Raw genomic sequence first — 144,179 nt, forward strand, 5'->3', positions numbered from 1 at the left:
ATCTCGTTTCTTTTGGTAGCACAGATGTGATTGCACTCAAGGAGGGAAGAAATTCAAAGGTTGGGGTTATAAAGGTTAACACAAAGCTGACTAATTATTTGGTTTTTAATTTCTTAGAATCTTTTCTCGAACATTTTGCCAGGTGATTTCTGAATCTATCTTCTGCTCAAAAACTGTGATATTTTCCCCTCAAAACACTATGTCCTGAAGAAGCTGCTGGGACCCAGGGAAGGTAATGAGAAGAGTGGCAGCTGTGGTCCTGCCGAGCGGGATTTGTGGCACAGACCGGGGGCTGCCAACAGGAGCGATCACTCTCACCCACCTTGGCCCATTTCCAGTGCTGGCCCAAGCGAGAGCAGAAACCACTGCCCTGGGACAATCTGGGCACTCCACAGGAGGTGCAGTCCACATATGTGCCTGGGAAAGTAACCCAGAGCTGATTAAGATGAAGAGCTTCCTTCTCCTCTAGCTCCCCGCTGCCTTCCATATCAGTTGGGCCAATCACGCCCCAACTTCTGTTCAAAGACTTGACTTCTTCTTGAATTCAGTCTTGGGAACAGTACTGGCCAGACTGTCATCCCTGCTCACACGCACTGCCATTAATGGAAGGGGTTTTCTAAAGGTGGGCATTGAGTTCACCCATCACTGCCTTTCTTAGATGCCACCCTTGCCCTCAAACTCAGTAATTCTTCATTGAAAGCATCTGATCCTCGAGATCTCTTTTTCTACAGAATCATTCCAAACTCCGCCTTTTTATAATTTTTTTGAGTGAAAGAAATTATAGAGGCCCTGCTGCCTTTCTATTTGAAGATTGCATTGACTTAACAAGGGGGAAGTCAACGTTCCTGTCCGAGTTTGTGAGATTTTTGTGTGCATCTTATCCTTTTAGCATTGAAGTATCGGTGCCCTGCTCATGCTGGCCAATCAAGAGATGGTACTGCACATCCCTATATGGATCCCAAAAGGTGTCAGAACTCAAGGGGGCAGGTGCTAGAGAACTCACAGACAGATAGATGTACAAAAGACTTCTTGGAGTTTGGCAGCAAGCACCCGGGATGGAGTCCTTAGACTGGGTTCTAACCTGTCTCTGAATCTAACCACTGGGATACTGGGAGTCCATTTAATGTTAGTGGATTCAGTTGACCAGTTTCTAAGATGAGGGGCTTAAAATGGGCTTAGAATGAAAGGTTCCTTCCAGCTCTGACATTCTGCAACTCTGAGGATTTCATTCCATAAAACTGGAAGAAGAGCTAGAGTACATTAAATTTTACTTACAGGCAAATGAACAAGGCTGTAAATTCTAAAGTGTACTCCATTTTGTAATTTGCTACTTTAATAAACAATTTTAGATTTATGTAATACATTTAAGTCTTTAAAACACCCTATTCCTATTAGTATCTGAATTGTATCGCTATGAAAGGAGATGCATGGAGACGTGAAATAATGTAACTGATCTTAGAGGGCAAAATTATTCATATGAAAGTATTCACAGACTTCCTGCTGGAGTATCTTAACAAAAGAAATCCTGTAACTAAATCACCAGCTCCATTTCCCCTTCCTTAACATCGTAAAGAAGAAATTCTTCTTGCTGGAAGAGATACTAATGGGATATGTACAGTAACAGGCTGAGTGAGAAGGGAAACAAGAAAATTCACTCTGTGGGAGGAAGGGTTTAACCAACTTGCTATGTGAGGAAAGTGCTAGAACTTTGAAATAGCATTTTAGTAAGTTTGTTGTGGACTAATTGTGGATCTCTCAAAGAAATAAAGATAATATTTATTTTTAAATTCTATATGGCTGTTGAAATGTACTTCTTGAATACAACAAAAATTCTAACACCAAATTTTATGATGCCAAGGTTTCTGAGGATGACCGTGCTAAATTAAATTAGAGATTCAGTTCCACGTAACTTCTACAATCTTCTCAGACTCAAATAGGGCCCCTTCGGTCTTTGCTCTTTTTTCTCTCTAACCCCCTCTGTCCACTCAACTGACAAACACTTATTAAATGCCTTTAGGTGCTAGAGAATCAACGATAAGGTTCAATATAGGCCTTTCCCTGGGGTAGATCTCCACGGGCTCCAGGCTCTGGGTAGACTCCAGGGATATCTCTGGCTTGTGGGCTTGGAAGGTTTGGATTGACACTGTCTCCAGCTACAAATTAGCTGGTAACATTATTCCCCATCTCTTCTAAACCCCTGCCTGCCCCCCTTTCAAATTCATCCTCTTCTTGAATCACTTTCTTTTCGACTCTGGCTATATCTTGCCAATGGAATCCAGATCGTTCCCAGTCTGAGACCAATTTTATAATGGGAGAGGATGAGAAAGCATAATCACAAAACACTAAGTTTCTAAGTAAAGGCCTCATTCACTTAAAGTGTAATAAAGCAGGGTATATGGTATGTTCCTGAAAAACCACTAGAATGAGCTGCAAAGGACATCCATCCAGTGACATCTCCTTCTCATAGCAGTGACTTTTGCAAAAAGACTGAGTAATTTCTTCTTTCACTCAATGTTTTTGGAATACTTCTGGGTATAAAAGTCATACTTTGAGGTCATTTGTGCACACATCAATATTTCAACCTTGCTCTATTGTCTTTATACTTACGTTTCAACATTTTTTATTAATAAAAATCTAAGTGTATCTACTGAGTGTGTTAATCCATAATCAACAACAAAAACTACAACTATGACAAACTACTTCAGTAGCTTATACAAGTGAGAGGTGTTTTTTTCTTGTGTTAACAGGTTGGCTGGAGGTGGGCAGTCCAGGCTGCAACAGCTGCCTAAGGATGTCCAGGAATCAGGCTCTGTCTCTCTTCCTGCTCTGCCATCCATAGTGTGTGGCTTCTATCTAAATGGCCACAGCATGGCTGCCGTGCATCCAGGAAAGAAGAGAGGGGAATGCAAATGGGCTTTCTTAACCCAGGCTTTGTTCCAGAAGGGAAAGCCTCCATAGAGACTTGTGTCTATATTTCATTGACCAGAACAGTCACGTGGCTTACCCTAGCTGCAAAGGAGTCTGGGAAGGTAAATATTTTACTTTCCGACCTCTGAGACAGAGGCCCCTCTATCTCAAGGGGTAAGCAAGGGAAGGGGTGTAGGATTGGGTGTCAACCTACAACTTCTTACGTATGTAACAATGAATGCAACTTACAGCTGCCTTCCTCCTCTGCAACCTACTAAATGGTTTCACAATAACACACAAAAATTATGAAGGCAAGATGCTTTCTAAATTATGAAATGGTTTGTGAATTTTACTATGGGGTATATTTAAATGATTAATTGAATTTTCAAACTCTAAGGGTTTTTTTTGTTTGTTTTGTTTTGTTTTTTGCGGTACGCGGGCCTCTCACCATTGTGGCCTCTCCCTTTGCGGAGCACAGGCTCCGGACGCGCAGGCTCAGCGGCCATGGCTCACGGGCCCAGCCGCTCCGCAGCATGTGGGATCCTCCGGGACCCGGGCACGAACCTGTGTTCCCTGCATCGGCAGGCGGACTCTCAACCACTGTGCCACCAGGAAAGCCCTCTAAGGTATTTTATGAAAACATTGCTCGTCTCTTACTTTGATTCCATACTTGATATACCAGGAATATATACTCTCAACCAGTAAGGTAGCACAATTTTCTTTCTTTTCTGTAGTCATTCTTAACTGTAGACACTAGCTCTGGGTCACCTTCAGTGAACAGCTCCCTTTCTATCTCCAGCTATTCTGTTCTTCTCACATCTATCTCTTTGTATCTGAGAGTAGGAGCTGTACCTGAATTACAGGAAGGAAGGAACTGCCAACTCACTGACTGGCTATATATTCTTCTTCCTTTTTCTACTGCACAGTTTGTCTTAGGACTGATTTATTGGGTTGAGTAGTTGCATCCAGACAGCTACATGCCAATCACGCGTACCCTGGTTACTCATTATGAGCCTTAGGATACCATACAACTCACTAATGAGCACATTATAATGTTGGCCAGTGCTAATTAGATGATAATCATGTGCATTGCTTTATTTACAGTCTATCCATTTAAATTAATTTGACATTTAATTGAATACAGTGTGAAAGAAATTGGAATTGTGTTTCAAATTTCGTTTAAGTTAATTTCACCTGACGTCTCTTATAGGCAGGTGAGATTATTCACTTGATCTGGAAATTTTCAGCAAATACAAATGGACATAATGCTTATTTTATAATGGCACACACGCGTATGTAAATTTATCTCAAAATGTGTTTGGAAACAGCAACCAAATTTGCAATTTTTTATCTGCACTAATATCCTTATGTGCTCTGACTGCAGAGAGATTCTGCATGCATAAGAGATATTAATAGATCCAACTCTTAGTTGGAAACATGAGGCAGGATCCTAAAACAACATGAATAGAATATTCTGATATTATCTTAGGATAGGAAACTTACATTTAATTCATGAATAAATATGTGGCAAACTATACCTAATTATGATCCTATGTATTTTCCTCTTTCAGGACATAGCATCAAAAAATTAAAGGATCTACCTTTTTAAGTGAGTGTATGATTGCCAAAAAATTGCATGCATGACTGCACTACTAAATTCAAAGTCTTTTTATTGAAACAATTTCCTAACAGCACATGTAGAATAGACTTAGAGTAACTGTATGAAAAGGTGTTTCTATACAAAAGGATCTGGAGGCCAACTCTTCTATTTTTTTCTCAAATAGCATTTCTGGTTTATGGGTATCTGCTTTCATGCAGTTTTGAGACACTTACATGACAGAATTTCTTTAGGCCTCTCTCATTCTTGAGAATAGTTTGCTAGGTATACAATTCCAGGATGGAGATAATTTTTCCCTCAGAATTCTGAAGGCAAATCTTTATGTCTTCTGACTTTTGGTGTCATTGTCAAGAGATCCTATGTCATTATGTTTCTTTATTATATGTCTCTTAGAAAATTTTAGTATCTTCTCCTTTCCCCCAGTTTTCCAAAATTGCATAATAGTGTGCCCAGGTAGGATCTTTGTTTATTTATTTTATTTGACACTTGGTGAACTCTTTAAAGTTGGAAATTCACATCCTTCAATTATAGGACATATTCTTGGACTATTTAATCATTTTTCCCCTCAGTTTTCTCTACACTGTCTTTCTGGAACTACTGTTAGCTAATTATTGCATCTCCTGAATTGTTCCTCTAAATTTTATTTTCTAACTCTTCATCTCTTTCTGTCCTACCCTCAGGGAAATTTCCCCAACTTCATCTTCCAATCCTTCTATTTTTTTCTTCTGTAAACTTTTATTAACTGGGGTAACAGGGAGAGTTTGATCACAGCAGAACCCATCCTGAAAGCATTAGAAATTACAGAAAGACGAGATAAGTGTCAGACACAACAGATTAGGCAAGTCCCTCCATCACCTGAGAAACAATATAAAACTGTAGAAACCAAATCTTTGTGAGTGATACAGGATACGGAACAAAAATGAAGACATTGGAACTCCTGGTGTTGCAAAATAAACTTGCAACTTCATTTCTATATTTTTGAAGTTGTAATTCAATGTTTTTCCCAAATCATTTCAAGCCTTCTCCAGTCAACATTTTCCCTCTCATCAATAACTTCCAAGGACCTTATTTAAAAAATAACTCTTTCTTTAAAATTTTTATTTATTTAATTTATTTATTTTTGACTGCGTTGGGTCTTCGTTTCTGGCTGTGGGCTTTCTCTAGTTGCAGCGAGCGGGGGCCACTCTTTGTTGCAGTGCGCGGGCTTCAGTAGTTGTGGCACATGTAGGCTTCAGTAGTTGTGGCACATGGGCTCAGTAGTTGTGGCTCGTGGGCTCTAGAGCACAGGCTGAATAGTTGTGGCTCATGGGCTTAGCTGCTCCGTGGCATGTGGGATCTTCCCGGACCAGGGCTTGAACCCGTGTCCCCTGCATTGGCAGGCAGATTCTTAACCACTGCGCCACCAGGGAAACCCCTAAAAAATAACTCTTAATCATCCATTTTTCTCACCCCATACATTCTATTCCAGGAAACTGGCAGCCTCCCAGCACAGAGCTTATGTTCCTCCTCTTTGAAATGCAAACTTAAACAGATTTTGGTCTTCTTTCTTCAATATTACAAGATGAGCACATGCTTACTGCAAAGCTTAATTCCTTCTCATGGCATTTTTATTCTGCAACTTACTTGACACTGCCATTTGTCATAACTTAACTAGAATGCTGTCCTCCACCCTCTCCCTCCCTGACTTTGCAACCATCAATGCTCCTGACCTAACTAGTTAACCTGTTAAACCACCTGTATGGTTATTTACCAGGAAACACTGGACCAGAAACAAATAATATACCTCAATATACAATAGCTCAGGCTTAATTTGTAGGCAGAATTTCACCTGTTGGCCATAGGAAGAAAACACTTATACAAGGTAAAATTCACTATTTTCATTTCAGGCTGGGATTTGAAGAAACAAAGGACAGCAACCAATGTGGAGGGGGACAAGGCTTAGGATAGAGCCCCCTGCTCCAGGGACACCGGCAGAATCTAGTCCAGTAAATGGGGACTTCACCACCCACATACTACACCTTGAATCTATAAATCAACATCCCTGACTGGTAAGCTCCTGCTAATACTTGCCTTTTTCTGCCCCTTTCAGCCTGACGGCATCCAGAGTATCAAAGTCCTCCTTTCCCCATCTTCATGCTTAGACATAAAAGAATCTGCTTTCACATGCAAGAAAACTTCAGTCAAAAAATACAGTTGGTCTTCAGTCCTTCTGTTCTTCTCCATATGATCTTGGCCCAGCTCAGTAAACATTTGTCGAGTGCCTATTCTCGACCAGGCTTTGTGTACACTGAGGGTTCAAAAATGCAAAGGATGGTTCTCTGTCCCTGAGAAATTCAAAGTCTCATTTCCTCCAAGTCTTGCTAATACCCACGTAGTAACTGGGACTGGCTCCTGCATGGAGAAAGCACTGGGTGATGGCTGAGCAGCTGCTTGACACTGGATTCTCACTGCCACTGACCCTAGTTTCTTTCATTTTCTATATACAGACACTTAAAACTAAATTACTATTGAAAGTCATTAGAAATTAGCTCGGATGCCAATGTATGACCACGTCTGTAAAAGTAAAATATCACTATTTCTGCTTAAAGAAAAACAAACAAACAAAAAACCCCACAGCACTTCTGTAATTGGTGCACCAACTGTGCATGAAGTTCTCAAGTCAGGTCAACTGACGGGGGCTCCTGTGGTGACTAGTTTGTAGTAGGCTCCTTTCTGGGCCATCAGTTCTTCATGGGTCCCCTTTTCAATTACTATCCCCTGTGACATGACAGCAATGATATCCGAGTTCCGGATGGTGGACAAACGATGGGCAATGACAATGCAGGTCCGACCTTCTCTGGCTTTGTCCAAGGCAACCTGCACCGTCTGCAAAGGGAAGATGGAAAGTTGATGCAAAGACGCATGCTTGTTCCCTGGCCCACCATCACGAGAGTTCTGTTTCATACCACCTGATTAACATCTCTATATTCAGGGGTTAAACCCAAAGGCTTGACAGGAGAGAGAGGATTAAATAAATATTTGCTGAATGCAATGCATCAGTGACTTAAATTGCAGTCTACAAGCTGTAAAATTTCAGTGAAGCCAGAATGAACCAAACTACAAGATCACAAAGTAATTTTACAATACTTGAGGGTCTAGTTTGCTAAAATGAAACCAAGGAAACAATGTAAGGTAACAGTTAAATGGTCACTCCTGGGCTTCCCTGGTGGCGCAGTGGTTGAGAGTCCGCCTGCCGATGCAGGGAACACGGGTTTGTGCCCCGGTCCGGGAAGATCCCACATGCTGCGGAGCGGCTGGGCCCGTGAGCCATGGCCGCTGAGCCTGCGCGTCCGGAGCCTGTGCTCCGCAACGGGAGAGGCCACAGCAGTGAGAGGCCCGCGTACCGCAGGAAAAAAAAAAAACAAAGGTCACTCCTGATACTGTTCCTCATTGAGGACATTTTAGCTCTCTCCAAAACAGAATCCTGACTTTTAAGGAGTTAATTCTAAATGGTAAATTTCATAATTGTGTTTCGCCCAATTACATTTCCTTTCATGCAAACTGCACATCAGATACCACCTCTAACTTTGTGTTGTATGCTTCCCACCTGCTCTGCCATGGAACTTTAGAACTATAAAATATGAAATACCTATCAGATGGCCTGGATTATTTTATTTTATTTAAGAAAGCTCATTATTTGCCCATGAAAAAAGTGTCACCTAGCCTAAACAATCTTAAAAACAATTCTTATTTTAAAGTGAAAAAAATTTTTTTATTTGAAGCAATCCTATTTTAAATCACTTTCTCTAGACTATTGTCTTTGGGCGCTACAAAGGAGTGGCAATTTCTACTATTAATGAATCAGAAAATTAACAATACTGCCATTTTATAAGGACAAATATTACAGCAAAAAACTCATTTATAATGATCTAAGACTTTAGAAAGTCAGTACCTACCTTTTCACTTTCTGTGTCCAAGGCAGAAGTAGCTTCATCTAGTAGCAAGATTTTAGGATCTCGTATGATGGCCCGAGCAATAGCAATGCGTTGTTTCTCCCCTCGAGAGAGTTGAGACCCCTGGGACCCAACATTAGTTTCATATTTCTGGAAAAAATATGGTAAGTTTGAGAACCAGAAATAGCCATTGTTCCTGTGCTATAGGGAGCCCACATCAATGACCCCTCTGAGGATTTAAACAATTTGTTTTTTTTTGAAATTGGGAATAATTTGTATAAAGAATGTCAAATCCATTTAGGCATATTAAAAAAATATGGCGTTTTATGACCTTTCATGTTGGGAAACACGGGGACTTTGTATCCCTTTCTCTGCATTTCTTTTAGGTTTGTATTTTTGATCTCTTTCTCCTTGCGTATGAGATCCTCCCTGATTTAAGATTCCCTGATTTCCCAACTCCTGTCTAGACGATCTTTCCAAGACAGAATGATCCTAGGCATATAAGGGCCTTCAAGAGATCTCCTGGTCCATTCCCTTGTTGAGGTAGCCTCATTCTGGAACACAAGCCTAACTTTCAATCTTCACTCTTGCTGCATACCAGCTCTGTGATCATGAACAAATTATTTAAATTTCTGTGAGCTTCATAACTAGTTAACATATTTGTTGTTTTAGATGAAATTATGAAGGAAAATCCCTACCTGACGCCTACGTAAAAAACAGTTACATTCACAGAGTCTTTACTATGCATCAGGTACTGTACTAACTATTCTAGCCAGCTTATCATTTAATGTTTACAGAAATCATTTTCTCCCGATTACTATTTTTCAGTTTCCATGTCTTAATTTTCTTAGTGATCAACCACCAAGAAAGACCCTTGGTGGATGGAAAAAAGCAGAGTCAATATCACACTACATTCAAACTTGGCTCTGGGAAAGTGAGGAACTCCAAGGCAAATGCAACTTACCCACCACACACAGGAGTTGCTGCCAAGTAATGAAATGATCATGATGATAATAGTAACAGCAGCAGCTTGCTTTCTGAGGCTATTATGTGCGCTCTCTCATTCTGTTATTTTTTGCATTTTGTAGACGACTGAGTCTCAGAAAAGTAATTGTTACAGAAGTAACTTTACACTAGAAAGTGGCCAAGCTTGGCTTCAAATCAATGTCTGTTCCAAATCTCAGGATGTTTTTCCGTTATGCTAAGCTGATGCTCAATGTGGTACTGCTTCACTTACAACAAGGAATAGAGCATCCTTTGCGTTGGATAACATACTACTTTCCAAAACTAAAGATTATGTTGATGAAGGACATTCATTTTGCGTAAAAGACTGAGACGATCTCAGGGCACTGGGAAATAAGTTGTGTTGCCTTTGACCTTCTCCGTGAGCCACAGTCATAATACATTTTAGTCATTCTACCTCTCTTCCTCCCTGTCTGCCATAGGGAATGACTCTGACTTGGTACCCACCTCTGGAAGGGACATGACAAAGTCATGCAGCTGAGCCTGCTTTGCGGCTTCTATGACTTTTTCCGTGGGGATTTCTTTGGTGTTGTCTCCATACTTGATATTGTCCACTATGCTACAGGCAAACAACACTGGTTCCTGGGAAACGATTCCAATCTTCGAGCGGAGAAACTGGACGTTTACATTTTTGCTGTCATGCCCATCTATCATCTGCCAAACAGAGGTGACAACCAGGGCACTGAGTTTTAGAATTCCAGCAGTGAGGAAAGTTTGTATCCTAGAGTTAGTGTTATGCAAGATATTTGCTTTGCTTAATAGACAACAATCTAAGGATTCTTGGAAATAAATTATGTTGCCTTTGACCTCTGGAGGTGGTGTCTGCCAGAAGTGGTGTCAAAGTTGTGATCAGACATGGTTGTTTGTTTCCCAAATTCTAGTTCTACGGGTAGTATTATACAAACAGGAAAGGCACCCCAGACAGTATCTAGTTAAAAAAAAAAAACAACTTCCCCCTGTCCTTTGGTGCAGCACATCCTCTCCAAGTACACAAAATTGCTCAATTTTGAGACTCCATGGGTTATGAAATGGGGTTTCCTATGTAAAGCTGTTGGACAATGTAAGAATCAAACCTGTTTCCTTGATTTCACTGATACTAACCTCTGAATAATTGAGATAACAGACCCCAGTAAGAAAGGAGTACATTTATTCACTTAGTCAACCAACAAACATATATTGAATTACCTGCCACAAAGGCACCATGCTAGACAGTCTTTTGTATGCTATATAAAGAAAAAATAATTTGTAGTGAGGTGGATGGACCTAGAGTCTGTCATACAGAGTGAAGTAAGTCAGAAAGAGAAAAACTAATACTGTATGCTAACACATATATATGGAAGCTAAAAAAAAAAAAAAAAAAAAAAAGTGGTTCTGAAGAACCTAGGGGCAGGACAGGAATAAAGACGCAGATGTAGAGAATGGACTTGAGGACACGGGGAGTGGGAAGGGTAAGCTGGGATGAAGTGAGAGAGTGGCATGAACTTATATACACTATGAAATGTGAAATAGATAGCTAGTGGGAAGCAGCCACATAGCACAGGGAGATCAGCTCGGTGCTTTGTGACCACCTAGGGGGGTGGGATAGGGAGGGTGGGAGGGAGACGCAAGAGGGAGGAGATATGGGGATATATGTATACATATAGCTGATTGACTTTGTTATGAAGCAGAAACTAACACAACATTGTAAAGCAATTATACTCCAATAAAAATGTTAAAACAATAATAAAGAAAGAAAGAAAAAATCTCTTTTTTAGGAACTCATGATCTATCTAGGCAGTTAATTACAGGAACTCATATGTCTACCATTTGAGCTCTTTCACTTAAAAGGCTTAGAATAGTAAAGGTACAGTATGTCTCACATACTGTAATACTGTAAAGTATTTGGCCCCATGATTTCAGAAAAAGATTATATTAAATGGTGTAAATATATGATGTTTTAGATAATTTTTTCACAGTGTAAAAAACAAACACTACTAGATAAAATGTAAGGCATTCTTCAACAATTAGCCCTCGCTCATCTTCCTCTACGCATTTTCCGTAGTACTTATAGACTGCAAAGCACAATTTAACAATTAAATACTGGAGCTGTTTGCTAATTGTTGTCTATATGCTAGTATTGTGAGCTCCTAGAAGACATAAGACATGCTTCATGCTCCTTAGAATTTCTCACAGGGCCTAATGCAGTGCTGGGCACATCACAGGTACCCAATTAAATGTTGAAAACGTTGAATGTTTGCGTTTGTTAGTTTCCTTAAAAGCAAAGAGGATTTTTTAAAATTGCATTAACGGTGGTATTTTTCCTACTGAAAAATGTTTGTAGAAACATTTTATGATGATGTAACAAAATATATTGTGTCTATGAAATGCAAGGAATCATACTGATTTCTTCATGGGCATTGCTTTCTACCTGTGACCAGAACATTCACTGAGTACATTCAGAGAAATATACTTAATATACATGTTAATGTTGAAGAAGTCAAACATGAAGGATTCAGGTCCCTGCATGTCATGTAGTTCACAGTCTACCTGGGTGATAGACATGAAAGATCTGACATTTGGGGAAACTAGATCCTCTCCTTTGTAGAGATCAGACTCCCAGTGCAACGTACTTTCTAGATTCATCAATCACCAAATACTTTCAAGCAAATTAAAATCTCTTTACCTAAAATTAATAAAAGTGATTATAAACTACAGATAATCAACTCTTACTCCTTATTTTCATAACTTCCTGGATTTTACCACTATCTGTTTGCTTGCTTTCTTGTTTTGCTTTATGCAAGGGAAACTTTAGTTGCCTCTTTCAAGTTTCTTTCAGCATTTCTCATCATGTTATCTATCCTCATTGCAATGAAGATTATACTATTCAGGGATATCAGAAAGTCCTCTTTCAAAAAAGAAGGATTAAATAATCAATCAGACCCACACCTCTGAATCATTTCTTAGAAAACTACTTGCAGATGCACTCCAACAAAATGAGACAGAAAACCGAAGAAAGAGGAAGATACGGGAACTAGGAAATAATGGATCTAATGCAAAAGATACTGCAGGAAACTCATAGGCTGACAGTTGTTCAGCAGGTGTAGGACGTAATTAGTCCAGGCAGTGGCAGAAATAAGGGAAAGAAGCAGGTTCCTCTGAATAGGTATCAGGAGAGAGACATTGGAAGAAACTAAAGATTTTATAAAGGCAGAGAATGCAAGAAAAAAGAAAGTCTTTCAGAAAAACAATCAAGAAAGAAAAATGTAACGCTAATGTACCTCACTACTTAACTATGAGATGAACAATATTTACTTAGCCATAATAAAAGTTGTTAATAGATTTTCAACTTTTAGAATCAACCTAGAGTAAAAGCGTGAAAGATAATAAATGTTATAAACAAAAGGTAAGCATTTTATATATATTTTTTAAATGTGGTACATATATACAATGGAATATTACCCAGCCATAAGAAGGAATGAAACTGGGTCATTTGTAGAGATGTGGATGGACCTAGAGTCTGTCATACAGAGTAAAGTAAGGCAGAAAGAGAGAAACAAATATCGTATATCAACGCATATATGTAGAATCTAGAAAAATAGTGAACCTATTTGTAGGGCAGGAATAGAGACACAGATGTAGAGAACAGACACATGTGGACACAGTGGGGGAAGGGGAGGGTGGGACAAATTGGGAGATTAGGTTTGACATAAATACACTACCATGTGTAAAACAGATAGCTAGTGGGAACCTGCTGTATAGCACAGGGAGCTCAGCTTGGTGCTCTGTGACGACCCAGATGGGGGGTTGGGGTGGGGGAGGGGGAGGGAGGGAGGTCCGAGAGGGAGGGGATATATGTATACATACAGCTGATTCACTTCATTGTACAGCAGAAACTAACACAACATTGTAAAGCAATTATAGTCCAATTAAAGAAAAAAAGATAATATAAAAGTATAGTTATTAGGACTTGAGAGGTAAAAAGAGGGAGGAAGAGGTGAAAATAGAGGTTGAATTGCTAATATTCTCATCTTAGAAAATGAGAATTCAAGAGATGTTATCTATAGGTGATAGAAAAGAAACAGAATTGTATTGATTAAATTTACAAACAAAAGAACTTTTAAAAGTAATGTAACCATATTGGGAGGAGGTGGGTAAAGGGAGGGGGAGAAGTGAGGGTAAGCTAAATTTCCATCTCTTGAGAATAAATCAACAGAGGGTCTAAATTCGTTAAATCGTGAAACAGCAGCATAAGCATATTATTTAGGGACTCTGAGGTAATCATTGGGAGATCTAAAAACATAAAGTGGTTAAAGATAGTTGCCTTTGAGCAGGAAAATGGAGAATGGGGGGTGGAAAGGGTGGAATAAGGGGTTGGTTTTGTTCTGGTTTTTTTAACAAATCTTTCTTATTTTACTTTGTGCTCCTTTGCATGTATTATTTGGAAAAAATAGAAAGGAAAAAGAAAAGAAGAGAAAAGAGGAAGAAATTCTGTGGAAAATAAGCAACAAAGCAAACCACCAATTTTTCAAACATCCTAATCAAAGATTTATGGCATATGACTACCAATGTGAGGTCCTTATATTATTTAGACTTTAGCTTCTTGAACCAGGATTGTCTCGGATTTTTCATACTAAATTCCCTTTCTTACTCATTTATCATTGTGTTTCTTATCACCCCCACTTTTTCCATTCCCAGTCATTAGCTTCCTGATTAGTCTGCACTTTCTGCCCCATTTACAGGTAAGTGAATGCTTCTGTTAAGTACACTCATCTCCAGCTTTGCAGTTTTCTTTGCCTAGCTGGGCAGCAGACCATCTGGAACTGGGAAGACTATAATGTTAGAAATTGTGAGGTAGAATCAGGTCAACCAGCAAATGACTGGAACTGGAAAATACTGTCCAAGGCAAGCGCTTTGGAATGAGTCTGGCAAGACACAACCTTGAAGATGACTTTTAGGGGTTGGAGATACTCTGCAGAAAGCCAAATTCTCAAATGCATTGAGAATTCTGCATTGCTTACCACCTTCCCTTGGTCAGGATCATAGAAACGTTCCAACAGCTGAATACTGGTGCTTTTACCACATCCACTGCTTCCAACAAATGCCAGGGTTTGCCCTGGACCAACAGACACTGAGAGGCCATTCAGAACTTGTATATCAGGTCGGGAAGGATATGTAAATTTACAGTCAACAAAGTCAATCTGCCCCTGGAAGTTGTCCTGTGGACGGGAAGATTAGAATTATATATGCTCTACTAGAATCTAGACTATTGAAAATGCACATAAGCCTGAGTTTTAAATCCTTGCTTAAGATACCTTCAGCACCAAGCTGCTGAAGTGCAAAGTACAAAGACAGCAACTTAATGAAATGGCGTTCTAGTCCCTATTCCAGCAGACGTAGAATAAAAGGAGGCTTGAGCATTGAATTTAAAGATATTTGATCTCTTATTCCCATTCTAACCTAAGGGGATTTCCTTGTCACCCATTCTTTGACATTCTGCATGGAAGAAAATAGAGGATATGATTACATCACAGAAGCCAGTAACTGTGCAAATTCCTACAGCTCTGTTCCCCCAGAGATTTAAAATAATAGCATTACACTTGAAATGACTTACACAGAAAGTTACTTGAGCCCTGAATTGCAAAGGTGAAATACCTTGAGTTGTACTCTCTGACGTGTAAACTCTAGAAATGGATAGACATTTAATAAACCACACAGAGACTTACCTTTTATTGAGCTGAAGGAGAAATAGGGCATTTGACCAATTTTAAAAGATTTCTGAATTTAGTTGACTTTACTGGGGTTTAGGGGTTTTTGGCTCTCTTGAACATACTGGGATATTAAAAATTAGGCAGGGAAGATTAAAAAACACCTGTAGGGACTATCAATTAGAAAAAGTGATATTTCATTGAGATCAAAATAATTTTCTGGGAGTCCACATGAACTCATGTGGAACACAGATAAACATGAATTAAATCAGTATTATCGGACAGGAGAAACTGGTTTTTCTACATTCCGTACCAGGATATCAGTAGAAATCCTGGTGGTTGGGTAGGTCTCAAAAGACGCGTAGCTTCATTCATTCCGGAACTAAGTGTGTTTTATAGTACCTGTGTACTATAAAACAAGTATTCACTGGATATCATTGCCTTATTCAAGTTCCAGCTTTATGAAGAACTTTTAATGCTAAGGTACTTCATTCCTTTACGTTTGTAAATCTACTGTCTGTCCATTCCGAGGGCATATGAGTTCACCCATACACTGCAGAATTTAGAAGATCAGTGGTCTTGAATAACCAGCCCCAATGGCTGCTCTGCACACACACAGAAGCACAAGCCTCCCCCACTACCCTCTTACCCCTCTGTACTTACCCATCTTTCACCCGCACTACTATACACCTTGATTGTGGGTTGTCGGTCCAGCAGTTGGAAAAAGCGTGCGGCTGAGATTTTAGCTTTGGCATAACTTGGGGTATAAGAGAAGGCTCTCCCAAGAGCTGTCGCACTCAGTACAACTGAAGAGATCACCCTGTAGTTGGACAGACACCCAGGTAGAAAGGGCGCGGTGTGGTTGGTGTCACGGCCTAAGAGGCAGGAGTTTGGGGGTCTAGCCCTGGAAAGGACCGAGCAGCCTTGAGCGGGTCTCTTTAGACTTGTCTGGGAATGGGAGATTGGAGAGATTAGCCTTTTTCAAATTATGTTCTAAGAAGAAAGGGTGAGGGGAGGATTGAACAAAGGGGGCTCAGATCTCCAAACCCTGCTTCAACGACAACAACATTTTAAAAAAAATTTGTTTGAGGAAAAAAGACTTCTTAGGGAAAAAAAAAAAAAAAAAAAGAGGGAGGTTGAAAGATCACTGGATTGGGTTGCATTTTTACAATGTTAACATTCTATGAATCTATGATTAATGTGTAAAAGACAATTATTGGCGATATAAGCACCAATTCTGTACCAAGCAAGCATGTAATTCATGCTTCAGACAGCATGATGCAATTGCCTGTATCCTTCTACTTGTCCCAGCCTCAATGTGTGCATAATTAATGAGCAAATAAGTGAATAAATAAATGAATGATAAACGTGATAAGAGATAGCCCTTTTGCTCTATAGACCATGCTGCGAGGGGCACCCCCCGAAGTTGTTCACCTGCACTGCAATGCACCATGGGGCCTGCCTCAGTGTGGGTGGGGTGGTGTGGGGTGTCTCTGTGTGTTTTACTGCTCAGTTCATAAGCAGAAATTGTTTTAGGCCAGACTGGCAAAGCCAGACATCTCTAGGAGCCCAGTCCAAAACAAAGCTATGACAAGCACCCGGAATAAAATAGGAAATGATGGAAGGTCATCTTTCATTTTTTAAAGAGAAGCCAGAAATTGGGAGCTTTCTGCAGTGTCCCAATTTTTACACGTTGGCAAATAATTCTTCAAAAGTCTTACATAAACTAAACAAGTCAAGAGTTTGTGATTTCTGATTTGGGGTTAGTAGCTCTACATATGCAAAAATTTAGAAAGGAGACTTTCCTGGTTGAGGTGGGCATAGTGGGGCAGGAGAAAAAAATTTCTTCTATATTTCTAGAAGAAGATAGAGGGCGAGCAGACAGAACTTGTGGCTGGAGAAGAGATTTCTTTCCGGGCTGATTTTCCTAATGCCCTCCAAGGCTTTCTCAGACCGTCTCCCCCGCATTTTTCAAGGTTCCCTGCCCCATCACGCCACACCCATATGCATGTGCACCCAGTCCCTTGCTACCTTGACACACTTAGGTGTCTGGAAATGTGAGAAACTGGACTCAAAGCTAAACTTATTAGAAGAGCAGACTCCAGCTATAAACAAAAGAACAAAATTCCCCTGACTAGTCTTTGCTGTCTCTACCTAGGAAGAGTCAGCTAGACATGTGCCTTCTTTACAAGAAGTAGAGCTCAAATAAGGTAGTTCTAGGAACCATCTTATTCAAGGACTTTAGATTTTCTCAGCATTAACCAGTATGGTAGATTGTGAAAATGCTTAATTTGTCCTATTACTCTGTACACACCCTTTTGCAATACGATTTTTTTATTCCTCTGCGATATTGTGACTTATGATAAGAAAACTATATTGGTCTTTTGTCAGTTCCTGGCACAGACTCCTAAACCCTTGGAATTTCCCAAGTTTTGAGAGGACCGAGGTGTCTTTTGTTAATGAAGTGACTTTGGTAAAAACTCTAGATAACCTAAGGATGGGGCCTGGTTGCCTGGAGAGCCAACCATGCGATTAGAGGGGTGGAACTTCAGTCCCTTCCCCAACCTCAGGGGAGGGGAGAGGCTGGAGATTGAGTTCAATCGACAATGGTCAATGATTTAATTAGTCAGGTCTATGTGATGGAGTCTCCATAAAAACCCAAAAGACAGGGTGCAGAGAGCTTCTGGGCTGGTGAACATGTGGAGATTTGAGGAGAGTGGCATTCTTGGGGAGGGTATGAAAACTCCAAGCCCTTCCCACATACCACACTCTATGCATCTCTTCCATCTGGCTGTTCCTGAGTTGTATCCTTTTGTAATAAACTGGTAATCTAGTAAGTACATGCTCCTCTGAGTTCTGTGAGCCGCTCTAGCATATTAATCAAAGCTGAGGATGAGGTCATGGGAACCTTGGGTCTACAGCTTGTTGGTCAGAAGCACAGGTGATGACCTGGACTTGCTTTGGTGTGGAGGGTTGGGGGAGGGGCAGTCTTGTAGGACTGAGCCCTTAACCTGTGGGAGGACCCAACGCTATCTCCAGGTAAATAGTGTCAGGATAAATTGAACTGTAGGACAGCCATCAGGTGTCAGTGCCATGTGATAGCCATGTGAGAGAGTAAAGGAGAAACGCTTATCGGATCCTCTCATCAAAAGATGGGGTCCGTTCCTCTTTTCTCTGAATCTGGACTTGGTCGTATGACTTTCTTTGGCCAAAGAAGATATTAGAAAATGTGATGCATGCAGAGTTGGCAAGTGCTTGCATGTTGGGTCTTGCAATCTTCTGTTGCACTTGGAACTCCGAGAGCACAATGTGAAGAAAACAAGCTCAGCTGCTAAGAGGCCATGTGGAGAAAGAAGGGCACTCAGAAGCCTGACTGAGTCAGCCCAGTCCAGAAGAACCACCCTGACAGCACACAGAATCTTTAAGAAATATTAATCTGAGCTGTTTAAGACACCATGTTTGGGAAGGTTTAAGCAGCAGAAGCTAACGGATAGAACCAGACCATTCCTCCCTGGAGTGCTGATCTTTTATGACTCTGGCCAGGTAGTCCTCACCTGAACACATAGCTGAAATGGAGCCCCTCATTGGGAATTAAGTAACCTCCATATCTGTAGGAAGCAGAATTAGCAACAAACACAATGCACTGGGAAAAACCAAAGCAGAATCCGTAAACATTTGCTTTTCGGATGGCTGTCTTGTATGGCTTCTCCAGTTCAGTCTCAAACACTTCTATAAACTGCCTCTCCTTTCCAATCCCAGCCACAGTGCGAATATTACTGAGGGCTTCGTTTGTAATCTGAAGAATGAAAAAGAGTTTTAGAAATAAAAGAGCAGAGATAACTGCTTTCATGACATTTTCAACCGTTACATGGATTAGATCTGGTGCAAATGACAGAAGGCAGTATACAGCACAGATGGGGGCATCATCTGGGAACATAGAGAAGTTGCTGGAGATCAATTTGACTGGACCCTGAGACATTCTATCAGTTCAACACAAGTTCTACTTGATCCTAACATGGCTTTGTTGCCTCTACTTGTTGAGGAAGAGAGAAGGGGGGGAAAAACGGCACACAAGGCTATCTTTGTGAATTCATTTGAAATGTTCAAAATGGTATCTTTAAATGTGTCTGAGAGTAAAAGATTGTTTAATAATAGAAACCTAAAATATTAGATTATATTTCTTAAAAAATTATGACCAAATACTATATAAGATAGATTAAAACTGAGTATGAAGTTTATCTTTCAGTCTATACTACAAATTTGTATTTGTTTCAATCCCTACTCTAAGGTAAATAACCACTGTTTCTGAATTACGGTCCTATCCTAAAAAAGGTACAAAAGTGGGCTACTTCCTATTATCGGCATACAAAATTCTTTTGGCTTCTGCCTACTTGGGCGATGTTCACATTCCCTCTTTAAAGAGAAAAAACCTAGTTTAGAGTAAATTTGTTAAAAGGTGAGGGTGTGTATATGTGTGTGTGCATGATTCTTTATCCCTGATATCTGTCCATGCCACCATATCTTCATTTACCTCTGATAACAGATTTAATTAGAACATACTCTTAAAAGTGCATAGCTGGGCTTCCCTGGTGGCGCAGTGGTTGAGAGTCCGCCTGCCGATGCAGGGGACACGGGTTCGTGCCCCGGTCCGGGAGGATCCCACATGCCGCGAAGCGGCTGGGCCCGTGAGCCATGGCCGCTGAGCCTGCGCGTCCGGAGCCTGTGCTCCGCAACAGGAGAGGCCACAGCAGTGAGAGGCCCGCGTACCGCAAAAAAAAAAAAAAAAAAAGTGCATAGCTAAAACCTAAGTGTATTAGAGACCTAAACTGTGTATATCTCATGGTTCTCTTTGGGAAAGACATTTGCCACAAGTCAGGCAGACACTGAAGTGTGAAAGTTAAAAGCATGTGCCATTAAAAAGATAGTAACTCCTCTCTGTGTGGTTGGCATGGCCTGGAGAAACCATTAAGCTGAAAAGACCAAATAAAGAGGAAAGTGAACTATCCTCCCTTGCAAAGGAGAATACTACACCTAACTGGGACGTGTAAAAAATAACTGTTTGACAGGAAACTGAACGCGCAACCCTCTGTGTTTTCCCCACTATTTCTCCACACCTGCTCAATCTCATATCATCAGAGGCATATATGAAAAAGGCTAATGGGAAGTTTCTAACCATGAATGTTTGTAGGCTGACAGTTTCCTTAAGTCTGTTTGCACCCCTCATTCTTAGCAGTCTGACAGCCACTCAGCCATAAGCAGTCTGAAAAGTGGGTCTGGGAGATTACCTGTCCTGCGACCTCCAGAGCCTGCTTGTCATGAGTGGCAAATCCCATCAACATTTTGGTCTGTATGGCTCCCGATAAAGCCAGGAAGGGGAAGAAGCACACTATGACCAGGCTTAGCTTCCAGCTAAAGAAGAAGGCGATGATCATGGCCACGGTGATGTTAGTGAAGGAATTGACCATCATCCCAATCTGAGAGCCGGCAGCCTGCAAACCAAACGTGATCAACCAATTTCAGACACACAGTCTCTAACTAAATATCATGAAAAAGCTATTTTGTAGCAAACAGATAGGTTTTAAAAAATTATTTTGATGAAATATACATAACAATGTTTACCATTTTAGCCATTCCTAAATGTACAAGACAGTGGCATCAAATACCTTCAAAATTGGAACTATCACCACATTTATTCCCAAAACTTTTTCATCATTCCTAACAAAAACTATACCCATTCAATTTAACATCCCTTCCTCCCTCTCCCCAGCCAGCACCTGTTAACCTCTATTCTATTTTCTATCTCTATGACTTTGCCGATTCTAGGTACCACATATAAGTGGAATCATACAATATTTATCCCTCTGTGTCTAGCTTATTTTATCAAGCATAATATTTTCAAGATCCATCCATGTTACCGCAGGTATCAGGATTTCATGTATTTTAAAGCCGAATAACATTCCACTGTGTGTATATACCATATTTTGTTTATCCATTGATCTGTTGATGAAAACTTGGGTTGTTTTCACCTTTTGGCCATAATGAATAATGGTGCTATGAATATGGGTATATAAGTATCTGTTTGGTCACTGCTTTCAACTCTTTTGGATATGTACCTAGGAGTGGAATTACTGATCATATGGTAGTTCTATGCTTTAAAAAGGGAGGGTCTTTTAATTAAAGAGCCCCCCCACAATGCACTTGAAGGCTGGATTAATAAAAGTACATCTTATTCACACCTTCTTGGGAGCTCATGTATTGACTAATCTCATTTCATGGGTATCAGAGCTAGACCAGTCAGCGTGAGATTAATTCTAGTGATAATGAATAACTTATAAAAGCTCCTTGCAGATTGAAGATTATAAAAATAGAAGAGATGAGATTATGGCTTATTTATTTAATCTAAGGTCAAGAATAAGGTGAACTAGACACTAGAATACTCAAATGTTGAGAGTAAAATTAGTAAAAACTTTAAGCAGTAAGACAATGTATATTAAAACCTTTCAAAATGATTATACATTTTGATCCAGTGATTATATTTTGAGAACTAAAAAAAATAATCAAGGGTATGCCACAAGCTTGATGCAAAATGATATAAATTGCTTATGTGGGGAGGGAGGACCTAAACGGGGAATTCTTTAAGAAATGATGATATATTAAAATGATGAATTAAGCATTCATTAAAAATTCATTGTAGAAGGATATATAAGGACCAAAATATGCTCACATCACATTGTTTCAGGGAAAAAAGAAAGATTACAAAATAATATGTACGGTGTGACCCAATGACTGCGGGAAACACATTTTCTATTTATACAATAGAAAAAGCGTAGAATGATCAAAATGAAAAATTTACAGGGATTTTCCTCTAAAGAGAATTCCATGTTCCTTTGAAATTCTCCATATCATGGTTCATATTGTTGGTTGAACTGGTAGAAGTCGAGATATACAGGACAGCACTACCAATCCGGATAGTGAGTTTTTTCTTCCAAGAGCCTCACAGGCAAACCATGACTTTTCTTTTTCCTCTTTTTCTGATTTTCATGGAAAGTGAGCAGTGGTGTTGAGAGGCAAACTGAACTCTCATCCCTTTAACCCAAATGCCTGGTTTTATAAAGGTGTAGCCTCATCTTGTACACATGTTTAAATCTCCTGAACAAGGCTACAGGTTCTGGGGTTTAGAAACTACAGCTTAGTCTCCCTTAGTCAGAAAAGACAGCCCTTGGAATGTGTCAGGATTCTAGATAGCAATCATCTCCCGTCTTTCCCTCAGGTTCCCGGCTGGGCTGCTTAGAACAGCTTCTTTTCCTAAGACTAACTTACAAGCCAGGCCCCTGTGGAAGGAGGCTTTTTTCCACACACACACCCTCTGGGGGTGCCATTAAGTCTTGTGGAATCTGAGCCTCTGGGCCTAAAAAAAAAAAAAAAAAAAACCGATCTGAGAAAGGAGGGAAAGTTCTTCTCAATTGCTAGACTCTGAGGAAATGCAAAACTCTGACAGATTTTGATTCATGCCATAACACTGATTCTGGGCATTACCTAGGAGACAGTATGCTTTAGCTGCTGTTTGTCAACTTTGGAAATGGGCAAAAGTGTAGCTCTGGGGTATCCTCCCTCGAGTTCCTGTTTTATAGGAAATATGTACGTGGTTATTGGAATTACGTGATTATTGGAATACATAAAGGAAAGAAAGTCTACTCCAGTTACTACGTGCCTGGTTTCCACCACGGCTTACCCCTTGAACTTGAGAAGCATCTGTAGCAAGCCTTGTTGTCAGTGCTCCAGGGCTATTTCTGAGGTCATCAAACCAGCCAATGTCTTGCCCTAACATTGCTCTGAAACCCAATTTACGTAGCCTTTTTGTGAGGAGTTCCCCGGATTTAGCAAAAGCATATCCCTGAAACATAAAGGAGTCTTTAGTGATATTTTAACAGGAAAAGGGGGAAAATAACTAAATCGCTTACTGAAAAATAAAATTCCTTACCTGCAGAAATTGAGTGCAAAAAGATACACAGCCTATTGCTACAAAAAACAGGCACACACCATGGATCTGTGACCTTTGTTCTTCTTTATCAGGAATTGAAAAAATCTTTGCAAGACAGTAAGCAAGGAAGTAATTTTAGTATTAACAAACAATAGCAAAAGAAATCAATTCAAATATGTTTAAGAGAAATTTCTCTTAGGCTTTGGGTTAAAAACCAGTTCACTTTAAACATACTAGTGTTAAACCAAAGTTAACTATGAACATGTGCACTTAATCCTCTGTGGGGAAGGAAGGCTGGTGAACGAAACCCAGTGGTTATGACTGACAGAATTTTTGTCTCGTTTCTTTGCCTGATGTAGGCAATTTTATTGGCTTTTCTTTGATACAGATAAAAAATATGATGAAATGCCTCAAATTCTTTACATAATAAGGCAAGGAAAAAAAGAAAGGAAGGAAGAAAAGAAGAAGGAAAGGAGGAAGGAAAGAAGTGGGGAAGTTACTTGAGAATCTGAGAATATTATTCTGGGACAAAACTCAAAGTAATATGACCTATGTCTTTCCCCAATAATAAAGATGGCTTTCACACTCAGGTACCTCGCCTATTATTAGTTTTATAGATTACTTATATATATATATACAAATAATAGCATCATTATAAAAGCAGCTGGCACACACACAAAAAAGCAACTAGCTATCAAGGCATTGACTGGAATTGTCTTAGGACAGAAAAGCTTCCATCCATCAGAGGCTGAAATTGTTGCTTCTAAATCACCAGAAGCTGAAAACATTCCCCTCAAAAAACTATGGAAATTATGAGTGGGGTTTTTTTTTCAGTCTATAATAAGTGGTAAACTATACTCATAAGTATATTCTGAACTTACAGGCACATGCTCAAGTAACTGACTGGGACCCACGCTGTTGCAATAAGAAAATGGAAAGAATAGCTGCATATTCTATTGACATCGCCCCCTACAGTGAAATAGATCTTAGGTGCATCAAAACCCTCCTAATTCAGACTAAGTGAGGTAACTGTGAGAGTTCAGAAAAGCTATTTATTAGAGAGCTGCACAATAAATCTTACTTATTGCTCTGCATTAATTTGAGTAACTAGAACAATGCCAGAAAGCAGCTGCTCAAAGGAAACCATTTATTCAACAAATATTTACCGAATGCCTGCTATATGCCAAATAAATCTCCTGCAAACAATGCAGACTACTCCATTAACAAATCCTTCTTTGTAAAGCAGAAGTAACCAGTTGAAATGATCACAAATTCCAAAGTAGGGGGAGGGGTTCTAAATTAATGAGATGTACTCTTTCTAGGACAGAGCTTTTGGGCCCGTTACGGTTCTTAGCGATAAAGAATACATTCATTCTTAATGAATGAAGTGGGTTCAAAAGATGCCACAGTCATTCACCCCACCATGGAATAACTCATGTAAGTTTACTTTACAGTTTACAAACACAAGGACTTAAAGATATATTTCAGTTTGGTTTTAAAAATCACTATACAAATCCCCACAAACCCCACACGGTGATGCCACAATTCTCATTCCTCTCTAAGGTCACCTATTATAATCATGGAGTATCGTACTGCATGTTAGCCAGTTTAACTCTTATTTTATAGATGGGAAACTAAAGCCCACAAGATCGAGTCCTTTGTCCAAGTTCATTTAGCTGGTGGTTATTATTAGATAAGGAAATGCCTGGTTTCCAGATTCCAGTGCAGTGGTTTTCTTCTGGGCACGCTCTCTTGGCTCTTGATATTACCCGTCTTCTCAGGGTTAAAAAAGAATGTTTGGCTAATATTAAATTCAAGATTGGGCATCAGCTGTCTGTAACCTCTCCACCCACCCCCACCCCCGCTGACAAATTCTACTGCATGAGTTCTTTGTACATGCTTACTGAAATGCAACCCAAAGGGCTGCCCATCCCCCGGTTCTTCTGTTTTTAGACTAGCTGTAGTTCAAGCACACATCTACATCATTTTGTAAAGGTAAGTTTGTTTAAGGAGAAAATGAACATTCTCTAGACTCTTGCTATTTACCAGATGCAAATGTGTTACTTAACCTACTTTAACTTAAATGAGGATTTCCTTAAATTAGGATTCTTAAAACAACCCAGTGAGGTAGATTTTCTCGCCCTATATTATAGATAAGGAAGCTAAGACTCATCAAGGGGAAACCACTTGCCCAGATGCATGCAGACAGCACAGAGCAGAGACCTGCGGCAAGCCCAGGGCTGGCTGACTCCAGCGTTCATGCTTTTCCCCAGCATGCTATGTCCAAACTGCAGTGCTTGGAACACTTGGCACCTTTTCCAAGTCAAATAAACTGAGGGGAAGTGCACCAGAGAAATTATGCTTTACGTGTACACTGAGGCTTCGCTAGATTAGCAACCAGGCCCCTAACGCCCAGTCATCTGCTGGGTCCTCGTTCCAAACTGTGGTCTCAGTACCAACTGTGAATATTGTGCCCTTTAGATATGTCAGAATGAAAACAGTGCAATTAAAACCAGACTATTATCTGACTCATGATTATACCCTATGAGATGAAAGAAAGCATCATGAACCCACTGATGAATATGTGATAATTATGCTAAGAGGCACACAAAAACAACCTTCTTTATCAAAGAAGAAAAATAGTAAAGCTTTATCCTCTTAGCAAATATAACCCTGTGAGAGCCTTAACGATGAGCAGATTTTGGATTTCACCAACTAGATCCTGCTACTCTGATCCTTCGGTCCTTAAGTGAAAAGCTGAATTGCTCAGGCTAGGATTTTCTGGTTGTGACCAGAAGAATCACAGAGAATATTCTCACCACCAATAATCAAGGGCAGGGGTTATAACTGGATCATCAAATTTTTTTTGACTTGGCCATTTCATAGACCACTAGAGCTGGAAGTTATCATACAGATCATCTTTGCCAATCCTTCCTTTTATAGTTAAGGAAACTGAGACCCAGAGAAGTGGCATGATGTGACCCCAGGGCAGAAAAAAAGTCTCCTGGCAGGGAACCCAGGACTCTTCCCAAAGCAGTTCATACACAGGGTTTGGGTGAAGTTGAGTGAATGCATTCCATACTCTGCATTTATAAGAGAGAAAGCGATGATCAGCAAAGAAGTTGGCATCCTGGAATTATTTTAAAAGTGAACATCTAGGGCATAGTCTTGGGTCTTAACAGATTCAGTGCCACCCCCTACACGCTCTACATCTGCATCACTGCTCAGTGGAATGCATTTCCAGAGCCTGTCCCTGGTAGAATGTCAGCTTTATGAGAGCAGGAGGGCTCTGGTTTTCTTGCTCCTCCTAATACCAGCAACAGTGTCTGGAAAACAGTAAGTGATGCGTAAATATTTGATGAATGATGAGTGGATTTTTTTTTTTTTTTTTTTTTTTTTTTGCGGTATGCGGGCCTCTCACTGTTGTGGCCTCTCCCATTGCAGAGCACAGGCTCCGGACGCGCAGGCTCAGCGGCCACGGCTTACGGGCCCAGCCGCTCCGTGACACGTGGGATCTTCTCGGACCGGGGCACGAACCCGTATCCCCTGCATTGGCAGGCGGACTCCCAACCACTGCGCCACCAGGGAAGCCCTGATGAGTGGATTTTTTGGTTTAATGTCTGTCTTCCTCATAGACTGGAAACTGCATTAGGGAAGGCACCCTGACTGACACTGTGTTCCCAAGTCCCTAATCTAGGGGAGATAACCAACAAATACCTATTGAGTGAATAAAAGAACATTTCTATTATGTTTAGGGTATGGTATTTACTAGATATTAATGAATATAAATTAATTATTAAAATATTTTCAGCATAACCAGAAATTCAGTTTACCAGAGTTGGCCCCTGTGTTTCCAATTTCCTACCTTTCTGATGATTTCCTCACTTAACACAAGGGGGCAGTGTGAACATTGAAGCGGTGGCTGAAGCCATCCCTATAGGATTGATTTTTTTTTTTTTTGCGGTAGGCGGGCCTCTCACTGTTGTGGCCTCTCCCGTTGCAGAGCACAGGCTCCGGACGCGCAGGCTCAGCGGCCATGGTTTACGGGCCCAGCCGCTCCGCGACATGTGGGATCTTCTCGGACCGGGGCACGAACCCGTATCCCCTGCATTGGCAGGCGGACTCCCAACCACTGCACCACCAGGGAATCCCTATAGGATTGATTTGATCTTGCTTGTGGACTATACAAGTCTTTCTATACACCTCATGCCTGAGGGGACTTAACTTCTGGTCAGGAACTCTGCCAGAGAGACCGCAAGAGAGAAAGAACAGCAGAGGAGGAAACTAAAACTTAGGACTCTCACAAATCCTTCAAAAAAGCTGGTGCTAGTCCTGGTCCCATCACCCAATGTGACCCTGTGTCACCCTGAACAAGTTGTTACAGTTCTCTAGATTCTAGGTTTGCCGCCTTGTTGATCTCACAGGATTTGTGTGTGTGTAAATTTCAACTAAGAAAATGTGATAGCATTATTGAGAACTAATTTTGCAATGATAAGGTTTTATTGGAACTTGGCTCTGCAGTCACACTGCCTGGATTTAAATCCCAGATCCACCACTCACTCCCCTAAGTTCTTTACGCCTTGGTTTGCTCCTTTGTCAAATGCGAACAATAAGGATACCTACCACAGGTGGTTTTTAGAAAAGTTTAGTGAACTATTGTATACCAGTTCTTAGATAGCGCCTAATTATTGTTTGTAGTCGTTATTATTACTGTATTATAACAATGAAGTCAGATGGAGAATATCAAAACTCCTAGGAGGTGAGAAACTGAAATAAGCTCATCCTTTATCCATGCCTTATTTTACTTCTCTCTTCCTTTTCCTGTTTTCTCCCCACCTCCCCATTTCAATGGTGCAACCAGCAGAAGAGAAGAGCATAATACAACATGCATGAACATCTGCCATTACAAGTCAAACTTTGTACCTCAGCTGTTCAGCAAGATCAAAATGGCCCCCCAATCCTTTTGTATTATTCAACCAACCTGCTTTGCATTCTGATTTGGTTTGCATATAGGTAAACTGCCCTCTTTTGACACTAAATTTGCAGCCATAGTGCTGTTTCTTTTACAGACACGATGCCTGTTGGAGGGTGCTGCCAGCCCAAATGAAATGCCGCTTCACCTTCTTGCCTCTTGTGTGATGGAGACTCGAGACATTTTTAATCCTTTAGAGATTAGAAAAAAGAGCTAAAAAAAAAGCTTAAAAATAAAAAAGAGCTAAGTCCATTATAACAAAGAGCCAACCTATCAAAAATGACAATATCCACTGATAGACAAACCAAAGGCAGGAGGAGAATAAAGCTGGTCCAGCTGTTTGCTTACCCCAAGAATCTGGCTGAAGAAGAAGGCATAGAAGGGTGTGACTGTCCCATTGACAGCTGCGCCCACAGCCCCTACCAGCATGTAGGGCCATTCTGGAGCATTAACTTTCAGAATCCTCCTAACTGGGGCAGGTTCAATTTCTTCTTCCACAGGAATGTTCTTGTCCTTGAGGGAAGAGGGAGTTACATTAATCATCTAAATTTCTGCATAGACTCTTTTGTTATACAGCAGACCCTTTGGCATTCACAGATTTGAGTCATGGTTTGATTGGTTATGAGTGGCGTTAAAGGTCTATGAGACGAAGTGATTTGTTATTTTGTGAAAAATCTTTCTGAATTGCTTGCCACCATGCTGTGACTTGGATGGGATAGATCTTCGAGTGTCTGCTCATCTGAAGGTGAGCTCGTAGTTCTCATTTCACAATTGCATAGGTATTAACTCTTGGGGAGTAATAAATATGTTGGATCTGTAAGAAAAATAACCCCCCAATTTTAAAAAGTTTTTGTGCTATAGTGGTATTTACATATTTGAGGACTTGTGAAATTTTCAAGATATGTCCTTCATAAATGTCAAAGCTCTAAAATCTTGTAACTGGCTAAAGCTCTAAGGCAGGCCAGTGTATCTAAACAAGGCAAAATAATTTTAAAAATGTATTAAGTGGTGTCGACGGTTATCAATTGCATGTTTTCTCTAAGGTTTTCCTTAATTAATGCCCAGAAGTAAATGGTAATCAATTTGGATTTCTAAATTCTGCATTTTCTTCACAAGGAGTAAAAACTATTTCAAAATTTCCCTATTCCAATTTCTTTTTTTTTTTTTTTCGGTACGCGGGCCTCTCACTGTTGTGGCCTCTCCCGTTGCAGACACAGGCTCCGTACGTGCAGGCTCAGCGGCCATGGCTCACGGGCCCAGCCGCTCCGCGGCATGTGGGATCTTCCCAGACCAGGACACGAACCCGTGTCTCCTGCATTGGCAGGCGGACTCTCAACCACTGCGCCACCAGGGAAGCCCCTCCAATTTCTTTAGTTGCCATTAAAGTGTCAGAGCTAGCAAATTTTTATCCTCTTAAAGGCAAATATATTCAGAACATCATCATTTTTACCATCATTTTTCCTTGTTATAGATATTGTTCAGTGCTTGGTCTTTAGGCCCATTATTCAATAATCTGTTAAATTTATTGCCCACTTTGTTTGAGAAAGGCTTTTAGGTGACGTATATAGATCTGTATTGGTTTATTTTTTACTTTTTCTATTAAAATATACTAAAAATGTCTACAGCAAATTGACTACAAAACTATTAGTGCTCTCTTTCATTAATACGCATTTACCCCTTAGGGAGCTGAATGCCAGGAACAGAAGACAGCAAGGAACTTCAAATACTATCCTTTTGCTTCCAAAGTCAAAGTCTACATTACCAAGTCAATTGAAATAAAAGGCTGGTGTCCCTCTCATTCTAGTTGCAAGCCAAATAGGATGGACGAAGGCAGCTCAGCTGGTGATAGATTTGTCAATGCCTCCGTCTCAAGTTCTCTCTTGGCCTGCCCTCAACAGTTGCACTTGTCATTACTACTCACTCATGCAGCAAATCCTTCAATGATTTCATCTCTGACATCTTACTAAACTCTAGGAAATCAATGCAGAGAGGAAGACAGGTGGCTGGGAAAGCATGAGGGAAACAGGTGTAGAAAGAGTGGGGTTCTTGGATGCGCCTCATATGGCCACTAATGGAATATATCACTGAGTTCTTTAACTCTCTGAGGCTCAGTTACCTCCTCCTCAAAAGGAAAGTTGCATGGGGAAGACAATTCTCTATGGGTCTCTCATGATTCTGCACATCTTGTGAAAAGAGGCATTGACTTCCTTTGTTCAGGCTATCTCTTCAAGGATATTTGTACAGCAAATAGCCTTGGAGGACAGAGGTAGTGTCTCCATCCCAAGAAAAGGACAGATGTGCTTATTGCCCATTATAAAAACATCAGGTTCCTCAAGCCCAGGATTCCTCTCCCCGTTCATTTGCTGGTATCATCTGGCTCTCTTTGCATCAACTTAACGGGAAGTGGGGTTGGGCTGGGGAACTAGTGCAAATGCTCTACTCTGGCTCCTGCTTGTGCTCTGAGTAAAAGGTCGTTTGTTTCCGACGCAGAGCTCTTGTGTATTCTGCCAGCATCCATGAAATTGGGTCAGGCTATAGCTTGCAATAGAGCAAAATATCAGACCCTTTACAGTTCCAAACAGTGGTTGGTGTCCAGTTCTGGATGCTTACCAGACTCATGTGGGTGGAAGATTAAAATTACAGACACCTGGGTCCCATCAACAGAAATTCTATTTTAGGAAGCCTAAGTGTGAATTTGTGTTTTAAAAAATACTCCTCAGGTAATTCTGATGACCATTTTTTGAGGTCCTCAGCAGTACACAATCTCCAAAACTCCTTCCAGAACTAAATGTTTGGGGTGCTATGTTTGAATGTTTTGAAAGTGTCAGCTGTGCTATACCATCTAGGGACATTAAACTCCAATATTTCCTGGAACCACTGTCCCACAGGATGGTCCACCCACAGTCTGACATGATACAAATCTCCCTGGTCTTCTGATATCTGAAGGTATCCCTAAACCTTAACAACAAAACCAAAGACATCTAAAAGCAGTATGAAGTACCTTTTGTCCAGTAGTTAACATTCCAAGATAGGCTAACAGGAAGCAAAATTTAATTAATTTGAATAATTTTCTTTTTCCCCCTTTCATTAAAAATTTGACTTTAAAGGAAACTATGCCCCAACCCCCAAAAAGATGAGGCCATTAAGACTGAATGATGCAAAAACTAGGAAATCTGTCCCTGAGTAATTGACTTTTGATTGACTTTTATTTAATATTGCTAAAAGACAGTAGAAGAATAAAAGAAAATTAAAGTCACTATGTACAGAAGGGTTTTTACCTCTGGGATTTTGCAAAGCTAAAGAGAAATTTACTCATCTAAAAAAAGCTAAAAAGCTAAAGATTTTATATATATATATATATATATATATATATATATATATATATATATATATAGCAAACCAGTAACTCACAGAGATACAATTATAAAAGTTTATATATGCCTCCTCACTGCAGGGTTCCTGCCTCTATTGTGTCAATGTCAAGTTGCACAGTGCTCATTTATTTATCATATGTCATGAAGGATCCTGCTGGCAGCTCCAGTGCAGGGAGAAGGACAGTGGCTCTTGTTCATCTTTGCATCCCTAACACAATACCTGGCACGTGATAGGTGTGCAATCAGTGTTTATTGGATGAAAGAATGAATGAAGCTTTTATGCCCGTGGCGCATACATGCAACAAAACATTTATTTAAAAAACACTGATCACTCACTTACAATGTAGATGGTACAATGCTAGACAATGAGCTTTTTCCAGCTTCCTTCCTTCCATCTCCTTGTGTAGGTCAGGTGAAAATATAACTTCCTACTTAAATTTTATGTCCCGATTTCTATACTTTGTTACATTGACTTTGTCATGCCAATCCATAGGGGTCTCCAGCCTCGATAACGACTTTAAGATATGATGATAGGAAATGGTAACTATGACCAAGAAGCAGGGACTCTCCAAATAACCAAAAACTGATAGTCATTTTTATAGATCCTCTGCCCTATCTCTCAACCATTGCCTAAACCCTGTCTCCAAATTAGCTGTGATGAAGCTATGGATTTCTAATATTTGACCTTGACTCAATCTCCTATATATTCTACCTTTTTAGTTTCCCTAAAAGAGATGCCTAGATATCAGAGACTGGAACCTCTAGCCTGCAGGTTTCCCCTAATCCTACTCTTAATGTTGTCAGCATTGTAACTAAGATCTGACTCCATTTATGAGAGCCAAGAGTATAGCTTGGAGAGGAAGAGAAAACAGGCTGTAGTCATGGCTCTGTCACCAGCTAACTATGAGATGTTGGGTCAGACACCCCACTTAGAGTTTGGAAGGACAGACTTTTAAAACCATTTCCTGAAGTTTTTGGAGTCAAAACTCTAAGAGACCACAAGGTGGAGATACCTCCTTTATATAAGTAAAACTTTTGCACTGCCACAGAAGGTAGAACGTCTCCCAATTAACAGAAGGTCAGTTTAGAGCTTCTTCATCAAAATAAGAAAAAAAAAAAAATTTTGCCAGTGCTTAATCTTACAGAATTTAGTTAACTATTAAAAAACTTTAAAATGTACTTGGATGAGAAAGTCCATACTTTAACCAAACAGGATTAAATTTTATTAACCCTGATTCTGTTGTTTACTTTTAAAAGATACTTAATTTTTAAATCAGAAAGATTCTAATATAATTATCCTACAAATGAGCAGTATTAATATAAGCATAAGACCTTTATTTGCTTCAAGCTTTAGCAAAATCGCATTGGTGTCCCTGTCACTTTCTTCCTTTTCCTTCCTTAACTAGAGAGAGAAATCAGAGTGTCAACTTAATAAAATTACACTGGGTTATGGAACATTTTTGTTTCTCTAAAACTAACCTCTATATTTGATTTAGGTTTCCATTTATTTAAATATCTCCCTTCGGAGTTTTCCCTGCCTCATGAGAACTCTGGGAACATGATCTTCAGACCTCCAGGAAATCTGATTGTTCTCTGTAACAATGCTGAGCCATCTACCAGCTTCAAAAAAACAACAACATTGAATTTTCTTTTCCTTCCTTCCTAACGCTCTTGCTTTTATTGTCAAATATTTACCCAGAAACTAGGGGGAAAAAATTAAAATGCAAAAATTGAATATGATTGGGACTTCCCTGGTGGCACAGTGGTTAAGAATCTGCCTGCTAATGCAGGGGACACGGGTTCGAGCTCTGGTCCGGGAAGATCCCACATGCTGCGGAGCAACTAAGCCTGTGTGCCACAACTAGTGAGCCTGCGCTCTATAGCCCACGTGCCACAACTACTGAGCCCACGTGCCACACCTACTGAAGCCCGCGTGCCTAGAGCCCGTGCTCCGCAACAAGAGAAGCCACTGCAATGAGAAGCCCGAGCACCACAACGAAGAGTAGCCCCTGCTTCCTGCAGCTAGAGAAAGCCCGTGCACAGCAACAAAGACCAAATGAAGAAGCTTCAAGATGGCAGAAGAGTAAGATGCAGAAATCACCTTCCTCCCCACAAATACATCAGAAATACATCTACATGTAGAACAATTCCTACAGAACACCTACTGAATGCTGGTAGAAGACCTCAGACCTACCAAAAGGCAAGAAACTCCCCAGGTACCTGGGTAGGACAAAAGAATAGGGGCGGGATCTGCACCAGTGGGAGGGAGCTGTGAAGGAGGAAAGGTTTCCACACACTAGGAAGCCCCTTCGCAGGCAGAGACTGCGGGTGGCGGAGCGGGGAAGAAGCTTCGGAGCCGCGGAGGAAAGCACAGCAACAGGGGTGTGGAGGGCAAAGTGGTGAGATTCCCGCACAGCGGATCGGTGCCGACTGGCACTCACTAGCCCGAGAGGCTTGTCTGCTCACCTGCTGGGGCAGGCGGGGCTGGGAGCTGAGGCTCGGGCTTCGGTCGCAGCGCCGGGAGAGGACTGGGGTTGGCTGCGTAAACACAGCCTGAAGGGGCTAGTGCGCCACTGCTAGCCGGGAGGGAGTCTGGGGAAAAGTCTGGACCTGCCTAAGAGGCAAGAGACTTTTTCTTGCCTCTTTGTTTCCTGGTGCGCAAGGAGAGGGGATTAAGAGTGCTGCTTAAAGGAGCTCCGGAGACTGGCGCGAGCCACGGCTATCAGCGTGGACCCCAGAGACGGGCATGAGACGCTAAGGCTGCTGCTGCTGCCACCAAGAAGCCTGTGTGCGAGCACAGGTCACTCTCCACACCTCCCCTTCCGGGGAGCCTGTGCAGCCCGCCACTGCCAGGGTCCCATGATCCAGGGACAACTTCCCCGGGAGAACGCACAGCGCACCTTAGGCTGGTGCAACGTCATGCCGGCCTCTGCTGCTGCAGGCTCGCCCCGCATCCGTGCCACTCCCTCCCCCCGGCCTGAGTGACCTAGAGCCCCCAAATCAGCTGCTCCTTTAACCTCGTCCTGTCTGAGCGAAGAACAGACGCCCTCTGGCGACCTACACACAGAGTGGGGGACAAATCCAAAGCTGAATCCTGGGAGCTGTGCGAACAAAGAAGAGAAAGGGAAATTTCTCCCAGCAGCCTCAGGGGCAGCAGATTAAATCTCCACAATCAACTTGATGTACCCTGCATCTGTGGAATACCTGAATAGACAACGAATCATCCCATATTGAGGAGGTGGACTTTGGGAGCAACAATATATATATATATTTTTTACCTTTTTCTCTTTTTGTGAGTGTGTATGTATATGCTTCTGTGTGTGATTTTGTCTTTATAGCTTTGCTTTTACCATTTGTCCTAGGGTTCTGTCTGTCCGATTTTTCTTTTTAATCAGTTAAAAATTTTTTTTCTTAATAATTATTTTTTATTTTAATAACTTTATCTTACTTTACTTTATTTTATTTTATCTTCTTCTTTCTTTCTTTTTCTTCTCCCTTTATTCTGAGCCATGTGGAGGAAAGGGTCTTGGTGCTCCAGTCAGGTGTCACGGCTGTGCCTCTGAGGTGGGAGAGCCAAGTTCAGGACACTGGTCCACAAGAGACCTCCCAGTTCCATGTAATATCAAATGGCGAAAATCTCCCAGAGATCTCCATCTCAATGCCAAGACCCAGCTCCACTCAATGACCAGCAAGCTACAGTGCTGGACACCCTATGCCAAACAACTAGCAAGACAGGAACATAACCCCACCCATTAGCACAGAGGCTGCCTAAAACCATAATAAGGCCACAAACACCCCAAAACACACCACCAGACATGGACCTGCCCACCAGAAAGACAAGACCCAGCCTCATCCACCAGAACATAGGCACTAGTCCGCTCCACCAAGAAGCCTACACAACCCACTGAACCAACCTTAGCCACCGGGGACAGACACCAAAAACAACGGGAACTACAAACATGCAGCCTGCGAAAAGGTGAACCCAAACACAGTAAGTTAAGCAAAATGAGAAGACAGAGAAACACACAGCGGATGAAGGAGCAAGGCAAAATGCCACCAGACCTAAGAAATGAAGAGGAAATAGGCAGTCTACCTGAAAAAGAATTCAGAATAATGATAGCAAAGATGATCCAAAATCTTGGAAATAGAATGGACAAAATGCAAGAAACATTTAACAAGGATCTAGAAGAACTAAAGATGAAACAAACAACGATGAACAACACAATAAGTGAAATTAAAAATACTCTAGATGGAATCAATAGCAGAATAACTGAGGTAGAAGAATGGATAAGTGACCTGGAAGATAAAATAGTGGAAATAACTACTGCAGAGCAGAATAAAGAAAAGAATTAAAAGAATTGAGGACAGTCTCAGAGACCTCTGGGACAACATTAAACGCACCAATATTCGAATTATAGGGGTCCCAGAAGAAGAAGAGAAAAAGAAAGGGGCTGAGAAAACATTTGAAGAGATTAGAGTTGAAAACTTCCCTAATATGGGAAAGGAAATAGTTAATCAAGTCCAGGAAGCACAGAGAGTCCCATACAGGATAAATCAAAGGAGAAACACGCCAAGACACATATTAATCAAACTATCAAAAATTAAATACGAGTAACAAATATTAAAAGCAACAAGGGAAAAACAACAAATAACACACAAGGAAATCCCCATAAGGTGAACAGCTGATCTTTCAGCAGAAACCCTGCAAACCAGAAGGGAGTGGCAGGACATATTTAAAGTGATGACGGAGAAAAACCTAAACCAAGATTACTCTACCCAGCAAGGATTTCATTCAGATTCGACGGAGAAATTAAAACCTTTACAGACAAGCAAAAGCTAAGAGAACTCAGCACCACCAAACCAGCTTTACAACAAATGCTAAAGGAACTTCTCTAGGCAGGAAACACAAGACAAGGAAAAGACCTACAATAACAAACCCAAAACAATTAAGAAAATAGGAATAGGAACATACATATCAATAATTACCTTAACTGTAAATGGATTAAATGCTCCAACGAAAAGACATAGATTGGCTGAATGGATACAAAAACAAGACCTGTATATATGCTGTCTGCAAGTGACCCACTTCAGACCTAGGCACACATACAGACTGAAAGTGAGGGTACGGAGAAAGATATTCCATGCAAATGGAAATCAAAAGAAAGCTAGAGTAGCAATTCTCACAGCAGAAAAAATAGACTTTAAAATAAAGACTATTACAAGAGACAAAGAAGGACACTACATAATCATCAAGGGATCAATCCAAGAAAAAGTTATAACAATTGTAAATATTTATGCACCCAACATAGGAGCATCTCAATACATAAGACAAATACTAACAGCCATAAAAGGGGAAATCAACAGTAACACAATCATAGTAGGGGACTTTAACACCCCACTTTCACCAATGGACAGATCATCCAAAATGAAAATAAATAAGGAAACACAAGCTTTAAATGATATATTAAAAATGATGAACTTAATTGATATATATAGGACATTCCAACCCAAAACAACAGAATACACATTCTTCTCAAGTGCTCATGGAACATTCTCCAAGACAGATTGTACCTTGGGTCACAAGTCAAGCCTTGGTAAATTTAAGAAAATTGAAATCGTATGAAGTATCTTTTCCGACCATAACGCTATGAGGCTAGATATCAATTACAAGAAAAAAATCTGTAAGAAATACAAACACATGGAGGCTAAATAACACACACCTTAATAACCAAGACATCACTGAAGAAATCAAAGAAGAAATCAAAAAATACCTAGAAACAAATGATAATGAAAACACGATGACCCAAAACCTGTGGGATGCAGCAAAAGCAGTTCTAAGAGGGAAGTTTATAGCAATACAATCCTACCTTAAGAAACAAGAAACATCTCAAATAAACAACCTAACCTTACACCTAAAGCAATTAGAGAAAGAAGAACAAAAAAACCTCAAAGTTAGCAGAAGGAAAGAGATCATGAAGATCAGATCAGAAATAAATGAAAAAGAAATGAAGGAACAATAGCAAAGATCAATAAAACTAAAAGCTGGTTCTTTGAGAAGATAAACAAAATTGATAAACCATTAGCCAGACTCATCAAAATAAAAGGGAGAAGACTCGAATAGAATTAGAAATGAAAAAGGAGAAGTAACAACTGACACTGCAGAAATACAAAGGATCATGACAGATTACTACAAGCAACTCTATGCCAATAAAATGGACAACCTGGAAGAAGTGGACAAATTCTTAGAAATGCACAACCTTCTGAGACTGAACCAGGAAGAAATAGAAAATATGAAGAGACCAATGACAAGCACTGTAATTGAAACTGTGATTAAAAATCTTCCAACAAACAAAAGCACAGGACCAGGTGGCTTCACAGGGGAATTCTATCAAACATTTAGAGAAGAGCTAACACCTATCCTTCTCAAACTCTTCCAAAATATAGCAGAGGGAGGAACACTCCCCAACTCATTCTATGAGGCCACCATCACCCTGATACCAAAACCAGACAAAGAGGTCACAAAGAAAGAAAACTACAGGCCAATATCACTGATGAACATAGATGCAAAAATCCTCAACGAAATACTAGCAAACAGAATCCAACAGCACATTAAAAGGATCATACACCATGATCAAGTGGGGTTCATTCCAGGAATGCAAGGATTCTTCAATATACGCAAATCAATCAACGTGATACATGTTGCTCAATAGATGCAGAGAAAACTTTCGACAAAATTCAACACCCATTTATGATAAAAACCCTGCAGAAAGTAGGCATAGAGGGAACTTTCCTCAACATAATAAAGGTCATATATGACAAACCCATAGCCAACATCGTCCTCAATGGTGAAAAACTGAAAGCATTTCCACTAAGATCAGGAACAAGACAAGGTTGCCCACTCTCACCACTATTATTCAACATAGTTTTGGAAGTTTTAGCCAAAGCAATCAGAGAAGAAAAAGAAATAAAAGGAATCCAAATCGGAAAAGAAGAAGTAAAGCTGTCACTGTTTGCAGATGACGTGATACTATACATTGAGATTCCTAAAGATGCTACCAGAAAACTACTAGAGCTAATCAATGAATTTGGTAAAGTAGCAGGATACAAAATTAATGCACAGAAATTTCTTGCATTCCTATACACTAATGATGAAAATTCTGAAAGAGAAATTAAGGAAACACTCCCATTTACCACTGCAACAAAGAGAATAAAATATCTAGGAATAAACCTACCTAAGGAGACAAAAGACCTGTATGCAGAAAATGATAAGACACTGATTAAAGAAATTAAAGATGATAAAAATAGATGGAAAGATATACCATGTTCTTGGATTGGAAGAATCAACAATGTGAAAATGACTCTACTACCCAAAGCAATCTACAGATTCAATGCAATACCTATCAAACTATCACTGGCATTTTTCATAGAACTAGAACAAAAAATTTCACAATTTGTATGGAAACACAAAACACCCCAAATAGCCAAAGCAATCTTGAGAAAGAAAAACAGAGCTGGAGGAATCATGCTCCCTGATTTCAGAGTATACTGCAAAGCTACAGTAATCAAGACAGTATGGTACTGGCACATAAACAGAAATATAGATCAATGGAACAGGATAGAAAGCCCAGAGATAAACCTACGCACATATGGTCACCTTATCTTTGATACAGGAGGCAAGAATATACAGTGGAGAAAAGACAGCCTCTTCAATAAGTGGTGCTGGGAAAACGAGACAGCTACATGTAAAAGAATGAAATTAGAACATTCCCTAACACCATACACAAAAATAAACTCAAAATGGATTAAAGACCTAAATGTAAGGCCAGACACTATAAAACTCTTAGAGGAAAACATAGGCAGAACACTCTATGACATAAATCACAGCAAGATCCTTTTTGACCCACCTCCTAGAGAAATGGAAATAAAAACAAAAATAAACAAATGGGACCTAATGAAACTTCAAAGCTTTTGCAGAGCAAAGGAAACCATAAACAAGATGAAAAGACAACCCTCAGAATGGGAGAAAATATTTGCAAATGAAGCAACTGACAAAGGATTCATCTCCAAAATATACAGGCAGCTCATGCAGCTCAGTATCAAAAAAACAAACAACCCAATCCAAAAATGGGCAGAAGATCTAAATAGACATTTCTCCAAAGAAGATATACAGATTGCCAACAAACACATGAAAGAATGCTCAACATCATTAATCATGAGAGACATGCTAATCAAAACTACAATGAGATATCATCTCACACCGGTCAGAATGGCCATCATCAAAATATCTATAAACAGTAAATGCTGGAGAGGGTGTGGAGAAAAGGCAACCCTCTTGCACTGTTGGTGGGAATGTAAATTGATACAGCCACTATGGAGAACAGTATGGAGGTTCCTTAAAAAACTAAAAATAGAACTACTATATGACCCAGCTATCCCACTACTGGGCATATACCCTGAGAAAAGCAGAATTCAAAAAGAGTCATGTAGCAAAATGTTCATTGCAGCTCTATTTACAATAGCCAGGAGATGGAAGCAACCTAAGTGTCCATCGACAGATGAATGGATAAAGAAGATGTGGCACATATATACAATGGAATATTACTCAGCCATAAAAAGGAATGAAACTGAGTTACTTGTAGTAAGGTGGATGGACCTAGAGATTGTAATACAGAGTGAAGTAAGTCAGAAAGAGAAAAATAAATATCGTATGCTAACACACATATATGGAATCTAAAAAAAAGAAAAGAAATGGTCAGGGGCTTCCATGGTGGCGCATTGGTTGAGAGTCCGCCTGCCAATGCAGGGGACACAGGTTCGTGCCCTGGTCCGGGAAGATCTCACATGCCGCGGAGCGGCTGGGCCCGTGAGCCATGGCCGCTGAGCCTGCGCGTCTGGAGCCTGTGCTCCACAACGGAGAGGCCACAGCAGTGAGAGGCCCGCGTACCGGAAAAAAAAAAAAAAAGATCAAAAGAACCTAGGGGCAAGACAGGAATTAAGATGCAGACCTACTAGAGAATGGACTTGAGGATACAGGGAGCGGGAAGGGTAAGCTGGGACAAAATGAGAGAGTGGCATGGACATATATACACTACCGAATGTAAAATAGATAGCTAGTGGGAAGCAGCCGCACGGCACAGGGAGATCAGCTCTGTGCTTTGTGACCACCTAGAGGGTTGGGATAGGGAGGGTGGGAGGGAGGGAGATGCAAGAGGGAAGAAATATGGGGACATATGTATATGTATAACTGATTCACTTTGTTATAAAGCAGAAACTAATGCACCATTTTAAAGCAATGATACTCTAATAAAGATTTTTTTTAAAAAAAGACCAAATGCAGCCAAAAATAAATAAATAAATTTATTTTTAAAAATTGAATACGATTCAATGTTATGCTATGTTTGAAATATCAGGGCAGTGTTTAGTTCCTTCTCCCTTGAAGCTTATTAAACTCCTTACATAATGCATCTTGTAGTTATGAGTGGCAGCATCATGGACATAAATGAAGAACCTGTTTCTAGAACTAGAAGAGGTGCTGAGTCCTTAATTGCAAGATGCAGTAAGCAACCATGCTTGCTAAACATTTTCTCTCACTGGATTCATCCTTCTGCTCCTGAGACAAGGTGTTCTTCTATGAAATTTATTTAAACCAACTCTATTAGATACTGAGACCTCTATCTATTTATTATCAATATATTAAAGCCAAAAGAGAGCCTTAATAATCCTTCCATCATAGTTATAAGATTGTTAAATAGTACTTTATTCCAAATTTGGCATTGTGAATCAGTGTTTATAATTACTCCCAAAATGGATTCTCATACTGAAATTCTTTAAAGACAATTTAAAATTACATCATGTACAATGGATGTGCTTGTAATTAAAATATTCTCTGACTTATTTTCTTTATATATCTTGTGGTTTGGACCTTATTTTACTATAAAAATTTAATTTTTCATCCTAGTTTTAAAATCCCTTGATGTCCTACTACGTGTAGCTCTGTAACTAAACAGAAAGATCAAAGAGTCTGTAGATCATGGGCAGGTTGGAACGGGACTCAACAGATTCTAGGTTTACATGTGTCAAATAAACAGAAATGTTTGCTAGGTCACATGGTTACCAAATAAAGGACCTTCTGGTTAGGTTTGACAGAGCTATTCTCAGGGCAAGGCAAAGTGCCCAAGTTGATACAATCATAAATAATATATAGTCACCAACTTTAAGAAGCTTATAATTTAGTAACAGGATAAGACAACATGACCTGAAATAAGCCTCAATAAGAAAACTGCCATGAAAAGATTCAAATGAAGAGTAATGGGGGATCGAAAATGGGAGTATCAGGGCTGAAGAATGAAGTTCAGTGATTAAGCAAGGATTTGAGGAGGAGGGATGGTCACCTTATGTGAAAGTTAGACTGTACCCACCACAGCAATAGACATCCTGATGAAGAAAATTTAATATTGTTATATGTGTTGATTCTTCTCCTATCTCTTTCATTTTTATGTTGTTTTGAATGATGTTAAAATTAATAGTGTTAATTTTAAATGCACTCTTAAACAATTATTATAAAATTGTATGAACTGAACAAATGCCCATAAAACCTAATCAGTCCCCATTAATTTAAAATTTGTGATAACTTGTATATCAAACATTTCTGTTGTCAAACACTTTGCCAAGGTTACTATAATTTAAGAAGGAGATTTAAAATTTTACAAAAATAGTTTTCAGATATCCTTAAAAATTTTTAAAGGATACCTACATAATCAAATAATCTGCTAAGTACCTGTAATTTGCTTATGTTTATTAGAATGGTTCATCTAAGAACTATCAATTAAGCCTTAATAGCTCAGTTTTAGTTACCATGTATTCTTAAAAGTATTTAATTAATTTGTGTTTCTTTTAAAATATCATGTAAAACATTATGTAAAATTTAGAGTTTCCATCAGGTCTTAATGGAGTCTCCCATTTAGTTTGACTTAGTGAAATAATACTAGATAAAGGCCTTGAAAACTCATCTTCGCTTAAAGGGCATACAGTAGTCTCCAGGGGAGACTTCTTCCATCCCCCCATGAGCGATCGGTACCTGACCTTTCTGTCCTCTTCATAAGTAGACTTATGATCTACAAGTGATAATGGAGGTTCAGGTCCCAGGTAAGAAAGCTGAGACTTGGACCGTTGCCGGATGGAAGCTCTGTAAGTAAACAGAAAGATGAGTTAGCCTATAAATTATGGGCAGGTTGGAACAGGACTCAGCTGGTTCCGAGTTTACATCACTTGTGTCAAATGAACAGAAATGTTTGCTAGGTTACATGGTAACCAGATAAGGGAGCTTCCTGATAAAGTTTGATAGAGCTATTCTTAAGGCAAAGCTAATCAGTTTGGTTGCTGTGGACAGCAGGCTAGACCCTGATTCAGAGTATAACCGAGGAGGGAGAAAGAGAAGGGGGGCAAAGTTGTTCCACTAGTCCACCAAAAAAAGGTCCAAGACTCAAATCCATTCCAAACCCACATGGTTCTACTAATTGCTATAATGGCAATGGTCCATCACTGTTACCTCCCTTCTGTTTGTAGGCTGTAGTTTTGTTACCTCTCCTTCTCTCCCTCTCTCTCTTTCTCTTTCACCCCGATGTTTGCTTTAGCATAATGCCACCTGGATACAAATGGACCAGTAGGAGGAAAGAGGGCCACTAGTGAGGTTTTCTCCAGGCTATATACTGCCCTTAGGGATGGATTCAGTTAACAAATCTCTTATCGAAATATAATTTAACTTGGTGTGTTCATTCATTCACTCGACAGAAGCTTACCGTGCACCTACAACATGCAAACCAGTGCCAGGTGCTTTGGGGGATACAAAGACTGGTCAGTTAGAGACTTCTCCCTAAGGGGCTTTATAGAAGAGCAGTGCATGCATCCAACCCTGATGTAAGGGAGAATGTGGTAAGTGCTATAAGGCAGATTTAAATAAACAGTATGGAAATTTAAAGGAAAAAGGAATGTATGTCAGGTGTTACCATAAAAAGTTTCACAGAGGAGGTGGTTAAAGTAGGTTCTGGGTATCTGTAGGCTGGAGGGACGAGCATTGCTGACTGACAGAACAGTATAGAGAGGAGCATGGAGACAGAGTTACTAGTTATATATACTTAGTATAGAGCAGATACAGGAAGTAATTGATTCAAATTGTTTTGTTTTTTCCCTGAGATTTCTGGGAAGGAGACTCCTACTCTCCTCTAGATTAAACTTGAAAGTATGTGACACTGGAAGCTGTTGGCAATTATGTCAAGGAAAGAAGCTTCCTGAAAAATGAACACTGAAAAATAAGTAGAGCAGAGAAGGAAAGAGAAAGAAACCGTATGTATCTTGGACAAATCATCGAAGCCCCAGCCTTGCTTGATGCCAAAGCCTCCTTGGACTATTTATTGAGTTATGTTAACTTATTCTTTCCCTTTAAAGGTTAAACCAGGTTGGCTTAGGTTTTCAGCCATTTACAGATAGAGTCTAAGTGATAGAGGCAATCCTGAAGACTTGAGAGGACAGAAGTTACACTATCAAAGCACTTAATCTGAAGAAGTACGGCATAAAGAGAATGATTTAGAGATGAGGAGACCTGCATCGGCTGTGGTAGTGTGATCTAGATGGAGCTATTCATAAGTCTCTCTCTGTCATCCGTATGCAGGTGAAGTTAGACTAAAACAAATACCAAGGTGGTGCCTGCCTATTATTGATGCTCATCTAGCCTTCTTGAGAAGGCAGCAACGCATCAACTGCATGACTCTAATTTGTTCCCATGTTCTGTTGATGGCATCACCATCCCCTTAGTCACCAGGTTCAACAGGCACATTTATGTCAAGTCCTCCATCTTCCTTGCTCTTGCTCAAACTATTGCCAAGTCTCACTGTGATCAGGCATGAAACCACACCTCACCCCGATTCCCTGCTACCACACTGGCCTCCGGGACACCCCAATCCCCTCCCACTTGGCCTGAAACTCTGCAGCAATAGAGTCATCTCTTTAAGTTAGGTTAACTAAGGTTGAGAGGTCATCTCCCAAAAGTGTGAGAAATAGGTATGTGTCAGCTAGAGAGAGCAGAGTGCACGACAGGGCTGAGACTTAAGGTTATTGGCCTAAATAGAAACTCAGAGCAGTAGAAGCCAAGGTAGGAGTATGTGCAGAAGAAGAGGGCATCAATATATAGCTGCCTACAGCCCAGTTCTGAGCATGGAAGACCTTGATCCTCGTCCCCTCAAATTTCTACTACTTCATCTTATATTTCTTAAATCTCTCTTTCTCTCATTCCCTGTTGCCCACCATTCCACCTGTCTAGCATAAGCTGTCCCAGTGAGACCATGGGCAGTAAGGGTGTGAGACAGGGGCCTGACCTGCCCCCTCTGGTCTGCCATAAACACCAGCATTAGAATTCTATCACACCCCTTTTCAGAAACTACATCTGCCCCTCCCTTCCTCAGAAGCTGAGTGTCACTTCCCACCACAAATAAAAACAGCTAATTTGGGAATATATGTTCTCTCTGTCAACATTATTATTTAGGAAATTACTGTCATCCATGAAATTGCTCTTGAACCTAAAATACATTACTAAAGAGAGACTTAGGCATCAGAAGGACTGAAGCCAAGGAAATATGATACAAATGAACATTTCAATGAGTCATCTTAAAAAAACAATCTGTCAGCATACACAATAAGATATTTTTAACAGACCTTCTTACTCAAACTTATAAATCTTTCTCTGCAGGAGGTTAATAGCTACTTTCTGTGTATAGGTGGTATTTCTGTGTTTCTCTTCCCAGTCACCCAGATGGAGAATTTGTGAGAACTAATAGTTAAATAGGAAATATTTATATTAAAAATGGTTATTTGTTCCTAATAGTAAACTGTAAGTAAACTATGTAGAATGGGAAAAATTTTGTTCATCTGAAAAATTAAGAAAATATTAATTTTCTTGTTGACATGACCATGAGATACATCTCCTCTTTGCAACCTTTAATTTAGTGATCAAAAGAGTTGCCTAGTCATTTTCTGTGTTTAAGAAGTTAGTTGGTATCTTCAGATTGTGATTCTAATGACCTTTATAATTTTTTTTCTTCCAATCAGAAAAAAAGCTGGTTAAACATAATACCAGATGTCTATAAAAATTGCCTAACATTTTTGGCAATTTTTATATCTTTTATTTTACAGAGAAACATGAAGCTATTGTTTTATTACTTTCCAAATTCAAAAAATTCAATAAAACTAGCATTTCTTAGAATTTTTCTGAATAGACTTGTTCTTAAAAGGAAAAATAAAAATCAGTGAATATTAAAAATAAGTAAATCTGTGTTTGAACTACTTGGAGTTGTTACCTGAATATTATATTTTAAGCTTCTTCAACCATTTTTCAATAAACAATTAGCTGCCTTGAATGAGCTAGTCCTAAACTGAGTCTTTGTTCAGAGCACAGCCTTGAATTAAATGTCCTAGAAATGGTAAACTCCATGGTGGAGAAATATGCTGTCAGTCTGTTGCCTACAAATAGTTTCCTACCTTAAGAAAAAAAGATCTTGAATAACATTTTCACAGATATAGATAAATACTCCTGGGCAGAATTATTCTTAATACATAGACTTTTAACATTAAAGGAACTATTTTTTTTAAAACTTTTAAACCAGAATGAAAAGCTAAATTTATAGTCTTGCTATATAGCATGCTCCAAAAATATGCTTTGGAAGTCAATGCCCATGTATTGATCTAGGAAAAAAAAAATTAATGTTTAGGAAAATTCTCTTTAAACGTCAGACAATGACTCTCTTATTTCATCTAGTTAGAGAATGATTTGACTTTGGATGGGTAACTCTGGGAGCAGAAATATTTGTAATTCAATTACAGCTCAGCAGGTTGAAAAATGAAGCTAAAGGCATCAATTTGACCTCCATTTAAGACAGTGCTTCATACCACAGTTAGCTTTGGGAGACAAGTCTGAAGAGATTTTTTTAAAATCCCCTTTCTAAGCTTAATAAACAACGTTTTAACTACAGAGCATCTTTATCATGACCCCTACCCTCTATAAAATGAGAAGCCAAATTTAAACAAAAAATCTCTATGAATTGGAGACAGAAATGTCAATATAGCAAGCAAGGATTCATTTGCATGTTCATTATTACACAAGACCTGGGGCTGTGCTTAAGTAAGGACTCTCCAGGTTGTACCTGAGGTATTGCCAGAGGACCTTAGCTGCAGTGGGCTCCTAAGAACATCTGAAAACTTTAAAATCTGCCCCGTGACTTGAGCTTACCTTAAGCTAGCTTGGTAGCTCCCTCTGCTAAAGGTCTGTTTTCTCTCAAGTAAGGTATCTTCAGTTTCATCTTTTCCTATTCAACACAACACAAGTGATCCCTTAGTGCATACAATAAACAGAACCGTATCAAAATAAAATTATTATTTACTATATTTCCCTAGCATATCATTACTATGTCTGATGCTAAAACAGTCTTTAACTTTATTGCAATAAATGAAAGTTAGCACTTGTCCAGCACATTCTAACAAAAACAACAACAAAAAAATCAAAATACTGAGCAAGATTGAACCTTTTGAACTATATGATAGCCTATGTGTTATCACCACAGAAATAGAAAACCTATAGATATAGCCGATATGAACCACAAAAAAACTTATGAGAAGCCTACTAGAGGTGGCAAAAAAAAAAATGATAGACGCACCAAGTTAAAAAACAAAACCAAAACTTTTCAGAATAAATCACATGTGTTAAACGTATACAGTCATTTTACCCAATAGCGTTCACAAATCCAGACGTGATATGGTAGAGAAAGTTTGGAATGTTTGGTTAACGTAGGTTGAGGTAAACCACCAAACCTGAAAATTCAGATTGAAAAAGAGAAGGTACGCTAGGGCCTGAAGTATCTATCTACATCAGTGAAAATAAGCATAAGCCTTTTTAGCCATTGGTTAATTCACTCAGCCAACTAGAGGAGAGCTCCTACTGAGTGCAGGACACTCTAGGAAGACTCTCCTATTTGCAAACTGTGAGGGAAAAAAGGGATGGAATTGAAAGTTCTTCCACAAAAGACCTGTGTTTTAGCTCTATGACTTGATCAATAAATAAACCTCCTGAGCATTGTTCTTTCCTTTATCATCTATATAATGTCTCCCAGGGCTTTGAAGAGAACAAATAAGATACTGTGTATTGAAATGCATAGAAATCCAAAAAACATTATATATAGCTAACTATTTAATATAATGTACAAGCATAATGGAAAAGGCACTTGCCCTTTATGTCTTTTTCATTAAAGGCTTGATCTCCTCGACTTTGCAAAGTCATTAGAGTGAAGTAAACTCCTTTCCTTTCCAACAATTCTTCATGGGTGCCTCTTTCCACTGCTGTACCACGTTCAAAACCAATAATGACGTCTGCAGCTCTAACCGTGGATAGGCGATGAGCGACAGAAATGATTGTGAGCCCATGCTGAACCTGTAAGAGTGTACAGTGCACAGTTAAGCCAGACTGTAAGACAGAGCTGACAATGACATTTGGGCAGTCTCTGAATCCACAAGTAAGGCAGAGCCTCAGTTCCTGGGAAGATCCTTAAACAGGCTGTACAGACATTAGAAAATGCCAGCGTGCTTTCTTGTGGCTAATAAACGCCATCACATCACATCACACCAATCAGCAACTGGTCCAGTTGCTGCTCTTAATCAACAGCTGAAAACCAAAATGGAAATTTTTTAAATCACATATTTTATGTTAGACTTAACAAGATTTAAAATTTTACACATGCAGCTTTTAGAAGCACATCATAATGTCTTCCATTCAACTGTGAGGAACATAGTGGGGAGCCAATATGTTCCAGATGGATACACTGACCCATGTAGTCCTTCTCTGTCCCTCTTTCTGTCTCTCCTCTCTCTACAGCTGCCTTTCCTACAGCAACACAAGAATTTCCACACAGACTTATGAAAGGAACTCAGACTTTCAACAAACCTTACTCAGTGCCTCTTGCACCATGGCTTCACTCTCATTGTCCAGTGCTGAGGTGGCCATGTCCAAAAGTAGGATCTTCGGGTTTCGGACAAGGGCTCTAGCAATGGCTAGTCTTTGTTTCTGGCCGCCACTCATCTGGCCTCCTCCTTCTCCAACAAGAGTGTCAAATTGCTAGGAAGAAGGTGACATCAGTAATGAAGAGGAAGAATTTGAAGGATCCTGACCGATTCTTTACAAAGGTCCTTTCTAGCTTCCTCCTCAAGCATGAATTTTCACAGGTCCGCCTTTCACTTAAAAAGACTCTTTCCTGAAACAGGGTATTATCTAATCAATATTTGTGTATAAAATAAAGATACTGATTTATCCTTTCATTCTGGGATGTAAAAATGTTTCTCTTTAGCTCAACTTCAAATAAAATGTTTCCACCACAATAAAAGTGGATCAGGGTCCTGAAAATCCATCTTAGAGGATTAAAGCATGTATCAAAGCATTGTCTCTTTTCTCTAGCTAGACAACACAGAAAAACACAACGCTAAAACTGTCTATATATTATGAATGAAAGATCAAAGTAGGTTTAAAATCATTATCATGAATAGCAAACAGTTACTGAGTATCTTGCATGTCTAGCATCATACTGGAATCTCACAATGGGGCACTGTGGTCAGACTTTTATCTTGCTTATTATTAGCCAACATGAGTTGAGCGCCTACCATGTAGAAAGCATGAATCTGAGCCCTCTACACATATCATCATATTTAGTCCTCACAGATGCCACATGAGGTAGGTACTATTATTCTGCTCAATTGATGCATAAGGAAATACTGGGGCCTAAGGGGGCAAAGTAACTTGCCCAAGTTCATAAGGCTTGCAAGTAGAGAAGCTGGGATTTGTATGGAGGCAGACTGATTCTAAAGCTTTATACTTTTTAACCACTAGACTATATAATACTCACAGCTGAAATCCTATTCATACAAACATTTTAGAAGGCTGAGTAGGAAGTATTCTAGAGCACAGACTCTGGAGCCAGACCACCTGGATGAGATCCTTGTCTCTCCTGCCTTGAGCAAGTGATTTGATCTCTTGGAACCTCAATTCTCCATCGGTAGATGCGGATAATAATAGTAGCTGCCTGACAGGATGATTGTGAGAGTTAAATGAATTAACAGATGTAAAGTGCTTAGAACAGTGCCTGATATGTAGTAAGCGCTAACTATGTGTAAACTAGCAATAATAACTCTTCCATTTAGCAGACCACTGGCCGCGAAATCCGTACAAGTATATTACTAGGGAGTTGGTTTTTGTTGTCGTGTTGTATAAAATGAAGATGAATGAGGAGATTTTGAATATGTGAGATACAGTACTGAAGACAGTATTAGCTGCCCAAGCACAAGAAAATTAGAGAGGAGTGACAATGATAGCCATCAAAAGGGCATTATGAAAGTTACTGCCACGTGACAAACTTATCATCCGCTTAGACAAATGCTTAATAGACAGAATAAGGAAATTGTATCTGGGTCAAAGGAGCTTTTAAAAGAAAGCTACCCCAGTCTGGTAGGTTTTTGATATATTAACAACAACGTATTTTCAGACAAAGGCGAGAAACTCAAGATACATTTCTGGGCATAAAATTAAAACATGACATTAAGATTTTAATAATTTAGGAATCAAATGAAAAGAAATGCACATTACTGTGTAATTTTTTTGCCTCCTATGACTTCTGGGTTTCCCTCTGGAATGAGAGGCTAGGGATACCTGTGGCAGGTCCATGATGAAGCTGTAGGCATTGGCTTCCTTGGCAGCTCGGACTATATCTTCCATCGTTGCATCTTCTCTGCCATAGCGAATATTCTCTGCAATGGTGGTGGAAAACAAAACAGGCTCTTGCTCCACTATCCCGATCTGAGCTCTAAGCCACTGAATGTTAAGAGAGCGAATGTCATGGCCATCCAAGGTCACCTAGAGAACAAGAATACAAAGTCACTTCTCTTGGAATCCTTCAGAGTTCTGAGTCATACTATTAGGTTGTACTTGACCTATGGGGAGAAAAAAAAGAGACCAACGAGATTGTGAAAGAAACAATTCCTCTTACAATGTGGTTGTTAATATAAGGATGACAACATAAACTGAAATCAAGTATAGCTGTAGGACAATTCGCTGTAGAAACACAATTGGTATAAAGCTCACTTGATATAGTTTAACATGATTGGCCCAGGAGTAGAAAAGTTTTTAATTCCTTAATAAAGAGTAGAGTCAGTTATTCACCATACTTTGAATATTTTTATCTTTTGACTTGAGGCCAAAATGAACTTCAAAAGACACAATGAAAATAAGCAATGATCTCTATCTTGTATATATATGTTTAGAACAAAATCTTACTTTCTGGCCAGACTCATCAAATGACACTTGGCTGTTCAAAAGCAATTGAAACTGTAAGTGTGATAAGTAAATAAATATTACTATTAGAAAAAAGTAAAAATTTTACATCAAGAAAACATGATCTCTATATATTCAGAACATAGTTATGGTGGTATGTAGCAAAGAATACCCAATCAGAGAACAAAGTGTCTGTGAAGAAAGAGAACTCTATCACATTTGCCATGTCACTCTGACAGTATATGCATTATATAGAGCTCATTGCATGGAAGTCATTTAATGTACAGTCAAATGATCCTATCTAAAGGCATCAAGGAGATGTTAACAAGAATGATTTTGAGGCAGAGTGAAAAGAGCATAGCCTTTGGCATCCAACAGATCTGGGTTCAGATCTCAATCTCTCTCCTTCCTCATCTGCAAAACGGGCATATTTATCTTTGGAGGTCACTGTGAAAATAAGTGATGATTTTCATAAAGCACTTGACATATAATATTGATAAATAGCAACTATCAATATTTTTTTTTAGTTTCAATCTATGTTGATAGTCAGACAAACACAAGGAGAAAGAAACAGTAGTTTTTTAACCTAACTTCTCAAAGCAATAATCGAGAGCTGTTCTCTGTTAATTCTGGTCATGTAAGCTTTCTTATACTTAGCGTTTGGAGAACCTTAGGGAACAATAATAATTTTGTTACAATAAGAAGAAAGAAATGGAAATGTTCCCTCACTGAAGAGGCAGCAATACCATTTTGAATGTATCTGCACATTCAGTTACATCACTGAGCATATGGACTGGTTATTTATCGAACACAACCACCATGGAGGGAATTAGTCCAGTTGGTACCGTCAAAAATCATTGTCAACTATGCAGATGTCAGGATGGTCTCAGTGTATGCTAGGCCTTTGTGTCTGACCAATGTATAACCATTTGCAATTTCCTATCCCCGTGGATTAAGAAGTTTCTAGAAAATACCCACCATGCCTTCACTGGGGTCATAGAATCGCTGAATGAGCTGCAGTGCCGTGCTTTTCCCAGCTCCACTGGATCCTACCATAGCTGTCATTTCCCCTGATTTAATGACCATGCTTAAGTTATTTAAAATCTGCAGAGAAAGGAAAAGAGCAATGTTCAGATTGCTGTCAATTAGGCTACAAGTTAGAATGCTTTGTGAGGACACTGTGTATGTGTTTACTTATGCCCTCACAGCAATATCCACTGATTTCCCTCAATAACCAGAAAAATTAGTAAACAATGCCTAGGATGTGGTTTTAGCATTTAGCACATTACTTAGTAATAAACTGATAGCTGTAACCAACAAATAAAACACTGTTGAAGTAAATAAGCCAGGCCGAATTTGAAAAGTATGTTCTAGAATCTAATTTAAAATGTTTCTGACACGTCAGGATACCTCAAGGAGACTGTCCCAATTAGCTTAGGGGAGAAAGCCACTTAGCAGTAGAAGACTTTATTAAAACAAACTACTGGCATTGGGGATAGAAGATAAAACAGAAATGACATAAATGTATTTCAATTCAACCGGTATTTGTTGAACAGCTATTAGGAACTAGCTCTGAACAGATATTATAAATGAAGCTTTCAGTCATCTGTTCAAAAATCTTTACTGAGTAAGTACTACCTTGTGATCTATATTTCACAAAGCACTTTTACATATGTTGACATTTAATGTTTATATATATATATATAGTGCTATATTACAGTAATCAAAAATATACTTCAGAAATGTTATCAGAAAATATGTAACTATGTTTTATATACAGATATGTATGAGGGGTGTGTGTGTGTGTGTATATATATATATATATATATTTACCTACATTATAAGTATGTAGTATTAGAATTAAGTTGCATGGGATTGAGTTCTGTGGGGGTAATAGAAATAGTATTAAGAAAGGGTAGCTAACTATGGAAAACAGTACAAAGTTTCCTCAAAATATTAAAAATGGAACTGCCATATGATCCAGCAATTTCACTTCTGTGTATTTACTGGAAGAAAACAGAAACAATAATTTGAAAAGATACATGCATACCAGTGTTCATTGCAGTATTATTTACAATAGCCAAGATATGGAAGCAACCTAAGTATCCATCAATAGATGAATGAAGAAAATGTGGTATACACATATAAACACACACACACACACACACACACACACACACAATGGAATATTACTCAGCTCTAAAAAATTAAATCTTGCCATTTGTGACAACATGGATAAATCTAGAAGGTACTATGCTAAGTGAAATAAGTCAGACAGAGAAAGACAAATACTGTATGATCTTACATGTGGAATCTAAAAAACAAAATAAGCAAACAAGCAAAACAAAATGAAAATAGACTCAGAGATACAGAGAACAAAGGAGTGGTTCCCAGAGGGGAAAATAAGTGAAGGGGATAAAGAAGTACAAGCCTGCAGTTATAAAACAAAGGCACGTGGATATAATATACAGCATAAGGAATATGGTCAATAATATTGTAATAACTTTGTATGGGGACAGATGGTTACTAGACTTATTATGGTGATCATTTCATAATGTATGCAAATGTCAAATTGCTATGTAGTATACGTGAACCAGCACAATATTGTACATCAACTGTATTTCAAATAAAAAAATAAAAAGAAAGGGTGGCTAAAGATACTCCTTAAAAATGAGGGATAAGTCTCCTCCCAAAGCCAGTTCATTTGGGGAGTAGATCCTAGTTTTCCTGTGGGGTAAATTGGCTTTAAAGATATTTGCTCAGTAGGTGCGGGAAAACTGTAAATTTTCTTCACCATGTGCCCTGGACAATCACCTAGTACAAGACATGTGACCATAATATCACAAGATTGCCTTTCCTTCAGGGACGGATCTAGAGATCCTTGTGAACTCATGGATAGGAAATAAAAAACGTCAAAGACAGCAGCTTTCCTTTGCCACTTCATACCCTACCCACTCAGTGTCCCGCCTCCTGCAGGCTTTAAGGAGGTGGTTGATAAGCCATCCTTCTGGATTGTTCTGATTGTTTTGCAGTTTGTTTAGCTTGTACTCACAGTGACAGGATCTGCTACTCATCTTAACAGAGCATCACTCAGTTGACTTAACCTGAATGTGCTACCAGACTGTGTTCCCACCAGAGAGATTTGCATATATTATTATCACAAGGAATACGGTTTGTGGCCTGAGGAATGACAAGACACCTGAGGTCACTTCCAGAGAAACATGTCTCCCTGCCTTGTTCCTGGAAAATAAGTCACGCTTCATGAAAACAATTATTCTGTGGCTCTGGAAATGAATCATCAAAGAAGAAATTGGCACTTACCTTCACCTCTGGTCTGGAAGGATAGTGGAAGGTCACATTATGGAATTCAATTTCACCCTTAATTCGATCCAACTTGTAACCATCTTCTGACATGCAGTCAATGAGGGGTTTCTGGAGTAGAATATAAAAGGAATATAGCGACAGCATGTATTATATGCATTTACTGTCCATCTCAGTTTGAACTGATTCATAAAACAGAACAACAACCAGGTTAAACACTGCAGTGATATGCCAAAGATAAGTTGCTTCCACATTAAATATGCATTAATGACAGTAATAATATTCACTACCATTCACTGAGAAATTAATGTGAGATTATTACTATTGTAATTACTATTACTATATAGTAGTATTAATATATTACATATATTTATATATAACCAAACTTACATAAATAATTAATATACAATTAATTATAATTAATATAAAATGTCAATGATCATATAATTGGTATAAAATATTATCACATTAATTTAATTAATTAGTATTTACTGTATACTACTATGATATATTATTACATAATGACAATAAAATAATATAATAGGTTGGCCAAAAAGTTCGTTTGGGTTTTTCCATAAGATGTTATGGAAATATATGGTATTGATCTATAATTAATATATTAGTATATAATATATTGATATTATTATGGAGTATTGTAAATTGAGATACTACAGAAGACAATGCACAAGGTGTTTTAATATGCTTTTTTCATTTATGTAATCATCACTGTAACCTAACTAGACAGGTGATACGCCCATTTGTTCACTTGAGGAAGTAGAGGCATCTCAAGAGGCCAAGGTCCAGTAGTACCCAACATTTAAGTATCTATTGTAGATGATGATTAAAACTAACGTTCTCAAGTGGTGTCTTCAAATATACCAACTTTCAACTGATATGCTGAATTCCACCTCTGTTGTTGTTAGTGGTGAGCCTAATTCAGAACTTAACCATGTTGTTAGGTCATCAGACAAGAGTGAGGGTCATCTCCATCTACCAGAACACTCCAGGGTCAACTTCTTCCCTCTACCTCACTAGTGAGAGAAATTCATCATCATATCTCTATTTGGGGCTACAGTGTCATCTATTTCTTCTTCTTTGGTCTCTAGTAAAAATAATTTTTAAATGCCTTAATTTTTTGTAATCGTTTCAGGGGCCTCTCAGACTCGTCATCTTACTTGAGCATGCAACAACCCTAAGAATGAGGTAGACTTTGGATAGCTCTATGTGGTTTTCAACAATCTTTTTATACCCCAATAAATGAAACCCCAAAATATAAAACAACATATTGCCACCTCCCCCCTTCTGTTCTTTTTGTTTTTTTTTTTTAACATCTTTATTGGAGTATAATTGCTTTACAATGGTATGTTAGTTTCAGCTTCACAACAAAATGAATCAGTTATATATATACATATATTCCCATATCTCTTCCCGCTTGCGTCTCCCTCCCTCCCACCCTCCCTATCCCACCCCTCCAGGCGGTCACAAAGCACCGAGCTGATCTCCCTGTGCTATGCGGCTGCTTCCCACTAGCTATCTACCTTACGTTTGGTAGTGTATATATGTCCATGCCTCTTTATCGCTTTGTCACCGTTTACCCTTCCCCCTCCCCATAGCCTCAAGTCCATTCTCTAGTAAGTCTGTGTCTTTATTCCTGTTTCACCCCTAGGTTTTTCATGACATTTTTTTTTTTTTAAATTCCATATATATGTGTTAGCATACGGTATTTGTCTCTCTCTTTCTGACTTACTTCACTCTGTATGACAGACTCTAGGTCTATCCACCTCATTACAAATAGCTCAATTTAGTCTCTTTTTATGGCTGAGTAATATTCCATTGTATATATGTGCCACATCTTCTTTATCCATTCATCCGATGATGGACACTTAGGTTGTTTCCATCTCTGGGCTATTGTAAATAGAGCTGCAATGAACATTTTGGAACATGACTCTTTTTGAATTATGGTTTTCTCAGGGTATATGCCCAGTAGTGGGATTGCTGGGTCATATGGTAGTTCTATTTGTAGCTTTTTAAGGAACCTCCATACTGTTCTCCACAGTGGCTGTATCAATTTACATTCCCACCAACAGTGTAAGAGGGTTCCCTTTTCTCCACACCCTCTCCAGCATTTATTGTTTGTAGATTTTTTGATGATGGCCATTCTGACTGGTGTGAGATGATATCTCATTGTAGTTTTGATTTGCATTTCTCTCATGATTAGTGATGTTGAGCATTCTTTCATGTGTTTGTTGGCACTCTGTATATCTTCTTTGGAGAAATGTCTATTTAGGTCTTCTGCCCATTTTTGGATTGGGTTGTTTGTTTTTTTGTTATTAAGCTGCATGAGCTGCTTATAAATTTTGGATATCAATCCTTTGTCAGTTGCTTCATTTGCAAATATTTTCTCCCATTCTGAGGGTTGTCTTTTGGTCTTCTTTATGGTTTCCTTTGCTGCGCAAAAGCTTTTAAGTTTCATTAGGTCCCATTTGTTTACTCTTGTTTTTATTTCCATTTCTCTAGGAGGTGGGTCAAAAAGGACCTTGCTGTGATTTATGTCATAGAGTGTTCTGCCTATGTTTTCCTCTAAGAGTTTGATAGTTTCTGGCCTTACATTTAGGTCTTTAATCCATTTTGAGCTTATTTTTGTGTACGGTGTTAGGGAGTGATCTAATTTCATACTTTTACATGTAGCTGTCCAGTTTTCCCAGCACCACTTATTGAATAGGCTGTCCTTTCTCCACTGTACATTTCTGCCTCCTTTGTCAAAGATAAGGTGACCATATGTGCGTGGGTTTATCTCTGGGCTTTCTATCCTGTTCCATTGATCTATCTTTCTGTTTTTGTGCCAGTACCATACCGTCTTGATAACTATAGCTTTGTAGTATAGTCTGAAGTCTGGGAGCCTGATTCCTCCAGTTCCTTCTTTCGTTCTCAAGATTGCTTTGGCTATTCGGGGTCTTTTGTGTTTCCATACAAATTGCAAAATTTTTTGTTCTAGTTCTGTGAAAAACGCCAGTGGTAGTTTGATAGGGATTGCATTGAATCTATAGATTGCTTTCGGTAGTAGAGTCATTTTCACAATGTTGATTCTTCCAATCCAAGAACATGGTATATCTCTCCATCTATTTGTATCATCTTTAATTTCTTTCATCAGTGTCTTATAATTTTCTGCATACAGATCTTTTGTCTCCTTAGGTAGGTTTATTCCTAGATATTTTATTCTTTTTGTTGCAATGGTAAATGGGAGTGTTTTCTTGATTTCACTTTCAGATTTTTCATCATTAGTATATAGGAATGCCTGAGATTTCTGTGCATTAATTTTGTATCCTGCCACTTTACCAAATTCATTGATTAGCTCTAGTAGTTTTCTGGTAGCATCTTTAGGGTTCTCTATGTATAGGATCATGTCATCTGCAAACAGTGACAGCTTTACTTCTTCTTTTCTGATTTGGATTCCTTTTATTTCCTTTTCTTCTCTGATTGCTGTGGCTAAAACTTCCAAAACTATGTTGAATAAGAGTGGTGAGAGTGGGCAACCTTGTCTTGTTCCTGATCTTAGTGGAAATGCTTTCAGTTTTTCACCATTGAGGATGATGTTTGCTGTGGGCTTGTCATATATGGCCTTTATTATGTTGAGGAAAGTTCCCTCTATGCCTACTTTCTGCAGGGTTTTTATCATAAATGGGTGTTGAATTTTGTCAAAAGCTTTCTCTGCATCTATTGAGATGATCATATGGTTTTTCTCCTTCAGTTTGTTAATATGGTTTATCACATTGATAGATTTGCGTATATTGAAGAATCCTTGCATTCCTGGAATAAACCCCACTTGATCATGGTGTATGATCTTTTTAATGTGCTGTTGGATTCTGTTTGCTAGTATTTTGTTGAGGATTTTTGCATCTATGTTCATCAGTGATATTGGCCTGTAGTTTTCTTTCTTTGTGACATCCTTGTCTGGTTTTGGTATCAAGGTGATGGTGGCCTCGTAGAATGAGTTTGGGAGTGTTCCTCCCTCTGCTATATTTTGGAAGAGTTTGAGAAGGATAGGTGTTAGCTCTTCTCTGAATGTTTGATAGAATTCGCCTGTGAAGCCATCTGGTCCTGGGCTTTTCTTTGTTGGAAGATTTTTAATCACAGTTTCAATTTCAGTGCTTGTGATTGGTCTGTTCATATTTTCTATTTCTTCCTGATTCAGTCTTGGCAGGTTGTGCCTTTCTAAGAATTTGTCCATTTCTTCCAGATTGTCCATTTTATTGGCATAGAGTTGCTTGTAGTAATCTCTCATGATCTCTTTTATTTCTGCAGTGTCAGTTGTTACCTCTCCTTTTTCATTTCTAATTCTATTGATTTGGGTCTTCTCCCTTTTTTTCTTGATGAGTCTGGCTAGTGGTTTATCTATTTTGTTTATCTTCTCAAAGAACCAGCTTTTAGTTTTATTGATCTTTGCTATTGTTTCCTTCATTTCTTTTTCATTTATTTCTGATCTGATTTTTATGATTTCTTTCCTTCTGCTAGCTTTGGGGTTTTTTTGTTCTTCTTTCTCTAATTGCTTGAGGTGCAAGGTTAGGTTGTTTATTCGAGATGCTTCCTGCTTCTTAAGGTGGGCTTGTATTGCTATAAACTTCCCCCTTAGAACTGCTTTTGCTGCATCCCACAGGTTTTGGGTCGTTGTGTCTCCATTGTCATTTGTTTCTAGGTATTTTTTGATTTCCTCTTTGATTTCTTCAGTGATATCTTCATTATTAAGTAGTGTATTGTTTAGCCTCCATGTGTTTGTATTTTTTACAGATCCTTTCCTGTAATTGATATCTAGTCTCATGGCGTTGTGGTCAGAAAAGATACTTGATACAATTTCAATTTTCTTAAATTTACCAAGGCTTGATCTGTGACCCAAGATATGATCTATCCTGGAGAATGTTCCATGAGCACTTGAGAAAAATGTGTATTCTGTTGTTTTTGGATGGAATGTCCTATAAATATCAATTAACTCCATCTCGTTTAATGTATCATTTAAAGCTTGTGTTTCCTTATTTATTTTCATTTTGGATGATCTGTCCATTGGTGAAAGTGGGGTGTTAAAGTCCCCTACTATGAATGTGTTACTGTCAATTTCCCCTTTTATGGTTGTCAGTATTTGCCTTATGTATTGAGGTGCACCTATGTTGGGTGCATAAATATTTACAATTGTTATATCTTCCTCTTGGATTGATCCCTTGATCATTATGTAGTGTCCTTCTTTGTCTCTTCTAATAGTCTTTGTTTTAAAGTCTATTTTGTCTGATATGAGAATTGCTACTCCAGCTTTCTTTTGGTTTCCACTTGCATGAAATACCTTTTTCCATCCCCTTACTTTCAGTCTGTATGTGTCTCTAGGTCTGAAGTGGGTCTCTTGTAGACAGCAAATATATGGGTCTTGTTTTTGTATCCATTCAGCCAATCTGTGTCTTTTGGTGGGAGCATTTAGTCCATTTACATTTAAGGTAATTATCGATATGTGTGTTCCTATTCCCATTTTCTTCATTGTTTTGGGTTTGTTATTGTAGGTCCTTTCCTTCTTTTGTGTTTCTTGCCTAGAGAAGTTCCTTTAGCAGTTGTTGTAGAGGTGGTTTGGTGGTGCTGAACTCTCTCAGCTTTTGCTTGTCTGTAAAGGTTTTAATTTCTCCATCAAATCTGAATGAGATCCTTGCTGGGTAGAGTAATCTTGGTTGCAGGTTTTTCTCCTTCAACACTTTCAATATGTCCTGCCACTCCCTTCTGGCTTGCAGAGTTTCTGCTGAAAGATCAGCTGTTAACCTTATGGGGATTCCCTTGTGTGTTATTTGTTGTTTTTCCCTTGCTGCTTTTAATATGTTTTCTTTGTATTTAATTTTTGACAGTTTGATTAATATGTGTCTTGGCGTATTTCTCCTTGGATTTATCCTGTATGGGACTCTCTGTGCTTCCTGGACTTGATTAACTATTTCCTTTCCCATATTAGGGAAGTTTTCAACTATAATCTCTTCAAATATTTTCTCAGTCCCTTTCTTTTTCTCTTCTTCTTCTGGAACCCCTATAATTCGAATGTTGGTGCGTTTAATGTTGTCCCAGAGGTCTCTGAGACTGTCCTCAGTTCTTTTCATTCTTTTTTCTTTATTCTGCTCTGCAGTAGTTATTTCCACTATTTTATCTTCCAGGTCACTTATCCGTTCTTCTGCCTCAGTTATTCTGCTATTGATCCCATCTAGAGTACTTTTAATTTCATTTATTGTGTTGTTCATCGTTGCTTGTTTCATCTTTAGTTCTTCTAGGTCCTTGTTAACTGATTCTTGCAATTTGTCCATTCTATTGTCCATTCTATCTCCAAGATTTCGGATCAACCTTACTATCATTATTCTGAATTCTTTTTCAGGTAGACTGCCTATTTCCTCTTCATTTGTTAGGTCTGGTGGGTTTTTATCTTGCTCCTTCATCTGCTGTGTGTTTTTCTGTCTTTTCATTTTGCTTATCTTACTGTGTTTGGGGTCTCCTTTTTTTTTTTTTTTTTTTGCAGGCTGAAGGTTCGTAGTTCCTGTTGTTTTTTGAGTCTGTCCCCAGTGGCTAAGGTTGGTTCAGTGGGTTGTGTAGGCTTCCTGGTGGAGGGTACTAGTGCCTGTGTTCTGGTGTATGAGGCTGGATCTTGTCTTTCTGGTGGGCAGGTCCACGTCTGGTGGTGTGTTTTGGGGTGTCTGTAGACTTATTATGATTTTGGGCAGCCTCTCTGCTAATGGGTGGGGTTGTGTTCCTGTCTTGCTAGTTGTTTGGCATAGGATGTCCAGCACTGTAGCTTGCTGGTCGTTGAGTGAAGCTGGGTGCTGGCGTTGAGATGGAGATCTCTTGGAGATTTTTGCTGTTTGATATTATGTGCAGCTGGGAGGCCTCTTGTGGACCAGTGTCCTGAAGTTGGCTCTCCCACCTCAGAGGCACAGCACTGAGTCCTGGCTGCAGCACCAAGAGCCTTTCATCCACAGGGCTCCTTAATTTGGGATGATTCGTTGTCTATTCAGGTATTCCACAGATGCAGGGTATATCAAGTTGATTGTGGAGCTTTAATCTGCTGCTTCTGAGGCTGCTGGAAGAGATTTCCCTTTCTCTTCTTTGTTCTCACAGCTCCCAGGGCCTCAGCTTTGGATTTGGCCCCGCCTGTGCGTGTAGGTCGCCGGAGGGCGTCTGTTCTTTGCTCAGACAGGACGGGGTTAAAGGAGCCGCTGATTCGGAGGCTCTGGCTCACCCAGGCCGGGGGGTAGGGAGGGTCACAGAGTGCAGGGCGGGCCTGCAGCGGCAGAGGCCGGCGTGACGCTGCAGCCTGAGGCGCGCCGTGCGCTCTCCCGGGGGAGCCGTCCCCGGATCCCGGGACCCCGGCAGCGGCGGGCTGCACAGGCTCCCCGGAAGGGCGTGTGGCTAGTGACCTGCGCTCGCACACAGGCCTCCTGGCGGCGGCAGCAGCGGCCTTAGCGTCCCATGTCCGTCTCTGGGCTCCGCACTCTTAGCCGCGGCTCGCGCCCGTCTCCGGAGCTCTCCCAAGCAGCGTTCCCAATCCCCCCTCCTCGTGCACCAGGAAACAAAGAGGGACGTAAAAGTCTCTTGCCTCTTCGGCAGGTCCAGACCCCTCCCCAGACTCTCTCCCGGCCAGCCGCGGCGCACCAACGCCCTGCAGGCTGTGTTCACGCTGCCAACCTCAGTCCTCTCCCGGCGCTCCGACAAAAGCCGGAGCCTCAGCTCCCAGTCCCGCCCGCCCCGGCGGGCGAGCAGACAAGCCTCTCGGCTGGTGAGTGCCGGTCGGCCCGATCCTCTGCGCTGGAATCTCTCCGCTTTGCCCTCCGCACCCCTGTTGCTGTGCTCTCCTCCGCGGCTCCCAAGCTCCCCCACTCCGCCTCCCGAAGTCTCCACCCGCGAAGGGGCTCCTAGTGTGTGGACACTTTTCCTCCTTCACAGCTCTCTCCCGCTGGTGCAGGACCCGTCCCTATTCTTTTGTCTCTGTTTAGTTTTTTCTTTTGCCCTAACCAGGTACGTGGGGGGTTCCTTGCCTTTTGGGAGGTCTGAGGTCTTCTGCCAGCGTTCAGTAGGTGCTCCGTAGGAGTTGTTCCACGCGTAGATGTATTTCTGGTGTATCTGTGGAGAGGAAGGTGATCTCCGCGTCTTACTCTTCCGCCATCTTCCCTTGTCTCTCCATCTTCCCTTGTCTCTCCTTCTGTTCTTGAATTTTGACCTCTCTAGCTTGACCACTGATGTCCTTCAATAACTTAACCAGGGAAATCCTAGCCAGGCTGCCAGGGTCCTTTACAAGCCTGTAGACTTTCTGTCACATTTAGAAGTTAATCTAATCTTATGAACTTGGTCTTAAAGTCCTGCGTGATCTGGCCCCTTCCCATTCCTCCAGCCTCTGTCTCTTGCTCACTCTGTTCAGTCACACTGACTTTTAGTTCCTTGCACTCACCAAGCCCTTTTCCAACCTGGAGATCTCTTCCATGGATACCTCCCTGCTCTCACCTCTCAGGCATCTCCCCTCCCACGAGTCCCCTTTTGCATGGCTGACTCACCTCTTTCGGTTCTCAGCTCAGAAACGGTGTCACTGTCACTCAACTTATTGAGTGATGGATTGTCACTCAATCCATCCCCTATCCCAACCACTATCACACTGACCTATTTTATTTCCTTGCTTTTACTTATCACCATCTAATATTACCTTATCTTTGAATGTGCCTACTTCGGTATTGCCTATTTCCCATATGATATGAGAGCAGGGGCCTTATTTGTTCCATTTCACTCTTGCACTGCCAGCTCAGAATGGGGTCTGGCTCATGACAGCACTTATTTAGTACTGCTGAATTAAGGGCATTGTGATAGTTTCTCATATTTTTTAACATTGAGGATAAATTCCTCGTGACTTCATTCCTCCCCCCAGCCCCAACCTGCTAATGGCCTTTACTTTTGGCTTTTACATACCCGGTCCATTGTCTCAAAAATGCTGGTGGCTGCTGCACGGCCAGCTGCAAAGGCTTCCAAACAGGAAGAGGCATTGCCAAGATTTAAAGCTCCTACTATGACACTGAGGAAAATCTGTAATAAAAAGAGACAAACATAGTTTTCATCAATTTGTACATAGTCTTCACTGTCATTTGGGCTGCCCATGTGAACTCAAAGATTTCTCAGAAATATTCTTCTGTGGGAGTCTGAAAGCTAAATAGCTCTTTGGAAACACTAGGAACAGTTTTTGTTCTGCAAAGTATCTCCAATTTTTCTACTGTTTTGATTTAAAAGACTACATTATTTTTGATTGAACATCACTATTCTACAAAGAAGAACATGTTTTTAGATCAGTAAGAGGCCTAAACAAGGCAGCACATAGAAACTGAGTGGGTTAGAGTAGTGATACGATAATTGATTCATTATATAAACAGCCTTATAATGTTAAAGACTTCTGGTTAAAGGGTTGTTGAAATGATAAAGACACTGTGACTAGCTTGATTGTCCTAGAGACTGGTACATGCAAAATATGCCTACTACTACTGCTACTGCTATATTCCTGCTACTAGTGAACTAGTTTTTAGGATAACTACTGCTATACTAGTACTAGCAATAATAACAATAATAGTAAGGTATGTGTTTAAGTGCTCTACTCGTATTACTTCATTTAATCCTTACAACAGAAGAGGAAACAGAGGTGTATGGAGGCTGCCTAACTTACCCAGTGTCTCAACGTGTATTAAGGGGTAGAGCATTATTTGAATCCAGGCTCTTGACTGACATTTTGTCCAGCTCCCAGGCTCATCTACTGCTGCTGCACACAAGTGGAGTGGCCAGGCTCCTGTGCAGAGCTGGTGAAGCTCTTCTTTGACTCACCAACCTGGCCATCTCATTAAGTTAGGGGAAGGCTACCTGATCATGATCAGATGTTCCTACCCAACAGCACTCTGTTTTGCTTTGTTTTGTTTTGTTTTTAACATCTTTATTGGAGTATAATTGCTTTACAAGGATGTGTTAGTTTCTGCTTTATAACATAGTGAATCAGTTATATATATACATATATCCCCATATCTCCTCCCTCTTGCGTCTCCCTCCCTCCCACCCTCCCTATCCCACCCCTCTAGGTGGTCACAGAGCACCGAGCTGATCTCCCTGTGCTATGCGGCTGCTTCCCACTAGCTATCTATTTTACATTTGGTAGTGTATATATGTCCACGCCACTCTCTCACTTTGTCCCAGCTTACCCTTCCCCCTCCCCATATCCTCAAGTCCATTGTCTAGTAGGTCAGCACTCTGTTTTTAATCAGAGCTGTTTATAAAGAAGCAAAGAGGCAATTCGTCATGTTGGCCTCTAGGAGAAGCACAAGACTTCACCCTTTCAACCAAAGAATGAGCTTTAGTCACGTGACTCACATGGAGGCTGTTTCGTTGGCCACCATGTATTGAGGACTGGAGTTATTTTCTGAGCTAAAATAAAGGTTGGCACCTGCATGAATGTAGTCTTTTTCGGGTAATCAAATGAACCTAGTCTGTAGTGGTTTCATGAGCTGGATTCTTCCCATGGGTTATAGCACATCAGGGCAAAATACCTGAGTCCCTCCCCATTCTCTTTCTCCCTTATGGCTGGACCATGGGGCTTCTCAAAGCCAGTCAGGCATCTCCTCCCTCTCAGTAACCTCTCTATTCCATATATCCAGATGCTGTGGGCCAGCTCCTTCTTGCCTTCTCCCTGAATTCTCTATTCTATGCATGGGGACAAACATTCTCTCTTCAACTGTCCTTCATCTGTCCATCTGTCCTTTTCCTTAATTATGGCAGGTACTTCCTCCCATTGGCAGATTACTTACTCTCTCAAGCCCCAGTAGTTCATTATCTGTAACACAGGGATAATGATTGCATATACCTCAAGGGATTGTTATGAGAAGTAAATGATAATGTGTGTAAAGGTGATTAATCCAATGTCAGCCACATAAATAATAGTGATGATGATGATGAAAGAAGTGAGATTCCACACTTAGGAAGTGAGAAGATGAACAGACAGAGCAGTACTTGTGGTCTAATTTGTGTTAAGACCACCCTCATCAGAGGTCTTTCTAACTGAGCAAAAGAAGCCTTCCACATGTCCTAGTTCAGGGGTCAGTAAACACTTTCTATAAAGGGCCAGTTAGTAAAGAGTTTAGACTTTTTAGACCATATGGGCTGAAGCTATTATTCAACTCAATTCCTCGACTATGTAGTACAAAAGCAGTCATAGACGGTAGGAAATGAATGACTGTGGCTATGTTCCAATAAAACTTTATTTACAAAAACGGGCCACAGGCTGGATTTAACTTGTGGGCCATGGTTTGCTGATTCTAGACCAACTCACTAGTGGCCTGAACTGAAGTTTAGAGTCAAACCCTTGCTCAGCCTGGCTCTGCAAGCACTACCTCAAGCAAACATCTCTCTCGGGGTCCTCAGGGAAAGAGGGAGTGAGACAGACAGAGGTACACATCCTAATACCATTGCAGTAGCTAACACACATCATTTCTCACCCCAAATATCTCACTCTTCAGCCCTGTGGACTGTGGTGTGGGAAGAGGGAGGGCAAAAGAGACCTCTGGGGAATAATTTATCTGTGGGTGTGCTGTGCTGGAGAAAAGGGGATCTGTTCATAGAAAATAAACTTATGGTCACCAAATGGGAGAGTGGGGGAGGGATAAATTAGGAGTTTGGGATTAATGGATACACATTACTATATATAAAATAGATAAACAACAAGGTCCTACTGTAGAGCACAGGGACTTATATTCAATATCTTGTAATAACCTATAATGGAAAAGAATCTGAAAAAATATATATATACATATACATATATAAAAAACGGAATCACTTTGCTCTACACCTGAAACTATCACAACATTGTAAATCAACTAGAGTTCAATTAAATAAGTAAATAAATAAATTAAATTAAAAGGGATCTGTGGCCCCTTGGAAGAGATTCAGAAACAGGAAAACAGTAGTTAATGGGTCAAGCCTCAGAGTCACAGGGATCTGAGCTCAAATCCCACCCTGTGCTATCTGGCATATATTTCTCAACCTCATGGCTCCATTTCATTTTTAACTGGTAGCATAATGGCATCAATCACAGAGTGAAGTTGTGAGTATTACACATGGTAATTATATTAAATACTTCATTCAGTGCTTGACACCTTGTATACACTGAATAATGTTCCTCTCTATTACTGCTGTTACTTTTTCATTATCGAGTCCTGAAACTTAAGAGGGGCATGAAAGAGCAGCCATCAGCACCATTCAGTGCCCTTTCATCTTTTTTTCGTAATAGATCATAGAGTATGTTTTTTGTCCATGTACAAGTGATACTAATTACAGTCATTTATGTGAAATACTTACCATTTATGCCCAAATACCGTGCAGCCAATAATGATTTTGTGCATCACAAAATGTGTTAGATTAACTAATTGTTAATTAGTTTAATGCATTAAAAACACTCAACTCAGCTTATGCAAACTCAGCCTTTATAGTTTGTTGCTCAGAGCATGGCCAAAAAAGTGCATGCAGGCTCAAGAGAAAGAGAGAGAGAGAGGGAGAGAGAGAACCACAAAGGGAATGCTTACCAATGATTATGCTGTTAAAGAATGTCTCTCATCTTCCCAAAGAAAAGTTTCTTAAGACGTAAGTGGAGGCTTGCAAATAAAGGTTTAGGAAAAGGAGGTGAGGTTAGTTATTGATGATTAAAATGTTAGAGACACATAGTGTGCCATGTCTGCACAGAGTAAGTACTCAAGGAATATCAGTTGAGAGAAGGAATTCTTTACAGAAGGTATAGAGTAGCCTATAATCCAACGGGCAGGAAACTTGAAGGTGAGAACTTGTTCAATGAGTTAAGCAAGGACGCCGTTAGACCGAGGTGGCTTTAATGCCACCTAATGTGGCAGCCTACATAAGCGACCAGAACCTAAGCCTGCATGCCTAAAGGCTAAGAAATCAAAACCTAAGGACAACCAATCACGAACAGCCAATTAGGCTTTCCCCAATAAGGCAACTACTTAAGCTACAGTCGATCAAATAATTCCCTTGCTTTGCTTCCTCCTCTTCTCTATAAAAGTCTTTCCCCTAGCTTTTATTAATAGACCCCCTCTAACCACTTCTGGTTTGGTGTGCCCAATAGGAGTTATTTTTTCTCAAACAAACTTCTAAAAATTTTAATATGCCTCAGTTTATCTTTTAACAGAACCATAAAATTGGATCTTCGCTGAAGAGAGTTACCAAGGGTAACTCAGTGGTAATTCAGTGATTCCAACTGGAATTGTGTATTTTCAATACCATTTTTTCATTTTGCCCTCTGAACCGTTATTTGTACACACTTCTGTCCCCTCCTTGCAGGCAAGGAATCAAAAGAAGGATGTCTTTTCTCAGTGCATTATCTTTCTGCAGAGCGAGCAGATACAAGCTGCTGAGACTAAAGTCAACTACTGATATTTCTAGTTTATTAAAGCTGAAAGTTCTTAAGAATCATTAGGTCAATAAAGACAAAGGACTTTACAGTCAGATTTTAGACCTGCAGTACTTTCACTGGCTTTTCAAATGTGCAAAGCTATATTAAAGTTATTAAGAAAGTAGTTAAATTACGATAATACTAACACTTTCCATCTTTGCTATCCCTTTAAGGTTTACAAAATATTTTAACATGATTTATCATATTTAATTTTTAAAACAAACTTCAAGTGATGCCAGCTGTTTATCTTTCAAAGAAAAACTGAATTTTAAAAAGTCATTCTTAGTATATTACCATGCTCTTAATGAAATAAAGTCAGTGCCTTAGAATGATTATGGTCTGACCTCTAATAATCATTTCTATTTGCAAGTGAAATTGCTATTCAACTTTCCCTAGATATGTATTTATATAAAAGCAGTAGGTCTTTGTTTTGTTTTGTTTTTTTGCGTACACGGGCCTCTCACTGTTGTGGCCTCTCCCGTTGCGAAGCACAGGCTCCGGACGCGCAGGCTCAGCGGCCATGGCTCACGGGCCCAGCCGCTCCGCGGCATGTGGGATCCTCCCGGACCGGGGCACGAACCCGTGTCCCCTGCATCGGCAGGCAGACTCTCAATCACTGCGCCACCAGGGAAGCCCAGCAGTAGGTCTTAAATTGCAGGCTTCTGGCTAGCAAATTTCTGGTGCACAAAATTTTGGTATTTTGCATTATTTAATTGATGCCTGTCCTACCTAGAATCTGGAGCCAAAATATTTATTTTAAGAATCTTATATGAAACCACTTCCATGCTTTTTAAATTAATATAATTTATTGAATAATTAACAGACCAAATGGAACATATATTTCACGTTTTACCTCCCTGACCTCATGGAGCTTACTGTGTGAGGGTGGGAAGGGACAGGAACAAATGTGAATAAATGCAAGTGTTCAGATTCATTCAAGGACTCTGAAGGAAAAGTTCAGCAAACCATGCAGGAGAATAAAAGATTGCATGAGCATGGAAGACCTGACTGGGGAAGTGCCATCCACTTGGGAATTTGAACAATGACAACAGTCTAATGGTAAGGAGAGGCGCTGTAAGCTAAGGAGGAAAGGTGAGCGGGAGAAAGAGCTTTCCCTGACTCCATCCACACCTGCTATTCACTGTCGAGGTCCCTGTCCTCTGCAGCATATAATACCATCATCATTACGCATTATGTGATTATTTATTGTTTAGCTTCCCCACTAAACTGTAAATTCCATCAAGGCAAATATGACATTTCTTTTGCTCACTACCGAATTCTCTACACTTTGTATGAGTCTGGCATATAGTAGATGCTCAATAATTAATTCTTGAAAGGACAACTGAAAAGATACTGGAAATCAAAGTAGCCAAGGCATTAGCTATAGCATGGCTACAGTGCAAGTGAGAAATAAAATATACTTGTATTACCTGTCCAGTTGAGGATATTATTGGCTTTGTATTTTAGTAACTATGAGTGAGTGTATTTAACAACTATGTCCATTAGCACATATCTTATGCCATTATTAAGCTCAACCACATAAGCTGTTAATTTTTAGCTAGGAGATCCCTGACTTTCCATTTTCATCTTTTGGACTCAATCAGAAAAATCATTGTTTTACAGCTATAATATCTTCTGTTGATTGGGAAGCATGAAATCACGAGGCTCATGAACTCAAATGCTCAGCATCCCTTTACTATAAAAGGCACAAGTATTGCTGTTTCAACAGATGGACTCCATCAAATCGTTGAGGCTTTCCTCCTTCAGACACTAACGGGATAAACAGAATGCCTTCACTGTGGACTTTTCTGAGATACCGGCAGGAAATGTTCTATCTAGGGCATCAAGACGGAAGTACCTGGACAAGGGTTCCTGCTGTATATTCTCCGTCATCCAGGACGAGTCTGGAGCCGTACCAGAAGGCCAGAGCGTAACACAAGAAGATGAGACACCACATGAATCCAGTAAAGAATCCCATCACTATCCCTTTTCTAATTCCCCAACGCTGGGCAAACACAAGATTTTTCTCATACCTGTGAACAGAAAACATTTGAGTCTATTTCAGCAACAGCAACAGCAGCAGCAGCAGTTCAAGTTAAAATGTTTAGAACAGGCCACAATGCAGTGGTTTTAATCAATGCTTACAAAATCATTCCAAACACAGAGCAGCTTTAGGGAAAGAAAACAACAATAACGCCTGTGTAGTTCCTTAAAAGTTGCTTCAACCTGGCAATGACAATGTGCTGAAAGGATGATGCCTAACAAAGCCTCATAGTTGATTACTTCGTGGATGAGTACAGTGGGGTAAGCTTTGCCCCAAGAGAAAAGAAGTTTCAACACTAATGTTTGACCATGAGGGCTCTAGTATTATTTGTGTTTGAATTCTCTCATTAAGTCACATGACATGAAAGATAATATCTTCCATAGTGGAGGGAATATGCTAATGCAATGTTTTATGAGAAGTAAGGTAATCACTTCACAAACAAAAGAAGCAAAAGAAAAAAAAATGAAAAGAGGATAATCAGAGGTTGTAAATCCTATTCTCTTTTTCATTTTGTGAATTTGGTAGCAACTGAGAATGTGATCATACTAGATCTACAACATACGCAATAAAAGTTTAGTTAAGTTGGTGGTTGTTTTATAAAATCAGTACCTGGCACCTGATAAGCACTCAACAAATACTAGATAAATGGAAGAATAAATAAAATCAAAGTTTTGACAACTGTGTTGTTTTGGTCATTTAGGTTTTGATTTCCATTAACAGTTAATCTCCTAGAATGATGGTCTATAATATATCAATGCTAAATGTTATTTGATTAAATGGAAATCTTAGACTTAGAAAGAGCATATAGTACAGAAGCTGAATAAAACACATTGAATAAAAAAGTGCTCAGTTGGGCTTCCCTGGTGGCGCAGTGGTTGAGAGTCTGCCTGCCGATGCAGGGGACGTGGGTTTGTGCCCCGGTCCGGGAAGATCCCACATGTCGCGGAGCGGCTAGGCCCGTGAGCCATGGCCACTGAGCCTGCACGTCCGGAGCCTGTGCTCCACAACGGGAGAGGCCACAACAGTGAGAGGCCCGTGTACCACAAAAAAAAAAAAAAAAAAAAGTGCTCAATAAAAAAGTGCAAAATTGCATTTTAGATCAGGTAGGCTTTTCCTTAATGTCAGAAGACAGTGTTTTAGACTGGCATGAAGTATGGTGTGTGTACACACACACCATCAGAGTTTGAAACAAATATCCAACCTAAGATGGCTTTCTAAAAGCCACCAACTGCATCATCTTCAAGAACACAGAGCTAAAGGCTTGGGAGTCTTTTGTAGGTGGTTTGACCAATCTAACTGCTTAGCTTAGCCACCTCTTGAACAAAAGCTCCCTCAGGGTACCATAGCAAGGTGAATCTGCCACTTTATACAAAATGGGGAAGATTCAGGGTAGTATGCAGATCAACAAAGTTCAGGAAAGTGGCAGACATTTCAATTAACTAACCTTTCAACCTCTTTTTCCTCACCACCATAAGCAGCCACTGTTGGAATAGATGAGATGACTTCATCAGCCACTGCCCCTGCTTTGGCATAGGCCCTCAATTCATGGTCTGTAAACTTGGACACACTCTGAAGTCCAAACGAAAAAAATAAAATGTGAAGACCAGATAATTAGGTAAGTCACTCTGCCATTCATTGATTCATCTAGCAGAGCAAACATGTAGCAGTTTAATACAAGACTAGATTCCCACTGGAACAGCGTTTACCGAGGAAAGAATTTGGTCCAAGTTTGAGCCATGTTAAGCCTCATCCATGGGTGTTTGGTTGTTGACATATCAAAATGACTCCATTAAAAGTCAGCCTCAACGAAACTTCTCACAGAGTATGTACTAAATAGGGCATTCTATGTGACCACAGTGTTTCAGTCAACATATTAATGACGTTTTCAAGTCAAACCATGTCAGAGTTCATTGCTATTGTCCAAAGGCCATGTCACAGTTTACAGACAAATACCATATGCAAAGACCAGAGGCCCATGTAGGTGTCATATTCATTAGAATATAGAATAAGGGAGAGGTTCTGAGCATGCAAGGGCATATGCAGCAGAGGTAATTCCATAGGAGAAAGCTTCAGATAAATATTACACCACTTGACTCAACTGTAGGGACTCCACTAACTAGTTCTGCTTTTTACAAAAGGAAAGAAAAAGACATTGCACTTAATATTAAACAAGTTAAGTTTTTCTAAAATTGGACCTGGATTGAGTCCTAGTTAGAATCAACCACCAAAGACTTCCCTGGCACAGATTAAGAAACAAGAAGGGGAAAAAGCAAATGTTGTGAAAGATTAACTGGCTCAGAAACCTAAAAATATATATAGTACCCAGACTAAGGAAGTTTATCTTCCAAGTTTTTCCAAACTTTTAGCAGCAAAACCCTTATCAAACAAAATCTTAGACAGAATTTTAACATATAAGTAAAAGTGGTATTTTATTACAATATATTTATTTCACAAGTCCACATTTTATAAATCTTGTGAATTGAAAGGCAACAATAAAGGAAAGTAAGGCTATTTTAATCAACATTAAAGTTTGACTTTGGATGGTATGGCAGTTTTTACCACAATCCTCTTCTAATTTATTTCTGAAATATGTAATGAGCATAGTAATGAGAAAATTAAGTAGTTGCAAATGTTATCAGTTTTTATTGTAACGGCACATTAAAGAATCTCTTGATCCTTCAATTAAACTGATATAAGAACTTAAAACATGTATATTGGGAAATATCTAACAGTTGTTCATGTTTCCCACTGTAGGTATATAAAAGTCATACAAAGGCATACAAAACCTATGATCAGTTCTAATATGTCATATTCTAATATGTCATATATTGCCCCCTCCACCTTTTTTGTCCTGCTTTTGAATTGAGCTTAGTGAAATTGCTCGTATCATTTTACACAAACATGCACACACCTGAATTCAAGAAGAAACAAGTGCAGAGTTACAACATTCCAAATCGGTGACACATTTACAAGAAGTTGAAATATGGACACTGAGACAAGAGAAACTGTGCTTTGAGCCTATTTGAAATCAAGTTAACCAGTTTATGTTGTTGGTCTCCAACATGTTAAAACATGACATATGGTCCATTTGAGTGTGAATATTAATCTTTTGTGGGTTTGAAGAAAGAGATTAAATTTTTTTGGAGGGAAAAAAACGCTGAATCAAATGTTTGCAGACTCCCCAGTGACCCTCTGTGGAAGTTGAGGCTTTCCTGGAGTGCAGCTGAAAAGCATTTGGTAGGAAAGACTGTTGTAAAACTTGTATGATTTGGTGGATTGGGAAAAAAACAAAAGCTAATATCTCTTTAGTAATTAATTCTGTGCCAGATGCCATGCTAAGTGCATAACAAGGATAATGCCTTGAGTCATCACAATGACTTTGGGAGGTACTAACCTTATTTTAAAGATGAGGAAACTGACATTTTGACGAGTTGAACATATCTTTCTTGAGCCAGGTGGTAGAGCCAGGTGGTGGCCTAGTTAAGTGGAATGAGCTCTTTGCTATTGTCACTCTGTATTACCTGGGAAACATTTGAGTAATACAGCCAGTGGAGTGTAGAGAGTATTTTGCTAGAAAATACAGTCATGGAGATCGGTACCTGTTGCTCAACGATGTGAATGTATGTGCAGCTTTTCACTTAAATTCTATTCTCATTTACAGCAAATTATTAGTGTGCCTGACCCCATGACCTGTTATCTAATGTGGCTACTCTAAAAGTAAAATAGAATAATTTCTCAATCCTTGGGAGTGTTTTTTAACTGGGATGACCCCAAATTCCTACTCCTATACTTTTTCTTGGCCTGCATACCTGGGGAATGGAAACTGTGACTGGGATACTTCTCTGAATGGGTCAGATAACCCTCTCTCTGAAACTGATCAGATGGAATGGAGAACACAGTGTAATTGCAGAAATCTCTTTTATTTGTTGGGCCTTTCTGAGGGAAGCATCTGAACTTGGGAGACCACGGGAAGCCACAGGCACACTGCAGAGTGAGTGGGGATTTAGAATCAGGCTTCCTTGAATTTGAATCCTATTCTGTCATTCACTGGCTGTGCAGTTCCAGACAAGTCCCTTTACCTTTCTGAACCTCCATTTCTTATATTTAAAATGGCATTAATACTTTATGAGATTGTTGTAAAATTAGAGATCATGTCCTTGAGCCTCCTAATACTGCCTGGCAAAATAGTAAGTATTCAATTAATGTAGCTGTTATTGTTATTAATACAATAATATTTGTGTTATTAAAACATTATTGATCCCTAATCTAATAATGGAATGTTATTTGATACTGAGTAATAATCAAACAAAATAAATCAAAATGGTGATAATGATGTTGACTAAACATACTCAGGAGAAGGGAATCAAGCTTCCCATTTTTGGCTGTTTCTCAGTGCAAAAGTCTTCCCATGGAGAGAAGTGAGAAGACATTCTTACCAGACCAATGACGGCTGCTCCAATCCCAATGAGAGGGCTGACAGAGATAATAACCAAGGTCAGTTTCCAACCCCGGTAAAATCCCAGCAGGAACCCACAGACGCTCGTGGTCATGCGCTGAATGAAAATGGCCATTTGGTCGGCAATGGCATCATTGATTTTGTTAATATCACTAGAAACAAGAGAGGCTTTGGTCACTAAAACTGAATTTGGTCAATTCAATATCTTGCTGAGAAAGTACAATCTTTCCTTTCTAAACACTCCTATTTCTGTACCCCATTGCCCTTGGGAAACTTAATAGCTTCTCACATCTTGGAAATTCTGCTGCAGCTTGGGAGGACAGCAAGCCTCTCTCCTCACAGCCAAGGGAGTGTGTCCTTAATCCAGTTTTCCTGACTGGTGTTCATTCAACATAGGCAAAGACTTTTGGAAACCCTCTTATTTGTCCCTTTCTTTCTTAAAGCTAATATCCTTGGTTTGTCCTAAACAGCCCTTCTTTCCTTTATACCTGCTAAATCTTTTCAGCCTCAAGGTTCTACTCACATACCACCTATTTCATAAAAATTTATATAATCCCCCAGGGAGAGGTAATAACTTCTTTCCTGTGTTACCATAGCAATGTAATTAATCTGTATACATGTGTATATGTATGTGTATGTAATTATTGCTTTCTGCTTATACGCAGTATAGAATTGTGGTTAACAGCACAGACTCTGGAGCCAGACTCTGAATTTAAACACAAGCTGTTCTTGGGCAAGTTACTTGGCCTTTCTGTGTCTCAGTTTCCTCATCTATAAAATGCGGATAAAAACAGAACCTACCTCAGTCGGTAGCAGTGAGGATTAGTTAATACACGTAAAGTATTGGGTTGGCCCAAAAGTTCGTTCGGGTTTTTCTGTAACATATGGAAAATCCGAACGAACATTCTGGCCAACCCAATATGTAGACCAGTGCCTAGCATAGAGTAAACAATCAATGTATGTTAGCTCTAATTATTTGCTTGAACCCCTTATCCCTCCTACTAGGCTGTAAGTTCCTTGAGATCAGGAGCTCTGTGGTATATCTTTATGCCTTGCATAGGGTAAGTGCTCCAGAGTATTGGTTGACTATCATTACATTAAATTCATATTCCTGGAAACATTCCCATAATCTCTGGTCCAGATGGAGCAAACAAGGCTCAGAACTTGATAGCAAAAAAGGACCTTAGACATTACAGAGAGATTACACAACTGTATTCTAGCAAGCTTAAGCATCTGTTCAAGGTCAAAGTAAGTAAAGGGCAGAATGAGTGCTGGACGGTAGGGGCCCCAACATTCAGTCTGCTTTTATCTTCACTACACTACACACTAACTGTCTTTCATGGGACCTCAAACTTAAATTCAACACGGTTCAACGGTTCTCATTACTCAGAGCTCATTCAAAAATTATGGGGAGGGGGCACTATTAATGACCCAAACTAGTATTTAGGTGTAAACTGGATTTAAATCTAGTTTTTCAGTTTGAATCTTTCTCAAACTATTTTGAATTTTTTTTTGTCATTATATGCGGAAATTATGTCAACAGGCAAAGCAAGATAATTCTTTCTAATCATATTGTTTTCCTTATGGGTACATAGATTATGACATCCCTCAATTTCTTCTTTCGAGATCAAATAACCCTACATCCTTTAAACTCTCTTCTATAATACTTCATTACTAGTACTTTAGTCCAGGACCTACAAACCAAATTATAGTATCCTGACTTTCAATTTTTAAGTCATTTTGGAGGAGCTTCAAGATGGCGGAAGAGTAAGACGCGGAGATCACCTTCCTCCCCACAAATACATCAGAAATACATCTACATGTGGAACAACTCCTACAGAACACCCACTGAACGCTGGCAGAAGACCTCAGACCTCCTGAAAGGCAAGAAACTCCCCACGTACCTGGGTAGGGCAAAAGAAAAAACAGAGACAAAAGTAGGGAGGGGGCCTGCACCAGTGGGAGGGAGCCGTGAAGGAGGAAAAGTTTCCACACACTAGGAAGCCTCTTCGTGGGTAGAGACTGCGGGTGGCGGAGGGGGGAATTGGCTGGAGGAGAGCACAGCAACAGGGGTGCGGAGGGCAAAGCGGAGAAATTCCCGCACAGAGAATCGGAGCCGACCGGCACTCACCAGCCCGAGGGGCTTGTCTGCTCACCGCTGGGGCGGGCGGGGCTGCGAGCTGAGGCTCCGGCTTCGGTTGGAGCGCAGGGAGAGGACTGGCGGCGTCAACACAGCCCGAAGGGGCCAGTGCGCCACGGCTAGCCGGGAGGGAGTCCGGGAAAAGGTCTGGACCTGCCGAAGAGGCAAGAGACTTTTTCTTGCCTCTTGTTTCCTGGTGCGCGAGGAGAGGGGATTAAGAGCGCTGCTTAAAGGAGCTCCAGAGACGGGCGCGAGCCGCGGCTAACAGCGCGGACCCCAGAGACGGGCGTGAGACACTAAAGCTGCTGCTGCCGCCACCAAGAAGCCTGTGTGCGAGCACAGGCCACTATCCACACCTCCCCTTCCAGGGAGCCAGTGCAGCCCGCCACTGCCAGGGTCCCGGGATCCAGGGACAACTTCCCCGGAAGAACGCACGGCGCGTCTAAGGCTGGTGCAACGTCACGCCGGCGCAACATCACGTCGGCGCTACGTCACGCTGGCCTCTGCCGGCGCAGGCTCTGCCGGCGCAGGCTCACCCGGCATCCGTGCCCCACCCCCCCCACCCCCCCCCCCACCCCCCGCGTGAGTGACCTAGAGGCCCGAATCAGCTGCTCCTTTAACCCCGTCCTGTCTGAGCGAAGAACAAATGCCCTCAGGCGACCTACACGCAGAGGTGGGGCCAAATCCAAAGCTGAAACCCAGGAGCTGTGCGAACAAAGAAGAGAAAGGGAAATCTCTTCCAGCAGCCCCAGGAGCACCGGATTAAATCTCCACATCAAAGTGATGTACCCTGCATCTCTGGACTACCTGAATAGACAACGAATCATCCCAAATTGAGGAGGTGGACTTTGGCAGCAACTATATATATATATATATATAGTTATTTTTTTCCCTTTTTCTCTTTTTCCGTGTGGATGACAGGCTCTTGGTGCTCTAGCCAGGCGTCAGGGTTGTGCCTCTGAGCTGGGAGAGCCAAATTCAGGACGCTGGTCCACAAGAGACCTTCCAACTCCACATAATATCAAACGGCCAAAATCTCCCAGAGATCTCCATCTCAACGCCAAGACCCAGCTTCACTCAACGACCAGCAAGCTACAGTGCTGGACACCCTATGCCAAACAACTAGCAAGACAGGAACAAACACCATCCATTAGCACAGAGGCTGCCTAATATCATAATAAGGCCACAGACACCCCAACACACCACCAGACGTGGACCTACCCACCAGAAAGAGAAGATCCAGCCTCATCCACCAGAACACAGGCACCAGTCCCCTCCACCAGGAAGCCTACACAACCCACTGAACCAACCTTAGCCACTGGGGACAGACACCAAAAACAAGGGGAACTACAAACCTGCAGCCTGCAAAAAGGAGACCCCAAACACAGTAAGATAAGCAAAATGAGAAGACAGAAAAACACACAGCAGATGAAGGAGCAAGGCAAAAACACACCAGACCTAAGAAATGAAGAGGAAATAGGCAGTCTACCTGAAAAAGAATTCAGAACAATGATAGGAAAGATGATCCAAAATCTTGGAAACAGAATGGAGAAAATACAAGAAACGTTTAACAAGGAACTAGAAGAAATAAAGAGCAAAGAAACAGTGATGAACAACACAATAAATGAAATTAAAAATACTCTAAATGGGATCAATAGCAGAATAACTGAGGCAGAAAAACGGATAAGTGACCTGGAAGATAAAATAGTGGAAATAACTACCTCAGAGCAGAATAAAGAAAAAAGAATGAAAAGAACTGAGGACAGTCTCAGAGACCTCTGGGACAATATTAAACGCACCAACATTCGAATTATAGGGGTCCCAGAAGAGGAAGAGAAAAAGAAAGGGACTGAGAAAATATTTGAAGAGATTATAGTTGAAAACTTCCCCAATATGGGAAAGGAAATAGTTAATCAAGTCCAGGAAGCACAGAAAGTCCCATATAGGATAAATCAAAGGAGAAACACGCCAAGACACATATTAATCAAACTATCAAAAATTAAATACAAAGAAAAAGTATTAAAAGCAGCAAGGGAAAAACAACAAATAACACACAAGGGAATCCCCATAAGGTGAACAGCTGATGTTTCAGCAGAAACCCTGCAAGCCAGAAGGGTGTGGCAGGACATATTTAAAGTAATGAAGGAAAAAAACCTACAACCAAGATAACTCTACCCAGCAAGGATCTCATTCAGATTCGATGGAGAAATTAAAACCTTTACAGACAAGCAAAAGCTAAGAGAACTCAGCACCACCAAACCAGCTTTACAACAAATGCTAAAGGAACTTCTCTAGACAGGAAACACAAGAGAAGGAAAAGACCTACAATAACAAACCCAAAACAATTAAGAAAATGGGAATAGGAACATACATATCGATAATTACCTTAAATGTCAATGGATTAAATGCTCCAACCAAAAGACATAGATTGGCTTAATGGATACAAAAACAAGACCCATATATATGCTGTCTACAAGAGACCCAGTTCAGACCTAGGGACACATACAGACTGAAAGTGAGGGTATGGAGAAAGATATTCCATGCAAATGGAAATCAAAAGAAAGCTGGAGTAGCAATTCTCACAGCAGACAAAATAGACTTTAAATAAAGACTATTACAAGAGACAAAGAAGGACACTACATAATGATCAAGGGATCAATCCAAGAAGTTATAACAATTGTAAATATTTATGCACCCAACATATGAGCACCTCAATATATAAGACAAATACTAACAGCCATAAAAGGGGAAATCCACAGTAACACAATCATAGTAGGGGACTTTAACACCCCACTTTCATCAATGGACAGATCATCCAAAATGGAAATAAATAAGGAAACACAAGCTTTAAATGATACATTAAACAACATGGACTTAATTGATATTTATAGGATATTACATCCAAAAACAATAGAATACACATTCTGCTCAAGTGCTCATGGAACATTCTCCAGGATAGATCATATCTTGGGTCACAAATCAAGCCTTGGTAAATTTAAGAAAATTGAAATCGTATCAAGTATCTTTTCTGACCATAACTCTATGAGATTAGATATCAATTACAGGAAAAAATCTGTAAAAAATACAAACGGAGGCTAAACAATACACTACTTAATAACCAACAGATCACTGAAGAAATCAAAGAGGAAATCAAAAAATACCTAGAAACAAATGACAATGAAAACACGACGACCCACAACCTATGGGATGCAGCAAAAGCAGTTCTATGAGGGAAGTTTATAGCAATACAGTCCTATCTTAGGAAACAAGAAACATCTCAAATAAACAACCTAACCTTGCACCTAAAGCAATTAGAGAAAGAAGAACAAAAAACCCTCAAAGTTAGCAGAAGGAAAGAGATCATGAAGATCAGATCAGAAATAAATGAAAAAGAAATGAAGGAACAATAGCAAAGATCAATAAAACTAAAAGCTGGTTCTTTGAGAAGATAAACAAAATTGATAAACCATTAGCCAGACTCATCAAAATAAAAGGGAGAAGACTCGAATAGAATTAGAAATGAAAAAGGAGAAGTAACAACTGACACTGCAGAAATACAAAGGATCATGACAGATTACTACAAGCAACTCTATGCCAATAAAATGGACAACCTGGAAGAAATGGACAAATTCTTAGAAATGCACAACCTTCTGAGACTGAACCAGGAAGAAATAGAAAATATGAAGAGACCAATGACAAGCACTGTAATTGAAACTGTGATTAAAAATCTTCCAACAAACAAAAGCACAGGACCAGGTGGCTTCACAGGGGAATTCTATCAAACATTTAGAGAAGAGCTAACACCTATCCTTCTCAAACTCTTCCAAAATATAGCAGAGGGAGGAACACTCCCCAACTCATTCTACGAGGCCACCATCACCCTGATACCAAAACCAGACAAAGAGCTCACAAAGAAAGAAAACTACAGGCCAATATCACTGATGAACATAGATGTAAAAATCCTCAACAAAATACTAGCAAACAGAATCCAACAGCACATTAAAAGGATTATACACCATGATCAAGTGGGGTTTATCCCAGGAATGCAAGGATTCTTCAATGTATGCAAATCAATCAATGTGATACACCATACTAACAAGCTGAAGGAGAAAAACCATAGGATCATCTCAACAGATGCAGAGAAAGCTTTCGACAAAATTCAACAGCCATTTATGATAAAAACCCTGCAGAAAGTAGGTATAGAGGGAACTTCTTACCCCAATATAATAAAGGCCATACATGACAAACCCACAGCCAACATCATCCTAAATGGTGAAAACCTGAAACCATTTCCACTAAGATCAGGAACAAGACAAGGTTGCCCATTCTCACCACTACTATTCAACATAGTTTTGGAAGTTTTAGCCACAGCAATCAGAGAAAAAAAGAAATAAAAGGAATCCAAATCAGAAAAGAAGAAGTAAAGCTGTCACTGTTTGCAGATGACGTGATACTATACATAGAGAATCCTAAAGATGCTACCAGAAAACTACTAGAGCTAATCAATGAATTTGGTAAAGTAGCAGGATACAAAATTAATGCACAGAAATCTCTTGCATTCCTATACACTAATGATGAAAAATCTGAAAGTGAAATTAAGAAAACACTTCCTTTTACCATTGCAACAAAGAGAATAAAATATCCAGGAATAAACCTACGTAAGGAGACAAAAGACCTGTATGCAGAAAATGATAAGACACTGATGAAAGAAATTAAAGATGATACAAATAGATGGAGAGATATACCATGTTCTTGGATTGGAAGAATCAATATTGTGTAAATGACTCTACTACCCAAAGCAATCTACAGATTCAATGCAATCCCTATCAAGCTACCACTGGTATTTTTCACAGAACTAGAATAAAAAATTTCACAATTTGTATGGAAACACAAAAGACCCCGAATAGCCAAAGCAATCTTGAGAAAGAAAAACAGAGTTGGAGGAATCAGGCTCCCTGACTTCAGACTATACTACAAAGCTACAGTAATCAAGACAGTATGGTACTGGCACAAAAACAGAAATATAGATCAATGCAACAGGATAGAAAGCCCAGAGATAAACCCACGTACATATGGTCACCTTATCTTTGATAAAGGAGGCAAGAATATACAGTGGAGGAAAGACAGCCTCTTCAAAAAGTGGTGCTGGGAAAATGAGACAGCTACATGTAAAAGAATGAAATTTAGCACTCCCTAACACCATACACAAAAATAAACTCAAAATGGATTAAAGACCTAAGTGTAAGGCCAGACACTCTCAAACTCTTAGAGGAAAACATAGGCAGAACACTCTATGACATAAATCACAGCAAGATCCTTTTTGACCCACCTCCTAGAGTAATGGAAATAAAAACAAAAATAAGCAAATGGGATCTAATGAAACTTAAAACCTTTTGCAGAGCAAAGAAAACCATAAACCAGACGAAAAGACAACCCTCAGAATGGCAGAAAATATTTGCAAATGAAGCAACTGACAAAGGATTCATCTCCAAAATTTACAAGCAGCTCATGGAGCTCAATATCAAAAAACAAACAACACAATCCAAAAATGGTCAGAAGATCTAAATAGACATTTCTCCAAAGAAGATATACGGATGGCCAACAAACACAAGAAAGAATGCTCAACATCATTAATCATTAGAGAAATTCAAATCAAAACTACAATGAGATATCATCTCACACCAGTCAGAAAGGCCCTCATGAAAATATCTACAAACAATAAATGCTAGAGAGGGTGTGGAGAAAAGGGAACCCTCTTGCATTGTTGGTGGGAATGTAAATTGATAGAGCCACTATGGAGAACAGTATGGAGGGTCCTTTACAACTAAAAATAGAACTACCATATGACCCAGCCTTCCCACTATTGGGCATATACCCTGAGAAAGCCATAATTCAAAAAGTGTCATGTACCAAAATGTTCATTGCAGCTCTATTTACAATAGCCAGGACATGGAAGCAACCTAAGTGTCCATCGACAGATGACTGGATAAAGAAGATGTGGCACATATGTACAATGGAATACTACTTAGCCATAAAAGGAAACGAAATTGAGTTTTTCGTACTGAGGTGGATGGACCTAGAGTCTGTCATACAGAGTGAAGTATGTCAGAAAGAGAAAAACAAATACCGTATGCTAACACATATATATGGAATCTAAAAAGCAACAAAAAAATAATCGTCATGAAGAACCTAGGCTGAGGAATGAAATAAAGACTCAGACCCCCTAGAGAATGGACTTGAGAATACAGGGAGGGGGAAGTATAAGCTGGGACAAAGTGAGAGAGTTGCATGGACATATATACACTACCAAACGTAAAATAGATAGCTAGTAGGAAGCAGCCGCATAGCACAGGGAGATCAGCTCGGTGCTTTGTGACCACCTAGAGGGGTGGGATAGGGAGGGTGGGAGGGAGACGCAAGAGGGAGGAGATATGGGGATATATGTATATGTATAGCTGATTCACTTTGTTATAAAGCAGAAACTAACACACCATTGTAAAGCGATTATACTCCAATAAAGATGTTAAAAAAAAAAAAGTCATTTCGTTGAAGCCATGAAACCTATGAAAAAAGCCATGGTCCCTATAAAAGCGCAACTTAAGAGACAAAATGCATCAAAAGAACTGAAAATGTGTTTCCAATTGTTATTTAATTTGGAAACAAGTGTTTCATTAGCGAAAAATCACACATTCATTAAAATGTCCTACCAGCTACTTACTCAGAAAATCTTGTATTCAGCTCTCCCACTGAATTGCAGTCGAACCATCCTATTTCCATTCTCATTATTCTCCTAAAGTACAGTTTTCTCATTTTCTGTATCTGGCGAGCTGCAGCAATTACCCAAAAGCATATCTGTAAATGGAGCAAGAAATGTTTAGCATTGTGATAAAAATAGTCGTTAATTCCTTCTCTTTTCAGAAGAAAATATTTTCACTATGACAGTTGAGAAAAGGACAAAAGTAATTCACAACATGCCTCTTGTTGGGAATTAAGGTGTGAGCTCTGACATCTGCTGAAAGTGGGGCTGAGCCGATCCACTGTAAACAGGGAAGCCAGAGGCTTGGGTTTGAATCCAGCTCGGCCACTTGCAGGGTTAACCATATTAAGCTTCACTTCCCTCATGTCACACCAAAAATAAATTATTGCTCTTAAATCACTACTTTTGCATGCCACTTCTGATGAATTTTTCCCCTGAGAAGCCTTCCAATAAGCATTCATACATTGTTTTCCAGCTGTTGGACAATGATTTTCAGAGAAAGTAAGACAAACATTATGACATAAGCAGGGAATCTTGCTGACAGTTTCCCCCATGCAAGCAAAATAAGACTGTCATTAAAACTCCAGTGCCAGAATGGTGAAAATTGACTCATTTCTCTTTACAACTAACACTAACTTCCTGGAATTCTTAAGTGAATGGAGAGTAGGGGGGATTTATTATTTTTCCTACGTTAGTAGGAAAAAGATGAAATACTTTTCTTCCTTAATAAGAGTTAACTCCAAGCCCTCCCAAAACTGAAATCTAGAATATGGATTCAGCTCACAGAACTTGGGTTGGACTGCAGTTTGGTGTGACTTTAGCAAAAACAGAGAAAAAGAAAGTCAAGCTTGCTTTCCTCCAGCTCCCTACTCCCAGCTTTTTCCAGGTACGAAGAAGGTTCGTACTTGCTCTCCCTGTACGAACACACCCACAGCTGTCTATTTCTGAGTTTAGACGAGAGGATGAAGCAGGAAGGGCAGGGGAGAACAAGACACTGGAGCTAAAAGTCTATTCTCCATTTCTCTGGACAAGCGTTCCTCCCCAACTGAGAGGAAGACTCCTTCCCCACCGTCTATTGTCTGCCTGAAATAAAGCTGTAGTCCTTGGGGCTTCTGAATAGCTTTAAAGAACACACTTTGCATTTCATTGTCACGTCTTTGAACCCAGCTGCTGATCTATAAATAAAATGGAGGCGTCACTAACTTGAATATATCCTGTGACAAGTACCGCGACAGCGATGCCAGCATAGTAACTGGCAAACTTGACCATTTCACTTTCAATGTCCAGAAACCTTCAAAAGAGGGAAAAAATGGTAAGACTCACAGGTAGGATCTAGCTAACAAAGATTGCATTTGTGAGTACAGAGGAATTTAAAATATACATATTGTATGTTTCTATTAAATATGGGTAAGGCGTTTTACCTGTGTAGAATTGCAATCAATCCAAATCCCCAAACAGACCTCATGGTATCCACCATAGCAAAGATGCCTACCTCCTTCATTTTTACAGGCAGAGATGCGAGGGTTGTGAAATAATTCATGGGCATTTGTTGGAAGACAGGGGACCCTAGATGGCAGCCCAGAGCTCTGTCCACTGAGGCCCCTTTCACTCATGCTCATCATTAGTGGTAGTGCAATCACAGCTAGAGAAATGTTCTAAAAAGCCAGACAAGTGTCTGGAAAGGCACAGGTAGAGAGATGTGTGCTGTAAATCAGGAGGCTTACTGTTACCTGTCCAGCAATCTTAAGCCAGCTTTTCAACTCCTTCCTCTCTCAGAGTAACACTAGGAGAAATGTGTGTGTCATCTTCCCATAGAGAGAGAAAAACACTTTATTAGCCCAGTCTTCATGCTGACCAGAGCCCAGGAATCCTCGCTCCCCAGGACAATTTCTAAATTGTCAAAGAACTTGTGGGAAAGCAAGAAAACTACACAGTATTTTCCCATTACAAGTATCACACTGTGACACAGGGTTTGGAACTGGCAGGGGCAGGGAGGGGAGAAAAAATGATTCTGAAATCGCTTTCGGGAAATAAGAAATTTTATCATTAAAAAATTAACATATTGGTTGTTGAAATACCTGATCCTCAGGGATAAGCTAGATGATGTCCATTTCTTTAGAGAATCAGAAAGTAGCATCTTTAGCCTAGATGCTCTCAGTCTACCAGCTTTCTGCTTTCTATCAGGTCTTCCTTTTGTGACCCAAGCTTGAATTGTTCTCTCCCTCTACTGAACTCAGACCAAGTATTTAAGTATAATTTATTTAATTCAGAATGAACTATTATTCCATGGCAGATTTTATTGCCATCTTGCACTATTATTCAATATTTTTATTGAATATATTTATATCGAGTATATTCATGTTTCTCTTGCTAGTAAAGTGCAAGCTACTTGACAGCAAAGACTAGGTAAGCTGCTTGCTCTCACTCCCGAAGCCTGGTACAATACCTTACACATTAAGTAGGTACTCAGTGAATGTTTCTTGACTTTTCTTTCACTTGCAAAATACTAATGAGGAAGGGAAACAACTGCCTTGGTCAACCCCTCTGACAATCTCCAAACCAGCTAATATGTCTGTGTTCACCACATTCTCAGTCTTTCATAATGATTTAAGGGAACCCCCAGAATGAAAAAGATCTAGAAAGTCATAAACTTGTATACAAGTATCCATGATCAGAGGCCCTTACAAAAGCTAAGTATCTTTGTATAGACTGTATAATGCAGTATTTATGAGTAAAGACTTCTAATGTATAAATGAGTGCATAATATATATGCTATTGATACTATGTATAAAATAGATAACTGATGAGAACCTACTGTATAGCATGGGGAACTCCACTCAGTGCTTTGCGGTGACCTAAATGGGAAGGAAATCCTAAAAAGAGGGGATATACGTATAGCTGATTCACTTTGCTGTACAGTAGAAACTAACACAACATTGTAAAGCAACTATACTCCAATTAAAAATTTTTTAAATAAATAACTGAGTGCATACTCTTGGTTTCTGTTTGTGAAATAAAATTTGGGTGTCCAAAAACAGAAAACTATGAGCATTTGTCAAAAAGTTTTCCTTAGATTCCTTGTGGTGCATTTATTTTACAGACACTGTAAGCAGAGGTGAGAGTGCCTGTCGTGAAAAACGCAGCTGCCAGTCATGAACGAATGTACTCGACTAAGAGCTCTGAGCACTGACCCAGCTGTGGGATTTACTGGAGCAAAGTTCAGAAACATTACATCACTGTCAGGGGGTGGATAGGACATGTGTAGTTTGTGATTGTTTTCACTCCTGAGGTACCCCAGAGATGAATGGTTAACTCACTTCTATTTGATTCTGGGAAGAAGTCATTAGAGTCATTAGAGTTTTAAAGACTACTTGGGAATATTTCTGGGACAACAGAGCAAACCTATCAGAAAAACTGATAGGAAGGAAAAGGGGACGTCAACTTGGTTCCTTTGACTGCACATCAGACTTCATCATCTGCATGGTGGAAAGCTCTTGTGGTTATAAAATCCTAATAAGGATTCTGTAAAGTTTACAGGTTATTTGGACCACAGACTGTCTTTCTTTTCAACAAAAAGAAAAACAAAACAAAATTGATACATGCCTACTTGGATAAATTAAGATTCCCCTGATGCATTTGTTGAAGAGAGAAGAGGGGAGAGAAATAATAATTAGAGGGAAAAGGTAAAAGATATTTAACAACGATATGAGGTCTTTATGACAAGGTGCATTGCCTCACCAGTAGCGCTCCTTTCAATGGTTCTGATGCCCTGTAGACCCAGTAGCATTGACACCTTAGAGTGCATATCAGTGTCAACCCAAACTGGCAGAAATGTGTCCATATCCTACTTCCAAAATGTTGAAAGGTCCATGTTCATTAATGCATGGGACATTGACCTATGGACAAATGGTTTATCACTGGGTAAAGTTGCTTTATAGAATACCCACACACTAGGGTAGCATATTGCCAGAATGGCTAATGCAATTGTGAGAAATACTACAGAGACATTATATATGCCCTTTATCTAGTTTTCCCCCAATGGTAACATCTTGCAAAACTATAGGACAATATCACAACCAGGATGTTGACACCAATACAATGAAGAGCAGAATATTCTCATCATTCAAAGATTCCTCTTGTTGCCCTTTGATATATACACATACTTCCATCTTTCTCACATTTCTGGAGGCCAGAGGTCTGAAATCAGCTTCACTGGGTTGAAATTCAGGTGCTGACGGGGTTGTACTTTCTCCAAAGGCTCTAGGGAAGAATTTGTTTCTTCCCTCTTCCAGCTTCTGGTAGCTACTGGCATTCCTGAGCTTGGGACATCACTTCAAACTCCTCCTTGATAGTCACCTTGCCTCTTTTTTTCTCTCTGTAGTCAAATCTCCCTCCGCCTCTTTTTAGTAACTGTCCCTTTAAAAAATACTAGTGATTGCATTTAGGGCCCACCTGGGTAATCCAGTGTAATCTCCCCCAACCCAAGATCTTTAAGTTAATCACACCTGCATAGACTCTTTTTTCCATACAAGGTAACATTTGCAGATTCCAGGGATATCCTACATATTTTGGGGGGCCATTATTCAGCCTACTGGAGCTTCAGTCAAAATATAGATACTGGGGCTTCCCTGGTGGAACAGTGGTTAAGAATCCGCCTGCCAGTGCAGGGTACACGGGTTTGAGCCCTGGTCCGGGAAGATCTCACATGCCGCGGAGCAACTAAGCCCATGCGCCACAACTACTGAGCCTGCACTCTAGAGCCTGCGTGCCACAGCTACTGAAGCCCACTGCGCCTAGAGCCCATGCTCCGCAACAAAAAAAGCCACCGCAATGAGAAACCTGGGCACCGCAACGAAGAGTAGCCCCCCGCTCAACACAACTAGAGAAAGCCCGCACGCAGTAACGAAGACCCAATGCAATCAAAAATAAATTAATTAATTAATTTAAAAAAATATAGATACTATTAAGTGTTGGTAAGAATGTGAAGAAATTAGAAGCTTCACACATGTTAGTGGGAATGTAAAATGGTACAGCCACTTTGAAAACAGTCTGGAAGTTCTGCAAATGGTTAAACATTTATTTATCACATGACCCAGAAATTCCACTCCTAGGTATATACTCAAGAGAATTGAAAACATATGTCCACAGGAAACCTTGTACATAAATGTCCATAGCAGCATCATTTGTAATAACCAAAAAGAGGAAGCAACTCAAATGTCCATCAACTGATGAATGGATAAATCCACTCATTATATCCACACTATAAATGTATTATATCCATACAATGAAATATTATTCATCAATAAAAAGAAATGAAGTATGATTCATGCTACAACGTGGATGAACCTTGGAAACATTAGGTTAAGTCAAAGAAGCTAGTCACAAAGGACCACATACTATATGATTCCATTTTCATGAAATGTCCAAAATAGGCAAATCTACAGAGACAGAAAGTAGATTAGTGGTTGTCTAGGGCTGAGGGGGGATGGGCAATTGGGGAGTGAAATTTAAGGGATATGGGGTAGGGGGGTTGTGTGCTAATAAAAATGTTCTAAAATTGATTGTGGTGATGAATGCACAGCTCTATGGATATACTAAAAACTATTGAGTTTTATACTTTAAGGGTGAATTTTATGGTATGTGAATTGTATCTCAATAAAGCTGTTTTTCAACATACATTGTCTTACAGTGTCTAACTTCAAAATAGTACTTGAGTGCATAAGCTAAATGTACATTGCTAAGAAAATAGACTGAAATCCAAGAGAAAGTACAGACTTGGATTTTTGCATCGATGCATCCATATGTGGGGCAGGTAAGGATACAAACTTCCCAATGGCTGTGGTAGTGAGCCTCTAAGGAGCTTGATTGTTCTTGTCTCCTGGTATTCACACTCTTGTGTAATCCTCACCAAAATTATACCAGGGCTGGTCTGTGTGACCAACAGAAAATGGCAGAAATGATAGTATGTCACTTCCACAATTAAGTTACAAGACATTGTAGCCTCCATTTGAGCATCTACACTTTAACTGGATAAAAAAAAGAAAAGTATGGGGCTTCCCTGGTGGTGCAGTGGTTAAGAATCCGCCTGCCAATGCAGGGGACACAGGTTCGAGCCCTGGTGTGGGAAGATCTCACATGCCATGGAGCAACTAAGCCCGTGCAACCACAATTACTGAGACTGTGCTCTAGAGCTCGTGTGCCACAACTACTGAGCCCACGTGCCACAACTACTGAAGCCGATGTGCCTAGGGCCCATGCTCCACAACAAGAGAAGCCACTGCAATGAGAAACCCACACACCGCAACGAAGAGTGGCCCCCGGCTCGCTGCAACCAGAGAAAGCCCACGCACAGCAACAAAGACCCAACACAGCCAGAAAGAAAGAAAGAAAGAATTTCCTTCTTTCTTCTTCATTCATTCTGTTACCTTATTATTTGACTATTCTGAGCAAATAAATTCTGAGAAGCTAATCAGGAGGCCTAACGTTCTGTAATCCTTTTTAGCCTTATTCACCAAGAGCCATTTGGAAGGAGGCTCCAGCCTAAAATTCCATCCAATGGATTACAGTTGAAAAACTGTAAAAAGAAAAATTACAGTTGGAAACCAATACAATGAAAGAGAAAATCCAGCTCCTACATTATACATGCATGCTTATGTTGATAAAATCATTGAGTTGCCTTGTATAGTTCAAGACCAACACACCAATTATAATAGGTGGAGACATTGTACTTTTAATGATATACTTTTTCCAAGAAAGAAAGTTGTGAAAGAGTTGGGTAATTTTGGAGGCATGTTTACTACTTACAGGTAAGAAAATGTCCCCTCCCTCTCTTCTGTCCCACCCAAGTCCATTTTCACAGTGATCTTACCACACGAAATCTAAACATTTATTCAGAAGTGCACGAACAGTATTCACGTCAATGACCATAATAGCTCACGATTAAAATATTTAACTCGTCAATGGAGTTCCTGGTAAAGGAAAGGCCTGAGAAAGGTGTGGTCTACACAATCAAATATCTATTTACATGTTTGGTATCATGTGAATTCAGCCAAAGCCAAGGAATTTCTGAAAACCCCTATTTGCTCTGAATTATTTGCTCACTCTCAAGTATAGGACCCAGTAAAAATGAATAAAGTAATGGGTAGCCATGGTGAATTCCTTTCTAATGGATGCCAGTGATGCAGACGTTAAAGGCAGATTCATTCTTTAGTTCATCTAATAAATATTTATGAGCATTTGAGACAAAATATGTCTCAAATTTTGGTCCCTCTAACATTTATTTCCAATTTTTAAGACATAACAGGATATACTTTCAGGAATTTTCCCTTGAAGAATTTATCTTCATGCGTTATTAATGATTGGGGTCAATTTACATCATACATAAGTCTGAATGGATTTTTTTCAAAGGGGGAAAACGGATTAGCTTACATTTTGTAGTCATACCACTCTGTAAAAATCGTTCAATTCTGTTCCCCAACATAAATGAAAGACTTAAAAGACTGTCATTGGGAATTCCCTGGCTGTCCAGTGGTTAGAACTCTGCGCTTTCACTGCTGAGGGCTCGGGTTCAATCCCTGGTTGGGGAACTAAGATCCTGCAAGCCACGTGGTACAGCCAAAATAATAATAATAATAATAATACTGTCATTGAAGACAGTCTCTCTTTTACGCAAATTGTTCTGAGTGTTACTTCCAAATTTAGAAGAGAAATATACATATTTAGACATTGGAAATTTATTTCTTATGAGTAGGCTTATTATTTGTTAAGTCTAATTCTGCACATTGTATGTTATCCTGTACTTTCCTGTCAAGTGCTAACCAGTTTATAACTACGTACTTATTTGCATGGTCGTTGATTTCATTATGGTTTCACCAACTAGACCCAAGCTCCACAAATACAAGGACCATGACTCATAAGGTACCACTGTATCCATGATGCTTACACATTTTCCTGGTACATAATTGGTGTTCCAAAAATTTTGGTTAAATTAGTAAATGAATGAAAGACGCTAACAACAAATAATATTATGGAAGAACATCAGTGATTTAGAAGGATTTGTCATAATCTGGAATCAAGTCTGTAGAAAAATTTTTAAATGAAGGAGAAAAATATAAATTCTCTTGGGGGTGCCATTCCAAGTGTCTTTCTAGCTAGGATGTGCCCTGCCCTTGGTTCTTGAACCTGAGTGGGTTCATACGTGCAAATGAGCTTGTTCTGGCCCTGAGGCAGCATGAGGCAGGCTGCAAATTCCATGCTATGACAGTGAATCAACTCTGTGTACACTACAGACTCACTGATTACAAGGCAGCCTGTCGGGCTTATCACAGACAGAACAGGAGCATGGTGAGCTCTGGTTAATTCTGCATGGCTATCTTCTATTCATAGCACCATATCACTCTTCCACAGAAACTCAACTGCTAACTGAGACCAACAGCCCCTATTCCAAGTCCTAGAGCACAGGAATGATGAAATTCCCATTGTAGAGAGAAGGCTGGTGATCAAGTGAGTCATCTGGCGTGGCCACAGCAGCTGAGGAACAGAAGGGAGGAGAGGAAGGAAGGAAGGAAGGAAGGAAGGAAGGAAGAAAGAAAGAAAGAAAGAAAGAAAGAAAGGAAGAAAAAGAAAGAAAGAAAGGAAGAAAGGAAGAAAGGAAGAAAGGAAGAAAGGAAGGAAGGAAGGAAGGAAGGAAGGAAGGAAGGAAGGAAGAAAGGAAGAAAGGAAGAAAAGAGGGAGGGAGGAGGGAGGGAGGGAGGGAGGAGGGAGGGAGGGAGGGAGGAGGAAACAGGAAAGAGGAAAAAGGAAGTCTTGGATATGAGACATGACAAGGACTCAAGTAAAATTCATGGGTCATCCTCCAACTGCATCAAGTATTGGTAGTGTCATCCTCAAGCCTGTGGTCTACAAAGTGGTGAAATCTGGGTGATGTATTTAATGAGCAATTTCCAGTTCTGGGTTTTGCTGTTGTTGTTATTAAGCTTTAAAAATCCGGTAGGACAGGAAGAACTTCAGGGCAGAGTAATTTATAGAAATAAGGGTAAATTTATGTTTCTTTTTGCTCTGTGTTAGACACCACTCCAGCTCAGTCCATCAGGTTCTCTTCACACATTTTGAATTACAATCTAAGATACAAGCCAAAAAAGTGAAAAGTAAAAAATAGCAGCCTACCCACAGAGCGTTCCATTTGTCATGTTCTGGTAGAGGGAGCTGTTGGTCCATACTATCGTGTTATTCACACATGCTTTTCCAGGGATCTTGAGTTCTTGTAATTCCATGTCATACTCAATAGAAACATCTGTCATTGTGCCAAAAATCAGTAGCACGCCTGGATAGGCTACTCCATGGAGAAATGCACATAAACTTCCCACAGACATCAGCCAAATGTCAGTCTTTGAAGAAAATCGAAACTTGAAAAACAAAGGATTCAGAGATCATCTATGGGTGAAAAGCAGGAGAGGTAGGAGGACTATTTAATTTTAGTTACTAGATTCTGATAAATAGTATTCAACACCAAGTCTTAAGGGAATCATCTTAACTGAAAGGTAGAGTTCTCACTAATATTGAAATAAACGGTATGTCGATTATCTAAATCATTAGACTCTTACATTGTTAGTTCATGTTATCTCTTTCCTAGTCTCTTAATTCATTCTCTTTATCTCAGGAGCTGACTTTAGTTCTTAGATATTCATTCCCAGCTTAAGGGGGAAACAATCACTGGCACAGATGCTATTGCCATGTAGATATTCTGTGTGGGTTATTCAGCAATTGTATAAATTGGCTCCCAGAACTGATACTGACAATGAAGAGTGCCTGTTTGTGCCCAGAAATGCCTCCACTCTGCAAATTTGAGAAAAATACCTACACTATGGAATTTCTAAAGACGTCATAAGAATAAGTATACATGACGTGATTACTATGATAATTTTCCTTACTAAAATGATAATTAGGGGCTTAGAGATTATCTTCTACAACACTTTTATGATCTACCAGATAGAATTTGTGTGTTTAATCAGCAATAAATTTCTAATTGCTATTCAACATGTTATCACGTAGACTGAAAAAGTGATCATTGTAGTTAAAAAACCTGCCAATGTGACTATAACATTTCCTCTGCCACTTGAACAACTCACAGTGGCAAAACCTGTGCCATAAATCAGCACAGCTTTATTACCAATTGAAAGAAGCCAATTTGACTGCTGCCACCTTTCTTCTTATCTTCTAACCTGAGGAGGAAAACACAGGGGTTTAAAGACCATCCTTTCCAAAACAATGAGAAATTCTTCCTATATGGTGATTTTATGAGTCATTCTTTAGTAAGAAAGAAAGCCCCCACTAGCTGTGAAATTCTTTCCAAAACTGGTATCTTAAAAACTAACCAGGGGGCTTCCCTGGTGGCCCAGTGGTTAAGAATCCGCCTGCCAATGTGGGAGACATGGGTTCAAGCCCTGGTCCGGGAAGATCCCACATGCCGCGGAGCAACTAAGCCCATGCACCACAACTACTGAGCCTGCGCTCTAGAGCCTGTGAGCCACAACGACTGAGCCCACGTGCCACAACTACTGAGCCTGCACTCTAGAGCCTTCGAGCCACAGCTACTGAAGCCCGCGAGCTGAGACCCTGTGCTCCGCAACAAGAGAAGCCACCATAATGAGAAGCTCGTGCACTGCAACGAAGACCCAACGCAGCCAAAAATAAATAAATAAATTTATTTTTAAAAAACTAAAACAAAAACTACCAACAATGACGTACTGTATAGCACAGGGAATTCTGCTCAATATTCTGTAATGGCCTAAATGGGAAAAGAATTTGAAAAGGAATAGATACATTTATAAGTATAGCTGAATCACTTTGTTGTGAAACTAGCACAGCACTGTTAATCAACTATACTCCAATATAAAATAAAAAAAAATTTTAAACTGGCTATTGCTTTCAGATTTACCTCTTCTAGAGATTTCAGTATAGCTGTATCTCTTGTTCAGTAGAGATTCACTGAGGTCTTTCTGAGAGGTGCTAAGAGAAAATTAAAAGTACTCTGTACTCCCTGTTACAGTAGCAAATAACTATTGGACCTCAGCTTTGAACCTCGGCCTCTTTCTACCTACATCTCCCTATAAGTTGAGGTGGTTGGATTATCTGATTTATAGCTTCCTTCTTGCACTTAAAAATTTTACAACTACATTAAATATGACAAAAAATTCAAAAAAACTCCCATACTTCCCATAAACTCATATTTACTTATTATTTCTTATTCATTTTATTGCTCATAAAATTGTACTCAACCCATTCTTGAACTTTTCAACTCCAGGGATCTCCACTTCACCTGAGTCATCCATTCACGAATATACCCCAGGTCTTGTTTTCACCAGGAACTAGTCTACTCTATCGGCTCTTTGGGACTGAGAATGCATCTTGTTTTCTCACTTCCTTCCTCCTTCTATACCTATTTGTCATCTCAGTTGAGACCCGCAGTCCTTTAAACTCTCCATTTACTTACAATCACTAAACCCCATCAAGATGTTGCTTCCTTACTCAGGCATCCTAAGTCCCATTGCTGGCCATTTGGACCACACTTTCACCATCATCCTCAATCCTTTTCCCCAAATCCATCCTTGGAAACCCCATCTCTGCATTCAGCTAGCTGTTCCCCCATCTCTTCCTGAAGCCAGGCTGCTGGGCCTGCTAGAGACAACCTCTCCACCATCTGAAAGGTGCTGCACATGCTGTGCTTAGCACTTGGCTGCCCTAAGCTTCCCTTCCAGCTCAGAGTAGAATCACAGATCCTTGCTGACACATCCACAGCCCTCCGTGGTCTGGCCAGTTGACTCTCTGACCTTGTTTTCTCCTACTTCACTCCAATTTCCACCACCCGAGCCACCTGGCCTCTTTGCTGACTTTTGTCCATGCCAAATTTGTTCCCACCTCTGGGTGTTTGCACTTGCTACTTCCTCTCACCAAAATGCTCTTTCTTCAGATATCTGCATGGCCAACTCCCTCACCTCCTTCATACCTTCTCTCCAAAGTCACCTTCTCAATGGAACCTTCCATGGCCAAAGTCTTTAAAGTTTCAACTCTCCCCTACATCATTTCAAATCTCCATTTCCTTGTTTACTTGTTTCTTCTTAGAAAGGGAGTGATAAATTATCACCAGCTCCCATGCTATATATTTTATTTATTTATAGTGTTTATTATGTATCCTTCATTAAGGGAGGGAGCTCTTCAAGGGCATGTGAGTTCCTCAAGGACAGAGATTTTTGCCTACTTTGTTCTTTTCTATATCCTCAGCACCTAAGCCCAGTAGGTCCTCAATTAATATTTGTGAAATGAATGAATGAATGAACGAATGAGTATGGTCTCCAACCTCAGCTCAACCCACAGCACTGTACTTCATCCCTCTACAGATTGTTCCCATTCCCCTCAGCAGCTTTATCAAATTTTCACTGTCATCTTCTCATTCTACGTTACCACACTTATCAGGAGAAAGGCTCGTATCCTCTAAAAACCAAAGCACTCAGTCAGCTTTCCTGCTCATCCTCATTGCAGCTCATTCATCAGCATCCATGCCCTCTTCCATCTCTTTCCCACCGGTGAGAAAGAATGGTTATTCTGCACCCAGCTGACCCTACCTTCCAAGTCCAAAGCTAATGTTACCACAACTACCACCTCCCTCTGCCATGAATTACTTAAAATGTCTTAAATACCTTCAACCTCTCCCTTTCCACCACCTCTATTTCAGAAACTTAGCTGGTACCTCCTTGTTTTCTAAATTAGACTCCTTTAATCCTGCCCTCATGCCGAGTATGATTAAGTGGCATTTGTTTTATAAGAGAATTTAAACTCTTAAAGAGAAACATCTAATAATTACATTTTAGGTTTCTACTATTTGCTTTTGGAAGAATTGGGCTTTCTTCTCTGTGCCCATGAAATCATACTTGTCCAATTTTTCCTCTGCTCATTTAGGTCAGAAATTCTGTGGTGTTCCTGGACATACAAGGGAGATTTGGGCCTAATCCAGAAGGAATATTCCCAAAGGTTTTTGAAATCAAATTATAGTAATGTTTTAAAGAGAAAAAGAATGGATTATATATACCATTTTGTAGGCAGTGCAATGTGTGTAAAAATATTGCTTCTGCTTTGTGCCTTTTATGGGAATATTAGGAAATTATTTTGAAGATGTGATGCATTGTTGAGTAGTCACTTACTTTGATTTCTTATCATTGTCATCTGTCAGGATAAAAACAATACGTAAAGCAGTTAATAATAATGACAAAATGAAACATAGTCATTAACAATTTTGCTCTGGAAAACCATTTCTATAATTACTTTTATTCATAGAATAATGCAAAATAATTATTTGCTTTTTCATCTCTCTCTCTCTCTCTCTCTCTCCATATTATAGAAGACATTTTTTTCACATTCAGGACTGCTGCCTTGACTACGTTTCTTGACTTTTCTCCAGAAAATGAAATCTTTTTACCTTCTGGATGTCAACTAAAGACCAACATTTCTAAATTAGCTAAAGAAAGTCTGATTTTTTGAACTACCAAATAAAATGAATATTTATTTCTTGTTTGGTGCTTTATAAACATCAGAATTTGTCTACTTAAAATGCGGACCACAAATCAACTAAACAATAAGATATCATTGACACCCCCATGCCAGTAGAAGCCATAGGATTTAGCCACATACTATTTTCCCCAGCATAGGTCAGAGCAGACGGAGGGGAGGAGGTGAAAGTGGGCGCTCAGGCTCCTGAGTGTAGGGAAACCACAAGGAAAGGAACCCGAGGTGCTAATGCCAACCATTGTCATAGGACAGCACATCCTGGTTCCCCTGGCATTTAAATTTCATGTCATTTCATTTCATTAAGAGTAAAGACGTGGGGCTTCCCTGGTGGCGCAGTGGTTGAGAGTCTGCCTGCCGATGCAGGGGACACGGGTTCGTGCCCCGGTCCGGGAAGATCCCACATGATGCGGAGCGGCTGGGTCCGTGAGCCATGGCCGCTGAGCCTGCGCGTCCGGAGCCTGTGCTCCGCAACGGGAGAGGCCACAACCGTGAGAGGCCCGCGTACCGCAAAAAAAAAAAAAAAAAAAAAAAGTAAAGACGCATTACAGTGTAGATAGAGATTAACATCTTAGGTTTGGGAATCAGAACCAGATTAGGATTACGGCTCCATTAATTATTAGTCACGATCTTTGCCAAGTTTTCAAAAATGTATCCAACTCTCTGTTTCCTCTTCTATAAAACGTAAAATAATAGGATTTAAAAAAAAAATAATAGCTTAGAATCATCTGCCCTCACTACACACCATGTACTAGTGCTACACACATTACCTCACTCTGGCCAGCAGAGTCTTTGTACTGTTCCTCTCAGGGAACAATGCTCACTAAACATTTACTACTATAATCAATTATAACAGTATACGAATAAAGGTAATAATAATAGCCAGTGCTAGAACAACTCTACTCTACCCAGGGAAGAGATATTTATAGGTGAGATGCTTTCACTCACCCAGGATTTGTGCATTCTTACCTAGCACTCTCAGCCATTCCACTAGATGGATTCTAGGGAGAAACACCTAGAGTATGTTAGAAGACCATCCAGTAACAGTTCTACTTATTGCCATTGATTTTTCTCTTCTCCTTAAACCTTCACTAGCTTGTTCTACTTTTGTTCTCACCTCTCTTTGTACAAGAGACAGTAAGAGAAAAAAGCCACTTACATGATCTATCTGACTCAAAACCATGATTGTCCTCTCCAGATTTCTTCACGCTGCGAAGAATTACTGAGTCAGACATGGTAATTGCAGTCCACAGCCAACAACTCTAGAAAATAAAATAAAAGAATCATTGCGATTATTATTTATTTTCTCCTCCTTAACCAAAGTAGCCAAGTGAAAGAATAATTTGGTTCAAGAAATTATCTTCATTAACAATCTCAGACAAAAGTAGATTTTTTAAATTGGTTAATAACCCCATGAAAGAGTCTAATTATTAGGAAAGATGAACCCGAACCATTGATTATGACTTTCTCTGGTTGCTGGATGGATAGTTGTTTTTTATTTATTTGTTCTTTCTGCTTATCTGTGCTTGCTTGTTTGATTGATTGATTTTTTTAAATGAGTAAAAATAAAAACCACTAGAAGGGCACAGCCAACTGGTGACATTCTTGGGTCAGTAGAGTTGACCAACAACACCCAAATACTGCTGGGTAGGTTTCAGTGCTCCTTTGTAAATGCAGCCCCTAGACCCAGAATATGGAAAGTCCAGCATGGACCAGGAGAACTGCTACCTAATTCATTTTATAACACAAGGATAACCTTGACTTCAAAACAAATAAAAATGTTATAAGAAAAAAAATAGAATTATAATTATTTTTGAAAGTAGAGTTTAGAATGCTAAATATGTTCAATATAATCTAGCAGTTTATGAAAAAAACATAGTGAGCAACGTTGATCCCAGAAATGCAATGATTGTCTAATTTAAAAAAATTGGAACATCCTGATAGATGGAGAAAAAGTATTCAGTAAAAATTAATATCCATTCCAGATGTTTAAAAGCCCATAAAATTAGAAAAATCATTACATTGCAACCCAATGAATGAATTTGGGTACTGATCAGTGACAAATACTAAAACCATTCATTGAAATACTGGCAAAGATTAAATATCCAATAGTGCAAAGTGTTGTGAAGATATAAAGACATTACACTAAGTTGTCAAATCTCCTTAAGCTTCTCTTAGCCATGACAATTTCTTATAAATTTCTTCTTTCTGATGATCTTGACAGTTTTTTTTTTTTTTTTTTTTTTTTTGTGGTACGCGGGCCTCTCACTGTTGTGGCCTCTCCCGTTGTGGAGCACAGGCTCCGGACGCGCAGGCTCCGCGGCCATGGCTCACGGGCCCAGCCGCTCTGCGGCATGTGGGATCTTCCCGGACCGGGGCACGAACCCGTGTCCCCTGCATCGGCAGGCGGACTCTCAACCATTGCGCCACCAGGAAAGCCCCAATCTTGACAGTTTTGAGAAGTACTGAACAGTTATTTTACAGAATGTTCCTGAAATTGGGATTTATCTGCTGTTTTTCTCATGATTAGACAGGAGTTGTGTGTTTTGGGGAGGAAGACCACAGAGATAAAGTACCCTTCTCATTATGTCATATCAAATGTACTATCAAGATGATGGTATCTATCAACATGATTTATACAAAATAAATTTTAAAAAATAAACTCATTATTAAGAAGCAGAGTGAGAGGGACCACCCTGGTGGTCCAGTGGTTAAGAATACACCTGCCAATGCAGGGGACGCAGGGTCAATCCCTTGTCCGGGAAGATGCCACATGCCATGGGGCACCTAAGCCCGTGTGCCACAATTACTGAGCTCATGCACCGCAACTACTGAAGCCCACGGGCCTAGAGCCAGTGCTCCACAACAAGAGAAGCCACCACAATGAGAAGTCTGCACACCACAACAAAGAGTAGCCCCCGCTCGCCGCAACTAGAGAGAGCCCATGCGCAGCAATGAAGACCCAGCACAGCCAAAAAAAAAAAAAAAAAATGCAGAGTGTGAAACATTAACTATGTAGTTTATGAGGTCAGTCAAAAAAATACTAAAAAAAACAAATTCAGAATTCTTTTATCCAACAACAAAATTTCTTTAACATAGCAATATTACACTCAGGCTGCAATGTTTGCTGGTTATAACATTTTTGAAATTTTGACCAAAATTTTATTTCAAAAAGCAAAGAAAGAAACTCTTTGAAAATGAGAAAATAATAAAACAACATGAACCATAGTTGTAATATTGCATTTCCTAATTTTAAAATGAGACTTTTTTGTATGTGTGTGTGGTACGCGGGCCTCTCACTGTTGCGGCCTCTCCTGTTGCGGAGCACAGCCTCCAGACGTGCAGGCTCAGGGCCCATAGCTCACGGGTCTAGCCGCTCCGCGGCATGTGGGATCTTCCCGGACCGGGGCACGAACCCGTGTCCCCTGCATCAGCAGACGGACTCTCAACCACTGTGCCACCAGGGAAGCCCAAAATGAGACATTTTTTAAAACTCCAGTCTCCAATTATTTTTTTTCCTGGCTTAGCTCTTCATTTAAAAAGGTTTCTTTCCACTGGTGTGCAAATATTTGGCAGTGTTTAGAGGCCATTGGCATAGTGTCTTGCTTGTGAACTTTGGAGTTCCACAGATCCCAGTACTGCCTACGGCTTCACTCTATGTTGTTGGATATGTTTTTTAACCTTTCTCTAGGCCCCGATCTCTCCATGTTTTAAGTCAATGGAATACTACTCAACCATGAGAAAGAAGGAAATCCTACCGTTTGCAACAACATGGATGGAACTTGAGGACATTATGCTTAGTGAGATAAGCCAGACAAAGAAAGACAAATATTGATGATCTCACTTTTATGTGGAATCTAAAAAAGCTGAACTTGTAGAAACAGAGAGTAGGATGGTGGTTACCAGGGCCCGGGGAGTTGGGGGGAGTTGGGGAGATGTTGTTAAAGGGTACGAACGTGCAACTAGAAGATTAGTAAGTTCTGGAGATCTAATACACAGCACAGTGATGACAGTCCACAATACTGTATTGTGTACTTCAAAATTGCTAAGAGACTAGATCTTAAATGTCCTCACCACAAAAAAGAAATAATAATTATGTGATGTGATAAAGGTACTAGCTAAAGCTACAGTGGTGATCATATTGCAATAAATAAATGTATCAAATCAACATGTTGTATACCTTAAACTGACACAATGTTATATGTCAACTATGTATCAATTAAAAAATTAACTACTTAATTTTTTTGAAGGGTGAATTTGCCCTTTTGCTTTAGCTGGGACATCATCTTTTCCTGCCCTCAGACATCTGCACTTCCGGTTCTTGGGCCTTCAGATTCCAACTGGAACTACACCACTGGCCTCCCTGGGTCTCCAGCTTGCAGATGGCAGATCGTAGGACTTCTCAGCCTGTATAATCACATGACTCATAATAAATCTCTTTCTATGAATCTATATATAAATCCTATTCTTTCTGTTCCTTTGCAGAATGCTGACTAATTCAGTTAGTATTCTATGAGATTGTTTATTTCTTATAGGAGAATAACACAGCTTAGCTGTGAGTGCCAGGCCAGCAACCAAATATCTGGGACTGTTCTTTTGTTTTCTTTCTCAACATTCAATGCATCACTCTGGACTTCAGTAGTCCACTCCAAGGAGCTACGTTTTAAAAGACACACTCTCTCCAGTGCTACAGGACATGCATCGGTTGCTCAGTCAGAAACAGAAGTTAGGGGACTTCCCTGGTGCTGTAGTGGTTAAGAATCAGCCTGCCAATGCAGGGGACACGGGTTCTAGCCCTGGTCCGGGAAGATCCCACATGCCACGGAGAAACTAAGCCTGTGCACCACAACTACTGAGCCTGCACTTTAGAACCCACGAGCCACAACTACCGAAGCCCGCATGCCACAACTACTGAAGCCCGCGCACCTAGAGCCCATGCTCCACAACAAGAGAAGCCACCGCAGTGAGAAGCCCAGGCACTGCAATGAAGAGTAGCCCTGTCTCGCCACAACTAGAGAAAGCCAGCGTGCACCAACGAAGACCCAACGCAGCCAAAAATAAATAAATAAATAAATAATAAAAAGAGTAAAAAAAGAAACGGAAGCTAGTTGTTGCCTTATCTCTGGTCAATTCCGTGATGACTTTTAAAGGCCATTGTGTTGAAAATGGTAATTCCTTGTGTGCACCCACAAAGATAGTAGCAATTTTATAACACTACATTTGGAGAAGTGCAGTGAGATATTAAAATTACTAGAAAGAATAAACGAAGACTTTGCTTGTGGTATTTTCCAGAAAAAAACGATGTTTCCAAAATTAGATGTTAGATGAATGGCCTCATACCATTATAAGTGTACCCTGATGTATCATTAGACCATGTTTTCCCCACTGGTTAATTCCCTTTTTATTAGATGACATCCTGGGAAATTCTTAGAGCAGATGCTGGAGAACATCTCTGTTAGTCTCTGAAACCCTGGAAACAGTGGGAATCTAGATTTCAGTGACAAGCACATTTGTTGTACAGGGTGGTGAGAGCATGTCTCTTCCTCACTTGGTACATTTATGATTTAAGAGTGCAAGCAGATGTCATGTCATCTAATTCTACTCTCTCAACTATTATCTATAGCATTTAAGCTAACAATTTGTTCTTGAGCTTCCTGAAGCGTGTGAAAGGTACTTGGGTATCATGCATTGCAAGAAGCTTTAATTAGGGTTTCTTAACAATTTACAGTAACAAAATTGTACTTTAACCCACACAAAAGAACTCAGATTTGAAAATAACTTACCAAGCTATTTCCTTTTCACTCTGCCTTTTTATATAGTAAATTATTTTAATCTCTAAAAACTCTCTTTGGGAACAGATTGAGAATTTTCAAGGTCTCCCAGAAAAATTGTCTTTCAATAAACTTAAGAGAATCTAGGAGTTAAAAGTAGGAAATCAAGCTTTCTAAGCACTGACCAGCAGATTTTGGCCACCTAATCATGGAATCCCCCAAGAATTCTGAATCGCCTACGCCAACACCAGTTTCCCCCTCTGCCAAATGGTACGTGGTCTATACCCTGAGTACTACCTGCGCTTCTGTTTAACTCTCCAGGGTCAAAGTTTCTTTTTCTTTGATAAAATGTGTAATCTTATCAACACAGAAATCTACATTAGAGAACAGTCTCCTGACCTTTATTGGTAGTAATAGCAAGGATTTTTCTACCTTAGAACATTAGCAACAGCATTCTGGAAGACAACTGCCGGGGAGGAGAGAGAGTAGACAGAGAGCAGCACCTGGATGGTCGCCCGAGAGAACCTGGGACAGTGAGAGACCTCAGAGAAGGGGCTAAGGAAGCAGCGGCACAGGGGGTTGAGGCTGTCAAAGCTGGAGGATATACACGTTCTATAGGCCGTGCCAGGAGCAAATCAAAGATCCTGAGGAGGGCTTTCCTGGTGGCGCAGTGGTTGAGAGTCCGCCTGCCGATGCAGGGAACACGGGTTCGTGCCCCAGTCCGGGAAGATCCCACGTGCCACGGAGCGGCTGGGCCCGTGAGCCATGGCCACTGAGCCTGCGCGTCTGGAGCCTGTGCTCTGCAACGGGAGAGGCCACAACAGTGAGAGGCCCGCGTACCGCAAAAAAAAAAAAAAAAAAAAAAGATCCTGAGGACAACACAACATGTCAGAGCCCATCATGGGCCATCACACCAAGGCTGCTAGTGTGACCTCAAGACACCAGCCTGGAGCAACAGATGAGTGGGCTGACCTTCACCAAAAGCTGGGTCAACGCTAGCAACTGGCTGATGATACTGTAGAACAATTGGGAAAGAAAGGAAGGGAGGGAGGGAGGGAAGAAGGAAGGAAGGAAGGAAGGAGGGAGGGAAGGAAGGAAGGAGGGAAGGAAGGAAGGAGGGAAGGAAGGAAGGACGGAAGGAAGGAACAGGTTGGGGTAAAAACAGTCCTCCCAGTAGCTGGAATCCTTCCAGGCTGAAGGATATGATAATAATCAGGACATTCAACCCACTGCCTGTTTTTGTACATCACGTTTTCTTGGGACACAGTCATGCCCATTTGTTTTCATTTTGCCCTTGGCTGCTTTGGGGCTACAATGGCAGAGTTGAGTTGCTGTGACAGAGACCATTCCCACCTTCCCGCCAATGCCTCAACCTTCACTGTCTAGTTCTTCACAGATATGTTTGCAGACCCCTGCATTATGAAGTCAGTTCAGGACAGCCTGAAGCCCGGGGAGAAATCTTTGGAGAGCTGATTTACCCAACCTAAAAATCTTACGGCACACCAGCCCTCCAACCTTCCCATCCTCATGGAGCTTACATTGTGACAGGGCAGGCAGATGACACGTAAGAAGTAAGTACTGTGACTGTGAGTAAAAGAGAAGTACAGGCATCCCCTAGACCCTCAAGCAGGGCCCTGCCCTTGTCTAGAGAGTAAGGGAAGGCTCTGGAACCAGCACAGTTAGCATGGGACCTTGAACATAGGGAAAGTTAGCCAAGGGAACAGGAGAGAGAAGGCCGTTCCAGGCTCATGCAAAGGCCCAGACTCAAAAGACAATACATAGGTGCAAGGACCCAAGGGTGTCCAGTGAGTCTGAGGGAACGTGGATGGGGCAGCTCTGGAAGATGTGCCACTTCATTCCTCAGGGCCTCATAATCCTTAATGCTGAGGACTTAGGTCCTTATCCCCAGGGCAACAGGAACTAGTAAGGGCTTTTAGGCAAGAAAAAGATATGATCGTATTTATACTTTCAAAAAACACAACACTCTGATAAGCCCACACCCAGAGAGACAGGGAGATCGGGCTGGGAAGGACAGAAATCTCCCAGGCCCAGCAGCAGTGCCCCCTCGTTTACCAAGGTCAGGGGCATATGCAGTTCATTTCACTCCTGGGCGACAGGCCTGAGGTGACCAAAGGAAACAGGCTGTGTGATGCAAGACAGCCAGGCCAACGGTGCCCAGGCTCTTGTCACTTTAGGACACAGCTTCTCAACTCTACCAGTGTTCTCGGCTTTGAATTTTCTCTGTGGAGATCTGTTCTGCATTCCGGTTCATTTTCTTCTGAATGATATTTTTGAAACACGTTGATCTTGCCTAGACTGAATTCAAGAGGAAGAAGCTGAGATTTTTCCATGTTTAGGCCTCGATGGTAAGGAGGATCTAAATGCTGTAGCAGCCACTGAGGGGCGGGAGGCCAGTCTCGAGGCTGGAACAGCCTCCGGACCTCACATCACACTGTGAATATTGGCTTTAGCTTTTCTCTCGTGAAGTCTTCCCCTCTGTAAAACCATTCAAGGCTGCCAGCACCACACTCTCCCCTTCCCTGAGCTGCTCAGAGAGAACAGCACCTGCTCCTGGTGAATTTGGAAGTCCCTTTTGAAGCCACAAATTCCGATTTTTTAAAAAAAGCCCTTAACAAGTCCTTCACTGCTGACATTTAGGTATGTAGGAAGGGCACCCTGATTATGATCAAACCCAGCAAATGATTTCTTTCTCCAAAGGATCATTAAAGGAGAAAAGAAATATTGATTTATACCAAGAAGCAAGAAAAATAGAAAAATACTGCCTTGCAGATAAGCAGGTGTGTGTCAACAGTGTGGAGACACTGTCCCGGGATAAGATGAAACAGAGGCCCTTCAGCCATGGGGGCTACAGCTGACTGAGAAGGGAAAGAAATACACAGTGATCCTCAAGGGGCAGACGGGTAGGCCTGCTTCACAGGATCGCAAATGAGACGGAGAACTAAGGAACTGCTCTTGAAGAAAACAGGATTTAACACCAAAGTTCCTCCCTGCTCTTCTTGGTCTCTATAGGTGTAGTTCTTTCACCTTCATAAAGCAAAGTAAACCTAATACTTGATTCCTGCTAAGGAATTCGGCATTTTCTAGCAATTTCAGTGTCTTTTAAAACCACAGAGTGAGCAGTGTTGTTTTCCTAAATTACTTCCAAATCCACTTCCAGCATTCATCGACAAATATCTGTCACCGTTACTCTTAGTAGCAGGACACACAAATTATTCAAGGGCTCAACAGTCTAGTGGGGGGAAGGGCATGTAAACTGCTAGGCAGGGAGATGGAGGCTTCAAACAGATAATGACAAGAGTGGTACAGGCAGAGTAGGAGTGTAACTAAGTCTGGGGGAGGGGGGCATAAGGTGAGGGTTGGCTGCACACAGAAAGAACCTCTATTAAGAAATAGCCAGTAGGGGCTTCCCTGGTGGCACAGTGGTTAAGAATCCACCTGCCAGCTGCATAGCACAGGGAGATCAGCTCGGTGCTTTGTGACCACCTAGAGGAGTGGGATAGGGAGGGTGGGAGGGAGGGAGACGCAAGAGGGAAGAGATATGGGGATATATGTATACGTATAACTGATTCCCTTTGTTATAAAGTAGAAACTAACACACCATTGTAAAGCAATTATACTCCAATAAAGATGTTAAAAAAAAAAAAAAGAATCCACCTGCCAATACAGGGGACACGGGTTCGAGCCCTGGTCTGGGAAGATCCCACATCCTGCAGAGCAACTAAGCCCATGCACCACAGCTACTGAGCCTGCACTCTAGAGCCTGTGAGCCACAACTCCTGAGCTCACGTGCCTAGGGCCCGTGCTCTGCAACAAGAGAAGCCACTGCAATGAGAAGCCCACGCACCGCAACCAAGAGTAACGCCCGCTTGCTGCAACTAGAGAAAGCCTGAACGCAGCAATGAAGACCCAACGCAGCCAAAAATAAATAAATAAATGTATTTAAAAAAAGAAATAGCCTGTAAATAAGTTAATACCTTAAAAATTTAGTAATAACCACTATTAGATCCCAATATTGAGTTCTAAGTACAATCATTATAATTTGCTTCCAAAATGTCTAGAAAGCTATTCCCCCCTTCAAAACATTAGAAAAAACACACTTTATTCCCAGTCTTAAATGTGAATGATATTTGATCAATATGTTCAAATCATCAGCAACATGTGATTTCTACTGTCTGAGGAAACCTAAAAATGGAAATAAGATTCTAGAATCCAATTTTTCCCCTTCTAGCCATGAATCCAGAGCTTATATTTTCTAGCATCTGAATTATTGAAAACTAGGAGAATGGAGTCGGTATAGTTCTGTATTAAACCAGCACCAGCTTTCTGGGGTAAGATTTGTGGTGGTCAGTGCATACAGAATTGTGCTTTCATAAAGCCAAGTTTAAAAAGTTCAGTAACATTTTTACTTTGCGCTGATTATTCAATCTATTTGCCCATTTGCGCCACACACACCCACATACCACACACATGCACACACATTCTCAAGACAATTGATGCATAAAAAAAGTATTACTGTAAATGAGATAGCAACAAAGATTTATCTGTATTATATACAATATTATGAAATCATTAATGTATTCTGCAAGTTCCTAGCCAAGCCCTGTAGCATTGTTTATTGCATAACAAGAGGCCAGCCTTTAATGAATCAGAAACACAACACGCCACAAAGTAAGACTTAGAGGAAATGAATTTGCAGAACATAGTCTTCACATGCTCTAGACGGTATACGTCACTTACCTGTGAACGTGAAATTGAAGAAGCCAGAAGAAACAATGGACTCCACTGTGGAGAGTCAAAAAGTTTTCTAACCCGTTCCAACTTCAGTTTTCATCATTGTAAGGCACTGAACAGAATTCAAGCTTTTTCGAGAACACTATCTATTTGCTTAAGGGTCAATGCCCTGAAGGCCAGCCTAAGCAGAGTTCAGTGACATCTGAGGAAAGGTTGAACACCCTCAAAATAATAACCCCAAACACAGAGTGCACTTGGGAGTCCCTCTGAGGGTGTCAACAGGCTTTGCAAGTGTTGATTCAGCTTCGAAGGAGAGGTGAGACGCCAGCCGGGGGTGCCCAGCAAGAACACTGTGATTCTGGCCATGTCCAACTCTTCTGTTTATAGGCCATTATTTTTGAAGAGTTGCTTGAAAACATAACAAGGCAGAAAAAAAATACCTTAAAGCTTTTCCTCCTCAATTTAAAAGATCACTCTTGGAAAATCTTTAGGTTGCAGGCGCTGATATTCCTGCCCCAGCCCCAGAGTTTCATGGAGACAGATAACCTCAAAGAACACCTGAAACAGCCTTTTGCTCAAAACTCTGAGTGCTCAGATGACCCTTGTACCCTGGTCTGAACAGTCAATAACCTCAGGCTCTACCCACCAGATGAAGCCCTGTGTAAGTAAAGATTAATGATTTTTTAAAAGGTCCAAATGACAGAAAACCAAGTCAAATCAACACCTATAGCTTCTCCAACAGCTTTGTGCTGCCACCCACATCCGTTCCTCTCTCTTCCTGTTTGGTCCTTCCATCTTCTCAAATGCTCTTATTTCTTCTTTCTCTCCCTACCTGAGTGAACCCTTTCCTAAACACTCCTCGCTATAGTCTTCAGCAATGAATAGTAAATACCCAACATTGGTCATCACTTTATTGGTACCTGACTCAGTTGAAGAGTTTAACTTGTACCACCTTATTTGGACTTCTCAGTAACCGTAGGAGTTAGGTGCTATCATTGTTATTCCCATTTTATAGTAGAGGAAACTGAAGCTCAGAGAGGTGAAATAATCCACCCAAGGTCTTACAACTAGTAGGTCGAGAACCTATGCTCCTGACCACTGTAAGCTAACCCTCTTCCACCCCATGCTCTGAAATGCCGTGGAGGGACCAATGCTTCCCAGTTTGCAGAAAGCAAGATCAAATTAAACAATAAGATCAAATTTTCTCAATTTAAAATTTTTTGGCCATACGTTTCTCTTTGAAATTCAGCTTCCACTACTGTTTGTCTCTACTGGAATCTATATACAAGATTTCGATAGTTTGTGATTTAGCCCCAAATTTTGTGTTATTATATTTAGATGTTAAAATCTCAATATATCAAGGTCAGCAAAGGTAAGAAAGATTTCTTGATGTTCCCCTATCTAAACTGGTTTGAGAATCCCGGGGGTAGGTTGACTTCTGAGACAATGCAAATATAATAATATTGGGTTTGGCACCAATTAGGACCCAGGAGAAAAAACTTGACACAAAAACCAAAAAGGCAGCACAGCTGTGGGATTGTACCTTTGATTGGGGGAAGATTCTCAATAGAATTTTGCTAACTTTGTTGTGGTGAAATTGTTGACAATAGCCAAAGGGTGAAAATGCTCAGGAGAAAACTGAGCAGAGCTTCTCACTGGTCCTACTGTCCTAAGACCTCCCTTTGTGGGGCATATAGACCAGGAGGAAGATAGAGCCTGGAGTTTTAGAGCAGGAAACAACGTTGCAGATATTTCATCCACCCCTCAGCTTACAGATGAGAAGTGAGGACAGAGCAGTGACCCCTCCAGAGGCCCTGGGAGGGTTAATGGCATCTTCCTTTGCTCCTTCAACTCTGGCCCCTTGACAGGGTTGGCCCAGGCAGAGTGAATACCGTGTTAATCATTCCTATTTTGTTCCAGCAGTAGGTGTGTTTTCTTTATGGTTTATGGTCTGAAAACAGGTAAGGTCGTGTTCCCTGCTGTCTTCCAGTTAAAACATCAACTACTGTTTGAGTGCTTACTATGTGCCAAACACGGTTCTATCCTCTGAGTTACAGGAATGAGCAAAACAGATGAGAATCCCTGTCCTCGGGAACCTTATATTCTGGTGGGGGGAGGAGCTAGACAGTAAAAAAATAAAACATATATGTCAGATGGTGATAAATGCTATGGAGGAAAACATTGCAGGAAAGGGATGTGAAAGGGAGCATGCGTATGTGTGAATGTGTGTATGTGTGCGTGTGGCAGACAGGGGAGGGGACGGAGAGTGTTGCCATTTTAAATCAGGTGGTTGGAGAAGATGACATGTAAGGAATGACCTGGGATAAGGAAGAAAGTACGTGAGTATCTGGGAAAACAGCAAATGCAAAATCCCTGAAGCAGGGGCACACCTGGTAAGTTTAAGGAACCACAAGAAGTCCGTGTAGCTAGAGTAGAATAAGTGGGCAGAGCAGTAGCAGGCGGTATCAGTATGGTGGAAGGAGGGCAGTGGTTCTCAGGCTGTGGCCACTAGACTAGCGGCAGCAGCATCACCTTTTGGAACTGGAAAATCTGGGTCCTACCCAGACCTACTGAATCAGAAACTCTGCGGACAGCCCCCAGCATGCTGAAGCTTGAGAACCTCTATCATAGAGCCTTGGAGGTCACTGTAGACCAATTTGGACCATGTTTCAAAATCATACACCAAAATGCCTCAGGGAAGGCCCCAAACCATGAAGACAGAATTCAACCAACAGTTTAAAAAATTATATTGAGGATCATTGTGGGTACTCACTATGGAAGAAAGAAAAGAAGTTACCATTACTTTCATTCCTTGAACCATTTAAGAACAAATTATTGAACATCTATTTGCAAGACACCATGTCAGGTGTTATGCTGATTTCCAACTTGTAAACATTAAGTTAGTGTCCCTGAGAATGTTCAAATCTTAAAGGGAAGATAAGGCTCCACATAAAAAGCAATTAAGGAAAACAAAAAAAGAGGAAACAACATCAAATGTCAAAATGTTCAAAGCCTCTCAAGTATTTAAAATGTGACACATCAGTGGGGACAGGAATCATCAGAGAAAGAGTGTCAGAAGAGGGGAAATTTGAGTTATGTCTCAAAGTAGGAGAAGGACGAGGTCAGAAATAAAGCGTGAACAAGGTCATAGAACACATGCAGGCAGCATTGAGAAGGACCAGATGTTTACTGAGAGGAGAGACTAGAAAACGGTGTTTTGTTTGTTGGCAACAGTGGCATCTAGTTTGCTTAAATAGGGAAAGACCGGCAAAGAAGGATTTTGATTCCAGCAGGATGCGTTGCAGCCAGTCTAAGACTGGAACTTCAGTCCAGGGAAACTTGCACATGTACAACAATGATGGGCTCTTTTGTTTGGTTATTACCACTTTGAAAATCAATATAAATTGCAAAAAGCCAACTTGAATCAGTTAACACATAACTGGCTATGTTTTTGTGGTATGGAGATTAATAGAGAGAAAAATGGCTAGATTAGGGCACCCTTGGGTAGCTCTGTGTTTTTAAAGCCAACTGTGTGGAAGTGTACAATTTCTGTTTTTTCTTTTTCTTTTTTTTTTTTTTTTTTTTGGCTGTGCCATGCAGCTTGCAGGACCTCGGTTCCCCGACCAGGCATCAAACCTGTGCCCCATGCAGTGGATGTGTGGAGTCCTGACCACTGGACCGCCAGGTAATTCCCTGGAAGGGTAAAATTTCTGTAGTTTAGTTCATTACAGAGGGAGGCAGAATGGTACTGTGAAAAAAGCACAGGTTTATGGAGCCACAAGAACTGGGCTGGTATTCTGGTTCTGCCACTTACTTGTGATGTGATTTAGTTAAGGTAATGAGACTTGTTAATGATACCTGGACTCCTATGAAGTCCAATGGGTCTTGAGTGAAGGAAAATTGGTGGCAGGGGAAGGTGCTCTGCTCCACAAGTCACTCAGGGGCCCAGGCTGACAGAGGTGCCGATATCCTCAACATGTGGCTTTCAAGGTCTCCTTGTACATTGGCATCTAGCCATCACACAAGGGAAGAGAAAATATGGAACATTATGTGTGGACAGTTTCCACAGCCAAACCTGAAAATAACATCCATCACTTCCACTGCATTCCACTGGCCAGGACTCTGTCATACGGTCACATCTACCTGCCAGAGAGACTGGGAGATGACGTCTAGCTGTGAGCACAGGAGATTTGGTTAAAAGCTAGCCAATCTCAAGAGATGGGCTTTGGAATCACAATGATTTGAGTTCACACACTAGCCAAGTGACTTTGGGCAAGTTATTTAATCTCCATTGGCCTTAGTTTCTTCATCTGTAAAATGGGAGTGATGTATAGGGTGATGAAGCCTGTCTGAACTTCCCTGTGCCATAGATCCTGAGCAAATATGCTGCACGTGGGAAAGAAAGTGTTTTGGATCTGGAGGCAGAGTAGTTTCTCCTCCAGCATGGGTATCACCAAGTTGATCTGACTCCTAGAGACAATGCCCTAAGATTAGGAAATTTTTGTTTAGAGTCTAAGATTTTAGTCTATCTGGATGGCACGTGGATGTACACACCAACATCCCCCAAGCCACTGATTAGACATCCTCCTTAATCACATCCTACAGCTGGCTCTGCCATGAAAAATATACGTTTAAAAAATTTTTTTAATGAAGTTTCTCGATCCCATTTTGTCTAGTCAAGGGTGCCCATGATGAGGTATCAATAGTCGTGGAGTAGAATCCCTTCCCAAGAAGTCAATGAGATCTATGGCTGTGTGGGGATTATTGGAGATCGGTGTGGTAGGATAACACTGTGAACCAGTAATCCATGGATTTTTCCTCTTCTACTTTCTTTTATCCAGTGACTCACCCCAGGCAGGAAGGGAGGTGAAACTTCTATCTATCTAAATTAGTATATTCCTAATTTTGTTTTATAGATGTGTAAAAAAGACTAGAAGAAAATACATGAAAATATAAAAGTGATTATCTGTAGGTTATAAAAATGTGAAGGTGGGTGAGTTTTATTTTCTGCCTTGTGCTTCTCTGTGTCTGCTAAATTGGATACAATAAGAGAAAACTATCTCTTTCTGTAATATGCAGGTTATTACATAAAAAGAATAAAGTTAGGGCTTCCCTGGTGGCGCAGTGGCTGAGAGTCCGCCTGCCGATGCAGGGGACACGGGTTCGTGCCCCGGTCCGGGAAGATCCCACATGCTGCGGAGTGGCTGGGCCCGTGAGCCATGGTTGCTGAGCCTGCGTGTCCGGAGCCTGTGCTCCTCAACGGGAGAGGCCACAATACTGAGAGGCCCGCGTACCACAAAAAAAAAAAAAAAAGAATAAAGTTCATGACAAACGGTAATGCCTAAAAGGATGCTTCATAAAATTTATACTAATAAGGATTTTTTTAATATATCTAGAGACTCTGGGCACTCTCCAAATACTAGCTGCAGTTCAGTCTTTCCTTTGCTTCCCTAAAGACTTTACCCTCTGCAGAAAAGATAGGGCCTTCATCTGGACATCACAGGCAAGGTTTCTGTGGATTCTAGGTCTTTGTCTTCATTGCAATGTTGGTTTATCCTAACGTAGACCAGCCAGTGTGGTGGTGTCTGAAGCTCCTACTCAGTGGTATGGCCCAATGGTCCCGAACCTGGAAGTAGCCCCAACTCCCTCCAGACCTCTGCCCCTGACCCCACTTCTCCCACAAGCTGGTTCTAATCTGAACAGCCCTTGTGATCCCCTTTGGCCCCGTGGACAGTCTGTCCCAACCCTGTGCCATGAATGGCCTTGGCTCCTGGAACTCCTCCAGGCCCTACCTGTTTGACCATTTAGAGTAAAAGACGTGACACGTACAACCCTTCATGATGGGCTTCAAATCATGCTTCCTTTAAGATGATCGTGGGAACCAAAGTTAAAAGTAGTGAGTTGAGGGCTTCCCAGGTGGCGCAGTGGTTGAGAGTCCGCCTGCCGGTGCAGGGGACACGGGTTCTTGCCCCGGTCCGGGAAGATCCCACATGCCGCGGAGCGGCTGGACCCGTGAGCCCTGGCCGCTGGGCCTGCGCATCCGGAGCCTGTGCTCCGCAACGGGAGGGGCCACAGCAGTGAGAGGCCCGCGTACTGCAAAAAAAAAAAAAAAAAAAAAGTAGTGAGTTGAGTAACCTCAACATATTTTTAGATGCTTTATGCTCCCCCTTTAGAATTAACAATACCAAATAAGACTGTTTAATCACACTCTTAGCAAGTTGCAGCTTACAATTATCTGAATGAAATATTTTGAACTCCACAGCTATTTATCTTCTTCAGCTCTCAGTACTTGGTCAGAATTTCTATTTTTGTTTTCCTCTCTAATGAGGAAAACCAGCACAAAAATATACACACAGTTGCACACAGAGTTATAAAAATTATACACATTTTTATACATCATTGCACACACAGTTATAAAAATTATGAGGGAACATCAATAATTGGAGAAGGGAGAGGAATAGGTGAAATTAATAAAGAAGATGAAAATCAAAGAGACTCCTGATACAGAGTAAAATTCATTAACAAGTGGTTGTGTCTTTGTAGCTGAGTCATCATTTGAACTGTCAAATGAATGCATTTCTCACTGGAGAGGGGCAGGCCTGCCTGAGGCCTTGGATGAATTGGCTTTGCTTGTCTCAGCTTCACGTGGGACACCTCCATTCTTAAAGTGATCTATCAGTCCTGGAAACATTCTTTTGCTGGGGTGGAAGAGGAGGCGGTAAGACATGGGTGGTTGTTCATCATCAGTCACAAGTTCACAGTAATCCATGCCATGTGGTTATAAATAGGGTGTGAGAGGTTATCTACTACTCCCTAGCTTAAAGCAAGGCAATTTATTCTTAACTCAACATACATTGGCAACAAGGAACCAGTCTTACCAAATCAGTCCGTCATGCCTTTGGCCAGCAATCCAATAGCCACATATGACCAAGATCCAGTTCTCTACATAAGCTTGTCAATCCAGGTGGATGTTGGTAAACTAGTATTTTTAGCTTTGGGGAGAAAGAGCGAAGACAGACACATTATTTTTATTGCTATGTTGCAAATGGCTGTTGAGGGCTCCTCATTTCCACTCTTAATAACTCTAGGCAATGGCTTACGACACCAGGAAACCTAGCTTGTGAAACAAGCTTGCAGCCAAGTTCAACTCGCATACAACTCTGACGGAGAAGTAGAGGCAGCTGTCCTAATACTAGAGACTCTCTTCCCATTCAGCCCAGGGATTTCAGCAGACCTCGTGTCAGAGTCCACCCTCCTCTCTCCCGGGATGCAGTCAGGCATCCTTCCCTTTAGACTACAGCCCATCCCACACTAGCTGGTTTGCCACATCCTCACTTCTTTATAGGGTATGGAAGGGTGGTTGCTTGCATTCTCAGGAATTCATTTCAGGATCTCACATGGTCCTTATGGGCATATTCTTTCTTTTTTTTTTAAAATTTATGTATTTATTTTGGCTGCGTTGGGTCTTTGTTGCTGCATGTGGACTTTCTCTAGCTGCAGCAAGGGGGGCTACTCTTCATGGCGGTGCGCAGGCTTCTCATTGAGGTGGCTTCTCTTTGTTGCCGAGCACATGCTCTAGGCGCGGGCTTCAGTAGTTGTGGCGCGTGGACTCTAGAGCTCAGGCTCAGTAGTTGTGGCACACGGGCTTAGTTGCTCTGTGGCATGTTGGATCTTCCCAGACCAGGGCTCAAACCCGTGTCCCCTGCACTGGCAGAAGGATTCTTAACCATTGTGCCACCAGGGAAGTCCCCTTATGGGCATATTCTAAGGACAGTCACTAGTTCTTGTTCTTCCTCTGGACTGTTGTATATGCCTTTATTTTTAATATAAATGAATGTGTGTGTAGTGTGTGTATGTGTGTGGGTGCACATGCATGCCAAGCAGAAACAAAACTCACAATGTATCATATTCTAAGTTATGGTATTTCCCTCTAAGTCAGAATTTAAGAAATTTTGTCTGGGGGACTTCCCTAGTGGCACGGTGGTTAAGAATCCATCTGCCAGTGCAGGAGACACAGGTTTGAGCCCTGGTCTGGGAAGATCCCACATGCCTCGGAGCAACTAAGCCCGTGCGCCACAACTAGTGAGCCTGCACTCTAGAGCCTGTGAGCCACAATTACTGAGCCTGCGTGCCACAACTACTGAAGCCTGCACCTAGAGCCCGTGCTCCACAACAGGAGAAGCTACCGCAATGAGAAGCCCACGCACCGCAACGAAGAGTAGCCCCCGCTCACCACAACTAGAGAAAGCCTGTGCACAGCAACGAAGACCCAACGCAGCCTAAATAAATAAATAAAACCTCATTTAGACAAAAAAAAAAAAAGAAAGAAATTATGTCTGGTGATCATGAGGTGATGACATACTAAAAAATGAAGAGCCACATACTGAGGGCAGCAGGGTGGAGAGATAGAGTCTGGGTCCTGATGATATACTTGAACCACTGGACCAACCCTGAAACCAAATACCTCCATATTTCATGTACTGTGAAATCACTGCTCTTATTATTTAAGCCACCATTACCAGGATATTCTTTCATAGGCAGCTAGGTATATGCTAACAGAAACTCTTTACATTCCTAGAAAGCTCCAGAAATTAAATTGCATTATTACTTTTCAACGAGGGACACAGGTACACAATTTTATACATTCTGAAGATTTCATCATAGAGAATTCAGAAAATGGCACAAGAAAATAAGTAAGAAAAAAAAAGGAAGTGACAACTCAACTAAGTGACTCTGCGATGATTCATCTCAAATCTTCATTCCAACAACTTCTCGTGGCCTCTCTGAGTGATTCCCCCACCTAAGTGATTACTGACTTGTCTCTCTTCCTTCAGCCTGATTCCTGATGTGTCACTGCCAGCTCAGATCCACTGGTAAAACATTAAGCTCTGCTCTTCTCCGTACTTCTACTTCCCGGAACCCTTTCTTCTCATCAGCCTTGTAAAATACCTATACCTGATACAGTCGACCATCCAAGGTGACAATTTGTCCATAACCTCACTGAGAAGGCCCCAGTGCAAATAAATGCTGCTGTGACTTACTCAAAGCCTAGATTAGCCACATCTTGGCATGACCTTGAGATTGAGCTGGTTTCTCCAACCTCTGCTAAGATTTCTACAACTACTTAGAGCCTGAAAAAATAATCAGTTGTGCTCAAACTGGTTGCTGTAAGTCGCTCACAGTTAAGGAAGCTGTGCTGAAGAGTTTGGTGGCCAGTGAGGCATGGTTGTGGCTTTATAGCAGTGAGATCATAGGCAAGCCTGGTATTATTGACTATAATGTTTAAGGACCAGTCTTTAACACCTGATTATATTTGGTTTATTATTTGAGTGTTCTTGGACCATGTGTGATCAGACTGGTATCTGAATAAAATAACATAACGTATGATAAAAAATACTTACACCTTTTTCATGCATGAAACCCCATTTATCAATTCTAATATTTCCTATGATATCCTAAGTTTCAGAACATTCATATTTAGCTTTTATAATAAGGCTAAAATTCACAGCAGTACTTAAGTTTATACATCTTTCCTCATAATTTCCAACGTTGCTTCTCAATTATCACCTTCAAATCTATAAGCCCCTGAACTACTTATAACTCCCAACACTGAGAAACCACTTCCTCTTGTCTTTACCCTCCTGCTGGATTCACATTTTTCAACTTCCCCTTGCAAGGGCCTGCAGCTGTGTTTTTTGACACAGCTGTTAGATTTTGTCGTAACTCCAATGACCTTTGCTCTCATTTTTATTTTACTCACATCATCATAACATTTCTGATAAATCCCTCTTTATAAACCTATGGCCTTTTGAACTTTTTAAACAATCTAATGAGTTTAAAAGGGGAAAGGTGGGGCAAGGGATAAATTAGGAGTTTGGGATTAACATATACACACTATATATAAAATAAATAACCAACAAGGACCTACTGTATAGCACAGGGAACTATAGTCAAAATTTTGTAATAACCTATAAGGGAAAAGAATCTGTAAAAGAATATTTTTATATATATAAATCACTTTGCTGCATACCTGAAATTAACACAACATTGTAAATCAACTTCAATTGTAAATATCTCAATTAAAAAAACCTTTTTTTTAATCTAATGGGTTTAGCTTCTCTCCTTCATGGTAATTCCTAGGTCATCTTGAGCATAAAGAAGATTCCTCTCTTGCCCTTGGCTCATCTTGGCAGTTCCTTCATCCCAGAGCAGTCTTTGAACAAAGTACATCATACTCCTGATACATATGAGGGGAAAGGGAAAGTAGGGGTTTACTCCCATTGCTGTAATGTGGACAGGTGCCCAAGAAATACTTAATACTGTTACCCCTTGGGAAAAATCACAATAGGACTGCTTCTGATCCCTAATCCACTCAATCTTTTATTTATTCATTCAACAAATATTCATTTATCAATGACTATTAGCTTAGCATCTCAATAGGCATTATGGATAGAGATGATGAGCAAAACAGGCGTGGTCTCATGAAGTTCATAATCCAAAGGAGAACCAATAATAAATAATCACACAAGCATAGAAATGATGATAAAGGTCATAAAGTCTATTAAGGAAATGTTCAAGAGGCTATGGGAGAGTTGAGAAGAGGGATTTAACTTAGATTGAGGATTTGGAGGAGGCTGGCCTGAGAAAGAGAGGGTGAAGAGACTGGCCCGGAAAAGAGTAGAAAGAAGAGGACAACAGTTAGGGGAAAATAGTTCATACAAAAGCCCTACGTCAGGAGAGAGCCTGTAGATTTGAATGACTAAAAGGACCCCACTGTGGCTGGAGAGTGATGAGAAAGGGGGAGAGTGGCACGGCCTGTGGCTGGACAGGTGGGTGGAAGGCTAATCACACAGGACCTTGAAAGCCACACTCACGAGTTACGATTCAGCAGAAGAGTAATGGGATCTGATTTTCATTATTAAACATTCACTTATGGCAGGGTGAGTTGAAGGGGGCAAGCATGGAAGCAGAGAAACAGGTAGAAGGCTATGGAGTAATACAGGCAAAATATGATACGGCAGCTTATCTTACGATGCTAATAGTGGAGTTGTCAAGAACTGGCCACTTTCAAGAAATATATATAGGGTTAATTATTACTTATTAATTATCAAAATTAATAGAATTTGTGGGTCAAGAGGAGTGGAGAGTCAAGGATGACTCCAAAATTTCTAGAATAAATGAATAGATGGATAGAACTGTCATTTACTAAGATGGGAAAGAACTGAGGAGAAAAATAATTGTAAGTGTAAGAACTAAGTGTTCAGTTTTTTATAAGTTTATTTTGAGATACTGTGAGATATTAAGGACAACTGTGAGTAGCAGTTGGGTCTGGAATTCAGCAAGTAACCATGGACTGGAGATGTTAATTTTGGAGTCTTTGGAGTACCTGCAGTATTTATGAGTTTGGAAGAATATAAAATCCCCTTGGGCTTCTCAGCAGTGGCTGAGAGTCCGCCTGCTGATGCAGGGGACATGGGTTCGTGCCCCGGTCCGGGAAGATCCCACATGCCGCGGAGCGGCTAGGCCCATGAGCCATGGCCGCTGAGCCTGTGCGTCCGGAGCCTGTGCTCCGCAGCGGGAGAGGCCACAACAGTGAGAGGCCCGCGTACAGCAAAAAAAAAAAAAAAAAAAAAAAAAAAAAAAAAAAAAAGACCCTTGGAGAGTATAGAATGAAAAAAAAATTTTTACAATTGATCCCTGAAGGACTCCATCATTTAAGGTTGGGCCAAAGGAAACTAAAAACTGACTTCTAGAAATGTTGATTAAAAACCAGAAGGGTCTGTAGTAGTGGATTCTGTAAACTAAGTTTTTCAGATAATCAAGCATCTTTTCAGCATATCAGAGAATCAGAAATTGAGCCAGAAAAAAAAAAATCCTGCCATTATCCTCTATAATCATCAAAGAAGAAAGTATGTTAGACGGCAGAAGTTGTTGTTTTCACTGTTAACATTTGGAAGCTTATTATTCCAGTCCTTTTCTGTGCACTTAAAATTGATATGCATTTAAAAATAAACTTTATAAATATACACCGTATTTAATTTTATATCATCCTTTTCCACAGCACTGTAACAGTTTCCTATGTTATTACATATTCATCAAAAACAAGGTTTATAAAACCTGCATTATAGTCTCTGATATAGATTTAACACAATCCGTTTAACCACCATGCTCAACATAGATTATCGCACTTTTTTTTTTTTTTTTTTTTATTGCGGTACGTCACTGCTGTGGCCTCTCCCGTTGCGGAACACAGGCTCCGGACGTGCAGGCTCAGCGGCCGTGGCTCACGGGCCCAGCCGCTCTGCGGCATGTGGGATCCTCCCGGACCGGGGCATGAACCCGTGTTCCCTGCATCGGCAGGCGGACTCTCAACAACTGCGCCACCAGGGAAGCCCCGATTATCGCACTTTTTAAAAAAGTTTGAATGTACTTTTAAGACGTATGAATGATGACAAGTAGATAAATATTTGATAAATGTTTGACTGCAAATTTGATTATACCCTTAGGATAATTACTAAAAGGGGAATTACTGAGGCTCAGGACTCAAGCATTTTCAAGGTTCTAGAAATGCATTTTTTTCTTAGGAAAAAACACTGTTCACAGTTGCAGCAACACTGAATATTATCATTAAAACTTTAATTTTAATTACATTTTAATTAAATTTAAGATGTAATAGAAATAATATCTCATTCTGCTGTTTTTTTTTAATTAAAGTGTAGTTGATTTGCAATATGGTGTTGGTTTCAAGTATACAGCAAGGTGATTCAGTTATGCATATATATATATATTCTTTCTCAGATTCTTTTTCATTACAGGTTATTAAAAAGATATTGAATATAGTTCCATACGCTATAAAGTAAATCCTTGTTGTTTATCTATGTTATTTATAGTAGTGTGTATCTATTAATCCCATACTCCTAATTTATCCCTCCCCCCTACCTTTCCACTTCAGTAACCATGAGTTTGTTTTCTATGTCTCTGCAGCATTTTATTTTATTTTTTTAATTTAATTTTTTTTATTGGAGTATAAATGCTTTGCAATGTTGTGTTAGTTTCTGCTGTACAATGAAGGGAATCAGCTATATGTATACCTATATCCCCTCCCTCTTGGACCTCCCTCCCACCCCACCTCCCACCCCCTGCCCCATCCCACCCATCTAGGTCGACACAGAGCACCGAGTCTGCTATCCAACTGGAGATATACAAAAGGGATTCAAGCGTCATCCAAGTGGACTGGTAACACCAATGAAGATGGCAGAATAGCAACCACAAGGGGCTTGTCCCTCTCCAGAAACATCAAATTATCTGGCAAAAACTGTAAGGATCAACCTTATTGGAACTCTGGAAAACAGACAAAGCTTTACAGCAACCAAGTAAACATTTAACCAGAAGAAGGCCACTAAAACATAGTCAGAGAACTCTGTGGCATTTTAACTTAGCCTTGCCCCACCCTTCTCCCCACGTGGTGGTCTTCAAGATAACAGTTTGAGTTCCAAGTACGAGTACCTGGTACTGGAGGGAGTAGAGAAAACCTTGTTCCCAAGGAATCACGTTTGTTTTGATGTGTCTATGGGTTCCTTGAAGAACAACACAAGAAGCCTGCCTTGCTTCACCTATCTTGGAATGCCCTCAGGGTGGAGGACGTTCCTCGAAAATATTGGCAGCCAAATGAACAAGCTGCTGCCACCTAGGACAAAAATCAACAGTTGAAGCAAACAATAGACGTGACAAAAGGAAGAAAAAGCTGGGGCGTAAGATTCTGGGGAATAAAGGCTTTGCAAAACTTCTGAGTATACCAGGGAATCTAGAAAGCCATGCACATGCCCAGGGCATCATGAATGCTCAGAAAAGACTTAGAAAAGACTGTAAGCTTTCACTTTTTTGCTGGGGGCAGGGGCTCATCGCAGCATGCAGGATCTTAGTCCCCCAACCAGGGATCAAACCCGTGCCCCCTAGAGTGGAAGCACAGAATCCTAACCACTGGTCCGCCAGGGATTTCCCCATTTTTAGCTGAACTTTAGGCTCAGCGTAAGCAGGAAGTGAAGGCTAATTCAGAGTTGTAAATGGCCTGGCTAAGCACTGAGGATTGGCCCAACACAGAGCCAATCTGCAAAGACCTGGAGACAATTTTCTTTTCATTTCTTTTCTTTTTTTCTTGGTTCCAGTCACTTAAAGAAGTCACTATCAAACAACTAGCTGACTACTAAGCTAAAGAAATGGAGACTTCAGAGATCCAACAAAGAATACATTCTTTACAAAAATAGCTTAGAAAAGTCACTAAACAAACAACTACATCCCACAGCAAGGACCAACAACAGATTCTAGAAAGAAGAGTGTTTGATTTTCAGAGTTTTCTGTTTAGAAAGAATAGTTTTCTTTCAACAAAGGGCGCAGGAACAACTGGATATCCACACGCAAAAGAATAAAATTGGACTCCTACCTCACACCAAACACTAAAATTAACTCAAAATAGAACAAAGACCTAAATATAAGAGCAAAAATTATAAAACTTGGAAGAACATATATAAGCAAATCTTCACGACCTCAGTTTTGCTGTGGTTTCTTAAATATGATACCCAAAGCATAAGCAACAAAAGAAAAAATAGAAAAATTAGACTTTATCAAAATTAAAAACTTTTTTGCATCAAATGACACTATCAAGAGAGTGAGATGACAATCCACAAAATGGGAGAAAATGTTTTCAAATCATATATCTGATATGGATCTAGTATCTAGAATATGTAAAGAACACTTGTAACTCAACAACAAAAAGATAAACAACCCAATTAAAAACCAGGCAAGGGACTTGAATAGACATTTCTCCAAAGAAGAAACACAAATGGCCAAGTAGTACATGAAAAGATACTCAACATCTTTAGTCATTAGGGAAATGCAAATCAAAATCACAATGAGATACCACTTTACACCCACCAGGCCGGCTAAAATTAAAAGGACAGGTAATAAAAAGTTCTCACAGGGGTGTGGAGAAATTAGAACCCTCATACATTCCTAGTGGAAATGTAAAATGGCGAAGCCATTGTAGAAAACAGTTCAGTGCTTCCTCAAAAGTTAAACATAGGGGCTTCCCTGGTGGCGCAGTGGTTGAGAGTCTGCCTGCCGATGCAGGGGACACGGGTTCGTGCCCCGGTCCGGGAAGATCCCACATGCCGCGGAGCGGCTGGGCCCGTGAGCCATGGCCGCTGAGCCTGCGTGGCCGGAGCCTGTGCTCCGCAACGGGAGAGGCCACAACAGTGAGAGGCCCGCATACTGCAAAAAAAAAAAACAAAAAAAAAAAAACAAAAAAAAAAACAAAAAAAAAGTTAAACATAGAATTACCATATGACCCAGAAATTCTACTCCTAGGTATATATATTTTTTAAAAAACAATAGACATTCAAAAAAAATTGTACAAGGATGTTCATAGTAGCTCTATTTATAATAGCCAAAAGCAACCCAAATGTTCATCAACAGATGAATAGTTAGACGAAATGTGTTATAACCATACAATGGAACATTATTTGGCTACAAAAAGGAGTGAAGGGGCTTCCCTGGTGACGCAGTGGTTGAAAGTCCGCCTGCCGATGCATGAGACATGGGTTCGTGCCCCGGTCTGAGAGGATCCCACGTGCCGTGGAGCGGCTGGGCCCGTGAGCCATGGCCGATGGGCCTGTGCCTCCGGAGCCTGTGCTCTGCAGCGGGAGAGGCCACAACAGTGAGAGGCCCGTGTACCGAAAAAAAAAAAAAAAAGAAACCGCCTGCCAATGCAGGGGACATGGGTTCAAGCCCTGGTCCGGGAAGATCCCACATGCCACGGAGCAATTAAGCCTGTGAGCCACAACTACTGAGCCTGTGCTCTAGAGCCCGTGCTCCACAACAAGCGAAGCCACCACAATGAGAAGCCTGCGCACCGCATCGAAGAGTAGCCAGCACTCCCTACGACTAGAGAAAGCCCAAGCTCAGCAACGAAGACCCAACAGAGCCAATAAATAAATAAATAAATAATTTAAAAATTTGAAAAAATAAAAAGAAATACATGGGCCAGATTGGTTTTCTTGACTAATATCCAAAACACATGAATTGACGTTGGGTGCTGTTGTCTTGCAAATACAGGCTCAATTCCAGAACCATAGGGAAAGCATTTGATGCACTTTATAAATAACAATGAGGCATCTTAGTTTTTAGACATCATTATGGCAAAAGAACAGAGACAAATTGAAAGCATATTTAGAGTGTAAAACACCTACAGCAAAACTATACCTTCCATTAGGTAAGCAGTCTGTTCTTAACAAGATATTCATCTCAGGCACAGGTTATGAGACTGGAAGCTAATCTAGTATGGCCCCCTCTTCTGTAAGGCTTTAATTCAGTTTTGAATTTTCATTCAGGAGAACATTGATAAAATAGATATGTTTAATATCTCAAAGTCAGTCTTTCCTTTTAATTTACGTAATTTCTTTTAAAAATTTGCAAAAAATTTTATATAAATAACGAAGTGTGGTTATATCATGTTTTAAACTTTTTATAATGGAATATTTCAAGCATACATAAAAGTAGACAAATTAGTATCCTGAAGTCCCATGTACGCATCACCAGCCCAGCCACACTCTCATTCATTCCTCCCACTTCCATAGTATTTTGAAACAATTCCCAGACATCATATTATTTCATCCACTAACATTTCAGTAATTAACCTAAATGATAAGGGCTCCTTTACTGATAACTCTAATACCATCATAATATCTGAAAAATTAACAAAAATTACTTAATGTAATCAACTATCCCAGTTAATTTGTTTATTTTTTGTTTATTTATTTTTGGCTGCATTGGGTCTTCATTGCTGCGTGTGGGCTTTCTCTAGTTGCAGGGAGCGGGGGCTACTCTTTGTTGCAGTGCGCAGGCTTCTCATTGCGGTGGCTTCTCTTGTTGCAGAGCACGGGCTCTAGGCACGCAGGCTTCAGTAGTTGTGGCACACGGGCTCAGCAGTTGTGGCTCGCAGGCTCTAGAGCGCAGGCTCAGTAGTTGTGGCACACGGGCTTAGTTGCTCCGCGGCATGTGTGATCTTCCCTGACCAGGGCTCAAACCCGTGTCCCCTGCATTGGCAAGCATATTCTTAACCACTGCGCCACCAGGAAGCCTATCCCAGTTAATTTAAATTCCTGTCCCATAAAAATTGCCATAAATAGATTTATTGTTATTTTAAAGTATGTCCCCTCAGGATCCAGATAAGGTCTGCATACTGCAATTGGTTATATATTTTAAGTCTCCTTTAATCAGTAGATTCCGTCTCCACTATTTTGTGTGTGATTCATTTTTACTGAATAAATCAAGTTGTTTGTCCTTAAGATTCCCTCATTGGTTTATTGATTATAACCCCCAAGATATAGTTTGACTTGTTTCCCCTATTCTCTATATTTCCTATAAATTGGTAATTGGATGTAAAGGCTCTATGAGATTCAAGGGGTTTTTGGCGGTGGGGTTGGTGTTTGGTTTTTTGGGTGGTTGGGGATATGGCAGGACTTTTTCCTAGCTGGCACTGTGTTGGGTCATATCATTTTCAGTGCAGTCTTTTTTTTAAAAATTATTTATTTATTTTTGGCTGCGTTGGGTCTTCGTTGCTGCGCGCGGGCTTTCTCTAGTTGCGGTGAGTGGGGGCTACTCTTCTTTGCAGTGCGCGGGCTTCTCATTGCAGTGGATTCCCTTGTTGCAGAGCACAGGCTGTAGGCATGCAGGCTTCAGTAGTTGTGGCACGTGGGCTCAGTAGTTGTGGCTTGTGGGCTTTAGAGCACAGGCTCAGTAGCTGTGGCACACGGGCTTAGTTGCTCCGCAGCGTGTGGGATCTTCCTGGACCAGGGCTCGAACCTGTGTTCCCTGCACTAGCAGGGATTCTTAACCACTTTGCCACCAGGAAAGTCCCCAGTGCAGTCTTTTAAAAATATCTTTTCCAGGAATTCCCTGGTGGTCAACTGGTTAGGACTCTGTGCTTTTGAGGGCCTGGGTTCAATCCCTAGTCAGGGAACTCCTGCAAGCCACGCAGCACAGCCAAAAAAAAAATCATATATATATATATACACATACACACACACACACACACACATACACACATATATATGTATCTTTTCCTTTTTCTCTTGTTTCATCCTCTCTTTGTTTCACCTACACCACCCATCTACAAGTGACCCATATTAACAACCCAGGGCATATCCCTCCATAGTTTCTCCCTGTTCACTTAAATATCTTTACACACGTGCACATAGAGATTCCCTGTCTACTTTACAAAAGTGAGGCCATGGAAAGCCTTCCAAGCCAAGTGGTAGAGCTGTAATTTGTTCTATTTAATGGCTTTAAAATAATATTCCATGTACACATCTACCATGATTTACTCAGCCATCCCACTTTTGGTGGCAATCACTTTGCTCTTTGGCAATCCTGGATCTTGTTGCCACCTCTGGTTCATATGTACATGTATACTGGCTTTGTTTTTTGTTTTTTTGTTTGCTTTTTTTGCAGTACGCGGCCCTCCCACTGTTGTGGCCTCTCCCGCTGCGGAGCACAGGCCCCGGACGCGCAGGCTCAGCAGCCATGGCCCACGGGCCCAGCCGCTCTGTGGCACATGGGATCCTCCCGGACCAGGGCACGAACCCGCGTCCCCCACATCGGCAGGCAGATTCCCAATCACTGCGCCACTAGGGAAGCCCCTGGCTTTGTTTTTATAAAATGGATTCCCAGCAGTGGGATTGCTGGGTCAAAAAGTAATATGTATTCTTTATTTTAATAGATGTTTCCAGTTAGCTTTCAAAAAAGGCTGTAGCGGTTCACATATCCACCAGCCAAGGATGAGATCACCCTTTCTCTGACAATATAAAACAGTCTCAAGGAGCAAAAAATAGTCACAGATGAGAGTCACATGTTGGGAGCCAGCAAGGGGCAGGGGTCATTCAAGGAGAGGAAAAAGCTCTGTGGACTTCCTTCATCAACAATTAATGAGCCAATGGTGAGTGATTCCTCAATAGGAAAGGCCCTACTTATTTATCCTTGCATCTCATGAGCCTAACACAGAGTGGCATAGAACAAACAGCTCAGAAGACCTTAAAACAGGGTCTGAAGACAGTTATCTCTAACTACCAAATGTTGTTTTTAACTCCTCTCCATTTCCTGGATCCCAGTGAGTTCTTTCCTACTGGATGGCACTTGTATATCATCAAGCATCTGCTCCTAATTTCCTTTGATTCTTTATCATCTCAGTTAAGATTCTGGGAAAAGGAAGTTGTCTTGGAAAGGAAGAAACCAGTAAACTTAGCAAGAGGATCATTCTTAAGCCAGGGGATAAAAAAATGTTTAATGCTCTACGTGTGTTGGTCACACCAGAAGGAGTAACCACCTCCCTCCCTCTGTGAGAGTCACATTTTTCTTACTAAACCTCCACCCTTATTTCTCGCAAGTCTCCCTGTTGCTGAGAATCCCCAGTGTTTCTGATCTTTTCCCTCCATTCTCACCCATCTTCTCTTGCTCCATGTGCCTTGACAGGACAATGCTCACCAATATGGTACTCCTCACCCCACCTTTCAAACCAAGACCTCTTGTTTGAGTAAGTTAAAATGATGTGTGTTCTGCAAATAAGAAGAATCTTTCTTCAAATAATGTACCAAATGTTCCCATGACTCAGTCCCTTATTATTATACCTAAATATCTTACAGTGTAGGGGAACAAAAGATTAGCCCAGCTTCATCTTACAGCTGGGACAGTCAGGAAATGCCAAATGAATAACAAAGCTCCTGGTTTTGACCAAGCCTGGCTATGCATTTATGAACAGCATTTGCAATTCAGCTCCTCGCATGTCAGAGGCATTGTTGGTGTAGTCCGGGGAACCTTTATAGTGGAAATAAGAGAGCTGCCTGTTGACAAAGGAAGGAGGTAGAAATGACAGCCTGTACTGTTTTTACCAGGAAGCCATAAATCCAATTCATTATTGGTTATTCAGAGAAACGCACTCCACTGAGAGCGACCTTGGAGAGAGGACTATATTATTATGCCAGGAAGGAGGAAGTCAACACGCAAACTCCATAAACAGTCTTTTCTCTCTGGCAACCCTTACAAGAGTGACACCAGCCATACTCCAGGAATTGGATCCCCTACAGCCTGCAGTGCTGGGGTACGTGCTTTTTTCCATTTGACTCCCATTTTAAGAATACCTGTGGCTTGGACCACCCCAGCAGAGTGCCGTGACAAGGAAGTTGATGTATGTCCTCCGAGACAGTGTTGGATCCGGATATTCTCCTTGTGTTTTGGTGTCTGGAAAAGAGTGGAGAAGGCATCTTTGGGCAGAAATCAGAGGGAAATATGGGGGACATACACACTTACAAGAAAAAGGAGAGTCATGTTTAGTGTTTTTTCTATGGCAGTATCTAGACTTACCCCTGTATAATTACAGCCCAGGTATCAACATCGAAATTTACATTTGAATGAAATTCACAATACAATCTCTGTTTTAAAAAGGAACTAGGAAGAAAATGGAATTGCAATTTCTTTCTTGATTTTTTACATCACCTTGGATGACCAGAAGTCTAATGTAGGGAGAGTTCTGAACAAAAAAACACTTTCATATGTTGCCTTATTAAGGAATGGAAATGAAAGAAAGCTTAGCACTTAAGAAGTGAATTTGAATGCAGATATGTTAACAGTCCAGATAAGGCGCTGCTGACAAATGATTTCATTAACTGAACACCTAGATGGGATCATTTGGCAAAGGAAGCAAGTGTTCCAACCCTGGTGCCAGGGCTACTGAAGCTGAACTCCTAAATTGGGTCCACTGGAATTGAGGGATCCAGACACACGGCAAGAATTCTGGTTCTCAACATGCAGATCAGTCAAAACATCTGATTTTTTTTTTTAAAGTCTACTTGGGAAAATTTTAAAACAGGGCACCAAACACGATTGCTGAGTCAGCAAAACCTACTGATGTTACAGCCTTTTCTTGGCCCTTTTCCCATCTCTACCCCATGACCACCCAGGTGTCTGTGGCTCTCTCCACCTCTCAGTGACAGTAACTTGCTTGCAGGAAAGGTCAGACAGTAATCATTTATACCTGTCTTCATGAGGATGTAAATCAATGTATTATCTCTCAAAGAAGATTTCTATTTAAGCCTTACTCTGACATGTGAAATGTCAAAGGGGAAAAACTATATTTGGACATTTTGGACACACTAAATCTTTACCTGAGTAAATTTCAGTTTTGGTGTTTTGTTCTTTTGGAGAAAAAAGATCCCTATGTAATTTAAAGAGTGATAGCAGTTGTCTAGACTCTACCTAGACAGATATGTTCATTCATCCACTCATCTCAGCTCAACCATAAGAAACTGCGTTTTTCAAAGAAGGGACACAGAAGCCTGGGAAATCTGAGACGTATAGCAACAAATCAGTATATAAAGAGACTGAAACTAAACAATCAGTGGCGTTTGTACCAGCTTGAGTGCCTAGGGTGAAGGTGACAGGCTTGGGGATGGGTGGGGCTGGTGTATATATTAGCACCTGCAGCCTTGGTACTTTCCGTTGCATCCCAGGATATGCCAGGTCAATTGTGATGACCCTAAAACAGACCAACTCTGGGCAGGGAGGGGGCGTCCTTTCCTCTTCCCAGTGGTCTCAGTTCCAGAGACCACTTCAGTAATACCTCCTTGTCATACCTTAAAACACAAATTAAGACTTATAAATAGGTCCACTCTCTCATTTCCTTAAAATGTTTTTATCTCCTTGCTCTCCAATGTATAACAACAACAACAACAAAAGTGGTAAAAATGAATCATCAGAGACTGGTTTCCCCTACCTACACTCTTAGGAGGGAAGGAGTACTAAATCAGCAAAGGCGTGTTAACAGGGAGGAAAAAAATAACTAGAGATCATGAACAATAATCATAATTCAAAAATTAAATAATTAAAACAATGCACTGGGCAAAAGAATGTCTCCATGTTAATTATTTCAGTACTCACAGTGAAAGTGGTGTTATTGATCATTTGTAATTCCCTTCTAAAAGTAATTACCTTTCATTTACTAAAGATACTGCTGATTCCTTTGGAAACACGTGACCCACAACTTCTTGGCTTCCTTCAACCGCAGAAGAGAGATTTACTCATCACCCCGAGTCACAGCGAGGGTGACTCACAGAGCGAGGAGGGAACCTGAGGACTCCTCACACATTTAAGCACTTTGAGTCTGACAGGCGGCCAGGCACCTCCACGCTAAGAGGATCTTCGACGTCAGGGTGGCACAACCCTTCTTTCCCCAGCACAGCGGGCAGATCGGGCAGATTACAAGCAGCCCAGCCAGTCCACACCAGCTTCTGTGTCCCCGTTCATCTTAAATAAGGTAACTGTCATTTATTCCTTCATTTCTCATGTCAGTCTTCAAACTGTTTTGTCTTACAAAATGAATCAAGTTGTCTTTCATGCTGTAGTCAACGGTTGCCATAAAAAAAAAAAAAGTGATATGTTAGGAGGCTGTAACGGGCCCTGGGTCCATCTCACCACAGAAATGATCTCAGTATCCCTCGAGACCTGGCCTTGAACTTCCCCAGGTTTCTCTCTGAATGTTCTTTAGCACCCTAGAGTTACATTTACATCTAGTGCATCTCTCTGTGCTTATTTGACACCATCTGTGAATCTTATAATTAATTGCAAACTAGAGTGGGAAGAGGCTCCAAAAAGAGTGGGAATCTTAGCTGAGTTTCTGATTGGAACAACAGATCTGCTACCAACTGCAGGTCAGGTCTGTTTGTCTACCTGCTTTACCAATATTTTCAGATGTCAATTTAGGCAAATATTATATACACACACGCTAGCTGAGTGAGAAAGATGTTGTCTAGTCCAGAAGGAAGCAGGGAAATTCCTCAACCCACATTTGATCGCTGGACGCTGGGATGACAATAATAAACCTACTTCGTAGATTTACTCTCCATTTTATGATTCAGGTTGGGATTTTACCTGAAACTCCCAACATACAATGAGAAAGGGAGAAAGTCAGTTTAGTGGCTTCAAGGACAGCCCTTGTTAAAGGCTTTATGATGCAAACGGTAGTGTGGTGTCTCTCTCTCAGCGGGTTGATTTTTAGCAGCTGGGGAAAAAGTTTAAAGAAAACACACTTTTAAATTAAAATTCAATTTAGGGTTGTACAAATAGTTCTGAAATGTCCTGCTACACTATTAGCTCCAGGGTAAGGATTATGTTTTATTTAGCTTAGTAAGTGCTCTAAAAAAAATCCTTGGCTAGATACTGCATAAAATGCAAATTAAATGTTGTATCATCTTTGTTGTACTTTAGACATTCGAAAAGTGTGTCCAATTTTTAGGACAAAGCTCAATATTTAAATGCAAGGAAAAAATTATTATCTCATACATATCAAATGGAGAAAATGGGAATTCGTTCTAAAACCCTTATAAGGCATGTCACTTTCTCAAGGTACTGTCTTTAAAAACTCTGCTTCTGCTCAAAGATAACTGAGACTAAAAGAAATATACTGAAGATCTGAACATGCTTTCTGCATCTCTACATAACATTCTCTCTGTATTCTAAGCTTTCCTTGAAGCTTTGTAACTAAGCTATAATAAAATACAATATACAATGTCTTCCAATTAGCAACTTTTATTCAGCAACATAAATAAGGTAACCATGGCTTTAACAACAATTCTTAACCTGCCAGTACTGTCAGGAAGCATATGGGCAAAATAATAAACCTAGGAGGGACTGGAAATATTAATTAATTTATTTATTATTATGGATGTTTTTATCAATTATAATTTAAAAGTTTTGAGAGAAAGCAAAAGAAAGAGACACTTTTTTCCTTAGAACTAAAGAATGCAAAACGTAAATTCGTCAGGTCTTCCCTACAAAAGAGTGGGCTGGCACACCTCTGCCAGGAGACTGAATGAGTCTGCAAAGAGGAACACCCCTCTCCATACCTCAATGTCCCACTCCACAGAGCACACTGGGTACCATGGGCTGCCTCCCTCCTGCAGGAAGCAGGATGCAAGAGGAACATAACTGGTGGAGGAGCTTCTTCATCCCACTGAGTGAGGGAACTTACAAGGATAAATACCATCTCAGCCGTATTATCAGGGACATCATAATCATTATCATTTTAATCAGACCCTCAACGGACCGTTTGTTGCCTTATGTAAGGCTATTTCAGGTAAGGTCCCTCAGCTTCATTTTTAAAAATTTTTTTAGATTTCTGGGTGCCCAACTTGAACATTTTTTTCACAGGAACATCATTCACTAGTCATACGAATTAGTTTGTGTCATTAGGTGCAAGTGTCATTTTTCTTAAAGAAAAGTGCCACAGAAATCTCAGAAAGGGCATTAGGTTAAATAGTGACAGAATTTCTTGACTCAATGAAAAGGTAAAAATAAAAAGGAATTTGGTGTCAATTAACCAGGTTTACAATATTTAAACATACAAAGGACATACACGTCCGGTCAGACTGCTGTCAACACTAAGAAAGCTTGTGCAAGAGAACCTCAGAAAGAAAATATTTTAGAAAACAATTGCTAAATGTTCTCTATTTGATGTATTTTGATAAAAAACTTAGTTGTGGATTCAACTCAGACCATGATTGAAAAAAAATAAAGATTCTACAAATCCCTTAACAATCAGTGTGATTGACTAGTCTCAGTATTGCTTTCTAAAACAAAGTCTTTTGTGAAGTTCTGTGGAAATAAAACCAAGTTGTATGGAAAGAATTCTACATTTGTTATAAAAATGTAGAAAAAAGTATACCTTGCAATGACATTGAAACGTTAAGACATTATTTTCCATTTTGTTTCTTTTAAACTGTGTCATTTATTTTTAAAGAGCACAGGAAGATGACTAAGAGAAGTGATATCAAAGGATCTTATTTTAGATATTTTACTAGGAAAAGAAACCCAGAGAGAGAAAATTAAAAGAAGCAGAAGTGGGCAAGGTCAGCAATCGAGTTGCAATATTTTCCTATAGCAGCAGCCAAGCAGTTACTCTTCAGCCCTTCACGTGCAGATGAAAGGGAAAATTAGTTCTCCTTTCTTGGTTCCTTTTGAGGCTTTGTGGCATGGTGGAGAATTCTGATCATGTATTTTCATTTTTCCTGTTGACTGATAATGTGTTCATCTCCTTCTATTTCTACTTTTCTTTTTACACAGTTTAGGAATTGAGATCAAAATTTTAGATCTAGCTGCTCTCTGGCAAACGACCTTATGTATGACATCTACCCTACTTAGCTCACAGAAGTATTCTGACAATTTAATGAGATAAATTTTATTTGAACACTTTTCAAAAATGTTGAAAGTTATCTAAATTGCAAGTGTGGCTAGATGACGATAATAATGATGTTGATGATGCCCTGATGATCTAGAGGGCTCAAAGATGAATCCAATTATCACTAGAACCCTGGTGTTCAAGTGGAAACTTCCTTCTCTCCCTCTCCTCCTTCTTTCCTTCCACATTTATTTACTTAATACCAGCTATCACACAATGCACAGGTGGTGTAGAGAAGTGTACACATAGCCCAGAGTGGCATGGGAATCCAGGTAGCAGTGGAGCAGAGGATTAAAGCATGGATGCTGGGATCGAGTGGCCTGCATAGCAGTCCCCAGAGCAGCACAGTTCTATCTTGAGCCAATTAACATGCGTTTCTGAATTTGTTTCCTCATCTATAAAATACAGATCATTTTACTGTAAGGTTTGAATGAGAAAGATATTTCTAGATCCTAGCAGAGCACCTAGAATGTGGTAATACTCAATAAATCATAGAGTTATTATCATTTCTACCTGACTTGGTCAACTGGGAATCCCAAGGACCATGGCTTTCTAGGAGCATCCTCTGAATTCTGTAGTCAGCAGGCCACCCATCTGAAAGGTGCCCCAGAGGAGTCCAGAGAGGTCTAAACTCAAAAGGCTCAGCCAGAAGTTAGGCCTCATAAAAGCTGTGAGTGCTCCTTTGGTAATTTCTAAACTCACAAATTGTATCACACATAAATTTGGCTTTGTTCACTGCCTCCTATCCTCCTGATGACAAAAAGGCAATTATTTTTTTATAAACATAGAAATCGATGCTTACAGCAGCAGGGTATGAATAATATTTATAAATAACAAAACTTTTCTGGTAAGACCATAAAAAAATATGAACTCTTATCAATGTGGCACTACTGAGGAACCAACAACTGAGTTTCCAGAAAAGTAGTTCTGAGGCTGTACAGTTCTGGGCCCCCAAGACAAGGCAGTGCTAGACCAGTGGTTCTCAAATGGGAGTGCTTTTATCCCCAGGGGCCATCTGGCAGTGTCTGGAGACACTTTTGGTTTTTTCGTTGTCACAACTGGGGAGGGGGTCTACTGGCATCTAGACGATAGAGGCCAGGGGTGCTGCTAAACACCCTGTAATACACAGGACAAACCCCATAACAAAGAATTATCTGACCCAAAATTGCAGAAGTACTGAGGTTGAGAACCCAATCCAAAATATGGGCAATGCATAGAGCAGCCCCCTCACAAAGTGAAAGTGGTTGATCCTGCCATACAAGGTTCTTCCTGTGTAGCACGCCTAGTCACTTTATTTCACCAAGTACTCTTCAAGGTAGAAGTTATTATCTCCATATTACAGATAGAAAAATGGAGGTGAAGACAATAAAAGTAATTTACCCAAAGGCCTTCTGATGGTAGAGGAACTGAGACTGAAACTTTACCGGCCTGATTCCAAGGCCTGGGCTCCTAAGCCCTGCTCTAATTGTTGTGTGTGTGTGTGTGTGTGTGTGTGTGTGTGTGTGTGTGTGTGTGTGTGTGTGTGTGTGTGTGTGTGTGAGACCTTGGTCCTTGCTTTTCCAAATTTTATCTTGGCTTAAGAAAAATTTCCATGACCAGTTCAGAGGACTTATATTCAGAATTGCACCCATCCTTTTGCACTGCACTGTAGGGGCTGCAGATCTGCTTTCTCTTACTTGGTTCTTGTCCTTGACGAGTCAAGGGGCTCACAGCCCCTGAGTGCTAGAAGGACTATCGCAGACCTAGGTGCTTCTTGCCAAGGGATTTGTACCCCTACCAAGCAGTTTGTGTGAGATAAATTGGAAAACACAACGGATAAGCAAACAACCCAAGCAACTAAAGTCAGTGTCCTGAGTCACTGAACTGCTGTCACCAGAGAACTATGTGGAGGTGACCACACCTGGCAGACTAAGGTTGAAGCAGACCTATTAGCTGCTGTTACTCATTTACTTCTCGGTGGTCAATGAACCAATGAGCCATCAATCAGCTTCTGTGTACAGGTCATGTTCCCAATGACTCTGACCGACCCAGGGTTGTTACTCAGAGGTGGCATCTTGGCTAAAATACTATTAGAGGACAAAGGTATGTGTTGGTTTGTGGCTGACTTGGTCCAATGACCTAGAGGAATGTGAACCTTAGGAACTGAAGAAGACCAGTATTTTGGGATGATAATCTTTGGGGAAAGAATAGGCTTTGCAAAACTCTAGGTCAAGGTTTGCTGTCCTCAAATTCGGGCTGCAGGCTGGGACACCAGCATCTGAAATGACCCTCAGCCCAGAGGGGTAACTAGTGAGGACAACACATTTGAACGTGAGCCCATCCCTAACAACTAAAACCTACTCTCTGTTTGCTTGTTATCAAGGAAATATTGGTTTGGCTAGGGAAGGAGGAGGTTGAATGGGGTGTAGAGAAGATGAGGAGAGAAGAGGGAGTCTGACTGCTTTGGTTTGAGTTTTTGTTTTTCTCCAGTGGTTATGAAGGTGAACTTGCCAAAGAGTAGAAGGCAGGAAACTCAGTGTCCAAGGTCACTAGGTTCTGAAGTGCTGGGTATGAAATAGTTCTTACCTATTCTGTGCATGGAACTCAAAGCAGTCGAACACTTTTCTCAGAAAAAAAAAAAAAAGTTTTCTTTTCCTTTCCCAAATTTTTAACTTTTTTGTTTTGAATTAATTTCAAACTTATGGAAAAGTTGAAAGCATAGTACAACCCAGAATCCCCAGATATTGACATTGTATCACATTTACACTCTTATTCTCTCCTTAGAGAACAAATGTGATCTTAATATATTTGTTTATATACATATTCTTATTATTTCCTAAACTGTTTGAGCGTAAGTTGAAGACATGGTGCTACTTAATCTTTAAATACTTCTGTATGTATTTCCTAAAAAGCAGGACATTTTCTACACAATCATAGTAAATTATCAAAATTGAGAAATTGATATTCATGCAGTATTATTTATCAGAGCTTACTCAAATTTCACTTGTCAACCTAAAAATGTTCCTTTTGACAAAAGACAGAAATGATTTTCTGGTGCAAGATCACAAGTTGCATGCAGTTGTCACTCCTATTTAGTCTCCATTAATCAGGAACAGTCTTCAGTCCTTCTTTTCCTTCATTCATGCCTTTGACATTTTTGAAGAGTACAGGCCATACATTGTGTGGAATTGAAAGATGTGCCTTATGCATGATTAGCTTTCAGTTATGCACAGAAGTGCTGCTGTGTCCTTCTCAGTGGCTATACCAGGAGGGACATGATGTTGGTTTGTCCCATAACTAGTAGTGTTCATTTTTATCACTTGGTTAAAGTGGTATGTCAGATTTCTCCACTGTGAAATTACTATTGCTCTCTTTTTAATTAGTACAAATCTTACGCAGATATTCTTTGAGATTCTATGGTTATTGTTTCTCGTCAGAATTTCACCCACTAGTTTAAAATTGCCTGGAACAATTGTCACTATGTCAGTTGCCAAATGATGATTTGCTAATTCCATCATTCGTTTTATACTTATTAACTGGCATATTAATTCTCCTATAAAATGAGGCAGGTAATGTGCCCTCTCTAACTGAGAAAGCCGTTAAGAGGATCAAATGAGACCTATGTGTAAATACAGTGCAGAATGCTTCATAAATGTAAGCCATTGTTTTACTATTGCTCACCTTATGCCTGCCATCGGCCAAACACAACGACACAGAAAATTTCCACTCTCTGCTCTAGGGCACGTTAAACCCCATGAGTATTTGCATTTTTCACAAAATTCCCTTGGGAGTTTGGATTGCAATAAAGGCTACAGAATCTATTCAGGGAATATAGTCAACATTTCATTATTTGACAATTATTTATCAAGACCAGGACTTGAACAAAACACTATACTAATTGAATGTATAAACATGAAATTTCCTCAAAATGTCTAAATATGAAATTTTGCAAGAGTTGGTTACACCACCCCACCCCTCAAAATTATATATTTTTAATGTATTTATATATTTGAGAAGGGGAAATCCTGCTACATGGACATGATTTGCAACAAATGAATAACTCCTACAGAGGGAAGATTTGGAGAAACTATACCAAATTTTTATGCCACGATAGTCTAAAAACCTGACTGCTTTAGAAATAGTCACAGCTATATCACAAGAATCAACTAGTTAGCACAAACCTACCATTTACCTCTGACTTATGTTTATCAGTTAGTAATTCTTTTACTCTTTTTTTCTTTCTTTAGCTATAGATCTTTTGGCAGGAAAAAAAGATGAAAGCAGAGCCCAAATTTTCCATGATAAGTGAAGATACATTACACTATTTTTTATCTGAAACAATATGTTCCTTGTAAAGCAATAGAAATAAAATTGTGTGTATGTGTGCACATGAGTGTGTGTGTGTACCATTCTATCTGTATGTATGTTTGTATTCCTTATTAAGGAAAGAAATATTTGCATATATATGCAGGAAATAAATGTCTTATCAACCCAATGACCTGTGTCAACTTTGCCATTACTTTTTCTACTACTTGGTTAGTTTTTGCATTACTTTAGAGGAGTGTTTTAGCACTTAAATGGCCATCTTCCCAACCAAATAAGAGTTATTGTATTTTTAACTATCTATTTATCCACTCAAATGCATTAAGATATCTTAAGTTCATCACTCCTGGGTTATAATGCCTTAATGGTTCTAATTTGAGTTTTCTTTCTAATTTTGAACACTCAGGACGCCATCTTCTTTTACTGTTCAAGAAAGAAGTGTCTCTGTCATACACAGGGGGAAATGCTCTTTTGGCTGTTAGCCCTCCTGATCCTTTGTGGTTTTCTATGGCATTATAAAGGACAGCTAAAGATCACAGACATCACTGATAAGTACATTTTCATCACCGGGTGTGACACTGGCTTTGGAAACTTGGCAGCCAGAACTTTTGATAAAAAAGGATTTCATGTAATTGCTGCCTGTCTGACTGAATCAGGATCAACAGCTTTAAAGGAAGAAACCTCAGAAAGGCTCCAAACGGTGCTTCTGGATGTAACTGACCCAGAAAGTGTCAAGAGGACTGCCCAGTGGGTGAAAAACCAAGCAGGGGAGAAAGGTGAGTGATGTGGGGATGGGAAGAATGAAAGGGGTGTTGAGAAGTTACCAAAGCTAAATAAAATGTGTTGTGATTTTAAATAGTTCCTCCAAAAAAAATGTTTCCTAAATACCAGCTGTGTACTGGAGAAGACTGGAGAAATTTTAGAATAACCCCCTGAGTAGTTCTAAGTTGCAAGCTCTCTACGTGCATGAGAGACACAGCCCACGTTATCCTAAGTCCCAGTGGGTGAATTTAGAACTGAGATAGAGGTATTAACTTTTCCTGGTCTTTTCCTGTGAACTGTTACTCTAGCCCCCTGCACAGCAAAGAACTTGGGGCTAAAAGCCACAGGAGATCATGGGGGCAATCTCCAAATTGTCAGCTGTATTGGGACCCACTTCTCACTACAAAATGGTTCCAGAGCTCACACATTTTCACTGGGAAAGGAAGAAAATGGTCTGAGGATCTGAGCAAAGGTGTCTTAGATAGTCGTGATAGAGTAGTGAGTCACTGGACCTCATTCTGCCTTAGATTCTGCAAAGATGGCAGCATTCTGAACTAGAATACTTTTATTGGCTTGGATCAAGTATGAAATATTCTCATGAATGAAGATATTTGAGTCCACAAAGGAAAAAACAAATGTATGTGATTTTTCTCTATCACATCTTCATCATATAGTTGAGACTCTGAAACTTTCAAAAACAATGGTTTGATGAGGCTCCAGTTATTATTATTATTATTTTTTGGCTGTACACAGGCCTCTCACTGCTGTGGCCTCTCCCGTGGCGGAGCACAGGCTTTGGAAGCACAGGCCCAACGGCCATGGCTCAGGGGCCGAGCCGCTCCGCGGCATGTGGGATCTTCCCGGACCGGGGCACGAACCCACGTCCCCTGCATCGGCAGGCGGACTCCCAACCACTGCGCCACCAGGGAAGCCCTCCAGTTATTTTTTAATGCTTGAATTCCAAACACCTTTAACAATATTAAATGCTCCCCACCATAAAATAAGCCAAGTGAATGACTGGATTTTTACCAAAAATAACTGGGAAATAGATCAATGTTGTTCTTTGTCTATAAAGAACTGTTTATAAATATTCTCTGGCTTTGCCATCTAGCACGGTAGGAAAAATCGACCAATTTACTCACATCTGAGATTAAAAAGCAAAAAGTCTCACTCAGACAGTATCAGTATTTGACATTCAGAAGCAGAAACAGAAGAATTGTGAGATTGGCTTCCAGTCACAGAACTTCAGCCATTTCAGTTTAGCCTCCCACCCTCTGTGCTCTCACTTCCCAAGACAGTAAAGCATTTCAAAGCAGGAAGGAGTATGACTAGGAGCAGGAAATGGCACCATCAGGTAAAGCAAGGGGCTGTATTTCCATCAAGGATGCCCATATAATGCCACCTTCTACCACACCTCCTTCCCTTCCTCTCTGTTCTAGGTCTCTGGGGTCTGATCAACAATGCTGGTGTTCTCGGCGTGATGGCGCCCACCGACTGGCTGACAGTGGAGGACTACAGAGAACCTATTGAAGTGAACCTGTTTGGGCTCATCAGTGTCACGTTAAATATGCTCCCCTTGGTCAAGAAAGCTCGAGGGAGGGTTATCAACGTCTCCAGCATTGGGGGTCGGCTTGCATTCAGCGGAGGGGGTTACGCTCCATCGAAGTATGCAGTAGAAGCCTTCAATGACAGCTTAAGGTAAAGCAAAGATGGGCATATTAGAAAATAATAGGTGCTAACATTCACTGAACATTTATTTATGTACCAGACACTATATGCTTGTCAACTTAATGAGACACTATCTTTTGGGGGAACACTGCACTGGGGATGGGTCTACCCAGATCCCTTCCCTGTTCTGCCACTAAACCAGCCCTCACGTCACCACCCTGAACTTCAGTTTCCTCATCTGCAAACTGAGAGGGTAGAACAACATGCTCTTTCCCATACACCCCATTCCATGATTCCATGAAAAGATTCATAAGCAAACATTCTCCACGTAAGCCTGGATTAAACATCTTCTATGGGCTCTTTTCACAGGAGGGACATGAAAGCTTTTGATGTGCACGTCGCATGCATTGAACCAGGATTGTTCAAAACAGAACTGTCAGATCCAGTAAAGACCACCGAAAGAAAACTCACCATTTGGAAGCATCTGTCTCCAGACATCAAACAACAATACGGAGAAGGCTACATCGAAAAAAGTGAGTTTCTGGGTGGACCCAGGGTTCTCTGGTATTCATTGTCCTAGACAGCTTGAAGGAGACTCAAACATAATTGAAAAAATAAGGTTCTCATGGTAATACACCAATAGAGATCTCAAATATGGATCAGGGATCCTTATTAATTCCAGTGTCATCTCTTGCTCCTCCAAGTGTTTATAAACACTTACTGAGCATTTACTAAGTGCCAAGTTCTATACTACGTGCCTTATAAATTATATCATTTATTCCTCAAAAGAACTATAGTAGTGAGCAGAGGCTTGGAAAGGGGAAATGTCCTACCCAAGCTTATACAACTCCCCCAGGCCGTGCCTGAACTGGAGCCCATGGTCATCACCTCTACCCAAACCTCCTCTTTTTGGTAATCACCGACCACTCATTCAACATTGTTCAAGGATTTATGGAGGTTACAAAATATAAAGACTCAGACTTTGACCCTTAACTAGCTTACAAGCTAGTTGACAACAAAATGTAAGCAGATGAGACTGTACAACATGCAAGAAACTTGATCCTTTACTTCTGAGACACAATCCAACAGCCCAGAAGGGGTGCTAGATAGTATGCTGTCTAATTACCAAGAAATTCAGCACAGGATAAAAAGTACTGCTGGTTAAGAAGCCTTTATATGAAAGGTCAGGTTTGAATAAGCCTAAACAGGAAGCAATTATTTGGGTGGAAGTCTTCTGGAGCAGGAATGCATGGGAGATGGAGATGGAAGGAAAAGTAACATAAGTCAGACTGAGTCAGGGATAGAGGAATAATCATAAAGATTGGATAACAATGACTAACACATAGTGAACATTTACTATGTACTTGTCACCATTCTAAGTGCTTTACACAAACTCTTTCGTTTAAAATGCCCAAACAAACCCTCTGAATTTTATAGAAACAGAGACACAGGGATTTAACTTGCCCAAAGTGGCACAGCTAGTAAGTGGAAGAGCTAGATCTAAACCCAGACAGCCTGACTTCGCCATCTATTCTCGGGCCGTGCACTGCAACAGCGAAGAGGCATTGAGGAACTGCTGGAACTTCCTGTATGAGGGACCCACCTCCACATCAAACGTCATGGCCCTGTTAGTTTATTTGCCATTCCTCGAACACTTACTAAGCTCCTGCTTTGAGCCAAACAGGGCCCCACCTAATTTTGTGTCACTCTAACCCCAGCTGTGACCTTACCTCTTCATCAGCAGGCTTGGTAAGACAGCCAACTGTGGCAAGGTTCAAGGTCAGGAGTTTTCAAGGTGGAGCCAAGAGCCTAGTCAGATCCACCTGGGGAAGTTTGTAGACTGAGTTCCCCAGCCACCTCACCACACACACACACACACACACACACACACACACACACACACACACACACACACACGTCAACTAGAACATCTGGTTTGACAAACCTCCCAGTGCTGATATGTCACTATGTGTAGGGTTACAACCACTGCCATTAAACTCTGTTTCTCACTCACGTACCGCCTCTGAAGGTTCTAAGTAAGTTCGGAAACAAAATCCTTCATTGAAAAGAGCTTTCCCTGGTTGATGTTGACGTTGATACTTTCTAAGTGCCTGTGAATATATCATCAACTTCCATCTCAAAATTATTTTTGACTTGGCCCCTGGGTCAGGTGTCCTTTCTCAGAATTCCCAAAGGCTTAGAGCCCTATTTTGTCCTGGGTGCTCATTAGAGTTTTCTGAGCCAGGACCTCAAGATCAGCCAGACTCAGTTCCAAAGTAGACCACAAATTTAAGCTCACCTTGCTTCATTGCGCAAGGTGGAGTAGTAGGAGTTTAAAATTGACTAAGACTTACGAGCTAGCCTCAATTAGACTCTTTGAACAACTTTTGGCTACTGGCCCTGAAGTAGAAAGAAAGATTTAACACAATAGATTTTCCCTTGAGAAGACACAACGCAAGGTATGTTTTAAGAGCTTAGGAGGAATTCTCCAAGCCATCACCACTCCCTTGATAAAATACCTGCCTCTTTAAAGGTATCTTAGCTCGGGACTTCCCTGGTGGCGCAGTGGTTAAGAATCTGCCTGCCAGTGCAGGGGACATGGGTTTGAGCCCTGGTCTGGGAAGATCCCACATGCCGCGGAGCAACTAAGCCCGTGTGCCATAACTACCGAGGCTGCGCTCTAGAGCCGCAAGCCACAACTACTGAGCCCGTGTGCCACAGCTACTGAGTCCGCGTGCTGCTCTAGCTCACGCCCCTAGAGCCTATGCTCCACAATAAGAGAAGCCACCGCAATGAGAGCACGTGCACCACAACAAAGAGTAGCCCCCGCTTGCCGCAAATAGAGAAAGCCCGTGCACAGCAACGAAGACCCAATGTAGCCAAAAATAAATAAATAAATAAATTTATTTATTTTTTTTAAAAAGTATCTTAGCTCATTACTCAAACACTTCATTTACCTGAGAAGCAGGATACCTTTAGCTTCCTGAGTCAGGACTTTGGGAGATAATTCTCTCTTTATTCACTGACTTATAGAGGCACATGTTATATGAGTGTATGCACACACAGGCGCAAGCACTTGTGAACACTCACATTTCCTATAAACTTAGTACTCCCGTAAAACAAATACGGAATCAAACTACTAACTTCCTGGGTTCAGGAGCCTCCGAGACTTTGTGAAGTATCTTTCCTACATTGGTTTAAAGTAGCACTTCTCAAAGTTTGGTCCGTGGACCAGCGTCATCAGCATCAGCTGGAACCTTGATAGAAGTGCAAATTCTTGGGCTCCACTTCACACTCACTGAGTCAGAAACTAGAGGTGGGACCTGGCTTTTAACAAGCCCTCTAGGAGATTCTGCTTCTCACTCAAGTTTGAGAGCCAGTGGTCTAAAGAAATCACTGTTGCATCCTTTTCTGAGGAATAGATAGAAACCCATCACAAGGGAACCCAGTTATAATGGCAAATTCAAAATAAATTCCCTCACTGCATCCTCTCCTTTGCAACCTAGGCTCACACTCCCCTATTCCTCTTCTTCCACAGAGCAAATGTACTTTTGTCTCTTTTTACAGGTCTAGACAAACTGAAAGGCTCTACATCCCTTGTGAACATGGACCTCTCCCTGGTGGTGGAATGCATGGACCACGCTCTCACAAGTCTCTTCCCTAAAACCCATTATGCTGCTGGAAAAGATGCTAAAACTTTCTGGATTCCTCTGTCTCACATGCCAGCAGTTTTGCAAGACTTTTTATTGTTGAAACAGAAAGTAAAGCTGGCTAATCCCAAGGCAGTGGGACTCAGCTGACCACAAACGCCTGCCCCAGGCTATGAGATTGGCTGATTCCAAGGACACATCTCCTTCTCCATCTCATTCTTTACCTAATCCAACCTGGACTCATTTAGATGATGCTTCTGTTGGTAAAAGAAGAGATCCCACCATCACTGATGATGTCCCAGGGTCCCTTTTCAAACTTTATTTGAAAAGATGGGCAGGTATGACACCTGCCCGACATTTAGGCTTTGCCTGCTTGGTATGATGTAAGGAAAATGGGAAGGCTTTCCCATCCAAAATGATCTCCACGCCTTGCCTGCCCCATGCTTCTAGTCCACAGCACTTAAAAGTAATTCCTGAATGTTAAATATTTGTCCCTTAACAAAACATTGAGAGATAAGTAGAATACTTTCATAAATGGATTAGGTGTGTTATCTTGTTGAGAGTAAGGTTAGGAATAAGGATTAGAACTCAGTTCTGTGAGCCTTGATGGAGGCAAGAAAAGGAAGGGTAATGAAGCATTATGGAACTGGTATAAGCTAAGGGGCAGCAGAAAAGTACTAGGTAAGACTACAAGTAGGAGGGAAGGAAAAGGAGAAAAGGAATAGGAGGACTGAAAACAAGAAACAAGTGTAAAAGTAGAGGTAGGGAGATTCCAAGACAAGCCTGCCTATCCTAGAGGGAACTACAGAGGACGGACAGCTTCTTCAAGGCCACTGTGAACATTGATGCCCATACCGCTCTCTGTGGAAAGATGGTAACAACAGAGGAACCAGTCATTCCAAAAGAATAAAAATGTAGAGCATGTGTGTCTATTCTGGTTTATTGTAAATACAACAAGACATAGACTATCTGATACAATTACACCTGAGATGGTTGGAAATCCAATATTTGAAGGGGTCTCTGAAGCCCCATGAAAATACAGAGCTAAATTCAAAGACTCTCTTTCACCTACTGTAACGTGAGAGCAGGTCTGCTCCTGGCTCATATCATGGTTCTAAATTGGGTTGACTCTGAACCCACCCCCCCATCCAAAAGAAACAGCTACCTAAACGGATGCTTGCCCAAACCCCAGCGCCCAGCCCAGTGTCACTCAGAGAGTTTGGCTGAATATCTACATAAAAAGCCCGAATTGTCAAAATTTAACATTTGTTGCAGATTAATGTAGGATGAAACAGCAGGAGAAATTATCTAGTGTGCATATTTGTGTGTACGCGCACACACACACTGAACTTACAGTGAAGAAACTATTTAATGTCTGCTGCTTGAAACCATGTCACT

At 40.5% G+C, this 144,179-nt stretch overlaps 2 protein-coding genes across 4 annotated transcripts; one reads left to right on the top strand and one right to left on the bottom strand.

The window, feature by feature from the left end:
* Positions 1-4,539: 4,539 nt before the first annotated feature.
* Positions 4,540-107,666, bottom strand: ABCB11 (ATP binding cassette subfamily B member 11). Of its 3 annotated transcripts, XM_082840769.1 has the most exons (28): positions 107,127-107,666; positions 97,757-97,859; positions 96,237-96,258; positions 93,209-93,260; positions 92,206-92,444; positions 84,244-84,331; positions 83,002-83,135; positions 74,124-74,295; positions 71,132-71,256; positions 69,502-69,676; positions 63,125-63,238; positions 54,167-54,277; positions 51,824-51,949; positions 50,225-50,428; positions 48,473-48,643; positions 47,761-47,962; positions 46,769-46,844; positions 42,574-42,676; positions 28,466-28,630; positions 23,146-23,250; positions 22,897-23,058; positions 20,450-20,653; positions 18,719-18,960; positions 15,828-15,984; positions 14,478-14,675; positions 9,928-10,134; positions 8,461-8,607; positions 4,542-7,390 (listed from the first exon to the last, which is right to left on the bottom strand). In XM_082840769.1, exons 2-28 carry the CDS (start codon positions 97,830-97,832, stop codon positions 7,190-7,192), a joined length of 3,978 nt encoding a protein of 1,325 aa, XP_082696895.1. In that variant the 5' UTR covers positions 97,833-97,859; positions 107,127-107,666; the 3' UTR covers positions 4,542-7,189. The 3 variants fall into 3 exon arrangements, with proteins under 3 accessions (XP_082696897.1, XP_082696895.1, XP_082696896.1); XM_082840770.1 differs by lacking the exons at positions 96,237-96,258; positions 97,757-97,859; positions 107,127-107,666 and having other exon boundaries at positions 92,206-92,472; XM_082840771.1 differs by lacking the exons at positions 84,244-84,331; positions 93,209-93,260; positions 96,237-96,258; positions 97,757-97,859; positions 107,127-107,666 and having other exon boundaries at positions 4,540-7,390; positions 92,206-92,364.
* A 29,483-nt stretch (positions 107,667-137,149) lies between these two features.
* Positions 137,150-142,931, top strand: DHRS9 (dehydrogenase/reductase 9; the record flags this gene model as incomplete). Its single annotated transcript, XM_082840850.1, has 4 exons — positions 137,150-137,477; positions 138,903-139,161; positions 139,501-139,664; positions 142,699-142,931. The coding sequence occupies exons 1-4, from the start codon at positions 137,165-137,167 to the stop codon at positions 142,929-142,931; spliced, it is 969 nt and encodes a 322-aa protein (XP_082696976.1). The 5' UTR covers positions 137,150-137,164.
* Positions 142,932-144,179: the final 1,248 nt, after the last annotated feature.

The sequence above is a fragment of the Leucopleurus acutus genome (assembly GCF_964270905.1).
Source record: "Leucopleurus acutus genome assembly, chromosome: 6".
Taxonomy (NCBI): domain Eukaryota; kingdom Metazoa; phylum Chordata; class Mammalia; order Artiodactyla; family Delphinidae; genus Leucopleurus; species Leucopleurus acutus.

Bases quoted from the DNA above. Each gene is read 5' to 3' on its own strand.
- ABCB11 (XM_082840769.1), bottom strand. From the start codon at position 97,832: ATGTCTGACTCAGTAATTCTTCGCAGCGTGAAGAAATCTGGAGAGGAC. The intron at 63,239-69,501 runs GTACTTCCGTCT...TTTTTATTACAG, and splicing joins CAGCAGGAACCCTTGTCCAG to ATTTTCCTCAGTGTCATAGT. The intron at 15,985-18,718 runs GTGAGGACTACC...GTCCAACTACAG, and splicing joins CATTTCAGCTATGTGTTCAG to GGTGATCTCTTCAGTTGTAC.